Below are 129,598 nucleotides of genomic sequence, written 5' to 3' on the forward strand. Positions count from 1 at the left end.
GATGCACATTGTTACTCAGCTGATAGAGTTGTGCCCTTCCTGATGACTTGTCGTACAGAACTTGTAAGTTGCTTTGGATAAATGAGTCAGCTAAATGACTAAATGTAAATGTAATCAATTTGTCAAACACAAAAATGTAATGTTAACATAACAATAAGCTTTCGTTAACTAGTGTTACCAACTCTGTAGCAAGTTAGCTAACGTTAGTAACGTTACATAGCGTGGGTGTCAACTACAAGTGACTGTAGCTAATGTTGGTACCACAGAAACCAATGCAGATAGGTTAGTGATGTCTGGACACACAAATCCGATCACTTGCTAATAAACAATGCGGACAGTTAAAGATCTGAATCGAGAAACTAATCAGATTTGCCTGCAGTCTGAACACAGAAGGTTACTCATACTGTGAAAGCTGCATGGTGACCCAGCAGCATCCACACAGAATGCACCCTACTGACTGAACCAGTGATTGAAGTCTGCATCGTGCCCTAGGGATGGAATTCATTCACATTGAAGCTTGCTATTTAATTAAACATGGGCTCTCTGTGTGTGTATGTATGTATGTATGTATGTATGTATGTATGTATGTATGTATGTATGTATGTATGTATGTATGTATGTATGCAGGGACCGAAACTAAAGCCTGCCGCCCGCTAGGGGCGCTCAGTTTTTACCTTTGGCGCTTGACACTTAGAGGGCTGCCCGCCGTGTGGCGTGTAGATCATAAGGATACTCTTATTTTGATTGTGCGAGTACAGATTATAGCCTCTCTCGTCTTTTTTTTCTCCGCCGCGAGATCGTTAAAAAACTACAAGTCCCACATTGCACTCAAGTCAACGGTCCAATCACAGTAGAGTGACGTGACTGGTTTCATGAGAAAGAAAGCAAATGACCAATCGGAAGCTCTCATTTGGCTTGTTTACTTCCTGAAACGCCACCATTGCGATATGCGGGCAGTCTGCTCTAGTCTATATCGGACCTCCATGAGCTACCATTACTGTTTAAACAATGACCCAGTCAACTATTCACTTTTAGTTTAATACATGACGAGGCATTGTCTAACGGTATCTAACTGGCTAGCTACTGATAGCTGCTGATATCAACAAATGCTCCAGCAATAGTCGACTCGAGTGCATAATACCTCCGTTCCCTCATTAGCTAGCTCACGTTAGCTAGCTCACATTAGATCTATCTGTCCCAGTAAACTAAATTGTCTTAACGTTATCTACCGGGCTAGCAGTAGCTACAGATAGCTCCTGATATCAATGTCTTATAACATTGATTGAATGCGTATTCTAGCTGAGGGCATGTTGAATGTGATTTGACAAAAGAACCGTAACGTAACTTATACCAATAGGGTCCAGCTGCATCGCCGGAGAATCCTTGCATGCTGAATGTAGGGTCTAGCTGAATATAGGGTCTAGCTGCAGGGCCGGAGAATCCTTGCTGGAGCTGGAGGCTACTCAAGTATACACACAGACAGTGGAGCTGTTTGCAGATAGCGAGCATTTTGACTTATTGCGTGGTGGCGATGTCTCGCAGATAATACAACTACAAGTATGATTATATAATATATATTTTATTTAAAAAAAACATTTTTATATAAAATATTTTTTTTTTAATCAAAAAAAATTTGGCAGGTAAGAAATATGCTTGGCGGGTAGATTCTTCCCATCTACCCCCCACTGGCCGGTGAGAAGAGCTAGGCCATTATCATTGGTTGTTCACTTTACCCACTTTTTTTTTTAACGGTACCAAAATCTGGCACCGACGGATCTCACGTGAATCGGTACTCGGTAGTACCGACGTGATTCGGTAGGTACCTTTAAAAGTAGGGATGCCCCGATCACGTTTTTTGCCACCGATACCGATCACCGATCGTCGTGAGCCATATCGGCCGATACCGATCCGATACCGATCGTTTTTGATTAAAAAGAAATTAAAAATTATTTTATATAAGTTTTTTTTTTTTTTTTATAAAATATATATATTATATAATTAGACTTGTACTTGTATTATCTGCGAGACATCGCCACCACGCAACAAGTCAAAATGCTCGCTATCTCCACTGTCTGTGTGTACATACTCTGCTTTGATCAAATCACATTCGGCTCTGCAGATTTACCCTAGGCTCTGCAGATATACCCTACTCCCTCAGCTATCCCCGTTAATGACTGCGACGCAAGCCGGGCTTCGAATATGCATCGAATGAGTGTTATAAGACATTGATATCAGGAGCTGTCTGTAGCTACTGCTAGCCGGAAATATAACGTTAAGACAACGCCTCAGTGAACTATTTAGTTGAATGGGACATTTCGTTTTGAACAGTGAGCTAAGCTAACGTGAGCTAACAGAGGTAACATACACTAGTACTAGATAACTAGACTATTGCTGGAGCATTTGTTGATATCAGGAGCTATCAGTAGCTAGCCGGCTAGATACCGTTCAGTTAGACAATGCCTCATCATGTATTAAACTAAAAGTGAATAGTTGACTAGGTCATTTTGTAGCGGTAGCTAACGTTAGCTCATGGAGGTCCCGTCCCACTAGACTAGACTAGACCCGTGTTTACATGCGTGCGGGAGGAGCTGGAGGAGGAGCAGAAGACGCGCAGCACTGTGTGCAGCTCCCGGTGTCTGAGACAGAACAGAGTGAGATCTGTTTTGACGATCGGCGAAAATAAAACAGTAACGATAGCTAGGTAGCTAACGTTAGCTCAGGTCGAATGCACTATCTAGACTCACTCAGTGGACCTCCTCTGTGTCTGTGTTTACAAACTCTACACGGGTACGGGCGGGGCTAGGGAGGAGGAGCAGTTTGCAGGTCCTGTGCGTCTGAGACAAGCGAGTGAGATATCCACTTGATCAGTTTCCGCGATCGGCGAATATGACTCATTATCGGAATTCCCCGATCGCATATTTATACTGAATATCGGCCGATAACGATCGGTGGCCGATCGATCGGGGCATCCCTATTTAAAAGTACCTAATTCGGTACCCATCCCTAGCCAAAACCAATGTCACCAATATATTGTGCATCCATATCAAAAAGGATAATGGGTTGATGTGTCAGAGTCCCAAGCCTAAGCTGGGCCCAGAGGTTCTGCATTTCTGAGACAGGACATTCAACAGCCAGACAGACTTCCACCCAAGAAGACACAGCAAGGACTGGCAGACTTCTCCATACATCCAAACAATCAATCCCTTCATCCATACAGCCATCTACCAATCCCTTCATTGATTAATGTATCCATCCAGCAAGTCACCCATCCATTCCTCCAATGATGAATGAGTCTCTTATTTCCAGTTAATTTCTTTATCGCTAACTTACTCACCAACTCTACTGTACATTCTCCCTCCCTCATTCAAATCATTTATTTACATCCATATCAATCTCTCTCTTTCCAAGCTTGGGCAAGCATCAGGGCTCTACAGTGCGACCATTTTACTCGCATTTGCCCCTAAAAATATGTGTGCGCGAACCGGAAAAAACAATTACTCGCACAGTGTGCGAGTGAAGATTACAACCTCAGTCATGCTTTTTTCTCTCCGCTGCTAATCGTTCAAAAACTACAAGTCCCACATTGCACTCAAGCCAACGGTCCAATCACAGTAGAGTGACGTGACTGGTTTCAAGGGAAAGAAAGGAAATGACCAATCGGAAGCTCTCATTTGCTTCAGTCGATACGGTGTTTTGCAAATTCTGTCAACATACCGTGGAGTGGACCCGCAAAAACATGTGCGAAGATCACTTCAAAAGCCATGTCAGGAACAAGGACTGTGCTTCCGAAAAACACCCCAACTCTCTAACGATGATCTCTGGTGATCACAATAGATACAACTAGAGGGCAGATATTAGGGGTGGACGGTATGGTCTAAAATTTATATCACGGTATAATTTGAAGCATAGACGGTAACGGTATATATCACGGTATCAGTGTTTCCGTTAGAATAATTTTTTTTGCCTGATAGGCAGGCTATATAAAGAATGACATCCTCAAGGCATGTAGCTCCAGTAGCTCGCCGCGTATCTCTGCGCCATTTCGGCGTCGGGGACAACCGTGCGCGTCACGGATCTGGGGTACACGAGTTCGACTCCCGGACTCGCCGTATTTTCTCAGAGTGTCTTTCCCCGATCTATATCCCATTCAACCTGTTTCTGTCGGTCATGCTTGACCAGAAAAAAGCGATAAACGCTAAAAAGAACCAGCTGACTGGTCAAAGTTATATAAAAAAAAAAAAAAAAAAAAAAAAACTAGGCTACTTTTGCGTATACATAGTCATTATATTCCAAATAAAATAAGTCCCGAGTCGAGACTCCGTGCTGCTCCCAACAGTATGCAACTGCAGAGCCGCAGAGTAGGGGCGCTTTCAGGTCCGGTCACAGGCCCGCTCAACAGCGCCCCCCACCCAACGGCTGAATTGCCAATGGCTGAAATGGAGTATTGCACTGACCTTTCTAGTCTAGAGAGAGAGCGCTGATTCCCCGTAGCTGAGCAGGGTTGCATTTTGTCAACACAAGTTGGAACCCTGGAGGAAGCGATATAAGGAAACGAATTGCTCCGCTAATCGCTCATGTTGACCCCGCCCCCAAGTCGCTCTCCGCTCGCTCACCTTGAATCGAGCGAGCTCCACATCGCTCGGCAGATTTTTTTTTTCTTTTTTTTTTGCATGGTGTAAATTAGCTCAAACTACAACAGTCTACACTCCCTGGGCCCCTTAACAATTGTTTGTATTGAGCCGCATTGTAATTGTACCCATTCTGCAATGTTAAATAACGTTGTTTATCCATTCACTAGCTCTATTAAGCGATGATAGCTAGCCTAGCCACAATGCTATGGTCGCTGCCATTAACGTTAGCATGTAAGCTAATGACAACAACAATGGCGTCAAAACTTTTTCTAACAGGATGTGAGTGACAAAGCCTGAACAGGATATCACAGGTTCACCCTTCTCATTGGTTGAAAATGGCCTTCATGTTTGTACATCGCCATCTGTTGCTTTGGCATTGTACTACATGTATATTACATCAGTGTTAAACCACTGTGAGCGGCCTGGAGGGAGTGGATTGGAGCGGAGGAGAAGCGGTAGATGCAGTGTATTTTGTTAGCCGCCAGGTGGCGGGCAGACCTTAAATTCTAATCGCCAAAGAATAAATCTACAAGTCAATGGCGCTGGGCGTGTAACTATTTTGTACCCTGGTGGTGGCGATGTCTCGCAGATAATACAAGTACAAGTCTAATTATATAATATATATATTTTATAAAAAAAATATATATATATATATAAAATAATTAAAAAAAATTTTTTATCAAAAACGATCGGTATCGGCCGATATGGCTCACGCCGATCGGTGATCGGTATCGGTTAGTGATGCACGATATATCGGCTGCCGATATAATATCGGCCGATATGGCCGTTTTTTTACACATCGGTATCGGACCGATATCAAGATAGGGCCGATATTAAAAAAAAATTAAAATAAAATACGCTTTTTTTTTTTTTTTTTTTTTTATTATCTTTTTTTTCTTTCTTTTTACATGTTTTGGCCTTAAATAGTTTCAAAATATCAGTCATTTCTGAAAATAAGTTACAAAAGTAAAAAAATTATGCGTTTTGGAAAATAGCTCTTTATTTGATTATCATAAAAAAGTGTTTCCCCCCCCCCCCCCTCGCCCCTTGTTGTTATTGTTATTATTATCATTTCTTGTCTTGTTTTGTTGTGTATGTATTGTCTTGTTTGAGAAAAATAAAAAACTTTAAATATCAAAAAAAAATAAAAAAGTGTTTTCTATACAGAGATATCGACATCGGTAAATATCGGTATCGGCCAGAACAGCAATATTAATATCGGTTATCGGTATCGGCCACAATTTTCACATCGGTGCATCACTAGTATCGGTGGCAAAAAACGTGATCGGGGCATCCCTACACTGAACACATGATGAAAACTCTGTGAATATCTTTTTCAAAGAATAACATGTTTACTATCACTTTGTAGGGAAGAGTTTGAGGTACCCAAAAAGCACATTCAGGAAAACCTGGCATTTCCTCTCAAGGAATGAATCACAAAAAAGTGCTGTTATGGATGTTACATTTTTGCGTTATGGATGTTACACGTCTGAAATAGACAAAAAACACTATCAAAAATGTGTGTTGTTAAGTCCGATTATGACCCCTTTGTTTGATTTAAATCAGAAGTATTTTATGACTCCTTGTTTGATTAAAAATCCAACATATTCCCAGACACAACTTTTTCACACATTGTTGGTCTAGGCAGAGCGGTGTCCACGTTAGCCTACTGCTAATCGGCTGCTGTCGGCCATCTCCCCCTCGCGTCTGCTCAGCCTACATGTGTATTTGTTATTGTTTTGCCGAGTATCGTGACAAGAAACCCATCCCAAAAAACACAGAAACCCCAAATGAAACCAAAAAGTAAATGAGTATTATTCCAGTATTATTCCAGGGACATTTCAAGACCGGCCCCAGGAATGAAGGATGCAGTGACCATAAGAGAAGGAGTCAAGCAGAGGGTTCAGAAACGCCACATGGGTCCCTTATGGAGGAGGCTTACCGCTGTACTTCCAACCAAAGACGACAAGTCCTGGGTCAGTTTTGATCAGATTTGTGAACACCTCAATCCTCACATGGATAACAGAGGGAGATACCATTTCTCTGAACCAGTCCAGGCAGAGTGAATGGACTTGATTTTTTATAACTTTCTTTTTCATGGTGAGGTAGACATTTTCATGGAATTGCTCCAAAACTCATTTTCTGATTTAACCGATATTAATATTGCTGTTCTCTGTATATAAAACACTTTTTATGTTAATCAAATAAAGAGCTATTTTCCAAAAACTTTTGTAATTTATTTTCAGAAGTGACTGATATTTTGAAACTATTTAAGACCAAAAAAAAAGATTATTATTTGTTTTGTGTGATTTTTGTGATGTCACAGTATGTCATAATAGAACATTCTAGAACATTTGTGATGTCACAGTATGATGTCATAATCAAACATTCTAGAACATTTGTGATGTCACCGTATGATGTCATAATCGAACATTCTAGAACATTTGTGTTCTATATATATTCAACTACAACATGAATCCAGACTGGTTGTAGTTGAATATATATAGAACACAAATGTTCTAGAATGTTCGATTATGACATCATATCCAGACTGGTGTTTAATTGGATAAAGGATTTTTTACTAGACAGGACGATCCAAGTACGTGTGGGGGGGGGCAAACCTCAAACTGTAAAAATAGAAAATGGAACCCCGCAAGGAAGTGTGATTAGTCCGGTCCTCTTCGATGTTATGATTAATGAAATTTTTGGACGAATTGGAAGAGGGTTTGGGTTGTCTTTATTTGCAGATGATGGGGCCATATGGAAAAGAGGGAAGAATGTTGAGTATTGTTTAAAGCAGGTACAAAGAGCTCTGGGGGATGTAGAGGAATGGGGAGACAAGTGGGGTTTTAAAATCTCAGCCTCTAAGTCTAATTATATGATTTTTGGTTTTAAAAGGAGGATGCCTAGAGGTGGGCTGGTTATGTATGGGTCTCCCTTAGAGAAAGTGAAGGTGTTTACATTTTTGGGAGTTTGGTTCGATGAAAGAATGAATTGGGCTGTTCATATAGAGAAAACCCTGGCAAAGTGAGAAAGAATAGTGAATGTGCTGAGAAGCTTGGCTGGGAGTGGGTGGGGAGCGGATAGAGACCATGTGCATGATATATCAGGCAATGATCAGGTCAGCAATTGACTATGGCTGTTTTGTGTATGGTTCTGCTGCCAAGTCTAATTTAGGAAAGCTGGGTGTGCTTCAGTGCAAGGCTCTGAGAATCTGTTGTGGAGCTTTTAAGACCACCCCAGTTCCAGCACTATTGGTGGAAATGGGGGAGTTGCCCTTAAACCTGAGGAGAGTAAAGTTAGGGCTACAGTACTGGGCAAAATTGAGAGGGACTAGCCTGTCCTTCCCAGCTAGGTGTTTACTTTCAGGAGATGGGGATAAGTATACGCCTTTTTTGTCCAATATTGATCAGTGGGCCAGGAAGTTGAGGTTGCATCAGGTGGGGGTTGCGGAGCACACTCGTTGGCTGTCAGTGCCATTTTGGCTAGTTCCTGATCGAGTTATTGAATTTAGGTTCTTGATGGAGATTGACATGGACGTGATTGTGGGAGAAATAGAGAGGTTCCTTTTGGCCTCAGGGTCTCTGGAGCAGGGTTAGAAATTAACATTTTTTTTCAAGGGCTTTTTTTGCCCCCCTTAATTGCTTTTCGGGGGCTTTTTTTTGTATTTCGGGGGCACTGAATTTTTATGATGAAAATTAACATAAGGATTATAAAACATTGTTGACACTTTTTTTTACAGTCTTCGTCCCTATGTTTGATAATGTAATGTTAATGTCTCCATATATAGGGCTCTACGCTAACCTTTTTCCCAAGGAGCACATGTGCTCCTAAATAAAATGTTAATAAATAAAATCTAAATAAAAATTTAGGAGCACACAAAGAAATTTAGGAGCACAGTGAAAATTGTTCAAGTAACACAGAGTTTATTAACTATTTATCTCATGCATTATTATACTGTGCGTGTGCACACTATGAATTGAAAATGGGGGACCCTGATGTAAACAAGACGAAAGTCTTTCTCTGGTCTGCATCCCCTTAACTTGTGTGTATTGAGCTGTACTGTATTGTACCCATTCTGCAATCTGTTAATAAAGTTTTCAATCAATCAAACGCAAAGGATATCGGTTGTCAAGCTGCTTTTGTATGTTGTAGTGTTGTTATGATACCAACATTTTGACTTTGATACAGATAGGAAAGGTAATGGAATATATTATTAGATGACAGAACATTGAAAATTCTTTATACAATTATTTAATTCATTATGAAATAGAAATTCCGTTTTTGGGTGGAACGTTTGTTGCAAGGAGGGAGGAGGCGGGGACCGCTGCGTGTTACACACAACACGGAGAAATGGTCTAGCTGCTTCGGTGCGTCGTTAACGTTAACGTCGGAAGAAATTCCCCACTAAGCCCTAAATTCAGAGCAGAGCAGTATCCTAATGACTTTTATGCTTCAGTCGATAAGGTGTTTTGCGAATTCTGTCAACATACCGTGGGGACTGGACCCGCAAAAACACGTGCGAATATCACTTCAAAAGCCATGTCAGCCGGATTCCTCTCTTTCTCCTCGTCTATCTTTTGCTCAAAATAAAAATGAATGGGCTTCATGGCTGGCTGATTTTTTTGCGTTGTCTGATTCTGAATGTATAACTTGCCTAAGCCGGTACCGTGACTTTGTTTTCGGGCGCTACTGTGATTGGACGTTTATGCGCCTTGTGTAATGTGGGACTATTATAACAGCGGAGCTGTTTTGTAATCGTCACTCGTCTCGAGTAAATGATTTTTCCGGGTGGCGCACACACACATATTATTAGGGCCAAATACAAGGGAAATGCTCGCACTGTAGATCATATATATAATTATATATATAATTAGTAAACTGTCGGGGGCATTTTCTGCCCCCCTTAACTGATATTCGGGGGCATTTTGTCCATTTTCAAGGGCATTTTGCCCCGAGCCCCCGTTAATTTCGAACCCTGCTCTGGAGGTTTTCACTAATGGCTCTGTGGATCCTGAAAGTGGGAGGGGAGGCTTTGGGTGGTGTGTGCCTCGGTTAGGGATCGGTAAGGGACAGAGAATCTCTGATGGCAGCTCTGTATTTGTGACAGAGTTGCTTGCCATTATCTGGGCATTGTGGTGGGTGGAGGAAGTGGGACCAAGCCAGGTGATCATATGTTCTGACTCGGCTGCTGCACTGATGGCTCTGAGTGCAGGTGGGTCTAAAGCTCGCCCTGATCTCATTCAGGAAATAATGTTGGTTTTATATAGGATTGCGAAGGCAGGCTGTTCAGTGGAGTTTTGTTGGGTTCCAGGGCATGCTGGGATTGCGGGAAATGAGATGGCTGACTCCCTTGCCAAACAGAGCCTGGGAAGGGAGGAAGAGATAGGCATTTCAATGGGAAGAGAGAAGATAAAGAAAGGAGTTGAGGCTGAGTGGCAGGCTGAGTGGGAAAAGGGGACCAAGGGAAGGCACTATTTCTCTCTGCAGCCTCGGGTCAAAATCAAGGTGGATGGATATGGGTCTAGGAGCGATAGGGTGAATATGTGTAGATTGAGGCTGGGACACTGTGGGTTGAACAGTACCTTGTGCATTGTGGGAAAACATCCAGATGGGCGGTGTGAATGTGGAGAGACTGAAACTGTCAGGCATGTTTTCCTAGAATGTGAAAAGTATAGGAAAGAGAGGGAAATCTTTTATAAAAGTTTGGTAGAGTTGGGAGTCTCTTCCTTCTCTCTTAAATCTTTCTTTGGCATGGATAATGAGAACCACCAGCTGATCATAGAGTCAGTACTGACATTTCTGCACGTGTCAGAGTTGTATCAGAGGATATAGCGTTATTGTATTTATTAGTATTGGACAGGCAAGAGGAGCAGAGAAGAAGGAGATAGAGACGATAGTAATGTGTTTTGAAGATGAGAAGAAGAAGAGTGTAAACAATCAAAAGTTGATTTACCAGAGACCTAACTATGGAAACCAAACCACTAGCGTAGTATAAGAACTGAGGAGGGCAGGAATACACCATGTTGCATCTACACTGCGGGAAATTCAAAAGAAGGAAGAAGAAGAGCTCATCAAAAGAACTGCGGAGGGCAGTAATACGCCACGATGCGTCTACACTGGCGGAAATTCTAAAGAAGAAGAAGAAGAATCCAGACTGGTTTGACCCTCAAAATGGTCCACCGAAGTCAAACACATGTGGGTAAGGCCCTATTTTTGATAGTGTTTTTTGTCTATTTCAGACGTGTAACATCCATAACGCAAAAATGTAACATCCATAACAGCACTTTTTTGTGATTGATTCCTTGAGAGGAAATGCCAGGTTTTCCTGAATGTGCTTTTTGGGTACCTCAAACCCTTCCCTACAAAGTGATAGTAAACATGTTATTCTTTGAAAAAGATATTCACAGAGTTTTCATCATGTGTGTTCAGTGAGTCCGAAAAGCTTGTCAATTTCCGTAACATCCATAACGCTGTGTATTTTGTCACCTATCTCAAAATCCAAAAGGTCAAAACATTTTATTGCAGGCTCATCTTTATCTCAATAAGTGTAACTAAAATGTGTAAATTATACTTCAAACAAAGGGGTCATAATCGGACTTAACAACACACATTCGCAATGTAACATCCGTAACGGTAACATCCATAACACTTGTAAAGAATACAAAAAATAAGACCAGAATGACTAATTGTTGCTAATATGTCATCTTTATAAAAGTTAGCTTTGCTTAGGAAGTTTGGTTGACATTGCATTCCAGATGCATGTTTTATGACAACTTTTCCTGGAAAACGTTATGGATGTTACATTCGCTGTCCCATAAAGGGGCATTATAACAGCATGCTTCACCTGCCAGTACATAATTAATAATAATAATTTAATAATAATTTAGGACCTGCTCCGAGGTCATCAATTGGCACACATGCGATGCATGCATGCAATTCGTATCTGCGATTAACCCATCCCGTCGTCCTTCCCCCCCAAGGGCAGCCGGGAGCAGACAGGCGTCAACGTGAGCCGCGCCAGGGGACCAATCCAAGTGCTCCTGTCCGTCTTCGTCAAGGACGCCACAGCGTTAGCGATCTTGTTGTTGTGCATGTTTTTCCATTGGGTTTATCTTATCGGGGGGGAAACCCTTGCGAGCACGGGGAGAACATGCAAACTCCACACAGAAAGGCCTGGGAGATACCCCACCTGGGTAACTGGCATCATGGAAACCTGGTCCCCAAGCGGGAATCGAACCCTGGACCTTCTTGCTGTGAGGCGACAGTGTTAACCACTACACCACCGTCACATATTGATACAACAGCCCTTCATGACCAAAGGTGAGGTTAGAAAAATATCTGTTGATTTTTTTTGCCATTCTGGCCATTCAGAAAGTCATACAATTAGGTTAATCGAAAGAAGAAAAAATTACATCAGTGTGTCAGTGTGTCTCCTCCTGTAGTGTGAAAAAACATGCATTCTCATAAATATTACGATCAAATCTATTTTGTACTTCAAAATATAGACCTTGATGATACATTTGAAATTGGTTTGGTTACTTATGATCATGTTATTTAAATTTTTTCATGGTGAGGTTGACATTTGCATGGAATTGCCCATATGTCTTATTCAGATTATATTATATTATGTCTTCATAGTTGTTGGCCGCCTCCGAAAACACACATTGGTGTAACCAAGACAAAGGTTTCAGCACCATGACCATGGAGAGCATGGCGCACGATAGGCTATAGTATAGGCCTTTTGAGGAATTTATATATTTCTTGCTGGACCGCTCTGCTTAGTGCCTTCTGATGAAGAGCATGTTTATAAAACTCTTGGCATGTCAGAGAAAAATTTGCTTTGAATCTTGCTCGTCATGAGATCCACGCTGCATTGATTTCTCTGGTCCGTTCACACACCAGTCATGAGGGAGAATGACCTCTCTACATTCGTGCCACGGATGCTTCGGAAGAAGGAGGCTCGCTCAGTATCTGTCACTATACCATCCCGATTCCCGACAACAGCCACTGCCATCTCCCTTTGACGTGGCTACAAAACTAGTTGTAGAGCGCATTTGCAGCTGTAGGGCAGAGGTCAGTGAAAATAAAAGTGCCGGGTTGTAGTAACTCAAACTGTGTGTAAAAACACAGCTTGCAGTGGCCAGCGGTGTATCCCTCTGTCCCAGCGATACAAGGCACTGACGAACAGGGAGACACTGACGAGCAGGGAGACACTGACGAGCAGGGAGACACTGACGAACAGGGAGACACTGACGAACAGGGAGACACTGACGAGCAGGGAGACACTGACGAGCAGGGAGACACTGACGAGCAGGGAGACACTGACGAGCAGGGAGACACTGACGAGCAGGGAGACACTGACCAGCAGGAAGACACTGACGAACAGGGAGACACTGACCAGCAGGGAGACACTGACGAACAGGGAGACACTGATGAACAGGGAGACACTGACGAACAGGGAGACACTGACGAGCAGGGAGACACTGACCAGCAGGGAGACACTGACGAACAGGGAGACACTGACGAACAGGGAGACACTGACGAGCAGGGAGACACTGACGAACAGGGAGACACTGACGAACAGGGAGACACTGACGAGCAGGGAGACACTGACGAGCAGGGAGACACTGACGAACAGGGAGACACTGACGAACAGGGAGACACTGACGAGCAGGGAGACACTGACGAACAGGGAGACACTGACGAACAGGGAGACACTGACGAACAGGGAGACACTGACGAACAGGGAGACACTGACGAACAGGGAGCCACTGACGAGCAGGGAGACACTGACCAGCAGGAAGACACTGACCAGCAGGGAGACACTGACCAGCAGGGAGACACTGACGAACAGGGAGACAAACAGGGAGACACTGATGAACAAGGAGACACTGACGAGCAGGGAGACACTGACGAACAGGGACACACTGACGAACAGGGAGACACTGACGAACAGGGAGACACTGACCAGCAGGGAGACACTGACGAACAGGGAGACGCTGACGAACAGGGAGACGCTGACGAGCAGGGAGACACTGACCAGCAGGGAGACACTGACGAACAGGGAGACGCTGACGAGCAGGGAGACACTGACCAGCAGGGAGACACTGACGAACAGGGAGACACTGACCAGCAGGGAGACGCTGACGAACAGGGAGACGCTGACGAACAGGGAGACACTGACGAGCAGGGAGACACTGACGAACAGGGAGACACTGACGAACAGGGAGACACTGACGAACAGGGAGACGCTGACGAGCAGGGAGACACTGACCAGCAGGGAGACACTGACGAACAGGGAGACACTGACGAACAGGGAGCTGACGAACAGGGAGACACTGACGAGCAGGGAGACACTGACGAACAGGGAGACGCTGACGAACAGGGAGACGCTGACGAACAGGGAGACGCTGACGAACAGGGAGACACTGACGAACAGGGAGACACTGACGAACAGGGAGACGCTGACGAACAGGGAGACGCTGATGAACAGGGAGACGCTGACGAGCAGGGAGACACCTTGACCAGCAGGGAGACACTGACGAACAGGGAGACACTGACCAGCAGGGAGACACTGACGAACAGGGAGACGCTGACGAACAGGGAGACACTGACGAACAGGGAGACGCTGACGAGCAGGGAGACACTGACCAGCAGGGAGACACTGACGAACAGGGAGACGCTGACGAGCAGGGAGACACTGACCAGCAGGGAGACACTGACGAACAGGGAGACACTGACCAGCAGGGAGACGCTGACGAACAGGGAGACGCTGACGAACAGGGAGACACTGACGAGCAGGGAGACACTGACGAACAGGGAGACACTGACGAACAGGGAGACACTGACGAACAGGGAGACGCTGACGAGCAGGGAGACACTGACCAGCAGGGAGACACTGACGAACAGGGAGACACTGACGAACAGGGAGCTGACGAACAGGGAGACACTGACGAGCAGGGAGACACTGACGAACAGGGAGACGCTGACGAACAGGGAGACGCTGACGAACAGGGAGACGCTGACGAACAGGGAGACACTGACGAACAGGGAGACACTGACGAACAGGGAGACGCTGACGAACAGGGAGACGCTGACGAACAGGGAGACGCTGACGAGCAGGGAGACACCTTGACCAGCAGGGAGACACTGACGAACAGGGAGACACTGACCAGCAGGGAGACACTGACGAACAGGGAGACGCTGACGAACAGGGAGACACTGACGAGCAGGGAGACACCTTGACCAGCAGGGAGACACTGACGAACAGGGAGACACTGACGAGCAGGGAGACACTGATGAACAGGGAGACGCTGACGAACAGGGAGACACTGACGAGCAGGGAGACACCTTGACCAGCAGGGAGACACTGACGAACAGGGAGCTGACGAACAGGGAGACACTGACGAACAGGGAGACACTGACCAGCAGGAAGACACTGACCAGCAGGGAGACACTGACGAACAGGGAGCTGACGAACAGGGAGACACTGACGAACAAGGACACTGACGAACAGGGAGACACTGACGAGCAGGGAGACACTGACGAACAGGGAGACACTGACAAACAGGGAGACACTGACGAACAGGGACACTGACAAACAGGGAGACACTGACGAACAGGGAGACACTGACCGAGCAGGGAGACACTGACGAACAGGGAGACACTGACAAACAGGGAGACACTGACGAACAGGGAGACACTGACGAACAGGGAGACACTGACGAACAGGGAGACACTGACGAACAGGGAGACACTGACGAACAGGGAGACACTGACGAGCAGGGAGACGCTGACCGAGCAGGGAGACACTGACGAACAGGGAGACACTGACAAACAGGGAGACACTGACGAACAGGGAGACACTGACCGAGCAGGGAGACACTGACGAACAGGGAGACACTGACGAACAGGGAGACACTGACGAGCAGGGAGACACTGACGAACAGGGAGCCACTGACGAACAGGGAGCCACTGACCGAGCAGGGAGACACTGACGAACAGGGAGACACTGACGAACAGGGAGACAATGACCGAGCAGGGAGACACTGACGAACAGGGAGCTGACGAACAGGGAGACACTGACGAACAGGGAGACACTGACGAACAGGGAGACACTGACGAACAGGGAGACACTGACGAACAGGGAGACACTGACGAACAGGGAGACACTGACGAACAGGGAGACACTGACGAACAGGGAGACAATGACCGAGCAGGGAGACACTGACGAACAGGGAGCTGACGAACAGGGAGACACTGACGAGCAGGGGGACACTGACGAACAGGGAGACAATGACCGAGCAGGGATACACTGACGAACAGGGAGCCACTGACGAACAGGGAGCCACTGACGAACAGGGAGCCACTGACGAACAGGGAGCCACTGACGAACAGGGAGCCACTGACGAACAGGGAGACACTGACGAACAGGGAGACACTGACGAACAGGGAGCCACTGACCGAGCAGGGAGACACTGACGAACAGGGAGACACTGACGAACAGGGAGCCACTGACCGAGCAGGGAGACACTGACGAACAGGGAGACACTGACGAACAGGGAGACACTGACGAACAGGGAGCCGAACAGGGAGACACTGACGAACAGGGAGACACTGACCGAGCAGGGAGACACTGACGAACAGGGACACTGACGAACAGGGAGACACTGACCGAGCAGGGAGACACTGACGAACAGGGAGCCACTGACCGAGCAGGGAGACGCTGGTGTGTAGGCTATACTACTTGCAGTGAATCTGTGCATGGTCGGCGATTAATCACTAGGCAAGAATGATACAAATTTATATATTTAACATTTTTAAATATGAGTTTATTAAACTGTGGGACATTCTCTTCTGTTGGGGGGATGCGAGACAAAGGGTTAAAACTTGCACAAATTGAGATGTTTGGTCACCCCAAGCAAGACACTCGCTAAAATGTACCTCAACATTGGAACTGTTGTCCAAAGAAGCAAATGTAAAGCATACTCAATGTAAACCTTAAGTATGATTTATTTGAACAGAAACATGGCAGTGTTCTGCAATAACAAAGCAAGGCAACAACATTTTTAGAATGTCGATTTTTTTAATTGGTAGAACATATAAATTGATTTCCCCCAAACCTGTACGTAATTATTTAGCCTCAGCTAAGGTCACCTCACCCCAGGTAGGGCTATTCAAACTCAGGTAGGCCATTTCCTCTCATTGTGTTTACATTAGGAATGACTGGCCTTCCTTCCTCGTTCAACTTCACACCCACCAACAGACACCAACTTCCCACTCACTCCACCACACCTCTCTGTAACACTCCTTTCTATTCTACCCAAAGAGCTCTATAGACACAACATATTCCATTCAGAACAGAATGCCTTGAGGTGTGTGTGTTCTTTCAGATAGCTCCTTCACATTAGGCTAAGAGTTTAATTATATGTTAATCCCCATTAGGAATGTAAAATCCACGTGGGAGACAGTGATATAAGGATGTAAAAAAAAAAAAAAAAAACACTAGTTCAATGTGAATTTATGTGTGTAGCCTTACAACAAGGTACGTTTAGGCTTGCTTGGTAGTCACCTGAGCTGAACAAGCATCTTGTGAACATAATCAAACCCACCCGAATGTCCCCAAGGGGATCAATAAAGGAATATCTTATCTTATGGATTCAAAGACAGATGTGATCAAATCGATTCAGGGAGAGAGACAGCAAAGGGCAGCTTGTTTAGCAAATATCAAAGAGCACGCAACTGTGGCAAGCAAGCAACCCCCACCCACGTACTTGTCCCTCCATCCAGTCCACCCCCATGTCACCCCATAACGTTACAACGACACTCTTGAACAACTGCCCCACTCTGACTTCAATCACTCGTGAATGAGCATACAAGTGCAAGTTAACCACGTTATTCTTCAAAGTTAGAACAGATATGGGTGTGATTTGAGTTTACTTACTCGTTAATGCAATAATGGGACTCGGGATTCCCATTTATTACTATTGAAAATGTATTGTTTTTCTATTTTTACCCATTTCTCGTGGTGGTGGTGGTTGTTTATTATCTTTTTTTTGTATTGACACAATCACATCCATGTAAATCTATGAAGGGCAACTTGTGAAAGGACGTGTTTGAAAAGATATGTAACGGGGGGGGGTAAGATTGTAAACATACCTTCATATCGTTCATGATGAGTTGGAAGAGCCCTCCCAAGGCGCTGCATTCCTTCTCAATACCCGCATCCATTTTCCCCGTGTAGAAAAAAATAGCCTGCTCCCGAAAGTCCTCCAAGTTATGAAATGTAACTAACTGACAATGAAAGGTTTCCCCCCCAAAAAAAGTATACGCGAGTCTGTCTCTTACAACATCTCGGGGGCAAAGTACACCGCCGAAAAGACGGTCAAAATAGCAAAAGGTGAAAAAAAACAAGTAGAATCCAGGTCGAAGGAGAAACTCACTACGTGGAAGAGTCGCTCAGTCGGTCGAGCGGTGCTGCTGCTTGCGGCTCTGCAGATATACCCTACTCGGTGCTGCTGCTTGCGGCTCTGCAGATATACCCTACTCGGTGCTGCTGGCTAAACGGGAGCTAGTCAGCCGACACTAGCAGCCAGCCAACTCGATACACCTCCGAACAGAAAATGGCATGATGGCTGAATCATACAGAGTTGAAATTTTCCGACTACGTTTGCGTCCCATGCATGTTGTGCATCCAAAGCAAAAAAACTAGCTGGTCCTCCAAAACAACGCGTAGCTACTAGCTAGCAACCTGTGAGTGACCGCCTGGTAGTACTAACTTACTAGTTTACCGAGTCTACTCCAGTCTCGTCCTCTTGATCCATGGATTTGCAGTGCAGCGACGCAGACAATATTAGCTCAACAAAACCTTATCTATCACTCCTCTCTCCCGGCCTTGCTGAGGATTATTTCCCACTACAGGATTTCTCGACGCGTTCCAGAGTGACTCCCGCTTGTTTTGAGGATAGTTTTTGATGATGAGATGACTAGACTGACTCTTCTTTCATCAAATTCTTCAATGGGAGTCCGCGGATAGCGGAGGGTTGCTATGTGGCTGCCTGGCCACCACCAAATAATTCCCACCCTCCCGAGGCAGCCCGCCTGGGCGGAGCTAACTATTGAGATAATTTGGGTCATTTTGTTAAAGCACATGGATGAAATAACTGAAATACTGTTGCAATTTGCCACGATTTTTAAGTGAATCTTTGCCAAACATAGGGAAATTAATACAATAGAACGAAGCCTCTCCCTGAACGTCAGCAAAACAAAGGAGATGATTGTGGACTTTAGGAGGTCGGGGGTCAGGGACTACAGCCCCCTCAGCATAGACGGGGCACCGGTTGAGAGTGAACAGTTTTAAGTACCTCGGAGTCCACATATCCGAGTACTTGACATGGACCACACACATTGACAGTGTTGTGAGGAAGGCACAGCAACGCCTCTACTTCCTCAGGCGCCTAAGGAAGTTCCAAGTCAGTCAGAAGATCCTTAAGAACTTCTACTCATGTACAATAGAGAGCATCCTGACTGGCAATATCACCTCCTGGTTTGGGAATAGCACCGCACAAGACCGTAGCAGACTACAGAGAGTGGCCCGTTCAGCCGAACGCACAATTGGAGGGAGGCTTCCCACTCTCCAGAACATTTACAACAAGCGGTGCATGGGTAAGGCTAAGAGAATTATCAAAGACTCCAGCCACCCAAACAACTGCCTCTTTGAACTGCTGCGGTCAGGCAAGCGATACCGGAGTCTCATGGCAAGCACAGAAAGACTCAGAAGAAGCTTCTATCGCCAGGCCATCAGGTTGCTCAACGAACAATAACACTATACAACAACCATCAAATGCACTCACAGCACACACATCCACACGCACACACTCACTTTAAACAAGCAACTCACTGCAGCACCCACTTACACACTTTAGAACACCTAAACACACTTTATATTTATTGGCAAATAATTTGCACTACAACAACCCATACCTCAGTACACCAGCACCTTACTGTAAATTGTACCTAAATTGTACCTCATCCCATTTCTGCTTTGCACTATATAGTATATTGTATATTAGTATATTGTATAGATTATTGGTAACTCAGTTACTTCTACTCTGCATTGAACATTGTACATATGTACATATTGAACACTTGTGTACGTACGTGACTTGTATTTTATACTGCTATACTTATTTAATTTTATACTTATCTTTTTTGTCTAGCACAGTCTCTGGAGCGTAACAGAAAGAAGCATTTTGTATAAAAGTATTCTGTACTTCTGTATGACAACTAATAAAGAAACTTGAAACTTGGGTAAGCTTTAGGAATAGGATGTGCCTGCATAGGTCTATAAAATGTTCCAAACATGATGTGGGGAGGATGAGAAGAACGGAAGATAATTTTGGATATAGCCAGAACTGCAAGGAACATAAATGATAGAGTAGCATAACACCAGGACATCTGGTAGCCCAACATTTTAAAATGTAACACAAGTCATCAACCCATTGCTGGAGCTTGGTTTCTTGAACTATGATCAGGATCTTTCTCAGGGCATGCAAACAGTCTGACAGAACAGATGTAACCACCATAGTGGCATTACTTTTGACATTATTGTCTGTTCCATTTAGTAATCATTTGGACAATTCTGATCAAGAAAGACCTAAAGGAATGTATATCAGCCAGTGTAACCTAAATGATCCCCATTAGCCAACATTTGACTGGTGACTAATATACTGTAAGTTGTATGACAGTGGCGTCGTTAGCCCTGGGCTTCCGGGGCTTTAGCCCCGGATGTTTTTCTCCTAGCCCCGGACCTTAAAAAAAATAAAAATAAAAAATTGTTTACATTTTTTTTTTTTTTTTTTTTACTTTTTTTTTTTTTTAAGATGTCAGCATCCCCATTGTCTGTGCTGAATGTTTGTTAGTGTTTGGTATTTTTTTTTTTGGTTTTAAGTACTTTTAATCCATTTTTAGTAAGTAGTTTTCATTTGATCCTATAATTTTTTCATTCACCGATTTGTGGACTTTTTTTTTTGTATCCTGAAAGGCGCATTATAAATCAAATGCATTATTATTATTATTATTATTATTATTATTATTATTATTATTATTATTATTATTATTATTATTATTATTATTATTATTATTATCATCCAGGAGGGAAAAGACACTTTGGATAGTAGGGACTGCATCTCTGCCTGTCCTGACCAGGAAACACTTTGCAACTGTGATCTCCTCTGGCAATAGTTGGATATTGTAATGTGTGGCGAGGGGTTGCAGCAATTCCACTGAGAGAAACTGGTCTGAGGCTGGATAACATGCCTGTGTATGCCTCTCATAAGTTGTTATCCAACTCATGAGAACCTGCTCTCAAGCTCTGGATAGAACAGTCTCTGTCTCAGCTGATCTCCTGAGCTGAGGTCTGAGCTTGTGCCACAAGATGCCATTACATATGGCCTTTGTCCTGTCATACATGTCCACTGCCATCTCTGAGGTGCGATAACCTTTGAGTGTGTCCTGCACTGTGCTTTTAAATAGTACAGATAGGTATTGAAGATGTGCACTTTAACGCAGCAGCACCTGGAGCCTCCATACCCATGTCCAGTGTCCACTGACAAAGACATGCTCATGATACTGTGATAAACTATAATAAGCTTTAATCGAACCCTGGTTCATTTCCTCGGATAGTCCGGTTGGTTTGGGGTGGTGTGAAAGCTCATTCACTCTTGCAAGTGAACCCTGCATTTGAGATGTGAATGCAAAGCGGACCAAAGGCAGGAAAATACCCAAAAATCTAATATCTTTTTTATGAGACTTTTTTTTTCGATTGCTTAAGCATGATTTTTAAAACGGGGCCCGGTGTTTCAAAACACACAATTAGCACAACCACACACACAATTATCAGAACACCTCAGATCCTTTGCTAAATTAAACACTTGTCAAAACCATACACTAATTTAAAAAAAACTACATTTTGTTACTATATGAAACACACGTTTTATATGACTTAATTCTGTTTGAACCAGTTACTCACACTGCTGTGCTTAACCTAAAACACATTTAGCTATTCTACTTCTCAGTGATTAGAGTACTGTAAGTGAAGTACGCAGAGAATGTGCAAATATACAATAAATTCACCAAACACTACACAACACCAATGCTGTAGACTGACTAAAATATAATTTATTTATCTATATATACCCAAATCAATGATGCAGACTGCTGAAAAAAAACATTTTCTCTCCATATACCCAAATCAATGATGCAGACTGATGAAAATATAAATTTTCTCTCCATATAACCAAATCAGTCAACATTTCAACATGGAGAATCACAACAAAACATGTCCCAGTTTTCATGCTACTATGTGCATAACACTGTAAGCTCAGCAAATATCAGACAAACATAAAATACTGTATCCAGTAGGCCTACAGGTTAAAATTACAGTAAAACAAAAACAATTTTGAAAAAATTTAAATAGAGTACAGAAAATACTAGACATTATCTCTTTGCCTAGCTGGATCTGGCAAGATACTTTTTTGCTCTGTGTATTGTTTTGCAAAAAGTGTGAGGCTGACATTGTGCTTATAGAGGTGCAAATCTGGGCCTATGTTTTGCTCCTTGAGTGTAATGTTTTGATAATTGTGTAATACTTTTGATTTGAGTGTTTATGCAATTGAAGAAAACTGTAAAGACTAGAGATGAACTGTTTATTTCTTTTGTACATAGGCTGTGCATATGATTGTTTGTTTGTTTATTTGCTTATGTGTATGATTCTTAACTGTTTTTATTTTGTTATTGGTGTATATGTGTGTATGTATGTACAGTATATGTATATATATATATGTGTATATATGTATATTTGTACTCCTGTTGGGGCCTCTTGGACCAGATCAATGTTTTATCTGGCTAAATAAAGGTTAAATAAATAAATAAGAAACTGATGATTTGGTCCTGTTAACTTTGAATTTTCTATGGGGACTGCCCAGATCCCTCTCATGGACATGGACCTCACTTTGAGAACCTCTAATGATTCTAGTTCTTCAGTATTCATCTCTTATTACTCTAAAATTGTGTATTACTGTGTTAAAAAAAATAAATAAATAAAAAAAAAAACTCCACCCCCCTGGGCTGAAGCCCCCAATGTTTTCTAACCCTAAAAACGCCCCTGTTGTATGATATGGCAGCCACATACAGTATAACAGATGCTCCAGCGAGCAACATCTGTGCTGTGAATTGAGTTAGAGGGAGGAAGCAGTTTTGTCTCCATGGTAATAAGACAGGCAGGTAGGTAGACAGTTTTTCTGTTATTCAGCCTGTTGCTGGGTGATTCAGCAAATCACAGACTCTGACTCTTGCCGGCATGCACATCTGCCTGTGTGTGCACGCACACATACATATGGGGAGTGATCTCTCATTCTCTTCCCCTGTGTCTCACTTTCTCCCACACTCACTCACTCACCCAGTCACTCGTGTAGCCTTTTTTCTGTCATTCTAGTTGCTATGAGACAGTAGGATATCATCAAGATTATTGTTGAAAATATACAGTAGCTTCTGAGTAACATAGTGGGTTATACGGAATAGAAGTAGGCTATACAATTCATATATATACTGTATATATATAGTAACATGATTTATTGGACCAATGTTGTTAATTGAACCCTTGCACTATAGAACCATATCACTATGTTGACAAAATGATGTATTTGCAGTTGTAAAGTCAAGCCTGGAGTGTGTATGTCATACGTCGCAAGAAATGATCCTATAATTTCTTGCGACATATGACATACACTGAGTAAAATTTTACTCAGTTTGAGTAAAATTTACTCTGCGAAATTTACTGTGTACTCAACCTCTACAGTTAGAAAACATTGTTCCTCTAAAAACTTAAACCCCCTAGTTATACGGCTCTTCATCTGATGTACTCAATTGTCAAAACATTCCATCTACAAAATGTTGCCCCTCTCTGTGTTGAGGTTGAAAGAGGTGCGGCAGTGAAGTGGTGACGGAGGTGAGAAGTGTACACTGTGACCAGTCATGGTTTGATCATGTCTCACTGGTATCATCAGGTGCACTCTGTAGTGTGCTGAAGGGTATACAGGTATACCTCTTACTCTGAGCAGTGGTTCTCAACCTGGGGGGTGGGACCTCCAAGGGGGTCACAAGATCATAATACTAATACATCATCATATTTATAATTTTTTCAAGTTAAATAGCCTGAAAAGGGGAAATAAAAACAACTTACATTTTGTGTCAAAGTTCACCATTCACCGTTCATCTCTGTTTTTAGGGGTTGCAAAGCAAAAAGGTTCCGAACCATTGATATAGAGAATAGCCACCTACTAGCTTAATTATCATTGAGATATATAGGAGGATACTGTAACCTGACCAGGAGGCTATCTGCATGCCAGCATCTTGCCTGCATCGCTTGAAACCACACATAGTCCGCCAAGAACCTTGGTGTTGTCCTCGACGACCAGTTGAACTCAGGGGCGTATCTAGACCCAGCACTTCAGTAGGGCACAGAAGGGCACCAACAACTACGACTACGGAAAAAATTTGGCCGGTTTTGGCCGGTTTGTGGGCGAAAATGGGTGGATTTTGTAACTATTTTTTTTTTAACTTTATTTCGGTTTTATGGTTAGGTTAGGGTTATGTTATTTAATTATTTTGGGGAGCCAGCCCCCCAAACTCCTGAAATGCATAGAAATCTATGAAATAAATAAAACAATCTGACATTTATATTAATTAAAAAGAGCTAGCCACCCAAACCCCTAAAATACATAGAAATCTATGCATTTTGGAACAGTTACTATATATATAGTCAATAAAGCATTTAGTCATACTTAAAGTTTAAAGTGCTTTACTTGCATTGAACATTGCATTGAACATTGAACATTGAGGAGACATCATTAGAAAGCACAATGTATGTTTCCATAGTTACGCAGATGACACACAATTGTACATCTCCGCTGAACCAAATGATCACACAGCTATAAACTCCATTTCCGCCTGTCTCTTAGCAATAAACAAATGGATGACGAACAACTTCCTAAAATTAAATGAGGGCAAAACTGAAATCCTACTAGTCGGTCCTATAACAAAAAGAGAAATGTTACAGAGCAATATGGGGCAACTTACTCCTTGGATCAAACCCGAAGTTACAAGTAAGTAACCTACACTGGCTTCTGGTAACATTTAGAATTGATTTCAAGGTCCTCCTCCTTATATACAAAGTATAAACATTGTGATCATCTACTACTGGTCTATTGAAGGTTCCAAGCCACAGTCTAAAGAAAATCAGGGATGCAGCCTTTGCTAACTATGCACCAAAGTTATGGAACACACTACCTATGGACATTAGGGAAGCTAGATGTCTTAATATTTTCAGAAATAAGCTAAAAACGTACCTCTTCACCATAGCCTTCTAATACACCCCGCTGTTGATTAGCACTATTTTACTCTGGCCATTCTATTGCATAATTTTACTATCTATTCTACTATTCTATTATTGCACTGTATTATTGGTGTGCAAACCAGTCAACTTACAAAAAAGAGCCTGTTGGAGGATTTCAACAAGATAAATGCAGTGCAAAATATTTCACTATAATATTTCAAAGCGAAGTAAAAAATATTATAATAATTATTTGATCATGTTAAATGATCATTTGATCATGTTAAAAAAGGGAAAAAAAAACATTTGTTAAAAAAAAGATTTTTTTTTTTTTTTTTTCATCACTGGGGCACAGATGATCATCACTAGGGCACGTGCCCTAGTGATAGTGGTCTAAATACGCCTCTGGTTGAACTTCTCTGCTCACATCGCAGCGACAACCAGAACCTGCAGATTCCTCCTGAGCAACGTCAGAAGGATCTGCCCCTTCCTGACAAAAGAAGCCGCCCAACTCCTCGTCCAATCAACAGTCATCTCCCACCTCGACTACTGCAACGCACTGCTCGCTGGCCTCCCGGCCACTGCCATCAAGCCTCTTCAACTCATTCAAAACGCAGCGGCCCGCCTGATCTCAAACCTACCGAAGTCGGCCCATGTCACCCCACTTCTTAGGGACCTGCACTGGCTCCCCATTGCTGCACGTATCCGCTTCAAGGCCCTCGACCTAGCATACCGTGCGGCAAAGGGAACCGCTCCCGCCTACCTCCGTTCAATGGTCTCTAACTACACACCCTCAAGACCCCTACACTCTGCATCTTCTGGCCGCCTCAGACCTACTCCTATCCAAGCTCCGGGAGGGTCATCAAAGAGAAGCCGCCTATTCTCAGTCCTTGCCCCACAATGGTGGAATGAACTACCCACCCCAGTTAGGACAGCCGAATCCCGTCCAATCTTTCGCCGTCGACAAAAGACGCACTTCTTCAACCATTATCTGAAATAATGAAAAAAAATTATATAATCTAACCCTAACTAACCTTACTGTCATGGACTTGTCCTAATAAACTAACCTACACTGTAACATGCAACACTTTGATGAACATTGTTACTCAGCTGATAGAGTTGTACCCTTCCTGATGACTTGTCGTACAGAACTTGTAAGTTGCTTTGGATAAAAGCGTCAGCTAAATGACTAAATGTAAATGTAAATGTAGTCTCTTACGCACTAGATACTACATACTAACAAAGCATTTTCTTTTTCTTTGCAGATGTTTGTTGAGATGGTTTCAGTGATATATATATATATATTTTTTTTTTATTATTATCTTTTTCCCCCTCCTTTTTCCGATTTTTCTCCCATCCCACTGTTAGTCGTTATGCCAATTCCCAACCCCATTCCTGGTTGTTGCGCACTTTCCCCTACTGTTGGTCCGAGAGGCCGGAGACTGTCACATGCTTTCCTCCGACGCATGTGCAGCCAGCCGGCAGCCAGCCTGGCCGCGCAGATTCTCACTGGGAGAGTGTAACGTGTGGGAGGCCGCACTACCTCTCACCAGATCCTACCTTCGCTGAGCAGGCGCCCCGACCGAACTGTAGGGGTCGCTGTCCACAACGCCCAGGACCCACCCACGGCTCCCCTCCCCCTAACTCAGCCAAACGAGTTAGTATAGTGATCAGCCCGAGCCAAGGCAATGCTGACTCTCCGGGAGTCGAGACCGCAGCCTCTTGCATTGGTGACGAGCACAATCTCCGCTACGCCACCTGACCGCCCAGTGATATTTGTTATATTTCGTATAGCTTACGCTCTATTGGAACTATCCCTTTAATCTTATACTATCATGAAAACTTTCACCACGTGTACGCACCCATCTGCCTGACCACTCCCACATCCGCTCCTATATAAATTAGAACCCACACCCATTTCTCCTTCAAGGAAAATTATGAGGGGCATAAGACTGACTAAATAGACTACAAAGAACACTTTTCTGAATTTATTTTCAAAATAGCGCCCCCTAATGGCAAAGATCTGAAATGTTACATATATGTCACATTGGGCGTTAATCATTAGACTTATTCCTAATTCCTATGTAGTGCACTACATGGCACTACATGGCACTACATGACATGGTACTACATGGTACTACATGGCACTACAGGGTACTACAGGATACTACATGGTACTACAGGGTACTACATGGCACTACAGGGTACTACATGGTACTACAGGGTACTACATGGCACTACATGGTACTACAGGGTCAGGGCCGGATTAACGACCGGGCCGTCCGGGCCGCGGCCCGTGGGCCTCTAGTGATGAGGGGCCTCCAATTTTTTCTTTTTTTTTTCTTTTTAATTACATTTTTTTTGAGGCCCCTTGTCACTAGAGGCCCCAAATAATTGTTTATTTTTTTTTAACTTTTATTTAAAAAAAATTTGGAGGCCCCTCGTCACTCGAGGCCTTTTGGAGGCCCCTGGTCACTAGAGGCCCCAAATTATAATTATTATCTTTTTTACTTTTATTTTATTTTTTTGAGGCCCCTCGTCACTAGAGGCCCCAAATATTTGTTTATTTTTTTTTAACTTTTATTTAAAAAAATGTTGGAGGCCCCTCGTCACTAGAGGCCCCACATTTTATTTATTTTTTTTTAATTATTTTGGAAATCGATGTCATACTGTGACACTGAAATGAAAACATATTTCATCAACTAAAATATTTAGTCAACAAAAATATTTCATCAACTAAAATATACAGTACGTCACACCCTGCCGTCTGCAAGTGGCTAATCTTGAGTATTTTTTCTCCTCTTCATAAGAGTTTGAGGTTTTCCGTTTGAGGTAAAAACAGCAATAAAAAAAAAACTCCACATCCCAGCCCCGACGCCTGAATACTTTTACCAACGAATTTCCAGTTCCGCGTTCGCGTTCTGCGCTCTGATTGGCCACTGACGTTTCTGGTAGCGCCAATCGTGTGACGCCTCTTTCTTTCACCGGTTAAGCTTAGGCAGTCTTTCGAAGTTGGTTAAGGTTAGAGTTTGTCTTAGAGCAGGGCGATAGAACACCAGCCCTGATTCCATACTCTAACCTTAACCAACTTCGAAAGAGTTGCCTAAGAAACGTCAGTGGCCAATCAGATCGCACCAGAAACGTCAGTGGCCAATCAGATCGCAGAACGCGAACGCGGAACTGGAAATCCGTTGGTAAAAGAATAGACGCAGCCCCGACACGAATGAGGCAGATTGGGATCATTATTCATGACAGACAGCAGAGACACGCCGGTGCTGATAGCGGATATCATCGAGCTCCCCCTAGTGACTAGGGGCCTCCACTACACACTAGTAAAAAAAATAAAAGCAATACGAAAAAAAAATATATATAATCAGATCCTCATCCAACGTTTACTTTCACAGCATCTATAGTGACTACTAGTATCATCTCATCTCTTCTCTATCTATTTTTATTAAAAAAAAATGTATTGCAAATAAAATTATGATTGATTGTTTGATAATGAGGGGTGAGAGACGTTGAGTCTACGTGACACTGCCGTCCAGGTCCAGGGGTCACTGTCAGGTCAGGTGACCACTGACCGCGAGAATTGCACTTGCAAGTTGATCAAGTAGGCTAAGACTCAAGTAGTACTGTATGATCATATGAGACTCAAAAAACATGGATAAAAAAGTTAAACGGTGGGAAAGCGGAGCTGCTAAGTTAAAATCTAAACAGGAAAGGGACAGAAAGAGCGCGTTACTTCGGCAAAGCATACCGACTATCTCTACTTTTTTCACCCCGTCAGGTAAGGAGGAGGATAGCCCCTGCCCTGGCTAGCACTAGTAGTAGCAGCAACGTTAAATAGGCTGAGCCAGGCGCCGCGGGCAGAGAGGACGAGAATGCTAACGTTATTATTATTGATGCTAGCGACAGAGAAGAGGCAGCGGCAGCCTCTAGTTCAGCCGGCCCACCACCACCAGTGGCTGCCACCTGTTCGTATACGCCCGCCGCATCTCCACAGCCCAGCCCCAACACCAACACGAATGACTCTGACTCTGAGGCAGACCGCGATGATGACAGCCCGCCGCCGGCGGTGCTTGAACATGAAAACCAGGAGGATTGGTTGGACAATGTTACGGATCTAGATTTTTTTTTTTTTTTTTAGTGACATATAAAAACGCAACTGTGTGTGGGTGTGGGGGGGGGGGGGGGGGCTCCACAAGAATCTGGCCCAGGGGCCTCTGAATTCTTAATCTGGCCTTGTACAGGGTACTACATGGCACTACAGGGTACTACATGGCACTACAGGGTACTACATGGTACTACATGGCACTACAGGGTACTACATGGTACTACAGGGTACTACATGCACTACAGGGTACTACATGGTACTACATGGCACTACAGGGTACTACATGGCACTACAGGGTACTACATGGCACTACAGGGTACTACATGGTACTACAGGGTACTACATGGCACTACAGGGTACTACATGGTACTACATGGCACTACAGTGTACTACATGGTACTACATGGCACTACATGGTACTACATGGTACTACATGGTACTACATGGCACTACAGGGTACTACATGGCACTACAGTGTACTACATGGTACTACATGGCACTACATGGTAGTACAGGGTACTACATGGTACTACATGGCACTACAGGGTACTACATGGCACTACAGGGTACTACATGGTACTACATGGCACTACAGGGTACTACATGGCACTACAGGGTACTACTACATGGCACTACAGGGTACTACATTGAAATATGACTGATATTTGTTTTAATATGCTTTGAACAATTGAACAATATAAAATATATTAACTAAATATCATTGAATCAGACAAATTAACTGAGCAGATCATAATAATTGTTCGTATTGTGACATATATGTCACATCAAATTTTCATGAACATTTTAAGGTGATATGCCCGGTGTGACGTATGTGTCACAGCGATTTTTATCAATTGTTTTCTTTATCATTTTATTCAAGAAATGTGTTCACAACAGGTTATATATAATAAAGAACATGTTATGTAAGCATTATAATTCTTAAATGGGCAAATCTTACCTTTTAGCAACAAGAATCTAGCTTTTGAATGCTAGCTACTTCTGTCATTTAGTCACCACCATCAGTCAGCATTGTGGAAAGGTGGTTTATGGGAGCACAACATCACATGATCTGTCACATGACCCCACCAGGATGTTCCACCGGTGTCCCTTTGGGACTTCATGAGGTAAAATCAAGGATAAAGCTTTATATGGAAATTTCCAGAACATGTAAAGTACATGTGATACCTGTGTCACGGTGGGTCCTAATGGGATAAGCGGGGTCATGGCCATACCATCAGCTCCTTCCCTACTTTCACCACCGAAGCCCGTGTAAAGCACCGCTTTAAGTTTAGTGTTAAAGTAGTTAGTTGGTAAAGGAGTTTTTCGGAAAAAATAAAGTGATAATGTCTTCACCACCGGAGGACTTAGACAACTACCGTTCTAACCTCCACCAGCGCTTCACTGTCACGGCTTCCTCCGTGCGTCGTGGGGCGTCCCTGGCTCCACGTTTGTGGCAGGCAGGTGCGTCTGAGCGGCGTCCGGAGGAGAGTGTGTGTCGCCGAGGAGCCGTCGAGCCCCTATCTCCTGTGAGATGGCCGGGTTCCGGCTCTGGTTCCTCCGCCAGAGGGCAGTCGGCCGATAGGCCGGCAGTCCCTCTGGTGCCATGGGATTTGTGGCGCAGACTCTTCGCCTCCTCTCGTTCCCGTCTTGCGACGGTGAGCAGCGGGGGCGGACAGCTTAGCGACGGCGTTGAGCTGGCTCAGAGCGAGGATTCCCCCGCCTCTTCTCCATATCCGATGGAAACTAAGGATTACATGGAGGAGGCGGGGGCTTTCTTGTTCGAAGGCCCAGTGGAGACAGGGCACTATCCCCCTCGGGGAGTGGCAGAGGGTGCTGCGTCTTCCCGGGGACCCTCCTACTCCGGGACTGGGTTAAAGTCTCCACCCCAGAGACGAGATGCCCTTCTATCGACCGCACCGGATGTTGGCTCCCGCCTATCCATTGGAGACAGTGTGTGCAGCCTCCCGACCGCGAGGGACGCGAGCGAGATGGAAGAAGGTGTGCAAGGAGAGTTGCGAGCCTTGTTCCCCGAGCTCAAGACGGCAGCAGCCCGCATAAAACGGAGCTTTGCTGCTGATGCCACTGTATCTCTGGTAACACCATTCTGTGAGAGGGACGGGTGTTGCCTCTCCTTTTTTCCTGGGATAAAGAAGAACAGTTGGCTGTCTGAAGTGATCGGGCCTGCATCACTATTCCTCACGTTACACAGCTTCAGTAGTAGCTGTTAACTAACAGTGGGCCCGTCAGAGCTAATCGTTAGCTTGCTGCTGCGTTAGCTGGTGGCTATCGATAGGCCGGTAAGAGCTAGCTGTTAGCCGGCAGCTGGCCGTCGGTCGGAGCCGACGGTGAGCCTGTGAAGAGGCTAGCTGTTAGTTTGGTGCTAACCATCAGCCTGGAGTTAGCTGTTAGGCTAACCTTTGGCGTTAGCCGTGGAGAGGTAGCGGGCCCTGAACACTCTGACTCGGCGTCATCTCTGGTAGAAGATGTCGTCGACCTGTACTATGACCGGCCGCAGGATGTGGGCGAAGCGCCGGAGCGAGGCTCCAGTCGTCGCCACTTCTGGCCCCGCCAGCTAGAGGCCTTGTCAACATGGTGGACCAGCCATTTGTTGCGGCCATTCATCCTGCGTCCGAGGGTCAGGTAGGACATTACACTATGCCACACTCTTCCTTCCTCCCCCCCGAATGTTTTTGGTTAACAATGTTTTTGTTTAACAAAACGTGTTACTTCACTGCATTTTGGGGGATACGACGTGTGCTATGTGAACTCACAGCTACAAATGCTGGGGTTGCAATTCTTGTTTGGAGTGTTGTGCAGTTTTCTTTGAAAATTGTGTTGGTCGCTATTGTGTATAGCTTAGCAAGGCTTGTAGTTCTAGCACTTGGCCAAGGCTTATGTCCTTCTCTCTACTTAAAGACAGCGTTCTTCTTACGTGAGTAAAAGTGAACTAGGTTTTTTTATTGTATGATGAGAGTTGTGTGTGTTTCATGTAACGTTTAGGTAAACGTAGCATTGAGTCCACAACTGGTCTGGGTGTTAGCCTACAGAGTTGTACATATGACCAAGGGCCTTGAGTCCCTCTCTTTAGCTTGATATTTTTTCTTTGCTTAAGGGTAATGATAAAAATAACGTGTGGCAAGTTTTCACACATAAGCCAGAGCTGTGGATAAAGCCTGTTTTTTACACAAACGAGGTTATTGGCTGTGGCTGGCGTACATGATGTAAAGCTTTTACTCTACAGGTAAGTATGTGCTTTCATCTGGCGCGCCATGCAACTGGGGTCACGGCTCTGCTTTCTTATGGCGTCGTATCAGGGGTGAGGTGGTGAGGGGGTGGATAAAATAAACCTCCCCCGCCCCGGATATAGTTATATCCTTACAAAACTGATTGGCTGAGAAGTTGTGCCTTTCTACCTGCAGTCTCCCTGTCGAGGGTGTTCTCTCTCTTATCACAGGGGGGGGGGGGGATTTTCCTGTCTCCCACACCAAATCAGGATAGGTGGGACACAGGTTTCCCCCGGCCATTTGAAAACGTCACAGGTGCTTTTTCTTGCTGGCCAAGAGACATGTCCGTGAGTTACATGGCCTGTACTACAGACCGCTGTCATTGTAAAGGATAGGTGATGGCAGGCCCGGACTGGCCATCGGGAGCACCGGGAGTTTTCCCGGTGGCCTGGCCTGCACAGATTTTAAAAAAAAATATATAAAAAAAAAAAATTATTATTATTTTTTTTATTTTTTTTTGCCAGGCCATTGTTTCTAGTTGTGGCGGCGGCGCGGCGCGATAGTTAGATAACCTAGGTGGGTGGGGAACAACCAGGATTTCACTGTCTGCGACAGAGTTGGAGAACTATCTGACTCTCTCCCTCGGATCACACACACACAATGGAGCCGTGCTGCCGCTTGTGATTGGTGGAGGCGGGACCAGGCGATACAACTGATTGACAGCGGAGGCGGCGAATGGAATGGCAGACGGCACTCAGATGCAGAATAACAGCCAGGCAGTGAGCCAGGTAGTGAGGGACTCGAGTCGGGAGAGATACAGTAGAGCGAAAGTCAATTAACGTTGATGTCAAGATGGACAGTGGAAGAAAGAGAAAGGGTGGAGGAGAGAGGGATAAAACAAAGAAAAACAAAAGCCCTTACAGGAGAGAGTGGTTAACTGTATTATAATAGTAAATAGAAAAATATGTTGTGCTCTTGCTTTTTTCTTTTTGAAGGTGGAGAGAGTAGCATTGCTAGTGCCACAACAGTTTTATTTGAGGTCCATAACAGTACATTGTACTAAGCAATTGTTGGCTCATTAGTTTGTGATTCACATGCACTAAAATTCACCAGAATGCAGGAAATTAAGTCTTTGTAACAAAAAATGTCCTGGTGGGGGACCCCCAGACCCCCCGCTTAAAAAGTGGCCTGATTGGGGCTATATTTTGCGCTATATCTCCCGGTATGAATTATTTCCCCAGTCCGGCCCTATGGGTGATGCAATGCAGTAGAGACAATTTGTCTACTCCCTCTGCTCCCTGCCAGTAGTGTATATTGGGTCAGAGTCTCCTCCTCAGGGAGTTTCAGAGCCTCCTCTGAGTTTCAGAACCTCCCTCTCAGTGAGAGAGCCTCCTCAGAGTTTCAGAGCCTCCTCCTCAGAGAGTCTTGGTCCAATTGTTACATGAACCTTTTTCAATTGTTTTACTCATGTTGTGGTCTCTCTGGGAGAATCGCTGTCTTCTCCTCTTACATGAAGAGCAGAATTGACGCATTTTTATTCCCAGGCTCGAGAGGCCATTGAAGCACAAGCACGTTTTCTTATTGGCCAAGAGACATGTCCGTGAGTTACAGGGCCTGTGCTGTAGACCGCTGTCATTGTAAAGGATAGGTGATGCAATGCAGTAGAGACAATTTGTCTTTTACTCTGCTCGCTACCAGTAGTGTATATTGGGTCAGAGCCTCCTCCTCAGGGAGTTTCAGAGCCTCCTCTGAGTTTCAGAACCTCCCTCTCAGTGAGGGAGCCTCCTCCTCAGTGAGTCTTAGTCCAATGTGTTACATGAACCTTTTTCAATTGTTCACTCACGTTGAGGTCTCTCTGGGAAAACCGCTGTCTTCCCCTCTTACATAAAGAGCAGAATTGACGCGGTTGTGGGCGGCTAGGTGGTGTAGTGGGCAAGGCACTTGCCACCAACGCAGGAGACGCTGGGTTCGAGCCCAGCTCTCGGCGTTGCTACCAGCTTGGCTGGTCGTTCATACTAACACAATTGGCAGTGTTAGGGGTGGGAAAGCTGGTGGGTGGGTCCTGGTCGTTGTAAACAGCGACTCCTACAGTTCGGTCGGGGCGCCTGCTCAGCGAGGAAAGGATCTAAGGGGGGTAGTGTGATCCTTCCACACGTTACACCCTCTCAGTGAGAGTCCGCGCTGCCAGGTGAAAAGAAGCGGTTGATTGGCTACACATGTGTCGGAGGAAGCATGTGATAGCCTCCACTCTCCCAGACCGACTGTAGGGGGTAGGTGCGCAGCGACCAGGAAGGGGATTAGGAATTGGCATAACGACTAACATTGGGATGGGAGAAAAATGGAGGAAAAAGGAGGGGGGAAAAGATCAACAACAAAAAATAAATAATTGACGCGGTTGTTATTCCCAGGCTCGTCATGTGAGGACCCGTGTCTGTGTCTTTTGTAGACCGGCTTCCTGCTGCTCGTCCCAGACAGCAAGGGGAAACATTGTGGGGTTCTTTCTTGTTAGAAGTTCACGTCACTGTTCTCGGGTTCTTTACGAGCATACACGTGTTTTATGAAATCGACGTGTGGTCTTACGAGACTGATCAGCGCTGGCCGGGGTGTTTTTCAATGATTGAATCCGCTTTTTGGGACCGGCGCGCCTTGGTTGTCCAACATTATAAAAACAGCGTTTTTTTATGTGGTCGGCTGGGAAGGAGATTTTTTGTCTCTATTGAGCGCCAGTGCACTAGGTTAGACTCGAGGACTCGCGTGCATCTCCGGGGGGAGATGTCGGAGTAGATCAAACATTGGCAGGGGGGTTTCACGCCCGTTAGGTGGGCCACCGGGAGCAGTGCGTTCGCGTACTGACCGTCTTGGTGGCGCCCTCTGTGATGTTTTGGATCGACACACGTACCTACCCCCCTCTTAGGACTGGGGGTGGCGGCATGACAAGGGCACAGGACTTGTCCTGGTCACGCCGGACCGGATCAGTTTAACCCGTTGTCCGCCGGGGCGCAGACAAGTTCCTGGTCCCCCGAAGGACCCTGAGCTTTTCCGGGGGATAAATGCCAGGGCGGACTGGACCTTGCCACTGTTTTTTTTTTCTTTTTTTTTTGACCCCGCGATGTTGGGGGCTGTGACGGGGCCTTTTTGCTCACGTCCGTTCCCTGGTGGCGTGTGGGATGTGCGTCTGAGTAGTCGCGGGCCCTTCTAAACAAAGGTAAGTCCCACGGTCTGCTCACCCTGTGCGTTGCGGCGCTAAACCCTCTTCGCACAGTCAGGGTCTGATCTCCCTCCCATCGCTCGCTAGGGGGGGCGGGGGGGCCCGGATCCTCCCCGGTATTCTGATGGTTGTAGGGGGCCTCAGCGGGTACATCTGTCGGGCTTCCGCTCTGCTCAGCTCTTGTGTTCCAATAGAGCAAAGCGTAAGCTATATACGAAATATAACGATGGTTATTCTATAACCCTAGTTATATGAGTAATAGCGAGAGCTTTGCTCTGACTCACTGAGGACCCCACGGTCTTCCGTTTCGGCGGTGAAAGACTGGGGAAGGAGCTGATGGTATGGCCATGACCCCGCTTGGAGCGGATGTGGGAGTGGTCAGGCAGATGTGGTGAAAGTTTTCATGATAGTATATGATTAAAGGGATAGTTCCAATAGAGCAAAGTGCTCGCTATTACTCATATAACTAGGGTTATAGAATAACCTTCGTTCAGCTTCGTGCCATCCTGTTATCGTGATCCCCACGCTCAGTAACTCTGGGACAAAATCATATGACTTGACCACAGAAAATGTCTCCTGCTTCTTTCTCCTGTACTTTTGCAACATCACACTACCAAAGGGTTAACCCTTTCACTGCGACAATACAGAACGTTAACCCTTTCACTACCACACTACAGACGGTTAGCACTTAGGGTTAAAACACTGTATTGTCTGTTCATAGTTTAATTTAGCCTCTGGAACAGCAGCCTGTTAGATGGGTAACTGGACCAACAATTGAGTGCCTAACAATGTTTCATTATCTAAAGATGCTACGCTAGAGTATTATGTTCATTCATAGTCAAGACAGTAGAAACTGAGTACTTTCTGGAAATTCTGGTGCTATATCACATTTACACTCCAAGTGATTTAGATTGATTTTACAATTGCAAATACATGGGCTGTCCAAAACTGATTTATATGGTTCTTCAGTACAAGGATTCAATTATGAACCACAATGTTTAATCATGATACCTGTGTCCTTTACAGCCCACTATGTAAACCATAATTATTTTGTCCCAGTTACAGATTCCTGTTCCTGTTGGTGGTAACGGCGGCTATTTCTCTTGCCTCATCATAATGTTGTCCATGATGAACGTCAGAGACATACAAAGCTATGATTAGTTATTTATAGCTTTTAAGGTGATGTGTTTCTGAGGCACAGAAGATGGCTGATGTTGTTTTCATCAGGTACTGTATTGGAGTGTGCTAAAATAATGAGACCAAACAATGTGGATGAATGCGTCTGACTTGGCCTCAACTGGAAAATGTCTCCTGCTTGATCTCATTTTGGTGCTAAAAGATATGATTATTATTATTATTATTATTATTATTATTATTATTATTATTATTATTATTATTATTATTATTATTATTATTATTATTATTATTATTATTATTATTATTATTATTATTATTATTATTATTATTTTTTTTTTTTTTTTTTTTTTTTTTTTTTTTTTTTTTTTTTATTAAATAAATTGACCTGTCTGTCAATATGTGTTTCTAGGTGTTTTATCTGATCAAGTAAACACAATTCTGAAGAATCTAAATTATCCCTGTGGCCTGTGAATGACAGCCAGTCTTTTAATCATTTAGTGTTTCTCAACAGGTTCCATTGGCCTTATATTTGCTTCCAAAGGTTGCTATGTACTATTTAGCCCCTCACTTCCTGACATGAAACTCACTCCATGGGCAATGCTACCACTTCTATAAAGCTAGGACAACACCAGGTACAACAGACCTACATTTAGATTATAATTACAGCACTGGATCAAGGTCATGACAGTGACCTTCCTCCCTCTCTTTCATATTTTAAGTGGCAATGTTCTTTGCTGGCCCAACATATGAATGAATGAATGAATGAAAACTTTATTTAACAGATTGCAGAATGGGTACAATACAGTACGGCTCAATACATACAATTGTTAAGGGGATGCAGACCTGAGAAAGACGTTTGTCTTGTTTCCATCAGGGTCCCCCATTTTCAATTCATATAGACATATATGACATACATGACATACAGATAGTCAGTACTGCTACATCTATACATTTATGACATACCAGATTTGCAAATACAGTACTGTTTGTGATACAGAAGGAGTCAAGAAAAGGGAGTATATACATTTGACGTAGCAACTGTACATTGGAGGTTGGGTGGGGGGGGTTGGGTACATTGGGATATTGACAACCATACTGGGTAATTTACATTGGAGGTGGTTGGGGGGGGGGGGGGGGCGGGGGGCATACTGTATAAACAAGTAACACTGTACATTGAGGGGGGGGGGGAGGAGACACTGTACAAACAAACACAATTGTACATTGAACTATTGACAAAACCATACTAGGTAAATGACTGTACATTGGAGGGGGTTGGAATGATTGGGTTAGGATATTTACAGGGGCCAGTGTTGAATTGCAGTCTCCCGTAGGTGTCCCTTGAGAGAGGTTTTGAAAGTGGGTAGTGATCCACATTCCTTTACAGCTTTGGGTAGGGCGTTCCACATTGATGTGGCATAATTGCGAAACGTGTTTAGTCCCTTATTTGAGCCGAATCTGGGTTTGACATGATTTGTGGAGCTCCCTCTGGTGTTGTGATCGTGGTATTCACTGACCTTTGGGAAGTATTTTGACATGTACATGGGTACCTTGGTCGTGTAGTGTATCTTGTAGACCAGGCCCATTGCAAGTTGTTGTACTCTGTCGTCTACTCTAAGCCATCCTAGGTTGTCGAAGTGGGCAGGGGTGAGGTGGGTTCTAGGAGTAAGGTCAAGCAGTAGTCTGACCAGTTTGTTTTGAGATGTTTGTAATTTTGTTTTTTATGTACAGCAAGGAATAATGGCTTGTACATTTCTCCAGTTCCAAATCAATGATAAATGTATTCTGTCACTCTGGGATCCATGGTCAAAACACCTTACTGCTCTTGGAATGTTAGGGACTAAGGCTTATAACTAATTGGGTCCCGACCCTTATTTTAAGAAACTAGGATCCAGATCGCAGACAGACTGAAGGGTAGACAGGAGAGGCACTGAAGCTACACAGCTGCAATCTGTAAAGGACAAATAGGGCTGTTTCTATGTGGTATTTAGGGGGAAAATAGCTTCACAGCAGGTCTCCTAGTAGTCCAGTTACATAAGCAGTGAAACATCATCCGTTTGAAAAGGGACAAGAGACTGCATTTCATATTGACTATAGACCTGTTGCTGGATATATGGTGAGATAATGCTGACATCTAGTGGTAGAGACGGGGAACAACAGCCTGAAGAAGATGGTGTGGTGAGTGTGGTTTCTTTCACCCTTTCTTGCAATTTAATTCAACTTTCCATCCATGAAACGATCAAACTAAAACTTTGTAGTAACATGGAGCAAGAACTGAACTAACACTGAGTAAAGTGTGATTGTGTCTGATTTACTGACTAGGGCAGACAAGTAGCAGTTGTTGAGATGGAATTAACTAACATGACCCAAAGGACCCAATGTAGTTCAACTACCAGTCAAAGACTCTAGCCACCCAAACAACTGCTTATTTGCACTGCTGTACAGAGAGACTCAAAAGGAGCTTTGATTGATTGATTGACAATTGTATTAACAGATTGCAGAATGAGTACAATACAGTACGGCTCAATACACACAATTGTTAAAGGGATGCAGACCAGAGAAATACCTTTGTCTTGTTTACATCAGGGTCCCTCATTTTAAATTCATAACATTTATGACATACACAACATACAAATATGCAGTACTGTTTATTAGAGACAGAGTTTCTAAAAGAGAATATATACATTTGAGCGGGAGGAAACTGTACAGTGGGGGGGTGTTGGACATTTACCGGGGCCAGTTTAGAACCGCGGCCTCCCGTAGGTGCTTTTTTAGAGCGGTTTTGAAGGTGGGTAGGGATGTGTTTAGTCCCTTGTTTGAGCCGAATCTGGGTTGAGCATGATTTGTGGAACTCCCTCTGGTGTTGTGGTCGTGGTATTCACTGACCTTTGGGAAGTATTTCGACATGTACATGGGTACCTTAGTGGTGTAGTGTATCTTGTAGACCAGGCCCATTGCAAGTTGCTGTACTCTGTCGTCTACTCTAAGCCATCCTAGGTTGTCAAAATGGGCAGGGGTGAGGTGGGTTCTAGGAGTAAGGTCAAGCAGTAGTCTGACCAGTTTGTTTTGTGATGTTTGTAATCTTGTTTTTAGTGCCTTTGAGGTGCATAATCTTAGTACCCTTGAATGAGAGTTGTTAGAGTCTTCAGGGTATTCTTGTTTACCAGAGAGGAGATCCGGTACAATAATCTTGTTCGTTGGTTGACTTTTTTGATTACATTGGATGCCATTTTGTCACAGGAAAGGTTTGCCTCTAGGATGGAACCCAGGTATGTAATTTCATCTTTCCTTGTGACAATATTGTCACCCACTGTAACAGAGAAGCCGTTGGCCTTGCTGAGTTTGTTATTTGATCCAAAGAGAATGGACTCTGTTTTACCCAGGTGTAGTGATAGTTTGTTATCAGCGAGCCAGGTGCAGATTATGCCGAGTTCAGAGCTGAGGGCTTTTTCAACCTGTAACTTGTCCCTGTCAGAGACCTCTATCCTACCTTCTATCCCTGATTCCCCAGGCCATCAGAATGCTCAATGACCCATTCATCCACATTCATTGCACACACATCCACATGCACACTCACTTTAAACAAACACTCACCCTTAACACTAACTTTAGACACTTCACCATATTCTATCTATTTATTGCAAAAAGATTTGCACTACATCCATACCTCATTTTTGCATTCATTTTAAAAGTTAGCATTTTTGTACCGCATTGTCTGCATTTTTTACCTCATTGTACTTTATATTTTGTTTTTACTTTAGTTGCATATTGTATATTGTATATTTGTATAGTGTAGGGACTTTATTCCTCTTTAAACTTTTTTTTTTACTGTAAGAAGCACATTATCAGGGGCTCATACAGAACCAAGCATTTCACTGTAATGTACATGTACTTTATACGTCACAAATAAAACAAAACTTGAAACTTGAAACTATAGTTAATTTTTTTTTTAACCAATAAGGTGATGATTTCAAAACAACTTAATGGCACCCTCTTCACTTCACACTGGAGATGCCCAGCATGGAGCTGCGCAGCTTGCAGAGGGGTATGGATAAAATAAGCATCAAGGCTGTTTTCTCATCACAGTGGACATGCCTCAGCATCCAGTCTGTTGCAGGGGTTAGTCCAGGGACTAACATCAGATGTACCACATAACCCCTGAACCCCACTGGAGGTGACTGCAGAATGGCCAGATGCAAGAGAGAATGACACAATGTAGGTTGACCAGACAGAAGCAATGTTTATCATCAACTTATAGGTCAATAATACAAATATTAAAATAAATCATTGGCAGCTGGGATGCAGCAAAATACAAATAAAAACATCTGAATCAGCCTGAATTTAATGTTTTTTTCTTTCTAATTCAAATTGTATATTTGAAAGGAAAAGGAGCAGTGGTCACATGCTGAAGACATAGTAGGCTGCTACATGTAGGCTGCTACATGAAGGCTGCTACATGAAGGCTGCTACACAGTAGGCTGCTACACAGTATGCTGCTACATGAAGGCTGCTACACAGTATGCTGCTACATGAAGGCTGCTACATGAAGGCTGCTACATGAAGGCTGCAACATGAAGGCTGCTACATGAAGGCTGCTACATGAAGGAGGCTGCTACATGAAGGCTGCTACATGAAGGCTGCTACATGAAGGCTGCAACATGAAGGCTGCTACATGAAGGCTGCTACATGAAGGCTGCTACATGAAGGCTGCAACATGAAGGCTGCTACATGAAGGCTGCTACATGAAGGCTGCTACATGAAGGCTGCTACATGAAGGAGGCTGCTACATGAAGGAGGCTGCTACATGAAGGCTGCTACATGAAGGCTGCTACATGAAGGCTGCTACATGAAGGCTGCAACATGAAGGCTGCTACATGAAGGCTGCTACATGAAGGCTGCTACATGAAGGCTGCAACATGAAGGCTGCTACATGAAGGCTGCTACATGAAGGCTGCAACATGAAGGCTGCTACATGAAGGCTGCTACATGAAGGCTGCAACATGAAGGCTGCTACATGAAGGCTGCTACATGAAGGCTGCTACATGAAGGCTGCTACATGAAGGCTGCAACATGAAGGCTGCTACATGAAGGCTGCAACATGAAGGCTGCTACATGAAGGCTGCTACATGAAGGCTGCTACATGAAGGCTGTTACACAGTAGGCTGCTACATGAAGGCTGCTACATGAAGGCTGTTACATGAAGGCTGTTACACAGTAGGCTGCTACATGAAGGCTGCTACATGAAGGCTGCTACATGAAGGCTGCTACATGAAGGCTGCAACATGAAGGCTGCTACATGAAGGCTGCTACATGAAGGCTGCTACATGAAGGCTGCAACATGAAGGCTGCTACATGAAGGCTGCTACATGAAGGCTGCTACATGAAGGCTGCTACATGAAGGCTGCTACATGAAGGCTGCTACATGAAGGAGGCTGCTACATGAAGGAGGCTGCTACATGAAGACTGCTACATGAAGGCTGCTACATGAAGGCTGCTACATGAAGGCTGCTACATGAAGGCTGCAACATGAAGGCTGCTACATGAAGGCTGCTACATGAAGGCTGCAACATGAAGGCTGCTACATGAAGGCTGCTACATGAAGGCTGCAACATGAAGGCTGCTACATGAAGGCTGCTACATGAAGGCTGCTACATGAAGGCTGCTACATGAAGGCTGCAACATGAAGGCTGCTACATGAAGGCTGCAACATGAAGGCTGCTACATGAAGGCTGCTACATGAAGGCTGCTACATGAAGGCTGTTACACAGTAGGCTGCTACATGAAGGCTGCTACATGAAGGCTGTTACATGAAGGCTGTTACACAGTAGGCTGCTACATGAAGGCTGCTACATGAAGGCTGCTACATGAAGGCTGCTACATGAAGGCTGCAACATGAAGGCTGCTACATGAAGGCTGCAACATGAAGGCTGCTACATGAAGGCTGCTACATGAAGGCTGCTACATGAAGGCTGCTACATGAAGGAGGCTGCTACATGAAGGAGGCTGCTACATGAAGGCTGCTACATGAAGGCTGCTACATGAAGGCTGCTACATGAAGGCTGCAACATGAAGGCTGCTACATGAAGGCTGCTACATGAAGGCTGCTACATGAAGGCTGCAACATGAAGGCTGCTACATGAAGGCTGCTACATGAAGGCTGCAACATGAAGGCTGCTACATGAAGGCTGCTACATGAAGGCTGCAACATGAAGGCTGCTACATGAAGGCTGCTACATGAAGGCTGCTACATGAAGGCTGCTACATGAAGGCTGCAACATGAAGGCTGCTACATGAAGGCTGCAACATGAAGGCTGCTACATGAAGGCTGCTACATGAAGGCTGCTACATGAAGGCTGTTACACAGTAGGCTGCTACATGAAGGCTGCTACATGAAGGCTGTTACATGAAGGCTGTTACACAGTAGGCTGCTACATGAAGGCTGCTACATGAAGGCTGCTACATGAAGGCTGCTACATGAAGGCTGCAACATGAAGGCTGCTACATGAAGGCTGCTACATGAAGGCTGCTACATGAAGGCTGCAACATGAAGGCTGCTACATGAAGGCTGCTACATGAAGGCTGCTACATGAAGGCTGCTACATGAAGGCTGCTACATGAAGGCTGCAACATGAAGGCTGCTACATGAAGGCTGCTACATGAAGGCTGCTACATGAAGGCTGCTACATGAAGGCTGCAACATGAAGGCTGCTACATGAAGGCTGCAACATGAAGGCTGCTACATGAAGGCTGCTACATGAAGGCTGCTACATGAAGGCTGTTACACAGTAGGCTGCTACATGAAGGCTGCTACATGAAGGCTGTTACATGAAGGCTGTTACACAGTAGGCTGCTACATGAAGGCTGCTACATGAAGGCTGCTACATGAAGGCTGCTACATGAAGGCTGCAACATGAAGGCTGCTACATGAAGGCTGCTACATGAAGGCTGCTACATGAAGGCTGCAACATGAAGGCTGCTACATGAAGGCTGCTACATGAAGGCTGCTACATGAAGGCTGCTACATGAAGGCTGCAACATGAAGGCTGCTACATGAAGGCTGCTACATGAAGGCTGCTACATGAAGGCTGTTACACAGTAGGCTGCTACATGAAGGCTGCTACATGAAGGCTGTTACATGAAGGCTGCTACATGAAGGCTGCTACATGAAGGCTGCTACATGAAGGCTGCTACATGAAGGCTGCTACATGAAGGCTGCTACATGAAGGCTGTTACACAGTAGGCTGCTACATGAAGGCTGCAACATGAAGGCTGCTACATGAAGGCTGCTACATGAAGGCTGCTACATGAAGGCTGTTACACAGTAGGCTGCTACATGAAGGCTGCTACATGAAGGCTGCTACATGAAGGCTGCTACATGAAGGCTGCAACATGAAGGCTGCTACATGAAGGCTGCTACATGAAGGCTGCTACATGAAGGCTGTTACACAGTAGGCTGCTACATGAAGGCTGCTACATGAAGGCTGTTACATGAAGGCTGCTACATGAAGGCTGCTACATGAAGGCTGCTACATGAAGGCTGCTACATGAAGGCTGCTACATGAAGGCTGCTACATGAAGGCTGTTACACAGTAGGCTGCTACATGAAGGCTGCTACATGAAGGCTGCTACATGAAGGCTGCTACATGAAGGCTGCTACATGAAGGCTGCTACATGAAGGCTGCAACATGAAGGCTGCTACATGAAGGCTGCTACATGAAGGCTGCTACATGAAGGCTGCTACATGAAGGCTGCTACATGAAGGCTGCTACATGAATGCTGCTACATGAAGGCTGCTACATGAAGGCTGCTACATGAAGGCGGCTACATGAAGGCTGCTACATGAAGGCTGCTACATGAAGGCTGCTACATGAAGGCGGCTACATGAAGGCTGCTACATGAAGGCTGCTACATGAAGGCGGCTACATGAAGGCTGCTACATTTTTTTTTGATCCACTTTTTCTCCCATTTTTCCATATTTTCTCCCATCCCAATTTCGTATCATCCAATTCAACCCTCCCCTGTCACGAACGCTGTTTCTTGCCTCCCACAAGCCGGCTGCAATGTGGACTAAGTCATACATAGCACAAGTCCCCTCCGGTACTTGAGGTAACAGCAGTCGCATCTTTTCACCTGCGCAGCTCCATCTCTCAGTGTCGAGGAGTAACGCGTGGGAGGCTCACGCTGCCCCCGACACTTCCTGATTTTACTGCGCAGGCGCACCAACCGACTTGTAGGAGTCGCTTGTTCACAACGTTCGATCCCCACCCTTCAGTTTTCCCTCCCCGTAATACGGCCAATGTGTATTACTGCGGACGACCAGCCAAACTGAAAAACAATGTGGAGAGCTGGATTCGAACACGCGAATCCTAGCGTCTCCACACTGGTGGCGAGTGACTTGTCCACTACACCACCTAGCCGCCCTAAGGCTGCTACATGAAGGCTGCTACATGAAGGCTGCTACATGAAGGCTGCTACATGAAGGAGGCTGCTACATGAAGGCTGCAACATGAAGGCGGCTACATGAAGGCTGCTACATGAAGGCTGCTACATGAAGGCTGCTACATGAAGGCTGCTACATGAAGGCTGCTACATGAAGGCTGCTACATGAAGGCTGCAACATGAAGGCTGCTACATGAAGGCTGCTACATGAAGGCTGCTACATGAAGGCTGCTACATGAAGGCTGCTACATGAAGGCTGCTACATGAAGGCTGCTACATGAAGGCTGCAACATGAAGGCTGCTACATGAAGGCTGCTACATGAAGGCTGCTACATGAAGGCTGCAACATGAAGGCGGCTACATGAAGGCTGCTACATGAAGGCTGCTACATGAAGGCTGCTACATGAAGGCTGCAACATGAAGGCTGCTACATGAAGGCTGCTACATGAAGGCTGCTACATGAAGGCTGTTACACAGTAGGCTGCTACATGAAGGCTGCTACATGAAGGCTGTTACATGAAGGCTGCAACATGAAGGCTGTTACATGAAGGCTGTTACACAGTAGGCTGCTACATGAAGGCTGCTACATGAAGGCTGCTACATGAAGGCTGCTACATGAAGGCTGCTACATGAAGGCTGCTACATGAAGGCTGCTACATGAAGGCTGCTACATGAAGGCTGTTACACAGTAGGCTGCTACATGAAGGAGGCTGCTACATGAAGGCTGCTACATGAAGGCTGCTACATGAAGGCTGTTACATGAAGGCTGTTACACAGTAGGCTGCTACATGAAGGCTGCTACATGAAGGCTGCTACATGAAGGCTGCTACATGAAGGCTGCTACATGAAGGCTGCTACATGAAGGCTGCTACATGAAGGCTGCTACATGAAGGCTGCTACATGAAGGAGGCTGCTACATGAAGGCTGTTACATGAAGGCTGCTACATGAAGGCTGCTACATGAAGGCTGCTACATGAAGGCTGCTACATGAAGGCTGTTACATGAAGGCTGCTACATGAAGGCTGCTACATGAAGGCTGCTACATGAAGGCTGCTACATGAAGGCTGCTACATGAAGGCTGTTACATGAAGGCTGCTACATGAAGGCTGCTACATGAAGGCTGCTACATGAAGGCTGCTACATGAAGGCTGCTACATGAAGGCTGTTACATGAAGGAGGCTGCTACATGAAGGCTGCTACATGAAGGCTGCTACATGAAGGCTGTTACATGAAGGCTGTTACACAGTAGGCTGCTACATGAAGGCTGCTACATGAAGGCTGCAACATGAAGGCTGCTACATGAAGGCTGTTACATGAAGGCTGCTACATGAAGGCTGCCACATGAAGGCTGCTACATGAAGGCTGTTACATGAAGGCTGTTACACAGTAGGCTGCTACATGAAGGCTGCTACATGAAGGCTGTTACATGAAGGCTGTTACATGAAGGCTGCTACATGAAGGCTGCTACATGAAGGCTGCTACATGAAGGCTGCTACATGAAGGCTGTTACACAGTAGGCTGCTACATGAAGGCTGCTACATGAAGGCTGTTACATGAAGGCTGTTACACAGTAGGCTGCTACATGAAGGCTGCTACATGAAGGCTGCTACATGAAGGCTGCTACATGAAGGCTGCTACATGAAGGAGGCTGCTACATGAAGGCTGCTACATGAAGGCTGCTACATGAAGGCTGCTACATGAAGGCTGCTACACAGAAGGCTGCTACATGAAGGCTGCTACATGAAGGCTGCTACATGAAGGAGGCTGCTACATGAAGGCTGCAACATGAAGGCTGCTACATGAAGGCTGCTACATGAAGGCTGCTACATGAAGGCTGCTACATGAAGGCTGCTACATGAAGGCTGCTACATGAAGGAGGCTGCTACATGAAGGCTGCTACATGAAGGCTGCTACATGAAGGCTGCTACACAGAAGGCTGCTACATGAAGGCTGCTACATGAAGGCTGCTACATGAAGGCTGCTACATGAAGGAGGCTGCTACATGAAGGAGGCTGCTACATGAAGGCTGCAACATGAAGGCTGCTACATGAAGGCTGCTACATGAAGGCGGCTACATGAAGGCTGCTACATGAAGGCTGTTACACAGTAGGCTGCTACATGAAGGCTGCTACATGAAGGAGGCTGCTACATGAAGGCTGCTACATGAAGGCTGCTACATGAAGGCTGCTACATGAAGGCTGCAACATGAAGGCGGCTACATGAAGGCTGCTACATGAAGGCTGTTACACAGTAGGCTGCTACATGAAGGCTGCTACATGAAGGCTGCTACATGAAGGCTGCTACATGAAGGCTGCTACATGAAGGCTGCTACATGAAGGCTGCTACATGAAGGAGGCTGCTACATGAAGGCTGCTACATGAAGGCTGCTACACAGAAGGCTGCTACATGAAGGCTGCTACATGAAGGCTGCTACATGAAGGCTGCTACATGAAGGAGGCTGCTACATGAAGGCTGCTACATGAAGGAGGCTGCTACATGAAGGCTGCTACATGAAGGCTGCTACACAGAAGGCTGCTACATGAAGGCTGCTACATGAAGGCTGCTACATGAAGGAGGCTGCTACATGAAGGCTGCTACATGAAGGCTGCTACACAGAAGGCTGCTACATGAAGGCTGCTACATGAAGGCTGCTACATGAAGGAGGCTGCTACATGAAGGCTGCTACATGAAGGCTGCTACACAGAAGGCTGCTACATGAAGGCTGCTACATGAAGGCTGCTACATGAAGGCTGCTACATGAAGGCTGCTACATGAAGGCTGCTACATGAAGGCTGCAACATGAAGGCTGCTACATGAAGGCGGCTACATGAAGGCTGCTACATGAAGGCTGCTACATGAAGGCTGCTACATGAAGGCTGCTACATGAAGGCTGCTACATGAAGGCTGCAACATGAAGGCTGCTACATGAAGGCTGCTACATGAAGGCTGCTACATGAAGGCTTCTACATGAAGGCTGCTACATGAAGGCTGCTACATGAAGGCTGCTACATGAAGGCTGCTACATGAAGGCTGCTACATGAAGGAGGCTGCTACATGAAGGCTGCTACATGAAGGCTGCTACATGAAGGCTGTTACACAGTAGGCTGCTACATGAAGGCTGCTACATGAAGGCTGCTACATGAAGGCTGCTACATGAAGGAGGCTGCTACATGAAGGCTGCTACATGAAGGCTGCTACATGAAGGAGGCTGCTACATGAAGGCTGCTACATGAAGGCGGCTACATGAAGGCTGCTACATGAAGGCTGCTACATGAAGGAGGCTGCAACATGAAGGCTGCTACATGAAGGCTGCTACATGAAGGAGGCTGCTACATGAAGGAGGCTGCTACATGAAGGCTGCTACATGAAGGCTGCTACATGAAGGCTGCTACATGAAGGAGGCTGCTACATGAAGGCTGCTACATGAAGGCTGCTACATGAAGGCTGCTACATGAAGGCGGCAACATGAAGGCTGCTACATGAAGGCTGTTACATGAAGGCTGCTACATGAAGGCTGCTACATGAAGGCTGCTACATGAAGGCTGCTACATGAAGGCTGCTACATGAAGGCTGCTACATGAAGGCTGCAACATGAAGGCGGCTACATGAAGGCTGCAACATGAAGGCTGCTACATGAAGGCTGCTACATGAAGGCTGCTACATGAAGGCTGCTACATGAAGGAGGCTGCTACATGAAGGCTGCTACATGAAGGCTGCTACATGAAGGCTGCTACATGAAGGCTGCTACATGAAGGAGGCTGCTACATGAAGGCTGCTACATGAAGGCTGCTACATGAAGGCTGCTACATGAAGGCTGCTACATGAAGGCTGCTACATGAAGGCTGCTACATGAAGGAGGCTGCTACATGAAGGCTGCTACATGAAGGCTGCAACATGAAGGCTGTTACATGAAGGCTGTTACACAGTAGGCTGCTACATGAAGGCTGCTACATGAAGGCTGCTACATGAAGGCTGCTACATGAAGGCTGCTACATGAAGGCTGCTACATGAAGGCTGCTACATGAAGGCTGCTACATGAAGGCTGTTACACAGTAGGCTGCTACATGAAGGAGGCTGCTACATGAAGGCTGCTACATGAAGGCTGCTACATGAAGGCTGTTACATGAAGGCTGTTACACAGTAGGCTGCTACATGAAGGCTGCTACATGAAGGCTGCTACATGAAGGCTGCTACATGAAGGCTGCTACATGAAGGCTGCTACATGAAGGCTGCTACATGAAGGCTGCTACATGAAGGAGGCTGCTACATGAAGGCTGTTACATGAAGGCTGCTACATGAAGGCTGCTACATGAAGGCTGCTACATGAAGGCTGTTACATGAAGGCTGCTACATGAAGGCTGCTACATGAAGGCTGCTACATGAAGGCTGCTACATGAAGGCTGCTACATGAAGGCTGTTACATGAAGGCTGCTACATGAAGGCTGCTACATGAAGGCTGCTACATGAAGGCTGCTACATGAAGGCTGCTACATGAAGGCTGTTACATGAAGGAGGCTGCTACATGAAGGCTGCTACATGAAGGCTGCTACATGAAGGCTGTTACATGAAGGCTGTTACACAGTAGGCTGCTACATGAAGGCTGCTACATGAAGGCTGCAACATGAAGGCTGCTACATGAAGGCTGTTACATGAAGGCTGCTACATGAAGGCTGCCACATGAAGGCTGCTACATGAAGGCTGTTACATGAAGGCTGTTACACAGTAGGCTGCTACATGAAGGCTGCTACATGAAGGCTGTTACATGAAGGCTGTTACATGAAGGCTGCTACATGAAGGCTGCTACATGAAGGCTGCTACATGAAGGCTGCTACATGAAGGCTGTTACACAGTAGGCTGCTACATGAAGGCTGCTACATGAAGGCTGTTACATGAAGGCTGTTACACAGTAGGCTGCTACATGAAGGCTGCTACATGAAGGCTGCTACATGAAGGCTGCTACATGAAGGCTGCTACATGAAGGAGGCTGCTACATGAAGGCTGCTACATGAAGGCTGCTACATGAAGGCTGCTACATGAAGGCTGCTACACAGAAGGCTGCTACATGAAGGCTGCTACATGAAGGCTGCTACATGAAGGAGGCTGCTACATGAAGGCTGCAACATGAAGGCTGCTACATGAAGGCTGCTACATGAAGGCTGCTACATGAAGGCTGCTACATGAAGGCTGCTACATGAAGGCTGCTACATGAAGGAGGCTGCTACATGAAGGCTGCTACATGAAGGCTGCTACATGAAGGCTGCTACATGAAGGCTGCTACACAGAAGGCTGCTACATGAAGGCTGCTACATGAAGGCTGCTACATGAAGGCTGCTACATGAAGGAGGCTGCTACATGAAGGAGGCTGCTACATGAAGGCTGCAACATGAAGGCTGCTACATGAAGGCTGCTACATGAAGGCGGCTACATGAAGGCTGCTACATGAAGGCTGTTACACAGTAGGCTGCTACATGAAGGCTGCTACATGAAGGAGGCTGCTACATGAAGGCTGCTACATGAAGGCTGCTACATGAAGGCTGCTACATGAAGGCTGCAACATGAAGGCGGCTACATGAAGGCTGCTACATGAAGGCTGTTACACAGTAGGCTGCTACATGAAGGCTGCTACATGAAGGCTGCTACATGAAGGCTGCTACATGAAGGCTGCTACATGAAGGCTGCTACATGAAGGCTGCTACATGAAGGAGGCTGCTACATGAAGGCTGCTACATGAAGGCTGCTACACAGAAGGCTGCTACATGAAGGCTGCTACATGAAGGCTGCTACATGAAGGCTGCTACATGAAGGAGGCTGCTACATGAAGGCTGCTACATGAAGGAGGCTGCTACATGAAGGCTGCTACATGAAGGCTGCTACACAGAAGGCTGCTACATGAAGGCTGCTACATGAAGGCTGCTACATGAAGGAGGCTGCTACATGAAGGCTGCTACATGAAGGCTGCTACACAGAAGGCTGCTACATGAAGGCTGCTACATGAAGGCTGCTACATGAAGGAGGCTGCTACATGAAGGCTGCTACATGAAGGCTGCTACACAGAAGGCTGCTACATGAAGGCTGCTACATGAAGGCTGCTACATGAAGGCTGCTACATGAAGGCTGCTACATGAAGGCTGCTACATGAAGGCTGCAACATGAAGGCTGCTACATGAAGGCGGCTACATGAAGGCTGCTACATGAAGGCTGCTACATGAAGGCTGCTACATGAAGGCTGCTACATGAAGGCTGCAACATGAAGGCTGCTACATGAAGGCTGCTACATGAAGGCTGCTACATGAAGGCTTCTACATGAAGGCTGCTACATGAAGGCTGCTACATGAAGGCTGCTACATGAAGGAGGCTGCTACATGAAGGCTGCTACATGAAGGCTGCTACATGAAGGCTGTTACACAGTAGGCTGCTACATGAAGGCTGCTACATGAAGGCTGCTACATGAAGGCTGCTACATGAAGGAGGCTGCTACATGAAGGCTGCTACATGAAGGCTGCTACATGAAGGAGGCTGCTACATGAAGGCTGCTACATGAAGGCGGCTACATGAAGGCTGCTACATGAAGGCTGCTACATGAAGGAGGCTGCAACATGAAGGCTGCTACATGAAGGCTGCTACATGAAGGAGGCTGCTACATGAAGGAGGCTGCTACATGAAGGCTGCTACATGAAGGCTGCTACATGAAGGCTGCTACATGAAGGAGGCTGCTACATGAAGGCTGCTACATGAAGGCTGCTACATGAAGGCTGCTACATGAAGGCGGCAACATGAAGGCTGCTACATGAAGGCTGTTACATGAAGGCTGCTACATGAAGGCTGTTACACAGTAGGCTGCTACATGAAGGCTGCTACATGAAGGCTGCTACATGAAGGCTGCTACATGAAGGCTGCTACATGAAGGCTGCAACATGAAGGCGGCTACATGAAGGCTGCAACATGAAGGCTGCTACATGAAGGCTGCTACATGAAGGCTGCTACATGAAGGCTGCTACATGAAGGAGGCTGCTACATGAAGGCTGCTACATGAAGGCTGCTACATGAAGGCTGCTACATGAAGGCTGCTACATGAAGGCTGCTACATGAAGGCTGCTACATGAAGGCTGCTACATGAAGGCTGCTACATGAAGGCTGCTACATGAAGGAGGCTGCTACATGAAGGCTGCTACATGAAGGCTGCAACATGAAGGAGGCTACATGAAGGCTGCTACATGAAGGAGGCTGCTACATGAAGGCTGCTACATGAAGGCTGCTACATGAAGGCGGCTACATGAAGGCTGCTACATGAAGGCTGCTACATGAAGGAGGCTGCTACATGAAGGCTGCTACATGAAGGCGGCTACATGAAGGCTGCTACATGAAGGCGGCTACATGAAGGCTGCTACATGAAGGCTGCTACATGAAGGAGGCTTCTACATGAAGGCTGCTACATGAAGGCTGCTACATGAAGGCTGCTACACTTGACAAGCCATGTATCCAAAGAGCATCTCACTGGAACTCTGTTGAGCATGCCTATTTCTTATATTTTATTAACAGTATTATTTTCCTTGCATAGGGCTTAGTAATACTATTATTAATATGATTATTATTATTATTATGTTCTAATGGCCATATATTGGGAGTATTGAGCTCCCATATAATTAGCACTATATGATTAAATTTGAACATTTTAAATAGATTTTGGTTGTAAATCTGCAAAAAAAAGTTCTTTCTTTCTTGTTAGTTTATAAGTATGAGCTTTGATCCTGAAGTGAGGAAAATGCATTCCTATGGCAGCATCGAATTGTACTGCCTGCATGGATTAAAGAAAACTGTAATGCAGTCATGTTAACATAGGCTACCTATATTAAACATCCAGAATCAGGGAACAGGACTGGACTGGGAACAGGACTGATCATACAATTTTCTTTCAACCATCTCAAACCATGTCATTAATTTGATGATGTTATAGGCTTGCATTTTCTTCACTTTGAGCGCTTATAACCCAGGGAGATGTTGTAGAATTACAACCTAAAAGTAAATTTTGGTGGAATACACCTTTAATACAGCCATGACTCAGCACAGCGAGTGTTACTGTTGCTAGGAACAAGATGGAGCTGCTCAGTGACCTGCTGCAGGAGACTCGCTGGTCGGCTCTCCTGTGTGTAACCGTGAAGCAAGGCCTCTGTGTGACAGTCAGCCTTCCATGGACGAATAAAGGTTGAAACACAGGGAAACTGTGAGAGAAAAATAAACTGTGAGCTGCCCCAGATACAGCACACCTTTCAGAAAATATTATCTATATCTGAACAATGGAGCTGCCCCAGATCGGCTACAACAAAATTTTCTGAAAATGTTTCCCAGATCTCATAAAAGCCAAATAAAATGTTCAGGGACTGAGAAACACTGATTAACCTATTCATGACCATGTATTGTCAGTTTTTGCAATGCATAATCAATGGCGTGGCTTGGTCTCAGGGTCTTTTGTACATAATAATACAAAATGAATAATGCAAAATAGTCAATTCCGACAAAATATTTTAAAAAGGCAGAATTGGAGACATCTTTTGGTCACAAAAAACTACCAAAGAAATCAAAAGGTTTGTAGTAAACAGTATCTTTAATAGGAACAACTCCTTAGAAAAGACAATTTCATTTGTACAGCATGGAAAATAGATTGATTTTTAATGCACAGATGGAAACCTATTCCTACACTGTAATGTTGAGGTGTCATTTTGAAAGGCAAGAGGGACAATTTCTACAGACAACTCGAAAAACACAACTAGAAACAACATCTCAAAGCGGTTGTAGAACAATCACCAACACACAAGCATGTCATGCAACCACCCTCTACCTGATAATCCAGGTATGCAGAAACCTTGCTTGATGTTGACTCGCAATTCTATTAGGAGTTCATTTCAGTTCTTATTTTAAGATTAAGATTATAGCTCAACCTGGGCCTATAGAATGACAGAAGTATATTAGCACCAATAACATATTTGCCATTTATGGAACAAATATGCCCCTGGTACGTCTGGGATATGATCAAGACAACACAAAACCCAGTGGGTTATCCCTTATAATATGACAGTCTCTGCCACGTGATAATGGTGGTGATGAAAGCCTTGTATATCATAGATAGGCTCTGATAATAGTAACAGAAATAATGCACATTTGGACTTTTGCTCTTTGTGCTCATTGAGTCACATTACAAGCTGGATGCTGCCCCCTTGTGGATAAAGGGAGTAGGATCAGTTTCAGCTATCGGAACTGAATGTACTGTACTAGGGCTGTATGGGGCCTGAGGGCTCAGGAATAGGAATCTTCATTACATATGAATGAGAGCTGTGTGCCAGAAAGAAAGAAAGACAAACAACCTGAACAATTACAAACCTAATTAGGTAAAAAATACATTTGTTTAAAAATCAGTAGGCATTTACACAAACGTTAACTTTAATGCAAGTTAATTTAGGGTGTCCCTAAAATGTTTTTTTTTAACCAATGGTTTTAACCTTTCAATCAGGTGTGAACTTACAGCAGAAACATGGTATTTCCAATCAGACCATCTACTGTAGTCTAAGATCACATCTCCGCCTGGATGATGACCCAACCACCTCAAACTCAACCTAAGCAAAACAGAATTGCTCCACCTGCCGGCCAAATCCTCCCCCCTGACCGACCTTTCTATCACAGTCGAGAATGCAGCTGTGACCGCGTCCCCGACCGCCAAGAACCTTGGTGTTGTCCTCGACGACCAGTTGAACTTCTCTGCTCACATCGCAGCGACAACCAGAACCTGCAGACTCCTCCTGAGCAACGTCAGAAGGATCCGCCCCTTCCTGACAAAAGAAGCCACCCAACTCCTCGTCCAATCAACAGTCATCTCCCGCCTCGACTACTGCAACGCACTGCTCGCTGGCCTCCCGGCCACTGCCACCAAGCCTCTTCACCTCATTCAGAACGCAGCGGCCCGCCTGATCTCAAACCTACCGAAGTCGGCCCATGTCACCCCACTTCTTAGGGATCTGCACTGGCTCCCCATTGCTGCACGAATCCGCTTCAAGGCCCTCGACCTAGCATACCGTGCGGCAAAGGGAACCGCTCCCGCCTACCTCCGGTCAATGGTCTCTAACTACACACCCTCAAGACCCCTACTCTCTGCATCTTCTGGCCGCCTCAGACCTACTCCTATCCAAGCTCCGGGAGGGTCATCAAGGAGAAGCCGCCTATTCTGTCCTTTCCCCACAATGGTGGAATGAACTACCCACCCCAGTTGCGTGTGGCTTTATGACAGGTCATGAGTGCAAGAATGTGACAATTTGACCATGTGACCGCGGCAACGCGGGAGAGCGGCAGTGCGGAAATAGGCTGTCTCTAAGACAAACTCTAACCTTAACCAGCTCCTTAACAGCGCCTAAACTTAACCGTTCTAACCTTAACCAACTCCGAAACAATGCCTAACCTTAACCTTAACCATGCCTAACCTTAACCATAGAAAGAATATTGCCATTCTCTTTGACAAACTCTAACCTTAACCAGCTCCTTAACAGCGCCTAAACTTAACCGTTCTAACCTTAACCAACTCCGAAACAATGCCTAACCTTAACCTTAACCATAACCATGCCTAACCTTAACCGGCGAAAGAATACATGTTAAAAAAAAAATCACGTTAAAAAAAAAAAATCATGGGATTCGAACTCGTCAACAACGAACCGCAGGGACCGCGGACCGCTGCTATGCCAGGTGAGCTGAAGCGCCGAATGAAAATCATGGCGGATTCCTGCGGCGGTTACCTAATTCCGCTCCGCCGCTCTGCCGCTCTGCTCTGCGGTTGCCGCGCCTGCCGCGGGGCATGGCGCAGCCAATCAGGGAAAACGCGGAAGCAAAAGCAGCACTCATGACCTGTCATTAAGGAATAGGCACCCCAGTTAGAACAGCCGAAACCCGTCCAATCTTTCGCTGTCGACTAAGATATCTAACCCTAACTAACCTTACTGTCATGCACTTGTCCTAATAAACTAACCTATACTGTAGCACTCAACACTTTGATGAACATTGTTACTCAGCTGATAGAGTTGTGCCCTTCCTGATGACGTACAGAACTTGTAAGTCGCTTTGGATAAAAGCGTCAGCTAAATGACTAAATGTAAATGTAATATCACAAACAGTGCCACAGCACCTCCTGGTCATCTCTTGGGGAGAACCATGCCTGTGTATGTATGTGTGAATGTAAACTGAATATCCAGTTCTTGTCATGTGCACATAGGCTAGTCATGTAGCAAAGTTAGGTTTACATCACCACAAAATACAAGATTTCTTATATTTCTTTGTACAGAGCTAACTCTCTCATAGCTGTCTTAATAGGGAGAAATATGGAATCATAGTATCTCCTGTTTACACAGCCACAAATAATTGAACATGAAACTCTGTTCCTATTGGGAGTGCAGTGCCGTTATAAACATGTGCTACGATGACATGGGCCTCAGTGTATGACTTGTCTTAAGGCACTGCTGGCTCTGTGGCAAACGCTGCGAGGGGAAAGAACAGTCTCAGAATTCACTATTGGCCAAAAGGCACCATCTGTTCCCAGAGAACATTGAGAACAGAACAGAAAGACAAAGCTCATCCACACCAGTGTCCAGCAGAAACCTTGCATTTCCGACTCTGCACTTACCCACGACTGTGGGATTGAACCAGAGGTGTGATGCCTTTGAAAATGTTGAAAAAACATGGGCGTCAAAATGAGACCAATCGCAACTCTTCAAACATGGATTTGGAGATGCAAGGTACAACTACAACAACACAACTGTAATTTTTTTTTAAATAAAATCTAGTGAAGGAATTAAGTAGCTGAAAAGCTTTGTTTTTGTACATCAGTACATCATAACAGAATTTAAAAGACCAAAAATCTGTCTATAATCCTTAATGTGTACGTAAACTGTTGAGTATTTACAACAAAAAAAGATCACATAGGCTAGATCATTGAAAAAATACATATTTTTAATCCAGTTTATGGAAAGTATCTCTCTTTGTGATTAAACACATCATTAATTTTCAGCAGAGCCAAATATTCAGAATCAGAAGCCTCTTTATTGTCATAGCATGTACGTAGTAGTTTGTCTCAAGTTCGGAATCTGAGTCATTCAAGTAGGAGGAATGATAGATAACCCAACTCTGTCTTGCCTAGTTGCCTTGCTTCTTGGCAAGCAGAGAAGGTAGTTATTGCTGCCTTTCATGTGAATAAAATCATACAAATATACAGAATAACAAACATCAAACAAAACACACGCAAAAACAACACAACACAAATACTATACAGAGAATTGGGGATGTAACCCCAAACAATTTCTTGGTTATGGAGAACCCGTAAAGTGAACCTTTAATGGCAAATGTAGTTGAGAAAATTATCCTTACATGTAAATGTATTTTTAACAATGGAAAACCCGTAAAAAATGCAGCGCCAGCGTGCGGCTGGTGTCACATGGGTAATTTGGCTGTGAAGTCACGCTGCTGACATATGAGATGTTAAAGTGTAACTAGAAAGGTTTGTGTGTCAAGGCTCAGTGGGGCTTTTTGTTTGATGGAATCGAATAAGGCTGTTGCGACCGTCTCCCCGTTGCCTTGGGGATGCGGTTCTCGGCTACATGTCAACATGACCTACTCTGCTGTGCTGCCCGGGGGGTCGCTGGCTGAAGAACCAGCCATCCTATCCACCTCTCTCTCTTTTTCGACGACTGTTTGTTGAAATCAGTTTCTCTGCCTGTCCTGATCTCTCTCTTTCTGTCTGTTTCTATTCCCGTTTCTGTGTCTCACTCACAGCCTATTTCCCTCCTCGCTCTCTCACAGTGTCTTGCATTACCTTTCTGTCTCCCACCTCACTCTCCTCTCTCTCTCTCTCCCCTCTGTCGCTCCCCTCGGATTTGCTGACCCCATTTCTCTGGTAGTGGCCATGTCTCTCTCTGACTTTCTCTACTGACTTTATGTTATAGACTGCAGTGCGCCAAAGCCGTTTGCTAGATCAGTAGGTACCCGACCAAACCAGTAGATACCAGACCAAACCAGTAGATCAGTAGATACCAGACCAAACCAGCAGATTAGTAGATACCAGACCAAATCTGTAGATCAGTAGATACCAGACCAAACCAGTAGATTCCCGACCAGATCAGTAAACACCAGAACTGTAGATATACCAGACCCGTAGATACTATAGCAGTCTAGTCCAGTTGAGCCCAGTTCCTTTCTGGGTTAGACGCAGCTAGCCTAGATATCAGTGCAGAAAAGGCTACAAAAGACCAGATCATATCAGTTCAGTTCAGCCCATCATCAGTCCACAGTGGTCTTTCCTTCTATCCAATAGAACCCTATGAGTCCAGGACCTCAGTCTCTGTTTGTCCGTCTGCTTGCCTATCTTTCAGTCCGACCAACCTGCCCGCAGCAGAATACGATCTTTCTCCCTCCCTCTCCTCTCTCTGTCTTCTGGCCAAGTCACTCACGATGGCCAGGGCTCCTCCTTTCAGGAAACGGACAAAGTTCTCCCCCACCAAGGGTCCCATGGCATACAGGCCGGGTCCCTCCGCCGTCACCACCTCGGACGTATACGGGTCCACGTCTAGAGGGTTCCGTCGGCATGTGACGGGCTCGTGTGGGTTCACGGCCAGCGTCCGCCCATTGTCAGGCAGGAAGGACAGGTTGGGGTGGGCGCCAATCAACACCAGCGCCATGGACACCTGGACCACTGTCCGATGCCCGGAGTCGGACTCCAGGACGCACTTGCGGTCGGGTCGGAAGGCGACGACGCGGTGGCGTGGGAAACTGAGGTAGCCAGGGTAGGAGGAGGAGGAGGAGTGGAGGGGAGGAGAGGAGGGTGCCGAGGGGGAGGAGGGAGAGTTGAGATGGTGGTTTTGAGGAGCAGGAGAGTCTTGGTGCTGTTGTTGGGTCATCATCTGATGTACCTGGAGATGACAGCAGAACATATTAATACTAGAAGGTTTACTTTATTCTATAACAGCAGAACATATAAATACCAGAAGGTTTACTTTATTTTATAACAGCAGAACATATTAATACCAGGTTTACTTTATTCTATAACAGCAGAACATATAAATACCAGGTTTAATTTATGTTATAACAGCAGAACATATTAATACCAGAAGGTTTACTTTATGTTATAACAGCAGAACATATTAATACCAGAAGGTTTACTTTATTTTATTACAGCAGAACATATTAATACCAGGTTTACTTTATGTTATAACAGCAGAAAATATTAATACCAGAAGGTTTACTTTATTTTATAACAGCAGAACATATTAATATCAGTAGCTCTACTTTATTTTATAACTGCAGAACATATTAATACCAGTGGCTCTACTTTATTTTATAACTATTATATAACTACTATTTTTTACTTCCTATTGTTTGCTTTGTTTTTACCTCGACTTTTAACTGCCTTGCTTTGTTTTTATGATCTGTAAGGTGACCTTGGGTGGCCCCAAATACAATTTATTATTTATTATTGTTAGTAGTGTTTGTTTATTTTGAAGATTATGTTTATGGCACTGCGGCTGTGTTATATAGGTTATAGGTATGTTAGGTTATACCTTAGACAAGAGAGGGAGAAAAGAAAAGCTGAACAGAATAAAGCAGCGTGATGTGAGGGCTTTTAATACAAAACTGCTGATACACCAGGAAGTACCCTGTCTATGCATTCTAGTTCTACCTTCTGCTCACCTTGTGGTACTCTGGGTACAGAAGCTTGGGCAGCTGGTTGAAGATGAGTGCCGGGTCCGTAACAGAGCGGCGGAAGGCATGGTAGACCGGTGTGTTCAGGTGGTGGGCGGCCAATACCGCGTCGGCTGCTGTAAGTCCCGCCCCCACAATGAGCACAGGGTCGGATGATTGGTCTAGTTCCCCGCGAGAGATGGCGGCCTCCAGTTCCCAGAAGGAATGACAGACGTAGGAGAGGGACTCACCCTCCACCCCTAGTCGGGCAGGGATGTCATGGGTCCCTGTGGCCAGAACCACGTTGTGGGCATACAGGGAGAAGGGAACCTCCTTGGATACACTGGAGCCATCTAAGAAAGGAGGAGAGGAGAGAAAAGGAGAGGTTAAGAAGGTAAATATGTGTATGTGTGTGTGCAGGGATGCAATGGCTCCCAGTGGCCAGTACTGGACAAGGTTGATCGTTATTTGATGCTTTTAATTGCCAATTTTCTTACTGTGCTGTTCTGCGGAATTAATATAGGTTGGACTTAGGCCTGCCGTGATAAGCAATAAATCGATTAATTGCCGCGATAATAAAAATTAATGCAATGATTTTGACGGGCGCGATTAATTGCTATTTGCGCGTTTGTTTTAATGAGGCGGAACCAGTGCCCCTTGTCAGTCACTGTCCGTGTGGGGGGCCGCTGGCCTTACTACAGAGCACAGCACGGGAGCTCCGTGGGGCAGTAGCAACGCCACATATAGCTTAACTACATTTCTCAATGGTGTTGCTCCTTTTAACCAAGTAGCGTTATTTATAGTGTAACGTTAGCTATTTTTAGACCCAAGTAGTTACTCGCTACTGCCCGGAGAAACTGGACTGCTAAATAAAGATGAAAGATCGAGTGTTGATTCTCATTCAATGCTAACAACATTAGCTAAATAGCTAACAAACGAAATACAACGTATAGCATAGCTACAACACAGAATAACGTTAATACAATTACATGCATCATTGTTTACAATGAACGGGTGGGGCTAGTCAAAGGACTGGACATGGGGACAAGTTAAACATGAATTCATTTATTATAACGTAGTAGGTAGTTTCGAGTCATGCTGCAGTGCCTACGCACCACAGCTATTCTATTATATACTGCTTTGACGCTTCCTCCTCATCGTTGATTGCCTGTAGTAGCTGCATCTAACGTTAGTAGCTAACGTTAAAACTAACCTAAAGTTAGTTGTTCACCAACAATCTCAATATTTGTTTTATCATTAGCTCAAAAACACAGAACCGGACGAGACAAGTTGGCCGCTCATAGGTGCCGCTAGGATAATAACAACAATACTTCCGGTCCGGTCGGTGGGCTTCAAAATAAAAGTCTAAAACACCGGAAAAGACGGAGCGGTGGGCTTCAAAATAAAAGTTTGGGAAATAAATTTTGCAAAAAAAATTCTCTAACCGGTCGCAATAATATCGCTTATCGCGATATTTTCGGGGGCAATTAATCGCCCAGCAAAATGTGTTATCGTGGCAGGCCTAGTTGGACTAGTGTGCATGTATGTCCGTCCTACCTGCCAGCTCCTCTCCCTCTCTCCGCTGCAGTCCTGTTACTCTCCAGCAGGGTGGTGCTCCGTCCTGGTTGCTGGGCTGCCGGGTTACCGAGGTAACAGTGGTTCCGCAGGCAAAACTCTGCCCCAGTGACATCTGGGTAACGTAGTGCTGGTAGTATGAGGCGATCTCTGCGGGCGTGGCGCGATCATTGCGCACGTTCCTGTAAGACAGTCTCTGTGTTATTCTTTCCCTCTGCACAGATCACACAGTAAGATCTAAAACGGAAGTATGATTAAATTTAAAGGCCGGTGTCTACATTCAAACCCAGAAAACAGGAACCACGAGACATGGTATGTCGTGACTCGTATGTCGGTTGAGCCATTGTTATTTCTTGTGTTGTTATGGTTACGAATTTCCATTTCATGCAAATGTACTAGACCAGGGGTTCTCAAGGATTTGATGACTAAGGGCCAATGAGGGCCTCCCAAAAAAAACTGAACAATTCTCGCAAGTCATACACAACTCTTGAGGTGTCTAGTTTCCATGCAACCAGTAGCCTAGCAAGCTTTCAACAAGCTGTCATTCCTAACTTGACAGCTTAGTCCAGGGGGGGGGGGCAGTTTTACCTTCAGAAGCAGAGTACTGAGTGATTGTAGGTTGGCTTAAAACTGTATTAGAATCAGACCAAATTGAACACGTGCATTTACGCCTCAACAACTCATCATGGGCCGCCATTGGCCCGCAGGCACCACTCTGAGAATGCCTGTGCTAGACAATAGAGTTTACTTATTTCATTCTATCTCAACTTTCATTGCATAAACAAAACCAATACGCATGTGTGAGAGTTCACACACACATTACTATCCTTGTAATAACTTCTTGCATTGCAAGAGGAAATAAACGTGGGCCCATTTAGAATGTTTATGTTGTCATATTTGAAAGGTCTATAAAGAAGCAGAAATCAAGCAGGCCGTTCACCAAACCTGGGTTCAAATCCTGCAGGTGATATTTTCAACTACTACTACTACTTTTAAAGGTATATTCCACGTGACTACTTCTCCAAGTACTAAAACTACTACCACAAACTACTACTATTGTTATACAAGTACCACTACTACTAGACCTGGACACCCGTAGTAACACTCTAGCAACAACTTGGAACACTCTAACAACCACCTATAACACCATAGCAACACCCTAGCAACTACCTAGAATTCCATATCCACCACCTAGCAACACCCTAGCAATCACCTGGAACACCTTAGCAACCACCTAGCAACATCCCAGTGACCACCTAGAACACCATCGGGAGGTGTAGTGGTTACGTCATTGCCGTTTTTCGTGTTCCACCCTCTGTCCAACGCAATGTATTTCCCCATTGCCCATTTCTAAATCGTCTCGTTTATAAACAAATAAAGCATTAACATTTGCATGGTGTACCTTTCTGTGCTTATTCATCCACAATCTATAGCTCAACATGAAAATATTCGCAATTAATAATAAAAAAAAAAAATCGCCAAATTTTATTTCAACAAAAAATGCTTAAATTTTTTTTAGTGATAGAAGGGAACTCATTTTGTGCATTTTCAATTTCCATGCGGCAGAATTGTTACAATAGCCGATAATCCATTTTCCCAATGATAAATCCCTATACGGGTGGACCTTGCGGGCGGTCCAAAGCGACGTCAGACTACACCTCCCTATAGCAAACCCCTACTGATGTTGCTGGTTTAATTTGGTCCAATTGCTCTAGAACAGGGGTTCCCAAACTTTTTCAGCTCGAGACCCAAAAGAGAAATTTGGTGTTTCCCCGGGACCCAAACTTAAAAAAATACATCATGAATTGCCATAACATACATTTATAAACTACTGATAAAGAACACAACAAACCATGAAATTCAAATGTATATGAAATGTATTTATTTAATTATAAAAGTACATCACAGCAATAATCAGAGTATAATGTTAAGTTTCTCACCACCTCATAACATATGTACATACAATTTTGTAACACTTTTAAATTAACAAACATGTTCTACTCTCCTTTCTATTTCTCACCCCTTTTTCAACTCTCCATTTCTTACCCCCTCCCTCCGTCCCTCAACCTTAAACCCCAACATTGAGCAACATTCTGATTAATTTGTACTGACTTATTTAAAAATTATACTGACCTGACATCATGCTAGAAGGGGTATAATATTTCATCTATGGCACAATGAAATCTAATGAGAGGTATGTGGCTGGTTGAAGTTTTCTTCTCTATTCTGAGGTCATGCTGAGCATTTAGTCTTTTTCTGTATTTGTTTTTCAGGTATGCTAGAGTAGAAACCCCAGATTCACATAAGTATGTGGTGCCAAACTGAATCAACACATCTACAGCAAAAAAAAAAAAAAAAAAATTATATTTTTTTTATTGGCGACCCAATAAAAATGGGTCGCGACCCATAGTTTGGGAAACGCTGCTCTAGAAAGTGCAATTCTACAAAGCGGCATTCCTGGTGACAACAAGGCCCTGATAGACAATGACCAAGGTATGAGACCAGATGAACGCATGATGTAGAGAAACTAGTCAATCCAGTCTCATGTCTTTGTCCTAAATGATAGACAATGACCAAGGTATGAGACCAGATGAACGTATGCCATTCAGTAATAAAGACACTTGACATGGGCAGGAAAATACTTTGTGGAAATGTATTTATTTGTTTCACGGGATAAACCCCTTGAGATGTAGCATCTCATTTTCAACCCTTACAACCCTTTATTTCTCATATTCTAACAACACTGAAATGTGAAAATATGTTTATTTTATTTCTTCATGTATTAACTTGTTGATAATTTATCATTATTGCATAATGTTATATTTTGTACATTATCTTGTGACCATAAATGCATGCACACAATGTACCTTATATTACAACATGATTTTGTTATACCATTATAAGGTATAAGGTATTTTAATTAAATTAAACTTCCACAACATGAAAATGTTTTCACCTACTCTCTCCTATGCCTAGATGTATTGTATAGTACTAGGATTGCAAAATGATACCCTTAAATTCAATCTTGTAGGTCAAACAAGCCAAAGTATCGCATAACAAATTAATTCACTGGCCACTTCAAGTGTAAATCTGGATGGTGGTGGGTATGATGGATAATAATATATAACATAGATTGTGAGTCAGATTTTAACCTGAAACATATCATGAATGCATGGTGTCTTTGTCAGCTATGCCACCGGGTTTAACCAAGGCATGGAATGAAAGTAACATCTCTGGTCTCAGTAACCTGCTGTGAAACATGCCAACATGGGGCCTCCCGCTGGGTTGCTCATCTAATTGGTGTGACATGTAATCTCCAATCAAGTTTATGTTATTCACTTCATACAGCACGTAGGGTACAGATACTGCTTCTAATAAGTAGAGAGGACAAACAGACAGAAAAATGGACAGACACATGATTTTGGAGTGTGTGTGTTGTAGTGAACCAACCTGCGTTTTTCCCTCATCCAGTCTTTCAGCTTTAGTCCAGGCAGTTCCATCCAGTTAGCGAGACTCAGAGTTAACATGGAACCTTCCATAGCCTGGGAACACACACACATTGCTCATGAGAATCTATGTATTATTGTAAACCTTCTTTCATCATTATTTATTCAATAGGCTGTGTGACACCAATACACACACACACAAACACACACACACACACACACACACACACACACACACACACACACACACACACACACACACACACACACACACACACACACACACACACACACACACACACACATTTAGTTTGTTTTTATATGCATGTAATTAGAATGCTGATGTAAAGAAATTCACAAACAATGCAATATAAACATCCCTTAGTCATAGCACAATGTCTTGCAAATTCGCTTGTGTTGAAAAATAACTACCACCAGCCTACCACCAGGGTTAGAGCCTTCTTTCTTCTTGAAAGTATGAAAGTATTTGTCTTTATTGTGAGGTTGAGTTGGAGACACAGGTCCTGGCATAATGCAGTCCCAGGCTAGCAGGGGTGGATCCTGAAGGATGTGTCCTACGTACATCTGCTAGTGCTTTTTTTTTTTTTTGCCTTTCTACCTTTTTCTCCCAACCCCAATTTAGTTGTTATGTAAATTCCCTCCTGGTAGTTGCGCTGCCCTTACTGTTGGTCTGGGGAGGGTGTAGAGTACCAGATGACTCCTCTGATACATGTGGTGTCGCCGGCCGCAAGGAGTTTCACTGGGAGAGCAGAATGCGTGCAGAGGTTCACGCCATCGCCCCCAGATCGCCTCCCTGATGAACAGGCGCCCTGACCGAGCAGTAGGAGTCACTATTGCTACGACCAGGACTCATACCCCACTGGCTTCCCACCCGTGAACACTGCCAATTGTGTTCATAAGGACGACGGAACCTGGATCTCTGCAGTGCTTAGGCCTCTATACTACCCAGCCACACCTCTGCTAATGTCTTTAATGAAAACAAAATTACTGCCTGCTTACTGCACTCCTGACCTGCCACAGTGTATCAATCCTTTATGCAGTATAATTACCATTTGCATCAGTACAATAAGGATTCAACAAGGGGAAGGTGTCAACGGCACATCCTTCAATTATGCAAAGTATTGTGTTTCCATGCCATTTCCACAAGAACAAATCTTACCCGTAGCTGTCAATGTAGGTCTACCCAAGAACTATGAATACTTTGAATACTGTATTGGTGAACTTTGAATACTGCATTCCAAAGTCATTGGGCCTGTATTTATGTGAATAACATGTGATACACGGGCATAATATTACTATTCAGGCTCAGAGCTCCTGAAATACTAGTCTCCTGAAATACCATATATCCTCCCTTCAGTGTACCAGCCTCCTGAACTACCAGTCTCCTGAACTACCATATATCCTCCCCTCAGTGCACCAGTCTCCTGAACTACCATATCCTCCCTTCAGTGCACCAGTCTCCTGAACTACCATATATCCTCCCTTCAGTGCACCAGTCTCCTGAACTACCAGTCTCCTGAACTACCATATATCATCCCTTCAGTGCACCAGTCTCCTGAACTACCAGTCTCCTGAACTACCATATATCCTCCCTTCAGTGTACCAGTCTCCTGAACTACAATCTATCCTCCCCTCAGTGTACCAGTCTCCTGAACTACCATCTATCCTCCCTTCAGTGTACCAGTCTCCTGAACTACCATCTATCCTCCCTTCAGTGTACCAGTCTCCTGAACTACCATCTATCCTCCCTTTAGTGCACAAGTCTCCTGAACTACCAGTCTCCTGAACTACCATCTTTCCACTGGTTTAGGCTCCAAGGCAAGGACAACCCACTGTAACTAGCAGAACCATGCCTGCAGAAAGCTGGCCTGCAGCCAGGTGGTCCTGCTAATCCCCATGCTAGTGGTTATGGTGTGACACCAATGGCTAATCTCTTTCCTCTGAAAATTGCAGTATATAGTAGGTAAATTATGAGAGGAATGTAGGCTGGAGTCCAACATACTCCCCGGTACGGAGAATGACCTGGAGCTTAAGGTCAGTGGCAGTGACAATCACTGCACTGTGATTGCCACGCCTCTTATTGGGAGAAAGACTAAACAGGGGAGTAAAAATATAAACGTCCTGTTGACAGTTATGGGCCTTAATAACGACGAGATGGTGTCTGGGTAGTGTAAAGGTAAAAGCACTTGGGGAGAAAATGGGGGAAAGAAAAGAAAAGGAATGGCGACATTTGTGTTTCCCCTCAAAAGTACCTAGATGTTATCGCGAGTAGAGCCAAAGTGCCCGCATGGGATGCGTCGCTCTGATGTATAGTAGGCCAGGAATGGGTCGTTGGACTGTAACCAGGACTAGTTAACCACACAGATATATCGGAACACTGATATTATTGGCAGGTTTATGCCTATACTTTTGTATTATTAATGTAAGGTTTGGTTCTTTCCCCACCACGGGCTTCTTGAAGTACTGTGATGATTGGTCCGCTGCTCACCCACTCGCTCTGTTCCTTTAAGTTTTCTGTTAATCATTGCATTCCCCTATTCACACGCTTCTTCCCATAGACGTCGTTGATTGGTGCTCCCCCAACCACACGCTTGTCAATCACATCCCTCAGCTGTCACTGCTTGTCAATTAAGCATTCCCTGATTATTTATACCCCGTTTCCCCATTCAAGTTTTGTTGGATCGTTTTGATATTTCAGTTGCATTCGCCGTTCCTGCTGCCTGCTGTTGTTTCCCTGTGCTTTGCCTCCAGGATATTCAAGAAGTATTCCTCTTGGACACCCTTTCCCTGTGGCGACGCGCTCGCTCCGTTCTGTTCCAACGCTCTTTACGCACAACGCCTGGGTGAGTTTTTTATGACTGTCTTTGATCCAATTCCGTTTTTCGTGTGTTTATATAACACTGAAGATTTCCAGCTTTTTATCAGACAGTCACTCACCCAGCGTTTAGCCTTTTTTGGATTGTTTCATTGGGATAATATTTTGGCCTAACATCTCCCACTGTGTGTTTACACACCGAAGATATTATCACATTGGATTTGTATTTTGGGACTTCGCTCACAGTGTTTATTTTGCACCGAAGATATTATCACATTGGATTTGTATTTTGGGACTTGGCTCACAGTGTTTATTTTGCACCGAAGATATCTATCACTTGGGATTGTGTTTGGAACGTTACTCACAGTGTGTATTTACACCGAAGATTCAGTCACTTGTATAACTCTGTTTTCGGGTACAAGTCACCTCTCCTGTTCACCTGCTCTGTTCCACCTGTTAACTCGCTCCCTCTCTCTCTCTCGGTCCCGCAACCACCTCGGAGATTCTGCCGAGAGAAGTCTGCAGAGCGGCTCTGACGTCAGCGTCTGCTTCCCCTGACTACCATCCCGGGAGAAGCTGCAGAGCAGCAACATTCATCCTTGCTTGTATTCCGGTCTTTGTTTGAACTCTTCCAAGTCTGTGCTGTTTATTTAGTCTTAATAAACAAGCCCTTGTTTTTGGCAACTCTGAATCCTACTCTCTTGTGTCGTTGCGTTTGGGGTCGGTGTCAAACCATAACATTACGATCCAACCAATATGACGACCCCAGCCGACACAGAGAGAGTCGTCACCTTGGGCATCGAGGGGGTGGTAAGGCGTGCCCTACGCTTCCATCGCGCTCCAGGCAAGGTACCGGTTCATCGTCTCTTTGTCCCCAACTCAGTCCGGTCCCGGGTCCTCCAGTGGGGCCATACCAGCCGGTTCGCCTGCCACCCGGGCGTTCATCGCACGTTCTCCTTCCTGGCTCGTCGATTCTGGTGGCCCACCATGAGGAGCGACGTCAAGGAGTTCGTACTGGCCTGCGCGGTCTGCGCCCGCAAGAGAGTCAGCACAGCAGCGGCAGTCCAGTTAGAGTCAGCCAGGGAACACAGCCTACAGCTAGATGCGGCTGCGGCAGCTGTACTGGAACTCAGGGAGCAGGTCCAGCTTATTCAAGGGTCCCTGGCCGCTCTGGCAGGACAACAATCTGGTATTCTCGTTCAGCTTCACACGCTGTGCGACACCGTTAACGCTTTACTTCCCTCACTTCCTTCAGGAGCATTACCCGCAGCCCCAGCAGTTCCCACGCTTCCCGATCCCGCACCTCGGGAACCCCGTCTCTCCGTCCCACGGCTGTTCGATGGTAATCCCGAGGAGTGTGCCACATTCATCATGCAATGTGAGTTGGTTTTCCGTCATCAACCAAGTCGATTCACTTCTAGAGGGGCCCAAGTGGCCTATATGACAAACTTGCTTTCAGGCCGGGCTGCCCAGTGGGTCACTTCCTCCTGGGCAATGGATGCAGATTTTGTTTTCTCCTATCCAGACTTCGTGGCTGAGCTCCGCAGGGTGTTCCACCATCCAGCCCGTGGTCTGGACCCTGGAGCCCGGTTGGGTACCTTCCGACAGGGGAGCGGCGGGGTAACAGACTACGTCCTGGAGTTTCGACTGGCGGCGGTGGAGAGTGGTTGGAGCGACCCAGCACTTCGCCTAACCTTCATGAGGGGGCTCAGTGTCGCAGTCAGGGACCAGCTCGCGACCCGGGAGGAGCCTAACTCCCTCGAGGACCTGTTCAGCCTCGCCATTCGCATCGACGGACGCCTCCAGGAGAGAAGACGTGAGAGAACCCGACGGGGACCCCCAGACGTACCCCCCCGAGGACCACGACCTCGAGGAGGATTTCAGTACCCCAGACGTACCCCCCGAGGACCACGACCTCGAGGAGGTTTTCTGTACCCCAGACGTACCCCCCCGAGTACCACGACCTCGAGGGGGTTTTCAGGGAGTCCAGGGCTCAGGTCTTTCCGCCTCGCCGGCCTTACGACTGTGCCATCGACCTCCGCTCAGGGGCTCCCTTTCCCGGCGGCCGCCTCTACAGTGCTGACCGCCCTGCCCCCTCCGTGACTGGTGGGTTTGTTCCCTCCCGAGCCGTGACCGAGGAGGAACCCATGCAGCTGGGACGCAACCGCCTTAGCCCGGCCGAACGGGAGTCCAGGCTCTTCTCCGGCCGTTGCCTCTACTGTGGCCGGGATGGACACCGTGTCTCCAATTGCCGGGCCCGGCCAAGAGGACCAGGCTCGCCGGGACCCCGGGAGATCCTGGTGAGCCGTCTTTCCTGTTCCCCCACCCGTGCACCACCCAACCGTCTGGCGGACGTCACCCTAGCCTGGGCGGACCAGCGGGCGACGGTGGGTGCACTCATGGACTCTGGTGCTGATGGGAGTTTCATGGACGTTGGGTTTGCCACCCGGGCCAACATTCCACTTGAGGACCTCGAGAGGCCCTTGGAGGTCTTCGCAATGGATCATCGCCGCCTGGCTGACGTCACTCAACGCACCTGTCCAGTCCTTCTCACCGTTGCTGGTGACCACGTTGAGAGGCTCCAGTTTTTCGTCACCAGCTCTCCTCTTGTCCCTGTGGTCCTGGGCAGGCCCTGGCTCGCGCTGCACGAGCCCCACATCGCCTGGTCCTCCGGTACCATCAAGGGGTGGAGCTCCTCCTGTCGTGCCCGGTGTCTTCGGGTGCCGTCCAGCCCCCTCACCGGGTCCCAGTCCCCGTCTCCGGCCTCCCTCGCCGGTCCTCTGTCCCCGTGCCCGGCCTCCGCTGTCGGGCCCCAGTCCCCGTCTCCGGCCTCCCTCGCCGGTTCTCTGTCCCTGTGCCCGGCCTCCGCTGTCGGGCCCCAGTCCCCGTGCCCGGCCTCCGCTGTCGGGTCCCAGTCCCCGTCTCCGGCCTCCCTCGCCGGTCCTCTGTCCCCGTGCCCGGCCTCCGCTGTCGGGCCCCAGTCCCCGTCTCCGGCCTCCCTCGCCGGTTCTCTGTCCCTGTGCCCGGCCTCCGCTGTCGGGCCCCAGTCCCCGTGCCCGGCCTCCGCTGTCGGGTCCCAGTCCCCCTCTCCGGGCCTCTATCTTTGTCCCCCTCTCCAGTGCCCCTGATCGCCGGCTTCCTTCTGTCCCGTCCGGGCAGGCCGGGGCCGAGTGGGTCGCCGGGTGGCTCCCGTGGAGGGGGGGGTACTGTAAGGTTTGGTTCTTTCCCCACCACGGGCTTCTTGAAGTACTGTGATGATTGGTCCGCTGCTCACCCACTCGCTCTGTTCCTTTAAGTTTTCTGTTAATCATTGCATTCCCCTATTCACACGCTTCTTCCCATAGACGTCGTTGATTGGTGCTCCCCCAACCATACGCTTGTCAATCACATCCCTCAGCTGTCACTGCTTGTCAATTAAGCATTCCCTGATTATTTATACCCCGTTTCCCCATTCAAGTTTTGTTGGATCGTTTTGATATTTCAGTTGCATTCGCCGTTCCTGCTGCCTGCTGTTGTTTCCCTGTGCTTTGCCTCCAGGATATTCAAGAAGTATTCCTCTTGGACACCCTTTCCCCGTGGCGACGCGCTCGCTCCGTTCTGTTCCAACGCTCTTTACGCACAACGCCTGGGTGAGTTTTTTATGACTGTCTTTGATCCAATTCCGTTTTTCGTGTGTTTATATAACACTGAAGATTTCCAGCTTTTTATCAGACAGTCACTCACCCAGCGTTTAGCCTTTTTTGGATTGTTTCATTGGGATAATATTTTGGCCTAACATCTCCCACTGTGTGTTTACACACCGAAGATATTATCACATTGGATTTGTATTTTGGGACTTGGCTCACAGTGTTTATTTTGCACCGAAGATATCTATCACTTGGGATTGTGTTTGGAACGTTACTCACAGTGTGTATTTACACCGAAGATTCAGTCACTTGTATAACTCTGTTTTCGGGTACAAGTCACCTCTCCTGTTCACCTGCTCTGTTCCACCTGCACTCTGAGTTAACTCGCTCCCTCTCTCTCTCTCGGTCCCGCAACCACCTCGGAGATTCTGCCGAGAGAAGTCTGCAGAGCGGCTCTGACGTCAGCGTCTGCTTCCCCTGACTACCATCCCGGGAGAAGCTGCAGAGCAGCAACATTCATCCTTGCTTGTATTCCGGTCTTTGTTTGAACTCTTCCAAGTCTGTGCTGTTTATTTAGTCTTAATAAACAAGCCCTTGTTTTTGGCAACTCTGAATCCTACTCTCTTGTGTCGTTGCGTTTGGGGTCGGTGTCAAACCATAACAATTAACCTAGTAATGACATCGGTTCATATCCACATTTTATTGGTGACTTCCAGTTATGATAAATCCATGAAATAAGTTATTTGACATAGAAATAAAGAATCTTATTTTTTCCATTAAAAGTTGAAAAGTAACCCGGAATTTACTCATTTACATTTAATTTGAAATTAACGGGAAATGAATTATAGACGGTTTCAAAGTGACAACAATCACATTCTAAAATGACCTACGTTTATTTCCTGTTCCTATGTTTGCTAATGGATTTTTTATTCCTTTGTGACCAAATTAACCATTCTATGTTGTCAGTAACTTACCAGTGACATGAAATATGAAAGAAAAACTATAATAGGTATGACAGGTTCTTAGATATGGATGACTCCCCATTCAAAGAGATAAAGGTCAGGTCTTGTTAGTCTTGTTAAACCCCATTATCAAAATGGTGGCAGTGAGACTTCTCTTTGCTTACATGCCATGCTCCGCCAGGTGGGCCTTTACCCAGCACCAGATGAGGGGTGGCACGCTCTGGCTCATATCGCCATGTCAACGTTGATGCATAGTCCAATCCAAAGTCACTGTCGGGGAGCAGCAGCGAATCAAAAAGCACTGCGACGGGATTGGATGAACGACCCTCCAGTCCTTCACACAAATACTCTAGGTCCTAGAGAGTTGTAGCGAGAGTGAGAGCGAGAGACAGAGACAGAAAGAGAGAGAGAGAGCTTGAGCTTGCAACCTTAAGACAGATGAAATGTTGTTATTATATTTTCACCATCTTGCTTGTGTGTCCTAACAACATCAACTCTCTCAAAACAGAGAGAGAAAGAAAGAGAGAGGGGGAGGAGGACAGAGAGAAAGAGAGAGGGGGACACACAGATACATAAGAGAAAGAGAACAAATGCAAGAGTCGGTGAGATGAAGAGAGAAATCTGAATGGTCTTGACCTGTTCCAGTAGTGATAAATGTGGTTGCTCTCGCAGCTTTCCCTGTAGTAAGGTGTTGGGGTGTGACTCCTCAGTTGACAGATAGGGGGTGTAGCCTGACAACAGGTAGGACAGACAAATCCCTGATGGCCCATTGCCTAAGAAACACAGAAGGACAGAGGGATGAAGAGAGTCAATGATAGAGACTTGGTAGATGATATATATATGTAGATATGTAGATAATACTAGATGATAATATATTTGGAGACCGTTTGATAGTTAAAGCACTATGTTTCAGCACTAAGATTGGCACCCTGTGGCCATGAGAGGTAATTTCACCATGTTTAAATATGGAGTATAACAGAAAGTCGCAACAAACAATACATTTTTCAATCAATCAATCAATTCAATCAATTTATTTAATGACCACCCAGCCAGGCTGGTGGAATTTAGTTTCAGTGCAGGTTTCATAGCAGTTCCAACATAAAAACATAAAAACATAGAACATATAACATCACTTACAGCGTACATAAAAGAAAACACAATTACATAGATACAGTTCAGAGTTTGTGAGTTTGTCCATGTCCATGTCAGCAGAGGTAAGGGGGGGTTGCGGGGGGTACTACAGGGGGGGGGGGGGTGCTACAGGGAGTTCAGTGTCCGTATGGCAGTGGGGAAGAAGCTGTTTTTGAACCGGGTTGTTTTGGTGGTCAGGGATCTGTAGCGCCTCCCGGAGGGCAGCAGCTGGAAGATGTGGTGTGCTGGGTGAGTGGGGTCGGAGATGATTTTCTTGGCTCTCCTGATTGTTATTTGGCGGTGGAGTGATTCGAGGGAAGGGAGGGGGTGCAGATTATTTTTGAGGATTTATTGATGATTCTTTGTAGTTTGTTTTTTGAGTGAGTGTCCAGATTGCTGTACCAAACAGTTATGGAGAAGGTGAGGATGCTTTGTATAATGGCCTGGTAGAAACGGAGCAAGAGATGTTTATTGACTCTGTATTTCTTAAGCTGGCGGAGGAAGAAGAGTCTTTGATTTGCTTTTTTGTGTATGTGGTCTGTGTTGGTTTTCCATTTGAGGTTATTGCTTATGTGAGTGCCGAGAAATTTGAAGGAATCTGTGGTGATTATGGGTTTGCCGGAGATGGATATGGGGGTTTTGGGGTTTGGCTGGCGTCTGAAATCTATGATGAGTTCTTGGGTTTTTGATGAGTTGAGAAGGAGGTTATTGTCTGTGCACCAGGTGAGTGTGTGGTTGATTTGTGTACGGTATTCTGTTTCGTTATTGTCTGTGATGAGGCCTATAAGGGTTGTGTCGTCTGCATATTTATATATTTTTACGGAGTTGTGGAGGGATATGAGCAGGTTGGTGTATAGGGAGAAAAGCCAGGGTGAAAGGACGCAGCCTTGGGGGGCTCCTGTGCTGAGATATAAAGGGTGGGATGTGATGTTATTTATTTTGACCTTCTGCTGTCTGTTGGAGAGGAAGCTGTGGATCCAGTGGCAGATGCAGGGGTTGATGTTCATGTCCAGAAGTTTATTGGTGAGTTTGGCTGGGATAATTGTGTTGAATGCGGAACTGAAGTCCATAACCAGAATGCGGGCGTATGAGTTGCGGGTTTCCAGGTGTTGCAGCAGGTGCAACACAAGCAAGGTAACTTTGGGAACTGTTTTACATTTGCATTGTTCACATTTTATGCTCTAGAATTGAGACTGTGGTCTTTTCTTTTTTACATTGGCCGTACCCGACCAGAAGAGCTTGTATGGGCAATTTATGCATTTTTTTTTTTTTTTTTTTTTTATTATTGCAAAACAAAAATTATTAAAAGTCAGTACTCAACACACAATGCATAATAAAACTAACAATCAAGGTGGCTAAAATGACATGCAAGTACAGAAACAGAAAACTAAAAAAAGTCTATAATAATATTTTACCGTATACAGTGTATATCCAACGAAATGACCAATTATACAAATGCCTTATACAGGATATACCCCTAATACCTATTTTCTAAAACCCTACACACATATGCTCCAGCTCGAACCCCCCCCCTCCCGGACCCCTCCTTGGATAGTACCTCCATTATCCCTCACTCCTAACCAGACACTACCATTATAAGCTAGCTTTTATTCTCTCCACCACTTCTAACCACATTGACATTTTGGATTCGTTGAGACCCAGAATTCTTGCTGTAGATATTTCTTGATAAATCACATCGAGATATGTAAGAAACCAAACCTTCCGGCACATTTTTTCCGGTTGAAACCAGCGTGATGCGATCAGTTTTTTAGCTACTGTGATACCCGATAAAACCAATCTCTTTAGCTGTGGATTTACTGCAAACTCAAAAACATCATTCAATAGTAATACAGAGGGGTGTACTGGTATATTCCAAGATACGAGTTTTGATAATTGATGGGTCACATCTTTCCAGAATGCCTTAACTGGTGGGCAGTCCCAATACATGTGCATAAATGTCCCTTCGTCTCCATTTGTACATTGGGAGCATTTTGAGTCTTGTTTAAGGCCCATTCTGTTCAGTCTTATAGGAGTCAAGTATGTCCTGTGAATATAGTTAAGATTGATTTGTTGATGGTCCGGGTTCCTTGATGTAAGACGGACATTTGCCCATGCTTCTTGCCAATCAAAGTCACTTTCCAGGTCTGGTATATCCCTCCTCCAGACAGAGTCTAGTTGGAGGGTTTCATACGAGGACGTTAGTAATTGATAATAAAAACCTGATACAAAACCTCTCAATGTTTCTCTTTCATAGAAGAATTTGTGGTATCTGTGGTGTTCAACTGGTATGTCTAATGGAACACCGTGAGACCTCAAACATAGGCGTAACTGTATGTAAAAAAGCCATGTGGACTCGGTGAGGTTAAACTTTGTGCATATTTCTCCATAACTACAAAAACCCTGGTTATTAAAAATATCCCCTAATGAGTGTATGCCTTGCTCTTCCCATATAGGGAATCTTATAGGACGTTTTTCAATTAAGAGTGCATTGTTATTGAATAAGGGAGTGTGATTATGCCATTTTTGTGGGTTAGGATATTTTTTGTGTGTTTCACGCCATATCCGGATTGCATGGGTAATTATGGGGCCAAATTTCCGCTCACAGTGCTTGATTGGTAGTTTAGTGTGTGCTATGTCCTTCAGTCTATGTGGGGCTACTATGTTTTCTTCCAATTTTCTCCAGGATACCAATGCCTGGGGATCAAACCATATTGTCAATGGTCTTAATGTGTATGCCTTAAAATATTGGAAAAAATCTGGAACTGCCATGCCACCGTCTGCTTTATTTCTCTGTGCGGTGGATCTTTTTATGCGAGGTGGTTTGTTATTCCAAATAAATTTGTATGGAGTGTAATCTTTTCCAGTAACCCTCTGGAGGGGGTAACGGTAGCATTGAACTGATGAAGTTGATTCTAGGTAGTACATCCATCTTAACTATTGATACCCTTGCCTGTACTGAGTTTTTAAGTTTTGCCCACCTGTCCAGGTCGTCTTTGATTTTGTTATGTATTTTTGTGTAATTGTGCTTCACCGTTTGTCTTATGGTGGGAAATATTTCCACACCCAAGCATCTAAAATGTTTTACCATGGGTATCTCACCTGGGAGGGTTGTATCTTTTTTTGCATGGGTGTTAAGTGGAATTTCATGGCTGTTATGCCATGGTCCAGCAAAGGTAAACAAAAGTCTCTGCTCAATGCTTTGCTGATGCAACCACCTAACCAGTGATGTAACGTTAGATCTGAAAAACAGGCCTTGGCAGTTGAGTACATTTTCTTGGTCAATGCAGCCACTGACCTATATACAGTGTGTGGTTGGGGGGGGGGGGTTACAGTAGGGTCAGGTTGTAATCTTTACTCACACACTGTGCTCGTAAATTAGGTTTCCGGTTCATACACATCTATTTTTTGTCGCAAATGTGTGTGAAATAACGCTTACACTGTCGAGCCCTGAGGAGTTATGACACAAGTCATCATGAGAATAAGAGCAAGGTGGCGCATGACTCAGCAGATCATGTCTACCATTGTGCACACAGACTCAGCATGCATGAGGACGTGCAAAACACAGACACACAATGGACCTATCTCAAACTCTGCCCTCTTTTCTTGATCCTCCAATCACAACTGTTGCTTTCCTCAGACAAGATAGGTCAATTGACAAATCAACTCTTGCTTAAAAAACCCTCTTCCTTCCTCTTGATAGTGGTTAGCTAGATCCAAAAGTGGGTTCCCACCCCCTGGTGTGCTGTGATAACTGTCGGTCTGTTTATTTAAAGATACAGTATAGTGATGTTTTAATTCAGTCATAAATTACTTATTGCTTATTTATAAAAAATACATTTTAAATGTACCTTAGATACTACTAATAGAATAGAATAGAAATACTTTTATTATCCCAAGGGAAATTTGACACTGCAAATCGCTCAACATTTAAACATTTAGACAGAACAGGTCACAAATAAGAATAACAAAACAAATCAAATCAAATTGCCTAAGATAAGAGTAGAATAAAATAGAATAAAAATGGAATAAAATACAGTAAATAAATACAGTAAAAATATACTGAGGTCTACAGTAGGTGTAATATTGCACAGTGCTGTTTCAAAACTAAGAGTCCAGGAAGATGGTAACTGTCACTCTGTGCTCAGTGATGCAGTGAGGCACAGTGATGCATTGTATAGTCTGATGGCTGTTGGAATGAAGGACTTCCTGTGCCGTTCAGTGCTGCATTTAGGTAGTGTGAGCCTGGCACTGAACATGCTTCTCCTGTCAGCCAAGTCTGTGTATAGTGGGTGGGAGGGGTTTTCCCTGATGGCCTGGAGCTTAGCAAGGCTCCTCCTCTCCGCCACCCTCGCTAGGGAGTCCAGCTCCACCCCAACCACGCTACTGGCCTTCCTGACCAGCTTATCCAGCCTGTTTGTGTCCCCTGCTCTCAGTCCGCTTCCCCAGCAGGTCACAGCGTACAAGAAGGCACCCGCCACCACAGACTCATAGAACATCCTCAACATCCTTGTACAGCCTTCTGAGGAAGTAGAGTCGGCTCTGGCCCTTCTTCTGCCTCTGCGTGTTTTGACCCGTTCAGTTTGTTGTCGATGTGCACACAGAGGTATTTGTACTCCTCAACCATGTCCACATCGACTCCCCTGATGGAAACGGGGGTCACAGGTGCACTCCTCCTCCTCCCCAGCTCCACAACCAGTTCCTTGGTCTTCGCCACATTTAGCTGCAGGTGTTTTTTATCGCACCATGTGACGAAGTCCACTACCAGTTCCCGGTATTCCCTCTCGTCACCGTCCTTTATACATCCCACTATCGCAGAGTCATCAGAAAACTTCTGAAGGTGGCAGGACTCTGACCGATAGTGGAAGTCGTTGGTGTAGACGGTGAAGAGGAAGGGAGAGAGGACTGTCCCCTGCAGGGCCCCGGTGTTGCTGACCACTGACCAGTCTGTCTGACACACAGCTCCGTAGGCACACGTACTGTGGTCTGCCCGTCAGATAGTCAACAACCCAGGACACCAGACACCACTACTACCATGTATGTATATATATATGTGTTTCATTATATACATTCATACCAATTATTCTCCTGTTCTATTCTCCATCCATCTATCATCCATTGCAACACGATATTTATCACCGACATCCAGTTGGGGGATCCCCTTTGAACAACCAATCTGAGGTTTCTCTCCTCAACACCGCCTGTGGTGCTTTTTTCCCTATTGCTAGGTTTTTAGTGAGTCATTCCTTATCTTCATTGGGAAAAGTCTGGGAGTGTCGCATATTTAGATTTTATGGTGGTTTTTGATCTATTGGGATGTTTCTTCTTGACTTGTACAAGAAGACGTGTACAGCCCATGGGGGCTATTCCATGTGATCTCGGGCTATACAAATACATTTGATTTGATTTGATTTGATCTTGGACTATTTACGTTATGCGTATGATCTTTTAGCTTCAGGTGTATCATTTGATTCATTATTAACTGTTTTGGTCACCCTGAACTCCAGTCAGTTCTCAGTAGGTTGGTTCCGTTCATATCCAGGGGAATATAGATCAAAGGGCTTTAGTCATCATTTTCACAACAACAACAGTTATAACAACATACCTTCTGTAAAATATTTGTGTAAAAACGACATGAATGAATGAATGAATGAAAACTTTATTAACAGATTGCAGAATGGGTACAGTACAGTACAGCTCAATACATACAATTGTTAAGGGGATGCAGACCAGAGAAAGACTTTCGTCTTGTTTACATCAGGGTCCCCCATTTTCAATTCATCGTAACATATATGACATACATGACATACAGATAGACAGTACTGCTACATCTATACATTTATGACATACCAGATTTGCAATTACAGTACTGTTTGTGATACAAAAAGAGTCCAGAAAGAAAAGAGTATATACATTAGGCGTAGAAACGGTACATTAGATTGGGTAGGTGGGGGGGGACTGTACATTGGAGGTGGTTGGGTGGGTGGGGGGGGGGTTGGGTAGGAGTGGGGGGGGGGGGGGGGTCGGGGGGTTGGGTAGGAGTGGGGGGGGGGGGTTGGGTAGGAGGGGTGGGTGGGGACTGTACATTGGAGGTGGTTGGGTGGGGGGGGGGGGTTGGGTAGGAGGGGGGGGGGGGGGGGGGGGGTTGGGTAGGAGTGGGGGGGGGGGGGGGGGGTTGGGTAGGAGGGGTGGTCAAACAACACTGTACATTGGATTATTGACAAGACCATACTTGGTAATTTACTGTACATTGGAGGGGGTTGTGTTCGGACATTTACAGGGGCCAGTTTCGAGTTGCAGTCTCCCTTAGGTGTTTTTTGAGAGTGTTTTTGAAAGTGGGTAGTGATTCACATTCCTTTACAGCTTTGGGTAGGGCGTTCCACATTGATGTGGCATAATTGCGAAACGTGTTTAGTCCCTTGTTTGAGCCGAATCTGGGTTTAACATGATTTGTGGAGCTCCCTCTGGTGTTGTGATCGTGGTATTCACTGACCTTTGGGAAGTATTTTGTCATGTACATGGGTACCTTGGTCGTGTAGTGTATCTTGTAGACCAGGCCCATTGCAAGTTGCTGTACTCTGTCGTCTACTCTAAGCCATCCTAGGTTGTCAAAGTGGGCAGGGGTGAGGTGGGTTCTAGGAGTAAGGTCAAGCAGTAGTCTGACCAGTTTGTTTTGAGATGTTTGTAATTTTGTTTTTAGCGCCTTTGAGGTGCTTTGGTACCATGAGGTGCAAGCATAGTCGTATGAATGAGTGCTCCTGCTAGAGTCTTCAGGGTATTCTTGTTTACCAGTGAGGAGATCCGGTACAAGAAACGAGTTCGTTGGTTGACTTTTTTTATTACATTGGATGCCATTTTGTCACAGGAAAGATTTGCCTCTAGGATGGAACCCAGGTAGGTAATATCTTCTTTCCTTGTGACAATATTGTCACCCACTGTAACTGAGAAGCCGTCAGTCTTGCTGAGTTTGTTATTTGAACCGAAGAGAATGGACTCTGTTTTGCCCATGTGTAATGATAGTTTGTTATCAGCGAGCCATATGCAGATTTTGCCTAGTTCTGAGCTTTACATACTACATTTTACCACATCATTTATGAATACTTGATCTAATTATAAATGTCAAAATTAGTTTATAAGCTGATTAAGCATAGATATTATTCATATTTTTAATTGGCATTAAAATAGGCATTAAAAAGGTAATAGGCGATATTTATGTTTATGTTGCAAAGATGGTTTCTTAACTTTCATCAAGCCTATGGGCAACAGTGTTTCCTGTTCACCAGTCTCACTTGTTAGCACTAAAGATGATTACCCCCCCCCCCCCCACCAACCTTATGACCAGAGTTAGGCAAGATGAACTTACAAATGAACCACACAGTACACTGGAATCTTTCTGGCTTCTTCTCACTCTTAATGAGTGCTGTCAACATGCCGTTGCCTCCCAACTTCCTACTTTTCTGTGACAAAAACAGCGAGAGAGAACGATTGCAGGGTAGATTGTGGAGAGTGTCACGCAGATCCTGTTCCACAATCTCTCTTTCTCTGCTCTCAAAAGTAGGCGCAAGTTATAATTGTTATTTTTAAATACTGTCAGAGCCTATGCTTGTTGTGTTTTTAACTCTGCTAAATGAGAACTTAATTTAGAAATGGTAGGCTAGGCTACTATTTCCATTCTAAATCGAGAAGGGCCTTCTAATATCTTATTTATGATCAATTATGCTACCAATGCTGTGATAGTGTCTGTGTGTGTGTTAGGGGTGGGCGATAAAACGATAATTAATGCGATATATTTTAATAATTGATATCGATCGATAAAAAAAAAAATATCAATACATATATTTTTTTGTGACCTGCAACAGGGCAGTTTTAAAACCAGAGACAGTGGACAGATTTGTCTTTCTTGCCTGCAACTTAAAGTAATTGCTTTGCTTGTCCAAATGACAATATTGACCAAATTGAGATTTATTTTTATCTACAGTTTGAAACCGTCTGTACACAGTAGGCTATGTGTGCTAGCAGAGCTAGTCTCCAGTCGCGAGTCATGGTGCACATGTGCGGTGGTATGTCCACCAAAAAAGCGCCAAAAGATAGAAAAGAAACTAGCAGAGCCAGAACTATTCAACTCCCCTGGAGCCACAGCCAGCAGAGAAGCCTGTTTACATTCGCTTTCAAACCATCTGCAGCCTAATAACTGGAGTGTGAGGGGCTGTAACACTAAAGATGTCGGCAACGACAAAGAATTGCTGCAAAATAAACATACTGTATAAACACATCTGTTGTTTAAAAGAAAATAAAACGATTTATTATTATATTTTTTTAACACTTTGATTGCCAGCCATTGTGCCCATCATTGTACCCAGTCTGCCACCGTTGAAAGCCTATGGAGATGTTTACCTTCTTTGCAGGGCTATAACTTTTTAAATTGTATTGCTATATTGACATTACTATGGCCCATTCAACAGCGATTATCTATCGTTCAGGATGTGGGAACGTTATATTTTTTCAATCATACATTGTTGTGTTAATACCTTCGAGAATATAAGTATGTTTTTAATCTTTTCTGCTGTAATTCCAAAAACAGTAGTTATAGGCCCTGAAGCATATAGATTATCGATTGGCGTTTCTTTCCCATACACGCTATATTAAAAAATTCAAATGTATATGATCGGTATACATTATGCTTCATCATGCGTGGAGGAAAGGGGGGGGGGGGTCGTTTATAATTCCTTGATCGTCACTAACGTCTTTATTTACTATGGCTTGATATATTGATCAGACTGTTTGCAAACAAGGAAATGCACAATCGGGTTGAAAATAACGCTACTGTTCTCTTACCGTGGGCCGATGAGACTGGCGGAGAAATATCCCAATTATTCGACGCCGATCACCTAGATCCATTTCCGGTTTGTATGGCGCAATAAACGCCAAAATCATATCGATTATTGCGTTATGGCAGCGATCCATATGCACTATATTGTTCGTCTGTAGTCCCGTAGCGGGATGTGACTGCCGGAGGAATTTCCTCGACGCACCGATGACACCTTCCGGTTTTTGAGTGTGTAACTCGCCCGACCATCCACCAGGCAGCGGTATTGAGCCGTTGCAGTCCCATCTAAGGTCCCGCTAGGGCACCGGGGGTTGGGTGGATGAATTATGAATGCCATGGCGAAAAAATCAAATATTGATCTAAAAAACGATGTACAGCGATGTTGGCGGTCAACGCATGGCGGGCAATAACGCTGGAAAGCGATTTTGGTGACCAATGTGTTAATACCGTACTTCGATAACAATATCGATAATTATCAATATCGAGTGATATGATACCATTATCATATCGTTATCGTGATATCATTTTTGGCCATATCGCCCAGCCCTAGTGTGTGTGCGTGTGTTTGCATGCCTACTGCTGAGATTATTGTGTCTACTACCTAATGTTGGATTTGTGTATGTGCGTCTTACCAATTACCACCACAGGGAGAAGCTCTCCAGGCAGAATGTCTTTATCATGAAGATCCATGACTAGAGAGAGAGAAAGAGAGAGGGAAAGAGAGAGAGAGAGAGAGAGGGGGAGAGAGTTAACTAATGATACGTGTAAATTAGTTTAGATGTACATACGCACACAATATAGTACCAAAATAGTATGTATGCACGCACAGTCGCACAGTCGCACACACACACACACACACACACACACACACACACACACACACACACACACACACACACACACACACACACACACACACACACACACACACACACACACACACACACACACACACACACACACACACACACACACACACACACACACACACACACACACACACACACACACACACACACACACACACACACACACACACACACACACACACACACACACACACACACACACACACACACACACACACACACACACACACACACACACACACACAGTGGCCCGGTGCCTGTCCTCAAGTGGAGGTCAGATGGTGCAGAGCTCTAGATAAGAACAGATACATGGGAAGAGGAAATACCAATGACACAACACGCCACAAGCTGGGGTTAAACTAGTCAAATATATATAGAGGGGGGTAGAAGGGGAGAGAGAGAGAGGAGGGGGAGAGAGAGGGAGGAGGAAGAGACAGAGAGAGAAAGAGCAGGGAGTGTGAGAGAGAGTAGGGAGAGAGAGGAGAGAGGATGAGAGAGAGAAGAGGAAGAGAGTGGGGGGAGAGAGAGGAGGGAGAGAGAGAAGAGGGGGGAGAGCGAGCAGAGGGAAATAGAGAGAGAGAGCAGGGAGAGAGAGAGAGGAGGAAAATAGATAGAGAGAGTGGAGGGAGAGAGAGAGAGAACGGGGGTGAGAAATAAGGGAAAGGAATGGGAGAGGAAAGATAAAGGGAAAAAGAGAGGAAAGAAAAGGTTGACAGGAGATCAAAGAGGGGGAAGAGTGGAGAAAGAGAGGGAGCAGGAAAACAAAATGAGAAAGAGAGAGTGATAGAAAGAGATAGAGAGAACTAGAGAGAGCAACAGAGGGATAGAGAGAGGGATAAAGAGATAGAAAGCGATAGAGAGGGATAAAGAGATAGAGAGCGAACTCAGCGAAGAGAGGGATATAAAGAGGAGACAGGTGAGTAAGGGATACATAGTTAAATAAAGTGTCGTCATGCATATAGGGAGAGAGGGATGGAGAGAGCGATGGAGGGAGATGGGCCTGGAAGAGGAGAAAGAGTCATCCAGGCAGTCACCAATCATCATCACGCCTGGAAACATGACATCATCGCCTTATGTCCTGATGACTTCATGCTTTGAACGCCTCAACCCAAACATTGTGCAGCCAGTGAACTTGGGAACTGCACCAGTTACAGTACATAACAGTTACTATTTTTTTTAGATGTGAGGCACCTATGACCAGCAGTGTCATTAACTCACTCACTCACAGTTTCACTCACTCACAGATGTATTCACACACACTCACGGTTAGCCACTCTGCCCCTTGTGGTGACTATCATACAAGAAGAACACTATTTATTTTCACTCCAATGTAGCCTACTGTAATTCATTCATCCAATAGAGTTTTGTATGTTTTGTACCATCCCATCATGTCAATTGGCCATATTCACACGGCGGCGATTTTGCTCTTATGTCATGCTCAGGTCAGGTTATTTTCCACCCTGTTCCCACCTTGGGAGTCAGAGAAAATTGGCCACTGTGTGAATACAGTCAAATTCAAATGCTCGTTCTTGAATTAGACCATGGATAGTATTCCTAATCGAGGAATGACTCTGATGAACTTCAACTCTGTTAGATGGACCAAGTGGAGTCATGTGTTGCAGAGTGTCTGTGTTAATCTGATTTGACCATTTAACTGAGAGGATACGTGAATAGTTGAATTAGCCCAAGTCTGAAGTGTACGACAATATGGAAAAAATGCCATGTTGTGTAGGCCAAACATCAAAGTGTAGGCCTACACTATTTTCTAGGTATAATTTGTGGTTTAAAACCCACTTTTACAATTTCATTTTAGACATTAATTGTTAAAAACGTCCACATTGCAGCCTTTGTGGTGTAGGCTTACCAGGTGTTGTTTTGTTTAATATTGTGATATCATATATTTGATATATGTATTTGAGAAGATGCAGAACAGTAGAGTTACAGTATGTGTGTTTTAGTTACAGGGTGACTGAGGCAGTCAGCCAATGGGACCCACTATGAAATACTAGTAGAGGCCATGTCTGGGCAGAGTGCCAGCATGCATGGCTGTTACGTAACCTCCTCTTCTCCCATTCCTAGCCCCACCTCCTCCCCCCTCACTGGCCCTCTTCTCTCTCTTCTTTCTCTACATGCTTATCTTTTCTTTCCCCTGCCTCTCTTTTCTCTCCCTTCATCTCTCCATTTTTTTCTCTTAACCCCCCCCCTCTCCTGTTTCTCTCTACCTCTTCTTTTCTCTTCATACACCTCTTTCCCTCCCTCTCTACCTTCATCCATTGCTCTCTTTTCTTTGTAAGCGTGACTAGGCAGATTGTTTAAAGCGACAAACGCTATGCAACACTGCACTCCCCTTTTCGGCTGGCTGTGTGTGTGTGTGTGTATAATAATGACCCAGCCTTGACTCAATAGACTTCAGATCACACACTGTCTGTCTGTCTGTCTGTCTGTCTGTCTGTCTGTCTGTCTGTCTGTCTGTCTGTCTGTCTGTCTGTCTGTCTGTCTGTCTGTCTGTCTGTCTGTCTGTCTGTCTGTCTGTCTGTCTGTCCACACAACCCTATTCCAGTACCTTCTTTATTACTATATTCTACTAATACTTCCAGACACTTTTTATATTTCCTTGGATTGATGAGTTTATTTTGTTTCAGAAATGTATGGTAAATATAAATAAATAAAATAAATTACCAACTCCATCTGCAAATGTGTGCAGGAGTCCTTTGTCAAAGCAGTGTTTTCTCCTTGATGCACCTGTCAGCTGTCACTGAGGATATTAGCCCTTTCATTACTGTTTTCACACAATAGAATGCCCTGTGTGTAACTGCAAAATTCACTTATTTAAAGGGACAGCATTTTGAATTGTATTCTATTCTTTTGTATTAACTCATTGACGCCACGCTGTTTTTCCATCTTTACTCCCTGGCGCCTTATTGACCATTTTCACGATGTTTGCGGACCCATCGTATATTCTATATTATAGCTATGGACACAATAGTATGGCTCATTTGACAGGCACTATTTATACTCCAACAGGGACAAAACAGTTTATTTCTACATACCTTCGTTTGTGTGCTATACCACACAAAAAATCGCCCCGTTTCACAATAATCCAGACTGGTTTTCTAGATTGTGAGATATAGAGTGTTTTGTGCGGTGTATGCGCAAATCTCGCAGCTGCTCACCTGAAACCTATATTATTGCCGGGTCAAAGGTAAACACAACCATGTTTCTTCACAAAGCCATCGGGGGGGGGGGGGTTGTTTTCCCGACGCTGCGATCATTACAAAAGCATGTTTTATGATGGGGTTCGGTAAAATAGACGTTACCTTCGTCAGCAGGTACACAACCATATGTTTCTTCACAAAGCCATTGGGGGGGGGGTCGTTTTCCGACACTGCGATCATTACAAAAGCATGTTTTATGATGGGGTTCGGTAAAATAGACGTTACCTTTGTCAGAAGGTACTCCACACTCGCTCCAAGTGTCTTTTTTTATCCACTTTTTCTCCTCTTTTTCTATTTTCTCCCATCCCAATTTCGCTGTGCCAATTCTCCGCTCCCCTGTCTTGAACGTTGCTCGCATATGCCCCCCACTGGCTGGTTGTAGGGAGGATAGAAGCCTTGCATCACGTGTCCCCTCCGATACACGAGGAGGCAGCCTGTCACATCTTTTCACCTGCCGGCGTGGACTCTCATTGGCGAGGTGTAACATGTGGGAGGCTCACACTACCCCTGCCATTTCCTGTCTCTGCTGTGCAGGCGTCCCCCAACCGACCTGTAGGAGTCGCTGTCCACAATGTCCAGATTACCACCCATCAACTTCCACCCGCTAACTCTGCCAATTGAGTTAGTATGGCGGCCGGTCCAAGCCGGAGGCAACGCCGACAGCCGGATTCGAACCTGGTGTCTCTTGCGTTGGTGACGAGCGCAATGTCCGCTGCGCCACCCAGCCGCCCTCGCTCCAAGTGTCTTGAATCAGAACAGGATCAATACATATAATGTTAGGTGGCCCTCATCCCAGGGCTCCAGACTAACTTTTTTCACCACCGTCCCAGAACCATCCCGAAATACAATTTTAACCGTCCCAAAGTGAATGTAACCGTCCCAAAAATCAAATGTTGTTTCTTTACTTTGGTTTTGTCGTCTATAGTTGTTATTGCCATAAGAAACACCATTCAGAGAAGGGGAGAATAAATTGATTTAGTCAAAAGGCTCCCAGGTGGAAAGATTTCACAAGAATAATTATGATTAAAAATAAATATATATATATATAAAAAAAAGTGTTTAACAAGGTGCTAGTATAGGGATATTTGGTCACGGTGCTGTTATAGTCAACCAATTGGAGCCATGTTGATTATTCCTTCCATAGGAAAATATATTTAAATGTATTTGTATTTTATTTCGTTTTAGTTTTTTTTGTTATTACAAATGTGTGTGTTTATGGTTGAAAATGTTAGAGATAAATAAAGATCAAATCAAATCTAACTGAATAAGTTATCCCTCTTCTAACAAGAAAGAAAAACGTAGTTTAGCTTTAAACTATATAATGTCATTGTGTCCAGAGATTCCACCTTTGATAACTAAAGTAATGACACTTGACTAGTAATGAAACATGTCCCTTAGATCGCGCTGTCCTCCTGGGCCCTATTCCCCGTACCTTGTTCAACTAAGTCGATCAAGAGTCCCATTATCCAGATTCAATTAACCCGATGTTTGAATCCGGGATTTTCCTGTTCCTCGAACGCTGATTCAGTCTCGTTCATTCGAACCAGACTTGAGACTCAGGATAATTGCGCGCGGCCGCCTCAGCTGAAAAGACAGCAGGTGTCGATCGCAGAAATCCTGATTTTCTAACGGCATTGATTGATTGATTGATTTAAAACTTTATTAACAGATTGCAGAATGGGTACAATGCAGTACGGCTCAATAGCCTCGCCGACAAGTTAAATGCATAATCTATAGGCTAATTTTAAGTCCCTCATTACCCCAATCAATCAGATTATATTTCTTTAAACGTGCCTGCTGGCAGTAGGCTTATGGAATGAATAATCAAATGAGATCTTGCTAGCGAAAATAATTAGTTCAACTCTTTCAGAATAAGGATAAAAACAAGCCCAAAGAGTATCTAATTGATAAGAATTAATAGATGCTTATGAGGATATCTGCACTGTATGCGCTCAGCTTAGGTAACATGTACTTTATATATAAATACAATTTTCAAGGCGCGACCCCCGAAATAACAGAGAGGCTTGGAGCCGGCTATACAGTTTCACTATTAATCAGGTTTTAATCTGTTTCGGACATAATCCATATGCATTGAATTGATTAACCTTTGGTTTATACCAGTGACGCATGTTCATCATCAGATAACAGTGAATCTAACTTCATTAGACGGCCGACGTACGGCTCTCTTGTCCATTAATGGATATATAATGGATATTTTATTTATCTGGCACCGTGGTGTAATGGTTAGTCGTTATACCTCTCATGCGGACGACCCGCGTTCGAATCCTCCCTTTTTCTAAATTTCTTTTTGCGATGTAAATGCTTCAATTTGGTGCACTTTGAGAGCTATATAAAGAATGACATCCTCAATGCATGTAGATTTATAATATTTTAACTTAAAACTAGGCTACTTTTGCATATAGTCATTAATATTATATTCCAAAAAAAATTATATTAGAAACGCAGGGTTTCGAACTCGGGTCGTCCGCTTGACAGGAATGAGCACTAACCATTACACCACTGTGCCAGACAAAATATATCCATTATATATCCATCAATGGACAAGAGACCCGTGTTTCTAATATTTTTCTTTTGAATGAAGTTTTATCTCTTTATTCTCAAATGCATTAATGTGACGTCAACGGCTCATTCAATTGCTCAAATCCGTCAAACAGCGCATCTCATCAGACATTTTAATCCCAGTTACAATATCACAATAACGTGTGAGTGATGATACAATTCAACAATCCTCAGATTCCTCGTAATTCATAATCCACAAAGACCACAATCCACGCATAGACACTTAAATTTTATGCTTGAATGAAACACAATCCGGGCGCTCCGTTAAAGCCCAACCTCCAGGTTAAACCCTACTGATCAATTATGGGTAGTTTACATCATTGGTATATAATTTCATTATTTATTTTTTTCCATTTGACACCGGAAATGCCACTCTGAAAGAGTTAAAAAGGTCCATGCACGAATAACATGCACGCGCGAATCAAAAAAGCTTATCAAACGCCGACGTCACAACAGGTCAACAGGACAACAGGTGCATATTAATGAGCCGAATCTAAAAGCTTATCAGACGCTAGCACCTAGCACGGCCGTGACGTCACTTCAGGAAACGTATGCCTTATGTCCGTCCGGGTCATAGTACTAGATCAATGGTGGCTCACTTGGTGCATCACAGTTAGCCTATATCTCCGCCGTCCCTGCTACACGCAGTCGTGACCACTACACTCACTGACGTTAGCCTATAGCCCGCCGTCCCTGCGGGTGGTTCTCTCCTCTTTGTGTGCCCCCGTCCCCGCGGAGGAGCTTGTGGACTCGGCGGCGGCCGCGGGGCGCCGGAGCCCGCAGCGCTAGTTAGCTCATAGCTATCGTGTAACACTAGCCTTTGCGGGCTCAGGCGCCCTGCGGCTGCCGCCGCCGCCGCGTCCATGGGCCCCCCCGGCAGGGCACCCGTGGGGACGGGTCGGGGTGTACAGAGAGGAGAGAACCATTTTGGGTCGGCCGTTCATGCCGGCCAGCGAGCCGGATGTCGGGATATGTTGTTAGCACAATAGCTACCAAGCTAAGCTATGTTATCTACTAACGTTATAAACACAATATGTGTACAACGACACAATGATTTACATTATTACAAATATGGTAACGTGGTTGTGGCTTTTACAAATAGTGGTTAGCTTTAGAGATGGATGGATGGCTATAATCACGGAGCAATAGTGAGGTGAAACAGATACATTTCCATTCGGCTAGTAGTAGCAAGCATATATCTATGGTAGCAAGGCTCTCTGCCTGCCACTAGCTGTGTGACTCTCAGCGCCCCCTGGTGAGCCCCCTGTTGTCCTGCACCTGTTGTGACGATTACACACGCACGTTATGAACCATTGATTAAAATATGCATGTGCGTGGTGATTGTGTTGGGCAGACAAAATGTTTGATAAAAATACTAAAACTGGGTCAATTTCAATACTTTTTTCCCCCTTCTTCATGAAAGCCACTGTTGGCCTAGTCCACATTGTTTATTGAACAAAAATACAACGTGGAGGTTGACCTTTAAGCAAATCTACAGCGGAGAATATATGAAACTAATCAGAGCCAAACGGCAGATAGGTTTCATTCATTAAAAATAGCCCCGCGGGATTCACATTTGCAATGCGCCGTTATTGAAATAACCACATGCAGCGTGTATCGTGACTCCGAGCGCCGTATATGACGTGCATTATTTTATTTAGGACAAAGTAAATCTATAGGCTGAATATGATTTATTATCAGCATTTAGTTCTATTATTATACATTTCAAAAGCCCCCTCTAGGAAAACGAAGCACAAAAACATAATTCAGAATGGTATAATGGGATCTAGACTGTGAGAAATATTTCAGGAAGCGAGCTGGCATTTCTTTGCGAGGGCGTGGTAATGCAGGTTATCCAGCTAACTGAACTAAACCCTGCCCTCGACCAGGTTCAAACTTTCTGATCTGTTACCATGGTGATTTAGAAAATCCGACTTCGGGGAACGGAAAGGTCTGGCTTAAGTCAAGCTATGCTGAAAATTATCCGGCTAACTCAGTTAGCCAGGTACGGGGAACGGGGCCCAGTGGTCGATATTGATAACTGCTGCTAAATTCCAGCGGGCCCTCCTCACTGAATATGGATTCATTGTGTAGCTGAAGTGAAGTTTGCCTATAGCCTGTCGTCTATTTCTCCGCGTTCGTTTAGATAAATGTAACGTTATGCCAATTAACTCGCAATGTTAGTATAACATTAACAATTAACATTACGTGTTAGTATAGAATCGAATAGAAATCCTTTAATAATCCCGAGGGAAATTCGGCACTACAGAGAGCTAGGGATGGGAATCGAATCCTAATTGTCCGATGCCTGGAACCGTGTGCCTCCCGTGACTTTCGATTCCCTTATCGCTGCCAGGTTTTCAAAACAACGTTAGCGTTAGCATGTAGCCATGGCAGACTTATTTGATTCCTTAAGGGCTCGAAATTGCCTGGTTTTTGGTCATATGCTCCCGAAATGCTCCTGCTGTTTGGCTACTTCTATGTGCAGTGAAAACTACTTGAATGCTTTAGTACCTAGTCATTGATTTAGTTCAGGGTAAGGTAATATTAGCCGCGGAGCTAACGCTAGCTAACGTGAGCTAACGCTAGCTAATCAAGAGAGAGATAAACAGATAAACAGCTGACAGCAGGTAGTGCAGGTACAAATACAATAAAACAGCGGTGGGGGCTGTTGTGTAAACCTTGTACTCTTTAGTTCACATATAATAAGAGACGGAGTGTTTGTTTACTAGTCTGTAAGCCAGGCAGTACCGTGGTGCAACATACAAATGTGTCCGTGTAGCAACACAAGCCAATACCTTACAGGACAGGGGCCCGGGGAGGGAGCTCTGTGTGTGTGTGTGTGTGTGTGTGTGTGTGTGTGTGTGTGTGTGTGTGTGTGTGTGTGTGTGTGTGTGTGTGTGTGTGTGAGACAGAAGTCAGAGGAATAACGACCTGTTATTCAATAGATTAAATTAGTTTAAGAATAAAAAAATAAAAACATTTTAAGAGAATCTCAAATACATTATTTTATTTAAGTGTAGGCTATAGTTAATGTTTTATTTTTTACAGTTTTTGTATTTTTCTGACATGGGGGCTCAACAATAAATGACAATCAGAAATGTCAAGTTGCATGTTGTTATTCTAACTAGCTTAGTTCTGTTGCATTTCCAATTTATTTATTTAAATTATAAATTGATCAGGTATCGATAAGGGAATCGATAAAGTAGCGAATCGATAAGCAGAATCGATAATGGAATCGTATCGATAAAATCCTATCAATTCCCATCCCTACAGAGAGCAGACTATGTATCGCTCACATTGAACAACAATAAACATTTAGCTCAATAGGACTAAAATAGGAATAACAATATAATAATATTAAAAATAAGAATAAAATAGTGTGAACTATGGATTAATCAGTGGCAGTCTGATACGTTAGTCAGTAACGTTAGCTAGCAATAAGCAGCTATAACTAGAACGCGTCGATAACTGTATACAGTTCCAATAGACTAACATTACACTTCTGTGATTTAAATGTGTCCTTACCTTAGACTCAGGGGTAGTATTGCTGGATGCAGTTCCCTGTTGGTAATTTGGGGTCTGTGTTTATCCTCTTCAAATAGCGCAGTATGTTTGCGGTGATCTCTTCACTGAGAGGATGCCACAGTATAGCGCGTTTTTTTTTTTTATAACATTCTGATCTTTTCGCGGTTCTTGTACAGTGGTCTCGTGCCGTGCGACTGTCAATTACCAGCTGTCATTCACTGTGTCAACCAGGGTTAAATACCAGTGGAGAAAGCCTAGGTAAGAGAGATTTCCCTCACCTGTTAACACGTTTTTCTTTTTTGATGCGAGATTCATTTGGGGTGTGACGCTGCTGCAACGCGACTGGCTGATGAGGTGGGTAGGAGCTTGATGCTGGATTAGCGTATGGCTGCATTGGGAGGCGGAGATAGTCATTGGATTTGGCAAATCACGCTACGTTTAGACTTCAGTGAACTCTGTCAATTTATTCAGCACGAGACATTCACCATTTGACAGCAATATATGCGCGCACTGACAGTCGGCCAATTGACATTTCCTGTGAAAAAAAAAATCCTCTCCGTCCCGTTTGCGTCCCAGCAAAGATTTCTGTTCGTCCCAAATCAATATTTGATCGTCCCCGGGACGATGGGACATCGTTAGTCTCGAGCCCTGCCTCATCCGTTGTCTTCTTCTTCTATAGTCTGCTCAGGCCAGACTATACCACAGAGCCGAATAGGTTTCCTCATCGGCCGGTTTGACTATAGTATTTTTATGATTTACCAGAAGTGCTGAGTCCAACATAGTCTGGTGGAAATGCACCTTATCATCCATAATCCTCATCCATATAATCCGTTTTGTCTTCTTCATAATATCCAATAGTTCGCTCTAGGCGATCGCCATTGTCGAACGTTAGATTGCTGTAGTTTGCTCAGCGCTGCCATGCCACGGCAAAATAGAAAAAAAGGAAAAAGGAACTAAAAACGAGATATCTCGTTTTTTGGCGTTCAAGCGTTGGCTCTCAGAAATGAGATATCTCGTGATTGCCGCTCAATGAGTTAAGCATAGCCTATGTCAACGGCAACTAATGAATAATTCAAGGCAATCCTATATTATAAGTCTATAGGGCTGACCCGAATGCTTTTAAGCTTCAATCGTTGCCATAGTAATAGGGATGGGTACCAAATTCGGTACTTTTGAGGCACCGAACCGAAACACGTCGGTACTACCGAGTATCGAATCAAGTGAGAAACCGGATTTTTTTTTTTTTTAAATTAAAAAAATCTTTTATTATTTTTTTTTTTTTTTACCTTTTTTTTTTTTTTTTTTTTCTTTTAATGTCAACGTTCACACGCACAATATATGCTTACCTAGGATTTTACTTGATTCAACAACAAAGCAGTCGGAGCAATGACAAGCCGAAAACTGTCGAAATTGTAGTTACCAGTATTTGAAGTTTGGATTGTTTTTTTTTACGACTGAGGTAGGATAAATTAAATTTCTTGAGACTAAAGTACTGAAAAAAGGTACCGTTGGGTACCGGTATCGATTCACAGGTACCGGTATCGGTTCAAATGTGAAAGGTACCCATCCCTACATAGTAATCAACGCCAAAATCAGTAATCCAATACTTTTTCTTTCTTTTTTTCACCCCTCCAAAAATAAGACTAAGCCCAGGAAATAAGAATCAGCTTATTGAAATTATAACCCAACATGAATCAGTTCTTCTCGAACAAGGATATTTTTAACTTTCAGAAAACCTATCTACCTATTTTAGCTCTTGTCTACCTGTGAGACATTGAACTTCTCTATAAGGCTACATTTTGTTGTCAGGCAACCCTGCTCTAGTGTTTTCATTAAACATTTAAATTATTCCCCTTCCACGATATTGACAGGCCTCATGTCTTGAGCAATGACTGAGACTACAGCATTGATTGATTGATTGAAAATGTTATTAACAGGTTGCATCAGTTATGACTCTCTTTTTGTTATCTGTAATGAGCTTTATCATCATAGAGTCAAGTGTTTTTTTGTGAGATGCCGGTGGTTGATGTGGATAAAACATCCATTTTCAGTTGATGCACCTGATAACAGAATTAACTGGAGGACTTTTTAAAAGACGGGTCAAAGACGGATTCTGATCCTCTTGAGGTGGAGATGAAATGTGGACCAGTATCCTCGGCTGGCAACTGTAGCCATGCGATTGCTTTACATCACTGCCACTTCAACCCCTTCAGAGTGCATCCTTTTCTAAAGCTGGCTTTATTATAAGCAAAACGAGAAAGTCCCTGTTGACAAAGACACGTTGGATGCGTTAGTCTTTCTGTCACACAACCTAAAGCGGGTTGAGCCTCATATCATTCAAAGCTCCAGCTATGTTAATTTGTGTTGAGGCTTAGACCACATTTTTGTTAGGTGTAATTCATGTTTTCTCTTTGATTGGATATGGTTGTTTATTTAGTTTGTGTACTGTATGTATTGAGCTTTTATTAAGCCTCAAATGTCTTGGACTTTATTTTTGTTCATGTTAATCCTAACAGAATAAATGCAGTTAATGATTTAAGATTTCATGTAAAGGTCTACACACTGACAAGAGCCTTATTTATTTTCTATTTTCATGATTTCACTTTGATTAGGTCTATATAAAGAGGCTATTTCACTATGATTAGGTCTGTATAAAGAGGCAATTTCACTTTGATTAGGTCTGTATAAAGAGGCAATTTCACTATGTTTAGGTCTGTATAAAGAGACTATTTCACTATCATTATGTCTGTATAGTATAAAGAGACTGTTTTGTTCTACTTGTTTACTTTGTTAGTCTAGCAGCCTACTGCTCGAACACTTTTCTCTGGTAGGAACACGGCCACTAGGGGAGCAGGTTGACACTTTCCCTAAGCAACCAGGCTATATTTAAGCATTACATCACGCGCAGGAGTGGTTTGTGAACAATAAACCATGCCTAGGGGTGGTCGTTAGACCCCCCTAGGCATGGTTTATTGTTCACAAATCACGACTGCAAGTGGTGTAAAGCTTTTATACAACTGCCACATTCATCCAACCTTATTTCTATACAATAAACACACATTAATCGAAGATTTATTGAAAAAACCATCCACCATAAAAAGTAGTTCCCACAACTACAAAAAAGACAATTTGCGTCCATGTGGAAGCAGATCGGAAGTGCATCCAACCAACTAACCAGTGATGCCACAGATTACTTGTAAAAGTAATCCGATTACTGATTACTGATTACTCCTTTAAAAAGTAATCCAAGTTACTTTACTGATTACTTGATTATCAGAGTAACTTAGTTACTTTGAAAGTAACTAGGTTACGAAGTCGTCGTCGTTCCCCCAACAGTTTTTTTAAAACGCTTTATTGAAAGTGCATAAATTGTTTTTAACTTGTTTCTCTGCACATAACGTAAATTGTTAAACTAGTGCTTCAGCTTCTGTACCATCAAGTATGGTAAAGCAACAGTCTATGATGCTCACAGCATTAGAGCAGCCAGCCAGTGGTTTTACAAAACCAGTGTATTCATTCACATCTAACAAATGCAGGCTGAACTATTCAATTATATCAACTGTAACTATTAAATTGTTTTTATAAATGACTCTCTATAAACATACAATCAGTCTCTCTTTAACATGTAAATTAACTGTAAATCTGGCAAATAAGAGCTTTTGCTCTGCCACCATCAAATATACATTAATCAATAGGGAAAGAAACAATCTCTCTCTTTTGCTGTTTGGCTGGCCTCCGAGTCCTCCTGTACCTAGTCGACTAGTGTTGTGATTCCAGATGCTTTCAATGCAATTGGATGTGCTGTTTTTAGTGGTAGACAGTATTTACGTTTAGGTCGCTTTCACATATAGTTTTGGTGGACTCGGTGCGGTTCTGGGGGTGAAGTTGAAACATCTGAACAATGTCACGCGGTCGAAAAGGGCGCTTGTCTATTGGACAGTGGAAATGTGTGTGTGGCTGCTGCGATCCCGTGTGTGCGCGCGCGCGTGTGTGTGTCTGTGTGTGTACTGCGGAGCCCTTCAGATCAGCGGGACAGCGGAGCCGAGTTTTGACATGGCATTGATCCATTGTTCTATTGAAGCACATTACCACCATCCTCTCGCTAAACAACTTGTAGACCACTGTGTTTTTATGAGTGCCCACAAGTAGCTGTTTTAATAATATAATAAGCCGCGCGCCTCGGTAATAATAATAAGCCGCGTTTTTTCTTCCTGTAAGCGTTTTGGGGTGGAATTCTCAGACGAATGCAACGGAGCCCTGCTGTCACACGATTGGCGCATATGTCACATGACGTGCTGTGAAGACCCGCCCTACTCTGCCTCTGATTCGCAGACTGTGGATGGGGAATGTGATTGGGCCAAAGCAGAGTCACTCACAGACAGAGAGTCCAGTCACGCCGCGGGCCACATTCTTGTGTAACCCTTTCACTGCCACACCACGTCACTCCCAAATAAGAAAAACAGCTCAAAAATGTATTTTTGACTGTCGAAAACGAAATAAAATACTGCATTCCGCCTGCATTATGAATTTATGATGAGATAGTAACAAAATAGTAATGCACAGCCACTTGGACAAGTAACTGCAATCAGATTACTGGCTTTTAAAGATTAGCGCGTTATATTACTATTTTCGGGGGAAAGTAATCAGATTACAATAACGCGTTACTTAGTAACGCGTTACCGGCATCACTGCAACTAACACATCCAACTGTGTATTATTGGAATGATTGATTGAAAATTGTATTACCAGATGCAGAATGGGTACAATACAGTACGGCTCAATACACACAATTGTTAAGGGAATGCAGACCTACTTTCCATAGAACTTCATTCTTAGATGCTTCTATAGAAAGTAGGTAAAACAAATTAAAAAGTTTTCTTTGCCCTATAGGAAAAAAAACGTTTTCTTCGCCCTATTCTTTTATTTATTTTTTTAAACCTACTGTAGGGGGCCTAAACTTAACCAGTTGGAAACCAAGCGTACAGTAATAAAATTAGCAATCAATCAATCAATCAATCAACTCAATAGGCCATGCTCACTTTAAGGCTGAGCCCGAACGTTCGAACGTTCGTTCGTTACGCTGACATTCGGACTTTAATTAATAGGTTCGAACGTTCTGTGAAAATAAAATAAAGGATGCGCACGGGGTTGAGGTGATGTGAATGCGAGGCGCTCGGCTCAACCAGTATGGTCTGCCGGGCTGCAGCGGGATACTATTTCTCAACCAGAGCTCTATTTTGATTGACAGGCGATTCTGCCAATTACGTCACACCGCTTGCACCCGCCTCTGCTGTTACCACCAATCGGCAAGCCTCAACAGACTTACCGTAGCTACCGGGGACTCCCCGCCGAGGAAGTAATCGGTAACAAGGTTTCCGTAGGTGAACCTGCAGAAGGATCATTATTAATGAATACCATCCTTTTTCGGCCACGGAGCGCGAGCTTCATGGCGGGAGGTGGTTGCGTTGGAAACAACAGCAGGCGCACGGTGGACAGACCCGTCCACCGTCTACCTCGGAACGGTGGTAGGGCGGACGGGCGGCAGGCGTGTTGGGAGCCCGGCCGTTCCGAGGTAGACGGTGGACGGGTCTGTTGAGCCGAGGCGTGCGCCTCTCCTCCCGGCTCCCCTCCCCGTCGACCAAGAGTGAATACCTGTTATTGAACGTGTAACACTAACTATATAAGTTAACGTTAATGCCACAAAACTAATGCATTTGTTTATCTAGCCCCTTACGTGACTGCAAGGGCTATTGTTTATCATACTTTGATTCAGTAGCTTGTTTATTTTCTTCTGAGTGCTTTGTTTAATTACATGTTTACATGAACAGCCACCACTGTAAACAACATGTTTTTCACCAATAGACTATGCAATGCCGCCCTCCGTAGGATCTATAATAATACAATAAAAAAAAAGTATTATTAAAAAAATTAAAAAAAAATGTATACAAAAAAATGATTTTTTTTTCTTTTAAAACGAACGTTCGAACGTTCGTTCGATAAACCCTGGCGAACGTTCGAACCCTAAAAACAGGGTTCGGGCTCAGCCTTAGCTCACTTAGAACAGCGCAGCACCCAGCTCTCTCTCAGTCTGACTATCCCCTGCGTTGCAGGCAGAGTGTGTGTGTGTGCGTGTGCGTGTGTGTGCGTGTGTGTGTGTGTGTGTGTGCGTGTGTGTGTGTGTGGGGGGGGGGGGGGGGTGTGGCGGTGGGTGGAGACTAGAGCGAGCGCTGACAGTCGAAAGGAAAAAGAAATTGAAAAAAGAATTGAAAATTAATCAATCAATCAATCCGCGATTTTTCTTTTGTTACAGAATGATTCAAGACCCATCAATTACATCATCCAACATTGTTTAAACGACTAAGACATTCGCTGTGACAGAATCGCTTGATATTTAGTCGTTTAGTCGCTATCAACATATCCATTTGTAAAGATTATTGTCCACCTTCTTGTGATCTGGCGGATTGATGTGATGTGATTCGGTTGTGGGCGGGTCCTGGGCCAGCAAGCGTGGACTGATCGCAATACATACGTGTAAATGGACTGTTTCAGCCAATCAGAATCGAGAAATTTGCATGCCGTTGTATAATCTATAGGTAATATATTTAAAGGTCACCAATACAATGGTGACCTTTGTATTGTATACACTTTGTAAACGTCAAGTAATTAGCGTGTGCCTTGTCAGTGTGCTGAAGAATAATGTATGTCTGAGTTCAACCAATAAATATGAAAGAAAATGCCAGAATATTGACCATATTCACACGGTGGCCATTTTTCTCTTATGTCATGCTCAGGTGCGTACAGGGTGGAACAGGTTGGAAAGGAATCCCAAAATGAGCATGACATAAGAGCAAAATGGCCACCATGTGAATGTGGGCAATTCTGATAAGACAGGCTCCCACTTCTGCCTTTTACGCACACACTTCTCCATCTCAGCTGTCTCCGACAGTATCTCATGGTGACTTGTCCTTTCTTCCTGTCCTCACTTCAAAGTGTCCTCAGTGAAAACGTGGCCAGTATACTTTAGCCAGCTGATGTGCCAAGTGCAATTATAGGCAAACAATAGGCTATCTATATCTGAACAGCTTATGCTTAATAAGGTATTTTTTTTGCATGAGCAATTTGTTTTGAAAACGGATTCAACAAGTTAGTTCTTAAAAACTGAAGCCAGGAAAATAATACATTAAAGACTGATAACAAAAAACACTGGAATTTTTATGATTTTTTACACAGATGCGAGTCCATTGGTTTATAGCAGCTTGTCAGTTAACCTCAATGGAGACCCTAGCCTAAAATAGAGATGACCAAAAAATAAATGTATGAAGATTTTTTACTTTGCAGTTTGACCATTTTGTGATAACCATGATGATTGGTGTATGTCTAAGTCATCATTAGGTGTATGCATTTTTGAACGTGTGTGTGTGGCACCTGACAAACATAACTGCATGTATGTGTCACAATTAACCTGTCAATAATAAAATAGGAAAACAATTACTTACAGTAACCTCACATAGAACTAATTCTAAAGCCTTCAACATTCTCTTTCCTTCCGTCACTGTCTTTCTCGCTCCATGACTCTCTTCACAGTGTGTGTGTGTGTGTGTGTGTGTGTGTGTGTGTGTGTGTGTGTGTGTGTGTCCGCCCGGCATGTTTGCCACTGCCTGTCTGTCCAGTATCCATTCCAATGGCTCTCTCACACACATGATGCAATGATATGTAAATTGCATCATACGTCTATCTATCTATCTATCTATCTATCTATCTATCTATCTATCTATCTATCTATCTATCTATCTATCTATCTATCTATCTATCTATCTATCTATCTATCTATCTATCTATCTATCTGTCTATATATCTGAAACACTGAAAAATCCCTTTACAATCGCATTAAAATCTCAGTAATGACATAATTATTATAAAACATATTATGTGTTAGGTCCACTTATCAGACCTATTTCTTGAATAGGCTGACAGTGACCCCGGCTTGGCTTGGTACACAGAGGCACTAATGGGAGTGAGGGGGTTGGCCATTCTCGTCAGCCCGGTTTCCGTCTTTCAGAAATCAAACACCAAACAGTATTTGGTAGCTTCTAGTTGCCAGCCAATTTCATTTCGCACGGTTTGCGAGATTACTATATTTTTTAATACATTTGTGGATTTCTGAGTTAGTCCCCCCAGGAGGATCCACTTGACGCGATGGTGTAAAATACAAGGGTATCTCCTGCGCCGTTCCATTGTGCCATTGATCTATAATAACGATTATAACGGGTCCGGTGAGACGTGTGCACATAGGTCATACTCGAGTCGCACACACTGCTAGCCTGCTATACTGTGGAGCTGTGTGGGTTTAGTCCTGCTCGGCTAGCTGCTAGACTCGCCACACGCACCAGCTGGACAGTTGTTAACCGTAAGAAGCCCCTACACTGGTTGTACGTAACATCCAAATAACGTGCATGGACATTATTTGGTTACCAAATTTTGGTATACGACAAATGCAGTCCTTATAGGTTTCAGTGGAGTAGAATAGACCAGTGTGTACTGTACAGTCTGCTACAGTGGTGGTCTGGTGGGGTCTCTATATGACGAGTCTAGCGCATAATAATAATAATAATAATAATAATAATAATAATAATAATAATAATAATAATAATAATAATAATAATAATAATAATAATAATATTAATAATAACGCTATGTCCTTACAGCCCGTATGATCCCCAGGCAGATGCTGCTGCAGGCTACTATACTATAGCTCAGTTTGTATAATAACTGACTGTGGTCAACATACAAGCAGGTTGTTAAAGCGGGATGGTTCAACTGAAGTGTAACACATACAGGCAGTGTGTCACACATTAAGCCCACTTGTTAGTTAACCTAAATCCTATTCTGGTTCGTTGCGTCTGTCTGCGTTAGTAGCTCACGTCGTTCATTCTATACCTCAGTGCATCGCGGCCCCCACCCTGCACCCACCAAAAAACATATATTACTATAATAATAACCCACCCACCAACATATACATACATATTACTATAATAATAACCCACCAACATAATATATATACATAATACATCGATGCGAACAAGTGAAACAACACACTATAATAATAATAATACCCCCCCCCCCGCCTAATCCCCTGCAATAAAAGTACCACCTGAGACCAGTACAGCAGTAGCCTACTTCACCAACTGGTCTGAATAATATCTAATTCGGCTCAATTGTATCAACACATGCAGCTATATAACATACAACCTAATCATTAATTAATTCACTCACCGACAGCTTTTGCCCAGACGAGCGGTTATCTTCGTCTACTCAAGATAGGCTGTCCTTTTTCAGCAAAAAGGGTGCTGTTTCACTCCCAGTTTGAGCCCGTCCGCTTATCTCTCACACAATATTGTGTCTTACAGTCATCACGCCAGTGTTATATCTAGGTGCCCCTTGCGCACATGTGTAAAGTATGCGGCATTAATGGTGCGCTAGATAGAAAGCTGCGAGTGATTGTACGGCTTTTATAATTCCGACTTGCGTGGGACCCACCGACCAATCACGAACGAAGAGCTATGACGCGGCATCGCAACGGTGGCAGAGCCGTATCTAGCCAGAGTTGGCACATCTAATCTTAAGAGTCTAGGCATGGCCGTTTTTGTCAGTTGTAGCCATGTTAGCTACCCCCACTACTACTATTATAATAATATAATAACTATTACCACTACTACTACTACTGCTACTACTTTTTGGGGGAGAGAGAAAGAGAGGGAGAAAAGACGTCCAGCCAGCATCACAGCTGGTAGCCTACTACAAAAACCATGGACGGATTACAAGCTGACCGAACTCTCTCTCTACATGGCTTTGGCCAGTGGCGCTTTCAAAATACAGTAGTTCAGAAAGAAGACACACGGAGGAGACGGCACAACTCCGAGTCATTTCCTGTAATACATTGTGTGAGTTACACAAGGCTCGACATTGGCTGGCTCCCCGCCCTAGGAGACCGGCGACCTCACAGTGAACGAATAGGGATAGAGCCGGTGTATAGGTGCCGCCCACTTTGAATGCAGTATCTTTTCTCTACTATCTTTGGTCCTTTCCATCAATGATGCAAGCGATACTGGTCCTCGTTGGAGTTAGGTAATAATAGTAACACATAAGGAAATAGGCGGGCCAATTCACGATGACAGCGCAGTGTGTGACACCACGCCCCCATAACAGGTTGTATGAATAGGCTATGTCAGTACACTTTTATAACAACCACATACTGTCCCTATGGTACAATGCTATGCAACACTGTTATATTGTGATCTTGTATGATCTCTCCCTCCCTGTACTGCTTTCTTGACCAGCCTGTCTTTGCGAAGACCACTGTCAGTTGGTGTGTGTGTGTGTGTGTGTGTGTGTGTGTGTGTGTGAGTGTGTGTGTGTGTGTGTGTGTGTGTGTGCGTGCGTGCGTGCGTGCGTGCGTGTGTATGTGTGTGTGTGTGTGTGTGTTTTCATGCCAATTGGCTAAATGGCTAATGAGCTTATTATAGATGGAGATACGAATTTAGTTTTGGATCCATCCAAACATTGGTCATCTTCTAATCTTAAAACTCTAACCAAGCAGTTATAAGGAGCTGAAAAACCACTTAAAAGATAAATGGTATACTTCAAACTTGTATATCTGGAGGGGAAAACATAAATTACTACGTGAGTACTCTTTCTACTCACATGCTCATAAAAGCTATTCCAGAATTGATATTGTTGACAGAATCCGGCTATAGGGCGACAATAATGTGGTCAAGAGGCTATGGTTTCCATCTTTAGCCTTTAACTGGCTTGGTTTGTTATTCACATGGTAATTGATTGATTGATTGAAAAGTGTATTAACAGATTGCAGAATGGGTACAGTACAGTACAGCTCAATACATACAATTGTTAAGGGGATGCAGACCAGAGAAAGACTTTCGTCTTGTTTACATCAGGGTCCCCCATTTTCAATTCATCATATGACACACACGACATACAGATAGACAGTACTGCTACATCTATACATTTATGACATACCTGATTTGCAAATACAGTACTGTTTGTGATACAAAAAAAATCCAGAAAAAGAGTGTATATACATTTGACATAGAAACTGTACATTGGAGGAGGTTGGGTTGGGTGGGGCTGGGGCTGTACATTGGAGGTGGGGGGGGGGGTTTGGGTAGGGGGGGGGACACTGTACATTGGAATACTGACATACATTTGACATAGAAACTGTACATTGGAGGAGGTTGGGTAGGTGGGGTGGGGTTGTACATTGGAGGTGGGGGGGGGGGGGGGGGTTGGGTAGGGGGGGGACACTGTACATTGGAATACTGACAAAGCCATACTTGGTCTTTACTGTACAACTGGGTTAGGACATTTGTAGGGGCCAGTTTCGAATTGCAGTCTCCAGTAGGTGTTCTTTGAGAGTGTTTTTGAAAGTGGGTAGTGATTCACATTCCTTTACAGCTTTGGGTAGGGCGTTCCACATTGATGTGGCATAATTGCGAAACGTGTTTAGTCCCTTGTTTGAGCCGAATCTGGGTTTCACATGATTTGTGGAGCTCCCTCTGGTGTTGTGATCGTGGTATTCACTGACCTTTGGGAAGTATTTTGACATGTACATGGGTACCTTGGTCGTGTAGTGTATCTTGTAGACCAGGCCCATTGCAAGTTGCTGTACTCTGTCGTCTACTCTAAGCCATCCTAGGTTGGCAAAGTGGGCAGGGGTGAGGTGGGTTCTAGGAGTCAGGTCAAGCAGTAGTCTGACTAGTTTGTTTTGAGATGTTTGTAATTTGGTTTTTAGTGCCTTTGAGGTGCTTTGGTACCATGAGGTGCAAGCATAGTCGTAGTACCCTTGAATGAGTGCTCCTGCCAGAGTCTTCAGGGTATTCTTGTTTACCAGAGAGGAGATCCGGTACAAGAATCGAGTTCGTTGGTCGACTTTTTTTATTACATTGGATGCCAGGAAAGATTAGCCTCTAGGATGGAACCCAGGTAGGTAATTTCATCTTTCCTTGTGACAATATTGTCACCCACTGTAACTGAGAAGCCGTCGGTCTTGCTGAGTTTGTTATTTGAACCGAAGAGAATGGACTCTGTTTTGCCCATGTGTAATGATAGTTTGTTGTCGGCGAGCCATATGCAGATTTTGCCTAGTTCCGAGCTGAGGGTTTTTTCAACCTGTAACTTGTTCTTGTCAGAGACCAGCAGGGCTGAGTCATCCGCAAACAGGAACAAGTTGCAGTCACAAGCTGACGACATGTCATTTGCATAAATTAGGAACAGTAGCGGTCCTAGTATGCTTCCTTGTGGAACACCACAGTTCACTGTGAGGGGGGGGGATAGGGTACCGTTTACCTCCACCATCTGTTCTCTCCCCTCCAGGTAGGATTGTATCCAGCTCACTGATAAACTATCCAAAACCAATTGCTTTTAGCTTGTCAATCAGAATGGTGTGATTGACAGTGTCGAAGGCCTTTTGTAGGTCCATGTAGAGCAGTAACACATGAGTCCTCTCCGTGAGAGGTAGGTGGGGGAGAGAGGTCGAGTAAGAGGAGACATATCTATTTATACTCGCCACCTGGTGGTGTCTTGAGTAGCTCCGCCTAGAGCGCCCTCTAGTGGAAACAGCTATATATACAGTTAGACAGTTAATAACAATCCTACATAGAACCTCTGATTTCAACACTCCCACTTAGGGTTGTATTAACATACTGGATAACTTCTTCGAAAAACATTTTACAAAGGAAATAATATTGTCCAAAAACATCAAAATAATATGGCAGTCAATATCTACACACCAAACATGACCTCTGCAAATCTCTTCAATTTCAATTTGGAAGCAGGTTTCGTCATAGCGTCTGCTACCATGTCGTCCGTTGGACAATAAATCAGTGTCATCCTTTCTTCTTTGATGACAGATCTGATGAAATGATATTTTATATCGACATGTTTACATCTCTGTCGGCACACAGGGTTTCTAGCAACCGCAAAAAGCTAAAACATAAGGCCGGCTGTCACAAAACAGTCACATCTAGAGACCTAAATACCTACTCTAGCGAGGTCTTTAACCTTGAACTGGAGAGTCTGGACTGGTCAGATGAGCTCAATGGTACACTGGTACAATGGTAGAAGAAACATGGCTTGGTTTCAAAACCAAATTTTCAACAACACTAAACGACATGGCCCCCCTAAGAACCACCAGGGTAAAAAATCGCGCTGAGCCGTGGATGCACTCCGAAATATTGGCCGCTATGAAAACCAGAGACAAAAAATGCTCTGAGTTTCGTAAAAGTCAGTCAAAGCTTACAAAAAGCACGAGCAGTGAACTCCAAGCCCACGTGACTGAACTCAAACTGGAAAGAAACAGACTAAGAAACGACATAAACTCCATGATCAAAACGGCAAAAAAAAACGTCATCAATGACAAAACTGAGGAAAACAAAAACAAACCACGTGAACTTTGGAAATTACTCAACAATCAACTAGGCTGCAGTAAAAAACAACATAAACATAAAGATGGACAACACACTCATCACAGACAAGCTAGATGTAGCCAATTACTTAAACATTTTCTTCACAAACATAGCCACAACACTGGTAAACAAACTACCCTCCCACTCAGGGCATTATGGGGTAGAACACATAGTAGCTTACTACAAAAACCTAGGGGTCCAGGGGCGGCTACGTGGTGCAGTGGGCAAGGCGCTCACCACGAATACTGGAGACGCTGGGTTCGCCTGTTCGAGCCCAGCGCTCCACATTGCTTTCAGTTTAGCTGGTCATCCGTACTAATACACATTGGCAGTATTAGGGGGTGGGAAACTGATGGGTGGGGATCGGGCGTTGTGGACAGTGACTCCTACAGGTCGGTTGGTGCGCCTGCGCAGTAGAATCAGGAAGCGATGGGGGCGGTGCCCCTCCAAAGCACAGACCCCTGACGCTGAAAGATTGCGCTGCGCAGGTGAAAAGATGCGACTGCTGTTACCTCGAGTATCGGAGGGGACTCGTGCTATGTATGACTTAGTCCACATTGCAGCCGGCTTGTGGGAGGCAAGAAACAGCGTTCGAGACAGGGGAGGGTTGAATTGGATGATACGAAATTGGGATGGGAGAAAAATAGAAAATGGGAGAAAAAGTGAAAAAAAAAAAAAAACCTAGGGGTCTGCAAAGACGACTTCAAACTGGAAATGGTAACAACAGATGAGGTACTCAAAAAACTGAGCGCCCTCCAACCTAACAAGGCCACTGGCCATGACAACATCCCCTCCAAATTCCTCAGAGACTCAGCAGCCGCCATCACCCCAGTCATCACACACATAATAAACCTCTCCATAAAACAGGGACACGTCCCCAAGGACTTCAAAATTGCGAGAGTGACCCCTCTGCACAAAAAGGGCAGTAAATTAGACCCAGGCAACTACCGCCCTGTTTCTATTCTTACCTCCATCTCGAAAGTCATGGAAAAAATTGTCTACGAACAGATTGAAAAGTACCTAGCGGAAAAAAATCTAATCTACGAATTCCAATCTGGCTTCAGAACATCCCACTCCACTGACACATGCCTTCTCTATTTGAACGACCACATCAAACAAGAGGTGGACGCAGGCAAATACTGCGGCATGGTCATGCTGGACCTACAAAAAGCCTTCGACACTGTCAATCACTCCATTCTGATTGACAAGCTAAAAGCAATAGGTTTTGATAGTCTATCAGTGAGATGGATGCAATCCTACCTAGAGGTGAGAGAACAGATGGTGGAGGTAAACGGTACCCTATCCCCCCCCTCACAGGGGGTACCCTATCCCCCCCCCCTGAAAGCAGCTTGCTCATGTGACCTTTTTTTATACGCAGATGACTCCGCCCTACTAGTGTCTCACAAAGACAAACAAGTGGTTGAGCAGACATTGAGTGCAGAACTAGAGAAGGTTAGCGACTGGCTAGGCCACAACAAGCTGTCCCTCCACGTGGGGAAGACTGAGTCCATTTTATTCGGGTCAAAGGTCAGGCTCAGAAAATCGCCAGGTTTTAACATTAGAATAGGAGATACTGATCTCACAGACAAAACATCTGTGAAATATCTCGGTTGCGTCCTGGAAAACAGCTTATCAGGGGAAAGCATGGCTCACCAAGCACTTACAAAGATAAATAACAGGACTAGATACCTAGCCAGAATCTCTCATTTTTTAGATCAGTCAGCGATGAAGATTCTTGCTGGAGCTCTCATACAGTGTCACTATGACTATGCGTGTGGCTCCTGGTACAACAGTGCCCCCAAAAGTCAGAAAATAAAACGACAGACATCACAAAACAAGCTAATCAGGGTAATACTAAGGCTACCTGCCCGAACCCACCTTGACCCATCTCACTTTGAGATCATGAGATGGCTTAAGGTGGAAGACAGAGTAAACCAGATAGGGATGTGCCTAGTTCACAGAATAGTGCACGGGGTAGTGCCAGTGTACTTTAACAACTACTTAAACCGAATCAGAGACACCCACGCATACCAAACTAGGCGCAGCTCAACTGACTTTGTGCCAGTCAGATTCAGGAGCTGTATGGGGAAGGAGTCCTTTCTGTATTCAGCAGAGTCTATTGGAATAGTCTGCCCAGTGAACTGAAAATCATAGACAATGCCATTAGATTTAAGTCCAGCCTGAAGACATGGCTCAAAAGGGACTATACTTGACCTAGACACTTAGCTTAAGGCACCCTTGCATGTTGTATGAGTCTGTATGTATATAAATGTTAAATGGTATATGTGATGTGTTGTGATGTCACGTTTTGTATGATGCATGTTTTAAGCATCACACTCCCCCACCCCCCTACAAGGACCACAATGGAAATAAGCTCTGAGCTTTTTTGTGTTCATCCTTGGCAGTATATCCCGACTGTGCTCTTCTGTCACATGTTTATTTTTTATATTGTCAAATAAAGTCAAGTCACAGTGAGTGCTTGTTCCACAAGGAAGCATACTAGGACCGCTACTGTTCCTAATTTATGCAAATGACATGTTGTCAGCTTGTGACTGCAACTTGTTCCTGTTTGCGGATGACTCAGCCCTGCTGGTCTCTGACAAGAACAAGTTACAGGTTGAAAAAACCCTCAGCTCGGAACTAGGCAAAATCTGCATATGGCTCGCTGATAACAAACTATCATTACACATGGGCAAAACAGAGTCCATTTTCTTCGGTTCAAATAACAAACTCAGCAAGACCGACGGCTTCTCAGTTACAGTGGGTGACAATATTGTCACAAGGAAAGATGAAATTACCTACCTGGGTTCCATCCTAGAGGCTAATCTCTCTCTGTGACAATGTAATAAAAAAAGTCAACCAACGAACTCGATTCTTGTACCGGATCTCCTCTCTGGTAAACAAGAATACCCCGAAGACTCTGGCAGGAGCACTCATTCAAGGGTACTATGACTATGCTTGCACCTCATGGTACCAAAGCACCTCAAAGGCGCTAAAAACTAAATTACAAACATCTCAAAACAAACTGGTCAGACTACTGCTTGACCGTACTCCTAGAACCCATCTCACCCCTGCCCACTTTGACAACCTAGGATGGCTTAGAGTAGACGACAGAGTACAGCAACTTGCAATGGGCCTGGTCTACAAGATACACTACACGACCAAGGTACCCATGTACATGTCAAAATACTTCCCAAAGGTCAGTGAATACCACGATCACCAGAGGGACAACACCAGAGGGAGCTCCACAAATCATGTTAAACCCAGATTCGGCTCAAACAAGGGACTAAACACGTTTTGCAATTATGCCACATCAATGTGGAACGCCCTACCCAAAGCTGTAAAGGAATGTGAATCACTACCCACTTTCAAAACCACTCTCAAGGAACACCTACGGGAGACTGCAATTCGAAACTGGCCCCTGTAAATGTCCCTCCAATGTACAGTAATTTACCTAGTATGGTTGTCAATATTCCAATGTACAGTTTTGCTTGTTTGTACAGTGCCCCCCCCCCCCCCCAATGTACAGTTTTGCTTGTTTGTACAGTGTCCCCCCCCCCAACCCCCTCCAATGTAAATTACCCAGTATGGTTGTCAATATCCCAATCTACAGTTTTGCTTGTACAGTGTTTCCTCCCCCCAAACCCCTCCCTACCCACCCCCCCACCACACAACCCCACCCAACCTCCTCCAATGTACAGTTTCTACATCAAATGTATATACTCCCTTTTCTGGACTCTTTTTGTATCACAAACAGTACTGTATTTGCAAATCTGGTATGTCATAAATGTATAGATGTAGCAGTACTGTCTATCTGTATGTCATGTATGTCATTATGTCCTGATGAATTGAAAATGGGGGACCCTGATGTAAACAAGACGAGAGTCTTTCTCTGGTCTGCATCCCCTTAACAATTGTGTGTATTGAGCTGTACTGTATTGTACCCATTCTGCAATCTGTTAATAAAGTTTTCAATCAATCAATCAATCAATCAATCAATCAATCAATCAATAAATCATGTGCTCCTTCTATCGTGGCACTGTGGAGAGCATCCATAAATTCATGGGAATGTCCGGGGTTTCATTGTTTTTCAGTTTCACGGCCCTTTGCGAGCATCTGAAGGCTCGGGACTGCATTTTTCGCCGAACATATAAATTACCGAATGAAAGCGCTATTCATTGCCGTTCGAATGCCATCTGAATCGCCAAAATCCGTGCCTCGGTTCTCGAGTTACATGCCGATATGTCAGGCGTGCGACTTTTTACATGGCGCAGCACTGCAGCAGAAGACTCCCGGAGAAGCATGCAGCTGCAGAGCCGCAGAGCCAGTAGCGCTCTCAGGGCCGCGCGCTGACGGCCGCGCTGTGAGGGCTGCTCAGCAGCGCCACCCACCCAATGGCTGAATTGGAGTATTGCACTGTGCGGGCACAGCTGCGAGATCCGCGCGGGGCCAGACTCGAGGGAGTAAATCAGGATACTTGAATGAATGCGTTTATTTATTTCGAACATAAATTGAAAATAAATAATAATAAAAAACAAGTAATAAACAGATTAAAAAACAAACAAGCAGGAGTATAGAATGAAGTGTAAACGTATGTATTCCTACCCCCTTGATTGATTTATTGATTGATTGAACATCCGTGCATGTGCGTGCACGCGCTTCTGCTCACAAAAGCTGGTTGCCCGCCGTGCAACCCCGTCCCATGAGCAACGCACCCCTGACTATTACATGAGCGTGTTCCTCAATTGGGCGCTTTCTTCTCACACTGGAGCGAGGCACTTGTACAAGTAGCTGGCCCACTTCTATTTCTACTTGAAGTCACTCTCTGTGCTCCTCGTTAGTATAGTGGTGAGTATCCCCGCCTGTCACGCGGGGGCGGGAGACCGGGCTTCAATTCCCCGACAGGGAGACCAATATCTTTTTTCAAACTCCTGCAATCGATCATAAATACCTTCGACCTTTGATGCGTAAGTTATGTTAAGTTACGCTTCAAAATAGACAGGTTGTACAAGTCTCTGTGGCGCAATTGGTTAGCGCATTCGGCTGTTAACCGAAAGGTTGGTGGTTCAAGCCCACCCAGGGACGGTTGTGTTTTCTAAAGTACCATGGCATACATTTAAAAAATCGCCCAAAACTCCAGTCGTAAGACTAATATTAAATAAAACGGATGAAGTACCATGGCAGGGCTGGCCCCAGGCATAGACAAAATAGGCGGGGGCCTAGGGTGCCGTCAAATGGCCAAGGGGCGTTTGGCATCTCAAAAAAAGAAAAACCTGTTTGCCCACCGACACGACACACCACTTTGGCAACCTCTAGCGGCTCGGGTGTGCATATATTTTAATACAATATATATATCGAATTAAAGCCATATTTGTTGCCTGTCGATTGCCGTTTCTGGTGACAAAATCCGTTTAGCGGGTTCTCGAGTTACATGCTGATATGTGAGGCGTCGAAGTAGATGGCAGACTTTTTATTTTTTCAAATACCACTCCAGACTCCCGAGCCTCTACCTATGTCAATCATTTGGCGATCTCGAAAATTATTAGACAGGTGAGAGAAAATGGTGTTTTTTTCAATGTATATTTGGTTTATAAACTGATATAAAGAGACGCTTTAAGAGGGTAATATCATTATCATCACGGGATGATATTGACGGTGGTGAACCAGTGGTTTCACAGGCACAGGCCGCGTTAGGAGGGTGTTTGTTTTGAATTCCAATCGAAGACACAACATTGATAGCGAGTGTGGGCCCAGAGCATAGCAGGGCGGAGAGAGGTTCATCTTAATGAAAACAGTAGAAACTGTGTTTTGATGTGTGTAAAGGTTAAACGCGGTTGTTATGACAGCGCGTCGCATGACAACCAGGAGAGGGGCGGGGGCCGTCGTTGCTATGATGAAGATCTATAAGTCGAACAGTGTTTCCGGGTGTGAGGCAGACCAAAGAAACGAATCCCACAGGAGGGAAGAGACCAAGAGACTCTCTCCTCTCATAGAGAGGGGGGGGGGGGAGGAAGGATGCCACATCATCATTAGCTTCGGCTAACGCGAGGAGGGTTAGGCTAAAGACCAGGCCTGACCACCAGTGGACTGAATAGCAAAAGGACAATAGACTGAACACACCGAAAGATCATTAGAATAGACTCTTCAAGGACAATACAATCTGTTAACATCTGAGCTGAGGTTTCTGTTTATATCAATAAACAACGCTTTTCCTCATAAGGTATTACGCTGTGTCGAGGTGTCGAATTCTTTTTTTTGTATTTAATTTTTTTATAATTTTTTAAACAAACATATAAACAAACATGACAACACACGATAAGATATACAAGCATTAATTGTCAGGGCACATCCAATGAGATCACCTTTTAGTTAGTTGTCTTATATAAGATATACCCATAATACCTGTTATCTAAAAAAAAACCTACACACATATGCTCAGCTCGAACCCCCCCCTCCCGGACCCCACCTTGAGAAGTACCTCCACTATCCCTCGCACCTAACCAGACACTACCATTATAAGCTAGCTTTTATTCTCTCCACCACTTCTAACCACATTGACATTTTGGATTCATTGAGACCCAGAATTCTTGCTGTAGATATTTCATGGTAAATTACATCGAGATATGTAAGAAACCAAACTTTACGGCACATTTTTTCCGGTTGAAACCAGCGTGATGCGATCAGCTTTTTGGCTACTGTGATACCCGATAAAACCAATCTCTTTAGCTGTGGATTCACTGCAAACTCAAAAACATCATTCAATAGTAATACCGAGGGGTGTACAGGTATATTCCAAGATACGAGTTTTGATATTTGTTGGGTCACATCTTTCCAGAATGCCTTAACTGGTGAGCAGTCCCAATACATGTGCATAAATGTCCCTTCGTCCCCATTTGTACATTGGGTGCATTTGGAATCTTGTTTAAGCCCCATTCGGCACAGTCTTATAGGAGTCAAGTATGTCCTGTGAATATAGTTAAGATTGATTTGTTGATGATCCGGGTTCCTTGATGTAAGTCGGACATTTGCCCAGGCTCCTTGCCAATCAAAGTCATTTTCCAGGTCTGGTATATCCCTCCTCCAGAGACAGAGTCAAGTTGGAGGGTTTCATACGAGGACGTTAGTAATTGATGATACAATTCTGAAACAAAACCTCTCGATGTCTCTCTTGCGTAGAAGAATTTGTGGTATCTGTGGTGTTCAATTGGTCTGTCTAATGGAACACTGTGAGACTTCAAACATAGCTCTAACTGTTTGTGAAAAAGCCATGTGGACTTGGTGAGATAAAAAATTTTGCGTATTTCTTTATCACTACAAAAACCCTGTTTGTTAAAAACATCCCCTAATGAGTGTATGCCTTGCTCTTCCCATATAGGGAATCTTATAGGTCGTTTTCCAATTAAGAGAGCATTGTTATTGAATAAGGGAGTATGATTGTGCCATTTTTGTGGGTTAGGATTTTTTTTTTGTGATTCACGCCATATCCGGATCGCATGAGTAATTATGGGGCCAAATTTTCGTTCACAGTGCTTGATTGGTAGTTTAGTGTATGCTATGTCCTTCAGTCTATGTGGGGCTACTATGTTTTCTTCTATTTTTCTCCAGGATGCTAATGCTTGGGAGTCAAACCATGTTGTCAATGGACTTAATGAGTACGCCTTAAAATATAGGAAAAAATCTGGAAATGCCATGCCACCATCTGCTTTATTTCTCTGTGCGGTGGATCTTTTTATACGTGGTGGTTTGTTATTCCAAATAAATTTGTATGTGGAGGAGTGTAATCTTTTCCAGTAACCCTCTGGAGGGGGTAACGGTAGCATTGAACAGAAGAAGTTGATTTTAGGTAGTACATCCATCTTAACTATTGATATCCGTGCTTGTACTGTGTTTTTAAGTTTTGCCCATCTATCAAGGTCGTCTTTGATTTTGTTTTGGATTTTTGTGTAGTTGTGCTTCACCGTTTGTCTTATGGTAGGGAATATTTCCACTCCCAAGCATCTGAAATGTTTTACCATCGGTATCTGTCCTGGGAGGGTTGTATCTTTTTTTGCAGGGGTGTTAAGTGGAAGGAAAGCCGACTTCGGCCAATTTATCTTAAATCCCGATAAATCACCAAAGTCCTCAATCAACTTGAGCAGATGAGGCAATGTGGTGTTGGGGTTTTCCATGAACAATATTACATCGTCCGCATATAAACTATTTTTTTGTTGTGTGCCCTTGATTACGATAGGTTCTATGGATTGGGATTGTCTTATATATTGTGCTAAAGGCTCTAATGATAGATTGAACAGTCCGGGACTAAGAGGACAACCCTGTCTGGCAGAGCGTGATACCGGAAATATTTCGGAGATGATTGTGCCTGTTGTAATCATGGCCGATGGGTCTTTGTATAATACTTTAATCATATCGATGAATCCTTTTCCTAACCCCATCCTTTCTAGCACTGCCCACAGATACGACCATTCCAGCCTGTCAAAGGCCTTCATAGCATCCAGGGACAGCATCGCCTTAGGTATGGTGTCCTCCTTGTCGGCATCAAGTACGTGCAGTATACGTCTTATGTTCTCAGTGATCAGGCGGCCTCCTATGAAGCCAGTTTGGTCCGGGTGAACTAAAGACGTCATATGCTTTTGTAATCTGATGGCTAATACCTTAGAGTACAGTTTGATATCTGTTCCGAGGAGGCTTAAAGGTCTATAACTACCGCACTCGTTGGGGTCTTTGTCTTTTTTAAGGAGGACTGTTATGAGTGCAATATTGTCATTTTTATGGAAGTTCCCCTCCTTGACTGAGTATAAGATCATATTTAGTAATAAGGGGCCAATAATGTCCCAACAAGAAAGGTACATTTCTGATGGGAAACCGTCTCTTCCAGGAGCCTTACCACTTTTCATTGCGGTTATGGCCTTCTTGAGTTCCTCTAGTGTGATCGGTGTTTCTAACTGTTTAGCGTCATCCTCTGAAAGTTTAGGGAGAATAATTTGATTAAGAAATGTGTCCATTTTGTTTTGATCGAAGGTCATTTCTGATTTATATAAGTCGGAGTAGAATACTTTGAATGTATCGTTTATTTTTACAGGATCTGTTACAAGTACTTGTTGTGCTCTAATGGTAGTTATATCTGCAAATGTTGCATTCATTCTTAATCGCATGGCTAATAGGTGGCTGGGTTTGGAACCATGGGAGTACTGCTGTTGTCTTGTGCTGCGTATTTGTATTTCCGATTGTTGTCTGTATATGGCATTGATCTCTATTTTTAGTACGTTAACTTGATTTTCTAGTCGAGTTGAGTTGTTGTATTTCAGAGAATTAAATAACGTTGAGTAAAGCGTTTCCAGCTCATCCAGTTTTGTGCTTTGATTCTTGCGCATTTTGGAGGAAAAGCTATCCGTGAAGTCTTTGATCATTCCCTTTACCGACATCCATATTATTCTGGGGTCTTGCAACGAGTTTGCATTCTCCCGTTGGAATACTATAAGAGCTTCTTTGAGTTGTGTAATGAATTCCTTGTTATTAAGCAGCAACGAGTTAAATCGCCATCTTGGGGCTCGGGAGGATAGTATACCAAATGTACCTTTAAGGAGTAAATAACAGTGATCTGATAGTGCGTTGGGTATCATTTCCACTTCATAATTATCAAATAGTCTCTGTGATGCAAAGACATAATCTATTCTGGATAGTGTATTATGCCTCGCAGATCGACAAGAGTACTTTCGGGTCGTGGGATTAAGTAACCGCCATAAGTCATTTACACCTGTAATCTTTGACCAATCCTTTAATGCCTTCGATGAATTCTTTTGTTCGCTGGAAAAGGCGAGGTAAGATTTGTCCATCCTTGGGTTCCAGATGGCATTAAAATCCGCTCCTATTATAAATGAGTAATCGGGAATGTCTAACATTGCATTGGTTAGTGTAGTGAAGAAATCTTCTTCGTACAAATTTGGGGCGTATACCGCTATCAACGCTATTTTCCTGTTCTTATGTTCAATCTTAGCTATAGTTATCCGACCTTCTACATCAGACCATACTCCCTTTAGTACAATATTCAACTTACGTTTAACGACTATTGCTACACCCCGAGTTCTCGTACCAATAGAGGAGTGACTGATATTATGGTATATGTTGTCCGCTAATTTATCTATGTCTTTCCCTAGAATGTGTGTTTCGCTTAGCAGAGCAATGTCCACATGTTCTTTTTTCATCAGTGTGAGCACGCTTTTGCGTTTGAGTTGGTTATTTATTCCTCCGGTGTTCCATATCATTATATTCAAACTAGCCATAGTCTATACATGTTGCATTGTAATTTTTGGTAATGCTTCTAGAGTGCGAGGCAATAATAGATATACATCCCACTAGTGAGGTCCCGTTGAGAGCCGAGCTTAAAAACATACATATATACAAATAAAAATCCCCTACCCTTCCCTCCCACCGAGAGTCGTACAGGATTGTGTTCCATGAACACAACCTTTGCGTATGACTCCCTCCCTTGCACCACCGGATATCCCAGAATGATCCAATTATCCTTAACATTCCTATGTATACCATAGGATCTAACACTCTAAATTCTACCATAAGTAGAATGTCGACTGTGGCTTGGCCACTTTCCCGTAAAAAATAAATAAATAAAAATTTAAATGAGATAAACTAAAAATAAAGACCAAAAATAAGCTTCAATTGTCATGCCCTAATCACTTACATTTTATATGAACTTGTGTAATTTATAGTAACCCATGAATAATATGAAGGTATTGAACTGAAGAGAGAGCCTCAATAAATCAGAGAGAGCGGATGAAAAAGAAAAAAACAAGTAAAAGGAAGAGAACATTAACTTAGATCTTAAAAGAGCATTGCTATGCTTAAACATCTAAAGTATAAATTGGAGAAGTAGTGAAATTATTTCCCATTAATAAAAAACAGTTTTTAAATACGTATAAGCAGCATTTCCCCTGACCGGGGTGGGCGATGATCGTTGTGTAGAGTGATCTTTCAGCCGGCCGGCTATGATGGCTCTGTGGTTCTGCATCTAGATAGCTGTTGATTATTCCCCCGAGGGGCTTCTGGTAGAGTGAATGACCACGTATTGCTGATATTCCAGAATGCTCCATATATCAAAGAATGCTTCGATGTTCTAGATTATTCCAATATGTCATTTTTACATTGTTTGAATGTTCCAGTATGTTCTGGAGTGTTCCAATCTTGAATCCAATATGTCCGCAATAATATAAACACGTCGGGGAAAGCATTCAAAAACTCTGAGCACGTAGGTCTCTCTGTCCCAAATCCTCGGTTATTAAAGATTGTACTATATGGTGACCTTGCATAACTGAGATTAAAAGGCCATTTATACACTATTCTGCGTGTTGTTCAGACAGGAATTTGGCTGCATCTTCAGGCGAGTTGAGGAGAACCCTTGCTCCTTGTTTGTCGACAATGCGAAGTATTGCAGGGTATATTAGTAGGGGTCTGTATTTCCCCAGGTATAGTTGAGACATCACCGTCTTGAACTTGGCACGCAGTTCCACTACATCACGACAATAATCTTCAAAGCAGTGTATTGGTACCTCCATGTATTTCAGATTGCGAGTTTCACGAATAATCATTTCTTTTATTCTGACTTGGCGCAGTATAACTAATATCACTCTGGGCTTAGCGTTATTGCCAATGGAGCGGGGCCCCAATCTGAAGCACTGATCCACCTCCGGTATTTTAGGAAGGATCCCTGTTCCCAAGATTTTCTGTAATTCTGTGGCAAACTCTTCAGGGTTTGCACATCTCACTGATTCGTCCAGACCGACAATACGAATATTCAGCTTGCGTTTTTGATATTCCATCTCGAATATTTTGGCTTTCTGTTCTTTATTGATTCGCGTAAGCTCCAACGTTATTTCGCTGAGCTCCGTCTTGATTTCATTGTAGTTCCCCTTCATCTCAGCAGTTAGGTTAACTTTGTTAACCTCTACTTCATTGTAGATGCGAGTGAAATTGATTTCGTGGGCTTCCATTACTTTCTCCAGAGCCTCGGTGCGTTTAATCTGTGCGTCGGCGTCCGCTCTCAGCGCATCAATTTTGCCTTCAATAGATTCTTTAATAGCATCTACTTTTTGAGTTATACTCTTCTCCGACAGTTGTGATTGGAGGATCATTTCCTCCATTCTCTTCTCCATTGTCTTCCCCATTTCCTCCATTTTCCGGATGATATGTTCGGTATCTGCGGAGGTGTTTGATGGGGTTGAACTTGAAGCGGCCTCTGTCAAGTCTATATTTCCTGCTGTCCGCTGTACGAATCCTGGATCCTGCGGCGGGACCTCTACGACTGTTTTTGGTCTCGTTGTGTCTTTCTTTGGTGACATCTCGATTCTTTTGGTCAATATAGTTAGTTGATAGTCTCAGTTGATATATGCGTCAAGTTTTAAACGCATTAATGGTATATAAATATGTTTTTAAAACGAAAAAAAAAATAACGGGTGAGCAGCTGTGTCACATGCGACCTACTCCATTCTAAAGCTAAACCGGAAGGTGTCGAATTCTTACGGAGGTGGAGAATTATTATGGTTTGCGGATCGTACTAACGGGGAGAGATAAGGATTATATCCAGCCAGTATCTGAGACGTCAGGACCATTAAAATTACACAACGCGGAGGAATTGGATGGAGAGAGGAACACAAGAAGACGTGATACTGGCCAGATTGATCAGGATATAACACAGGGTTGTAACGAATGAGTGTGACTTTCCAATGGTACCGCACGTGGGAATGAGCGAATCAGGGATCTAGGTGAAAAGTCACAAGGAAAACAGGAAGAGAATTCTCCGTCAAATGCATTGGAGTCGATGAGAAAATGGTTTTCTGAGCTCTTTTTTTTCCTCACTTTTTACCAAAAACCGCTCCTAGTCACTCATTTCTGGGCGTATTTTTATGAAATCTTTCAGAAAAGTGAGGATGGCAGAAGCTGCAACCACCACCACTTTGACAGAAAACTGGCAAATGGTGAAAGAATGGAGAGAAGTTGGCTAATGTACTCACAGAAAAACAACAGCCTTTACTGTTTTTGCTGCAAGCTGTTCTCCCAGAAAGGGTACAACTTAATCAATGCAAGACTAAATGATTGGAAAAATTGCCACTTGCCAATTACTGAGAGCACACAAGAGGAATTCAGAACATACTAAACACATGAAATCATGGAAAGAGTCTCGCTTAGAAAAGGTCAACCTATCGATAGGATTGAGATGAGACTGATCGACACAGAAAGGAAGAGATGGCGTGAGGTATTAACCAGGTTGGTCACCATCATTCAGTCATTAGCTGAGAAAATTGAGCCTCAGGGGAACATCTGATATGCTCAACAAACCAGACAATGGTAACTTCCTTAAACAGGTGCAGCTGATGGTAATGTACGATCCTGTAATGAAAGACCACAAAAACCCTGCTTTACGTTGAACTAAATATACAATACTGTACTTATTTCTGTGCGCCCGTGCTTAACACATTCCCGCCCGACAACATATATATCCGTGTTTCGAATCCATGCTTAAAGGACCAACCACGGATATCTCCGTGGCAAGGTTGTTTTGGCTTTTATTCCATTTTAATAACCTATTCAAGGTCACCGAGCTGCACTGCAGATGTACCCTACTCTTTGAATTTGAAAAAGTGCATTACCGGCCAGATCCTCTTAGGGATCGATAATGCAGTGTTCCCTGTGGCAGAAGTTGTATTTTTTTTTCTGGATTTCCAATGTAGTTTTCTACTCACCTGAAGCGATCCCTATAGCCTGTTGCACGGAATACGTTTTGGATCGCGGATTTCACTATGCAGTAAGGGAATATATCATCAGCCAATGGACATATCGATCTACCAGATGGCGATCGATAACTGGGAAATGGTCTGGGGGATCCAACCGGCTCATGGTAAGATCTTTTTCACGTAAATTACATGCTGATCAGGGCTTGTTATGATACTCAACCAGCCGATCAGCGTATGTGGCTACTGAGACGAACACGGTTGGTGGTAATCAATAATCAGAAACGACGTCCCCCGCCCCCCCCCCCTTTCATACATTCATGCTTGAGGATCGTACCGATCATATGCAGTTTGAGTTTTAACTGTAGCTTCTGTATAACCGAAATGCCATTGGATATAACGTTAGTAGCTATTAGCCCTTTATCCAGCCTTCCAGGAAATATACTAGACCAAATCCCGTATAACGCTTATATTCAAGACGCTATAAAATGAGAACGTATTGATGAACAAATTATTTCTTTAAGCCATTTTACAGTCCCTTCAAAATGGCTTAAAGAAAAAAAAAATCATCAATACGTTCGTCTCAGTAGCCACATACGCTGATTGAGTATCATAACAAGCCCTGATCAGCATGTAATTTACGTGAAAAAGATCTTACCATGAGCCGGTTGGATCCCCCAGACCATTTCCCAGTTATCGATCGCCATCTGGTAGATCGATATGTCCATTGGCTGATGATATATTCCCTTACTGCATCAAGGTGATGTTTGATGCTGTGTGTATTGATTGCATTGTGGCTTTTTTGTGTGTAATGTATGTAATGTATATTTCAAGTATTGTGTACTGTTGATACTGAGGCCTGCTGTATATACTGAGGCCTTCTGTAGACAATGTACTGAGGCCTACTGTAGATAGTCAGTTAGGCTGCGTTCACTTTACTTACATTTTTCTCCGTTAACATTTTTTATTTTAGGGCAACTTAATTTGAAATCATTAGCAAAGCAATAGAAGAGGCTAACACCAAAATCATGTCATGGACAACAATGGTGAGACAAATTACAGGTACAAAATTGATCAGAAATTGCCAATCCTTGCCGTTAAGGAAATATTAGCATTAAAGCTATACCTTTATTATCCTCATGTAACAAATATATTATATAGGAATAGTCTATACAATTATATGAAGAGGATGAGTCACAGACAGCCCTTGTATTCCTAACTTAGGACTGGGAGACATCGCTACTTTCAGGTTGTTTCCATGATGACAGTGACCCATCCTATTATTATAGACGTTTTCTTGTTTGTGTACAAGCCAATCAGCAATACCCGCTGAATCACGCGGCTGAGGTGCCCCCTACCTGTGTTGAGCTGTGGCACTAAAAAGGTTCAATCAAGTATGGAGAAACCATGGCACTCCCCTGACTAAAAGTACAACAGGGCTCTATGAAGAAATCATGGCACTCCCCTGACTAAAAGTACAACAGGGCTTTATGGAGACACCATAGCACTCCCCTGACTAAAAGTTGTTTCAAATGAAATGGCTGGATGTCATTTTTCCAAATCAGCATGGCTGTGAGTGTTTTTCACCTTTTACATCTAGCTTTGGCATGGATTGATTGGTTAGATCACTAGCATGGCTAACAAATGCAAATATATTGTAGTCTGTCGTAGGGCTGGGCGATATGGCCAAAAATGATATCACGATAACGATATGATAATGTTATCATATCACTCGATATCGATAATTATCGATATTGTTATAAGTATTAAATTCTTTTAATAAAAATTACAAAAAAACAGATGTATGTTTATTTTGCAGCAATTCTTTGTCGTTGCCGCCATCTTTAGTGTTACAGCCCCTCACTCCAGTTCTCAGGCTGCAGCTGGTTTGAAAGCGAAAGTAAACAGGCTTCTCTGCTGGCTGTGGCTCCAGGGGAGTTGAATAGTTCTTGCTCTGCTAGTTTCTTTTCTATCCTTTGGCGCTTTTTTGGTGGACAAACCACCGCACATGTGCACCGTGACTCGCAACTGGAGACTAGCTCTGCTAGCACACATAGCCTACTGTGTACAGACGGTTTCACACTGTATTTTAAATTAGAAAGCAAACAAAATAAATGGACAAGAGAAAAAGAAATCTCAATTTGGTCAGTATTGTCATTTGGACAAGCAAAGCCATTACTTTAAGTTGCAGGCAAGAAAGTCAAGTCTGTCCACGGTCTCTGGTTTTAAAACTGCCATGTTGCAGGTCACAACAAAATAATAATCAGGGCTGTACAGTGCGAGATATATGTTGCACGTGCTACAGCAACATCGGTCTGTGCGATGAATGGATTTACTTCAGTAGCACCCGTGCGATAGGCATTCGGTTCATATCGATACTCTTATTTTGAAAATCCTGTGGCAGGTCTCATCTCCGCAGAAGCGCAGCTCCAGCCATACTAACTATGGCTCCGGCAGCTAGCAACGTTCGGTTCATATCGATACTCTTATTTTGAAAATCCCGTGGAGTCGTGACTTGTATCCGCTCGGCTCACAACACAGCAGTACTCGTCTCAGTAGTAGCAGTACCGTCTGGAATGCGCACATTGCAACATAGCAAGGATAGTGTGCTTAATTCGCGACCCAAAACAAAGGGGGAGGGGGGGCAGGCATTGTCCCTTCTGTGTGTGTGTGTACGTTTGAAAAGATCAGATGAAGTCAGACGAGTATATTATATTGATAGTAAATGTACTGAGGGTGGACAGATAATGTTGATATTTAAACATAAAAAATACAATACATAATAAATGTATTCACGATCATCATGCAACATAAAACAATAGACCTATCTCAAACCCTGCCCTCTTTTCTTGATCCTCCAATCACAACTGTCGCTTACCTCGGACAAACAAGTTTACCGAGGTAAGCGACAGTTGTGATTGGAGGATCAAGAAAAGAGGGCAGGGTTTGAGATAGGTCCATTGCAGGAACGGTTTGGGAGAGGAAGGGGTTTTAGGTTGCGTGTTGTGAGTTCCAAAAAAATTACTTAAAGTTTAAAGCTCAATATATCAAAACGTGGCACTTTATAGTGAACAGGAGGTCTATTTGTATTAAAAACAATAGATTGTTTTTCATTTAAATGTCTGGAAGAGCAAAATAATTTTTTTTCAAATTATATTTTCATTACCTTTTTTGAGTTGATCTAAATGTTACTGATTGTGTTAAATGGGCTTATGATATCGTCTCATATCGATTGCAGGCACCTGCATCGTATCGTATCATGGCAGATATCGGCAAATATCGTATCGTTGTCCAAAGAATCGATGTCGTATCGTATCGTGATGAAACTTGTGATTCCCACCCCTAGTAGAGTCCATACACCCAACACCAAATCCCATAATTCCTTACACGTAACGTGTCTGGCTGTGTGACGTCAACTTGTCAGCATGAAAATGACAGTCAAACATGGCACTGCAACTAAATAACACAAATACAACAGGCACATTTGTGACTGTTACAAATATAACACGTTTTATACTTGTGCTACAAGATTTTGGCCTGTGCTACAAAACTATCAACCTCTGTAGCACCAGTGCTATGTGCAAAAAAAGTTAACGTACAGCCCTGATAATAATAATAATAATAATTGTATTGATATTTATTTTAATAATAATAATAATAATAATAATAATAATAATAATAATAATAATAATAATAATAATAATAATAATAATAATAATAATAATAATAATAATAATAATAATAATAATACATTAGATTTATAATGCACTCTATATCTGGAAACTAGGGATGCCCCAATCACGTTTTTTGCCACCGATATCGATCACCGATCGTCTATGAGCCATATCGGCCGATACACTGCCGATACCGATCGTTTTTGGTTTTATAAAAAAGTTTTTTTTTTTATATATATACTTTGTTTAAAAAAAAATATATACATATTATATAATTATACTTGTAGTTGTATTATCGGCGAGACATCGCCACCACGCAACAAGTCAAAATGCTCGCTAACTGCAAACAGCTCCACTGTCTGTGTGTATACTCTGCTTTGGTCAAATCACATTCAGCATGCCCTCAGCGTCCCCAGTCAGAGCGATAGTTCAACTTGACTAACAGGGTCTGAAACGTATAAGATGTTCAGTTATGAAGCATGATAGCTAATTAGCCAACAGCTGCAAAAACGAATAATGTCAATTATGTTATAAGACATTGATATCAGGAGCTATCTGTAGCTACTGCTAGCCGGCTAGATAATGTTAGACAACGCCTCATGTATTAAACTAAAGTGAACTATTTAGTTTACTGGGTCATTTCGTTTAAACAGTGAGCTAACGTGAGCTACCATTAGCTACCTAGCTAACGGAGGTATCATGTACTAGACTATTGCCGGAGCATTTGTTGATATCAGGAGCTATCAGTAGCTAGCCAGCTAGAAAACGTTAGACAATGCCTCATGTATTAAACTAAAAGTGAATAGTTGACTGGGTCATTTTGTTTAAACAGTAACGTTAGCTAGGTAGCTAACGTTAGCTTACGAGGTCTCATGCAGACTATTGCCGGAGCCTCTGTTGACATGGGTCTGGGAGGGGGATGGGGAGGAGGAGGGGAGGGGCAGTGCGCTGCAGCAGCAGCTGTGTGCCTGAGAGAGAAGTCAGCGAGTGAGAATTCCGCTGAGAATTGGATCATGTTTTCCGCACGTCCTCGATCGGTTTTCACGATCTGCGAAAATAAAGCATTATCGGAATTCACCGATCTCATATTTATACTGAATATCGGCTGATACCGGTCGCTGGTCGATCGATCGGGGCATCCCTACTGACAACCAAATCTCAGAGTGCTACAGAGTAAAAACAGACGTTAAAAACATAGGCAATTAAAAAAACAAGACATAAAAGCATAAAAAAGGGATAAAACACACAAGGCATGTATAAAAAGGTTAAAACTAAGGGAAGGCTTTCGTGAAGACACAGACTGTACAATCTCTCTCTCTCTCTCTCTCTCTCTCTCTCTCTCTCTCTCTCTCTCTCTCTCTCTCTCTCTCTCTCTCTCTCTCTCTCTCTCTCTCTCTCTCTCTCTCTCTCTCTCTCTCTCTCTCTCTCTCTCTCTCTCTCTCTCTCTCTCTCTCTCTCTCTCTCTCTCTCACACACACAGCTGCAAACATGCATACACCCACAAAACATACATGCAAACACACCTACAAATCTGACAGACTACTCTTGTCAGTGGTAAGCCATTACAGTCAAACTTACACAACTACTTATGTAACTACTTATGTAAGGAAAGCCTGCTTTCACACCTGGCATTAACATCTCACTGCAGACAGATTAATCGATAACACTTTATAACACAGCCCGCATTGTAGAGTGTAATTACCCGGGAACTTCCTCGCATGAATCCAGTTTCTATACTAAATGTAGGTACAGTATAGGAAGAAAACAAGACAACAAGGAACAAAAAAGACAAGGGAGATCAGGCCTAAGTTGAGAGCAAAAAGACAATCAAATAACAATAAAATAAATAATTAGTCAAAAAAATATATAAAAAAAAATATTTTTATTCAAGTACTGTACTTAACTAAAATTTTGAGCTACTTGTTCTTCATGCGAGTATTTTCAAGAGTCAACATTTTGTCAACTTCAAGAGGACGTAATCAGAGCAGCATAACTGGACCACATACCACTTTAACATAACCTTTAGAGGTCAATGGATCGAGGGTTGAATGCTCCCAATCACTGGAATACACAACCACCATGTAGACCTTTAGATACTTAAGTACATTCAATAGAAAATTATAAATACTTCTCTACTTTTACATTAGTAGAGTCTGAATGGAGGACTTTTACTTTGACCAGAGTACTCATTTATCTGGGTATTTCTACTTTTACTTAAATAAAGGAACTGTGTACTTCTTCCACCACTCGTTATAGCAGCTGGTACAATATAGCAGTATTATAGGTCAGTTTACATTGCAGATGGCATTTGTTACATCTGTCTCAGACACTTTGTAATATTTCTACACTGCTGATGTTGGGGGTTGACTGAGCAGTAAGCAACATCCTGCTTCACAGTCATACTGGTGTAAGTGCAGGGCTTGACATTAACACCCGCCTCTTTGCCGCTAAGGAAATATTAGCATTAAAGCTATACCTTTATTATCCTCATGTAACAAATATATTATATAGGAATAGTCTATACAATTATATGAAGAGGATGAGTCACAGACAGCCCTTGTATTCCTAACTGACTGGGAGACATCGCTTTCTTTCAGGTTGTTTCCATGATGACAGTGACCCATCCTATTATTATAGACGTTTTCTTGTTTGTGTACAAGCCAATCAGCAATACCCGCTGAATCACGTGGCTGAGGTGCCCCCTACATGTGTTGAGCTGTGGCACTAAAAAGGTTCAATCAAGTATGGAGAAACCATGGCACTCCCCTGACTAAAAGTACAACAGGGCTCTATGGAGAAATCATGGCACTCCCCTGACTAAAAGTACAACAGGGCTCTATGGAGAAATCATGGCACTCCCCTGACTAAAAGTACAACAGGGCTTTATGGAGAAACCATAGCACTCCCCTGACTAAAAGTAGTTTCAAATGAAATGGCTGGATGTCATTTTTCCAAATCAGCATGGCTGTGAGTGTTTTTCACCATTTACATCTAGCTTTGGCATGGATTGATTGGTTAGATCACTAGCATGGCTAACACATGCAAATATATTGTAGTCTGTCGTAGGGCTGGGCGATATGGCCAAAAATTATATCACGATAACGATATGATAATGTTATCATATCACTCGATATCGATAATTATCGATATTGTTATAAGTATTAAATTATTTTAATAAAAATTACAAGAAAAAAGATTTTTAATAATTTTTTTTAACAACAGATGTATGTTTATTTTGCAGCAATTCTTTGTCGTTGCCGCCATCTTTAGTGTTACAGCCCCTCACTCCAGTTCTCAGGCTGCAGCTGGTTTGAAAGCGAAAGTAAACAGGCTTCTCTGCTGGCTGTGGCTCCAGGGGAGTTGAATAGTTCTGGCTCTGCTAGTTTCTTTTCTATCCTTTGGCGCTTTTTTGGTGGACAAACCACCGCACATGTGCACCGTGACTCGCGACTGGAGACTAGCTCTGCTAGCACACATAGCCTACTGTGTACAGGCGGTTTCACACTGTATTTTAAATTAGAAAGCAAACAAAATAAATGGACAAGAGAAAAATAAATCTCAATTTGGTCAGTATTGTCATTTGGACAAGCAAAGCCATTACTTTAAGTTGCAGGCAAGAAAGACAAGTCTGTCCACTGTCTCTGGTTTTAAAACTGCCATGTTGCAGGTCACAAAAAAATAATAATCAGGGCTGTACAATGCGAGATATATGTTGCACGTGCTACAGCAACATCGGTCTGTGCGATGAATGGATTTACTTCAGTAGCACCCGTGCGATAGGCATTTGGTTCATATCGATACTCTTATTTTGAAAATCCTGTGGCAGGTCTCATTTCCGCAGAAGCGCAGCTCCAGCCATAATAACTATGGCTCCGGCAGCTAGCAACGTTCGGTTCATATCGATACTCTTATTTTGAAAATCCCGTGGAGTCGTGACTCGTATCCGCTCGGCTTACAACACAGCAGTACTCGTCTTAGTAGTAGCAGTAGCGTCTGGAACGTGCACATTGCAACATAGCAAGGATAGTGTGCTTAATTCGCGACCCAAAACAAATCCCTGCTGTTTTATTCCGCAACGGGTCAAATGCATCTAACATGCTTTGCAATCCTCGCCATTCCTTTATGACCACGTTGTGTTAAAGTCCGAAATTAACGTTACGTTAGCGTAAGCTAACAACAAGCTAACCTTGATCAGAGCCAGAGAGAATAGCAGAGTGGGGTCTTGGAAGGAGGGGGGGCAGGCATTCTCCCTTCTGTGTGTGTGTGTGTGCGTTTGAAAAGATCAGATGAAGTCAGAGGAGTATATTATATTGATAGTAAATGTACTGAGGGTGGACAGATAATGTTGATATTCAAACATAAAAAATACAATACATAATAAATGTATTCATGATCATCATGCAACATAAAACAATTGCAGGAACAGTTTGGGAGAGGAAGGGGTTTTAGGTTGCGTGTTGTGAGTTCCAAAAAAATTTACTTAAAGGGGAACTATTTTACTATTTCTTTCACTATTTGGGCACTTTTACACAATTCCTGTGAGTTTATGGAACACCTCTGTAATTTTTTATTTTTTTTAATTCATTGTTTTGTATTTCTAATAAAGTCCTCAAAAACAGAATTTTTCTACCTCAAGATCCTAAGCCGTTTTGAGGCTGGGCTCCAACCACAATGGTAAGTTACTGACTCGCCTGAACATTATCATGCAGCGGTGTCTTTCTGACATCACAAATCATCACATTTTCAGATGACTCAGTTCAGTGAGGGTGAATATTGTGAGAGGAGAATTGGAAGAATGCGCCAATATGATAATTAGAGACATAGATCATATTAATATAAGTCCACATAGCTAGGAAACAATGCTAAACACTGAAAAAGGCCATTTATAAGATAGTTCCCCTTTAAAGTTTAAAGCTCAATATATCAAAACGTGGCACTTTATAGTGAACAGGAGGTCTATTTGTATTAAAAACAATAGATTGTTTTTCATTTAAATGTCTGGAAGAGCAAAATAAAAAAAATTCAAATTATATTTTCATTACCTTTTTTGAGTTGATCTAAATGTTACTGATTGTGTTAAATGGGCTTATGATATCGTCTCATATCGATTGCAGGCAACTGCATCGTATCGTATCATGGCAGATATCGGCAAATATCGTATCGTTGTCCAAAGAATCGATATCGTATCGTATCGTGATGAAACTTGTGATTCCCACCCTAGTAGAGTCCATACACCCGACACCAAATCCCATAATTCCTTACACGTAACGTGTCTGGCTGTGTGACGTCAACTTGTCAGCATGAAAATGACAGTCAAACATGGCACTGCAACTAAATAACACAAATACAATAGGCACATTTGTGACTGTTACAAATATAACACGTTTTATACTTGTGCTACAAGATTTTGGCCTGTGCTACAAAACTATCAACCTCTGTAGCACCAGTGCTATGTGCAAAAAAAGTTAACGTACAGCCCTGATAATAATAATAATAATTGAATTGATATTTATTTTAATTATAATAATAATAATGCCACCGATATCGATCACCGATCGTCTATGAGCCATATCGGCCGATACACTGCCGATACTTTTATAAAAAAGTTTTTTTTAAATATATACTTTATTTAGATTTTTATAAAATATATATATTATATAATTATACTTGTAGTTGTATTATCTGCAAGACATCGCCACCACGCAACAAGTCAAAATGCTCGCTATCTGCAAACAGCTCCACTGTCTGTGTGTATACTCTGCTTTGGTCAAATCACATTCAGCATGCCCTCAGCGTCCCCAGTCAGAGCGATAGTTCAACTTGACTAACAGGGTCTGAAACGTATAAGATGTTCAGTTATGAAGCATGATAGCTAATTAGCCAACAGCTGCAAAAACGAATAATGTCAATTATGTTATAAGACATTGATATCAGGAGCTATCTGTAGCTACTGCTAGCCGGCTAGATAATGTTAGACAACGCCTCATGTATTAAACTAAAGTGAACTATTTAGTTTACTGGGTCATTTCGTTTAAACAGTGAGCTAACGTGAGCTAACGTTAGCTAGCTAGCTAACGGAGGTATCATGCACTAGACTATTGCCGGAGCATTTGTTGATATCAGGAGCTATCAGTAGCTAGCCAGCTAGATAACGTTAGACAATGCCTCATGTATTAAACTAAAAGTGAATAGTTGACTGGGTCATTTTGGTTAAACAGTAACGTTAGCTAGGTTGCTAACGTTAGCTCACGAGGTCTCATGCAGACT

General features: G+C 43.9%; 2 protein-coding genes across 3 annotated transcripts in view; both read right to left on the bottom strand.

Annotated features, from left to right (window-relative positions):
• mtss1 (MTSS I-BAR domain containing 1) overlaps positions 1-18,658 on the bottom strand; it is a 240,893-nt gene extending 222,235 nt beyond the window's left edge. For both annotated transcript variants that reach the window (XM_084316508.1, XM_084316507.1), the window contains exon 1: positions 17,793-18,658. In XM_084316508.1, the coding sequence (XP_084172634.1) occupies positions 17,793-17,864 (72 nt within the window). In that variant the 5' untranslated portion in view covers positions 17,865-18,658. The remainder of the gene's footprint in view (positions 1-17,792) is intronic.
• Positions 18,659-57,103: 38,445 nt separating this feature from the next.
• Positions 57,104-101,903, bottom strand: osgn1 (oxidative stress induced growth inhibitor 1). Its single transcript, XM_084316198.1, has 8 exons — positions 101,711-101,903; positions 82,878-82,937; positions 72,927-73,063; positions 72,455-72,646; positions 64,871-64,962; positions 61,403-61,602; positions 59,855-60,198; positions 57,104-59,076 (listed from the first exon to the last, which is right to left on the bottom strand). The coding sequence occupies exons 2-8, from the start codon at positions 82,933-82,935 to the stop codon at positions 58,486-58,488; spliced, it is 1,614 nt and encodes a 537-aa protein (XP_084172324.1). The 5' UTR covers positions 82,936-82,937; positions 101,711-101,903; the 3' UTR covers positions 57,104-58,485.
• Between the last annotated feature and the right edge of the window lie 27,695 nt (positions 101,904-129,598).

Source organism: Notolepis coatsorum (genome assembly GCF_963971535.1).
Source record: "Notolepis coatsorum genome assembly, chromosome: 6".
In the NCBI taxonomy this organism is placed as follows: Eukaryota; Metazoa; Chordata; class Actinopteri; order Aulopiformes; family Paralepididae; genus Notolepis; species Notolepis coatsorum.

Bases quoted from the DNA above. Each gene is read 5' to 3' on its own strand.
- osgn1 (XM_084316198.1), bottom strand. From the start codon at position 82,935: ATGGATCTTCATGATAAAGACATTCTGCCTGGAGAGCTTCTCCCTGTG. The intron at 72,647-72,926 runs GTCAAGACCATT...ACAACTCTCTAG, and splicing joins ATTTATCACTACTGGAACAG to GACCTAGAGTATTTGTGTGA. The intron at 61,603-64,870 runs GTTGGTTCACTA...ACTGTCTTACAG, and splicing joins TGGATGAGGGAAAAACGCAG to GAACGTGCGCAATGATCGCG.